Source organism: Alternaria novae-zelandiae (assembly GCF_023758075.1).
Source record: "Alternaria novae-zelandiae strain BMP 2774 chromosome Unknown scaffold_18, whole genome shotgun sequence".
NCBI classification, from domain to species: Eukaryota; Fungi; Ascomycota; class Dothideomycetes; order Pleosporales; family Pleosporaceae; genus Alternaria; species Alternaria novae-zelandiae.
The window spans coordinates 4,242-126,137 of NW_026056978.1; the positions used below are offsets into that span (position 1 = coordinate 4,242).

The 121,896-nt window shown below is 47.4% G+C and overlaps 32 protein-coding genes across 32 annotated transcripts; 20 read left to right on the forward strand and 12 right to left on the reverse strand.

Moving 5' to 3' along the window:
- Positions 1-1,915: 1,915 nt before the first annotated feature.
- On the forward strand, positions 1,916-3,782 carry J4E88_008123 (uncharacterized protein; the record flags this gene model as incomplete). Its single annotated transcript, XM_049401736.1, has 2 exons — positions 1,916-2,166; positions 2,711-3,782. 2 exons carry the CDS (start codon positions 1,916-1,918, stop codon positions 3,780-3,782), a joined length of 1,323 nt encoding a protein of 440 aa, XP_049252274.1.
- A 929-nt stretch (positions 3,783-4,711) lies between these two features.
- On the forward strand, positions 4,712-6,013 carry J4E88_008124 (uncharacterized protein; the record flags this gene model as incomplete). The annotated part of the gene is made up of 1 exon (XM_049401737.1): positions 4,712-6,013. One exon carries the CDS (start codon positions 4,712-4,714, stop codon positions 6,011-6,013), a length of 1,302 nt encoding a protein of 433 aa, XP_049252275.1.
- A 1,525-nt stretch (positions 6,014-7,538) lies between these two features.
- On the forward strand, positions 7,539-8,866 carry J4E88_008125 (uncharacterized protein; the record flags this gene model as incomplete). Its single annotated transcript, XM_049401738.1, is given in 3 exon segments — positions 7,539-7,542; positions 7,556-7,909; positions 8,136-8,866. The coding sequence occupies 3 exon segments, from the start codon at positions 7,539-7,541 to the stop codon at positions 8,864-8,866; spliced, it is 1,089 nt and encodes a 362-aa protein (XP_049252276.1).
- Positions 8,867-9,925: 1,059 nt separating this feature from the next.
- J4E88_008126 (uncharacterized protein) lies at positions 9,926-12,044 on the reverse strand (the record flags this gene model as incomplete). Its single annotated transcript, XM_049401739.1, has 5 exons — positions 9,926-9,950; positions 9,997-10,078; positions 10,135-10,257; positions 10,316-10,417; positions 10,814-12,044. The coding sequence occupies 5 exons, from the start codon at positions 12,042-12,044 to the stop codon at positions 9,926-9,928; spliced, it is 1,563 nt and encodes a 520-aa protein (XP_049252277.1).
- A 3,486-nt stretch (positions 12,045-15,530) lies between these two features.
- Positions 15,531-18,189, reverse strand: J4E88_008127 (uncharacterized protein; the record flags this gene model as incomplete). Its single annotated transcript, XM_049401740.1, has 2 exons — positions 15,531-15,900; positions 16,718-18,189. 2 exons carry the CDS (start codon positions 18,187-18,189, stop codon positions 15,531-15,533), a joined length of 1,842 nt encoding a protein of 613 aa, XP_049252278.1.
- Positions 18,190-19,032: 843 nt separating this feature from the next.
- On the reverse strand, positions 19,033-20,066 carry J4E88_008128 (uncharacterized protein; the record flags this gene model as incomplete). Its single annotated transcript, XM_049401741.1, has 4 exons — positions 19,033-19,384; positions 19,436-19,623; positions 19,674-19,714; positions 20,003-20,066. The coding sequence occupies 4 exons, from the start codon at positions 20,064-20,066 to the stop codon at positions 19,033-19,035; spliced, it is 645 nt and encodes a 214-aa protein (XP_049252279.1).
- A 1,031-nt stretch (positions 20,067-21,097) lies between these two features.
- J4E88_008129 (uncharacterized protein) lies at positions 21,098-21,749 on the forward strand (the record flags this gene model as incomplete). Its single annotated transcript, XM_049401742.1, has 2 exons — positions 21,098-21,638; positions 21,703-21,749. 2 exons carry the CDS (start codon positions 21,098-21,100, stop codon positions 21,747-21,749), a joined length of 588 nt encoding a protein of 195 aa, XP_049252280.1.
- A 3,132-nt stretch (positions 21,750-24,881) lies between these two features.
- On the forward strand, positions 24,882-25,208 carry J4E88_008130 (uncharacterized protein; the record flags this gene model as incomplete). Its single annotated transcript, XM_049401743.1, has 1 exon — positions 24,882-25,208. The coding sequence occupies one exon, from the start codon at positions 24,882-24,884 to the stop codon at positions 25,206-25,208; it is 327 nt and encodes a 108-aa protein (XP_049252281.1).
- A 703-nt stretch (positions 25,209-25,911) lies between these two features.
- On the forward strand, positions 25,912-26,391 carry J4E88_008131 (uncharacterized protein; the record flags this gene model as incomplete). Its single annotated transcript, XM_049401744.1, has 1 exon — positions 25,912-26,391. One exon carries the CDS (start codon positions 25,912-25,914, stop codon positions 26,389-26,391), a length of 480 nt encoding a protein of 159 aa, XP_049252282.1.
- A 342-nt stretch (positions 26,392-26,733) lies between these two features.
- Positions 26,734-28,180, reverse strand: J4E88_008132 (uncharacterized protein; the record flags this gene model as incomplete). The annotated part of the gene is made up of 3 exons (XM_049401745.1): positions 26,734-27,271; positions 27,391-27,529; positions 27,880-28,180. The coding sequence occupies 3 exons, from the start codon at positions 28,178-28,180 to the stop codon at positions 26,734-26,736; spliced, it is 978 nt and encodes a 325-aa protein (XP_049252283.1).
- A 19,051-nt stretch (positions 28,181-47,231) lies between these two features.
- J4E88_008133 (uncharacterized protein) lies at positions 47,232-48,285 on the reverse strand (the record flags this gene model as incomplete). Its single annotated transcript, XM_049401746.1, has 2 exons — positions 47,232-48,193; positions 48,243-48,285. The coding sequence occupies 2 exons, from the start codon at positions 48,283-48,285 to the stop codon at positions 47,232-47,234; spliced, it is 1,005 nt and encodes a 334-aa protein (XP_049252284.1).
- A 2,522-nt stretch (positions 48,286-50,807) lies between these two features.
- J4E88_008134 (uncharacterized protein) lies at positions 50,808-51,478 on the reverse strand (the record flags this gene model as incomplete). The annotated part of the gene is made up of 3 exons (XM_049401747.1): positions 50,808-51,105; positions 51,159-51,316; positions 51,473-51,478. 3 exons carry the CDS (start codon positions 51,476-51,478, stop codon positions 50,808-50,810), a joined length of 462 nt encoding a protein of 153 aa, XP_049252285.1.
- Positions 51,479-52,761: 1,283 nt separating this feature from the next.
- J4E88_008135 (uncharacterized protein) lies at positions 52,762-54,561 on the forward strand (the record flags this gene model as incomplete). Its single annotated transcript, XM_049401748.1, has 1 exon — positions 52,762-54,561. One exon carries the CDS (start codon positions 52,762-52,764, stop codon positions 54,559-54,561), a length of 1,800 nt encoding a protein of 599 aa, XP_049252286.1.
- A 5,113-nt stretch (positions 54,562-59,674) lies between these two features.
- On the forward strand, positions 59,675-60,712 carry J4E88_008136 (uncharacterized protein; the record flags this gene model as incomplete). The annotated part of the gene is made up of 4 exons (XM_049401749.1): positions 59,675-59,679; positions 59,827-59,879; positions 60,058-60,265; positions 60,292-60,712. 4 exons carry the CDS (start codon positions 59,675-59,677, stop codon positions 60,710-60,712), a joined length of 687 nt encoding a protein of 228 aa, XP_049252287.1.
- Positions 60,713-61,846: 1,134 nt separating this feature from the next.
- Positions 61,847-63,776, reverse strand: DBP9 (ATP-dependent DNA/RNA helicase; the record flags this gene model as incomplete). The annotated part of the gene is made up of 3 exons (XM_049401750.1): positions 61,847-62,110; positions 62,161-62,800; positions 62,857-63,776. The coding sequence occupies 3 exons, from the start codon at positions 63,774-63,776 to the stop codon at positions 61,847-61,849; spliced, it is 1,824 nt and encodes a 607-aa protein (XP_049252288.1).
- A 411-nt stretch (positions 63,777-64,187) lies between these two features.
- Positions 64,188-64,965, reverse strand: J4E88_008138 (uncharacterized protein; the record flags this gene model as incomplete). The annotated part of the gene is made up of 2 exons (XM_049401751.1): positions 64,188-64,244; positions 64,297-64,965. 2 exons carry the CDS (start codon positions 64,963-64,965, stop codon positions 64,188-64,190), a joined length of 726 nt encoding a protein of 241 aa, XP_049252289.1.
- Positions 64,966-66,569: 1,604 nt separating this feature from the next.
- J4E88_008139 (uncharacterized protein) lies at positions 66,570-68,902 on the forward strand (the record flags this gene model as incomplete). The annotated part of the gene is made up of 6 exons (XM_049401752.1): positions 66,570-66,674; positions 66,722-66,890; positions 66,941-67,041; positions 67,094-67,562; positions 67,611-67,693; positions 67,745-68,902. 6 exons carry the CDS (start codon positions 66,570-66,572, stop codon positions 68,900-68,902), a joined length of 2,085 nt encoding a protein of 694 aa, XP_049252290.1.
- Positions 68,903-69,546: 644 nt separating this feature from the next.
- On the forward strand, positions 69,547-71,358 carry J4E88_008140 (uncharacterized protein; the record flags this gene model as incomplete). The annotated part of the gene is made up of 3 exons (XM_049401753.1): positions 69,547-69,769; positions 69,826-70,277; positions 70,333-71,358. The coding sequence occupies 3 exons, from the start codon at positions 69,547-69,549 to the stop codon at positions 71,356-71,358; spliced, it is 1,701 nt and encodes a 566-aa protein (XP_049252291.1).
- A 2,497-nt stretch (positions 71,359-73,855) lies between these two features.
- J4E88_008141 (uncharacterized protein) lies at positions 73,856-75,021 on the forward strand (the record flags this gene model as incomplete). Its single annotated transcript, XM_049401754.1, has 3 exons — positions 73,856-74,168; positions 74,217-74,358; positions 74,415-75,021. 3 exons carry the CDS (start codon positions 73,856-73,858, stop codon positions 75,019-75,021), a joined length of 1,062 nt encoding a protein of 353 aa, XP_049252292.1.
- A 757-nt stretch (positions 75,022-75,778) lies between these two features.
- On the reverse strand, positions 75,779-78,854 carry J4E88_008142 (uncharacterized protein; the record flags this gene model as incomplete). The annotated part of the gene is made up of 2 exons (XM_049401755.1): positions 75,779-77,912; positions 78,022-78,854. 2 exons carry the CDS (start codon positions 78,852-78,854, stop codon positions 75,779-75,781), a joined length of 2,967 nt encoding a protein of 988 aa, XP_049252293.1.
- Positions 78,855-80,422: 1,568 nt separating this feature from the next.
- J4E88_008143 (uncharacterized protein) lies at positions 80,423-82,297 on the forward strand (the record flags this gene model as incomplete). The annotated part of the gene is made up of 3 exons (XM_049401756.1): positions 80,423-80,646; positions 80,694-80,981; positions 81,043-82,297. The coding sequence occupies 3 exons, from the start codon at positions 80,423-80,425 to the stop codon at positions 82,295-82,297; spliced, it is 1,767 nt and encodes a 588-aa protein (XP_049252294.1).
- A 641-nt stretch (positions 82,298-82,938) lies between these two features.
- On the forward strand, positions 82,939-84,438 carry J4E88_008144 (uncharacterized protein; the record flags this gene model as incomplete). Its single annotated transcript, XM_049401757.1, has 1 exon — positions 82,939-84,438. One exon carries the CDS (start codon positions 82,939-82,941, stop codon positions 84,436-84,438), a length of 1,500 nt encoding a protein of 499 aa, XP_049252295.1.
- Positions 84,439-87,049: 2,611 nt separating this feature from the next.
- J4E88_008145 (uncharacterized protein) lies at positions 87,050-90,193 on the reverse strand (the record flags this gene model as incomplete). Its single annotated transcript, XM_049401758.1, has 3 exons — positions 87,050-88,827; positions 88,875-89,819; positions 89,869-90,193. 3 exons carry the CDS (start codon positions 90,191-90,193, stop codon positions 87,050-87,052), a joined length of 3,048 nt encoding a protein of 1,015 aa, XP_049252296.1.
- A 463-nt stretch (positions 90,194-90,656) lies between these two features.
- Positions 90,657-91,109, forward strand: J4E88_008146 (uncharacterized protein; the record flags this gene model as incomplete). The annotated part of the gene is made up of 3 exons (XM_049401759.1): positions 90,657-90,818; positions 90,872-90,958; positions 91,008-91,109. 3 exons carry the CDS (start codon positions 90,657-90,659, stop codon positions 91,107-91,109), a joined length of 351 nt encoding a protein of 116 aa, XP_049252297.1.
- Positions 91,110-91,237: 128 nt separating this feature from the next.
- J4E88_008147 (uncharacterized protein) lies at positions 91,238-92,339 on the reverse strand (the record flags this gene model as incomplete). Its single annotated transcript, XM_049401760.1, has 2 exons — positions 91,238-92,250; positions 92,297-92,339. The coding sequence occupies 2 exons, from the start codon at positions 92,337-92,339 to the stop codon at positions 91,238-91,240; spliced, it is 1,056 nt and encodes a 351-aa protein (XP_049252298.1).
- A 520-nt stretch (positions 92,340-92,859) lies between these two features.
- On the forward strand, positions 92,860-93,780 carry J4E88_008148 (uncharacterized protein; the record flags this gene model as incomplete). Its single annotated transcript, XM_049401761.1, has 1 exon — positions 92,860-93,780. One exon carries the CDS (start codon positions 92,860-92,862, stop codon positions 93,778-93,780), a length of 921 nt encoding a protein of 306 aa, XP_049252299.1.
- A 2,173-nt stretch (positions 93,781-95,953) lies between these two features.
- Positions 95,954-97,360, forward strand: J4E88_008149 (uncharacterized protein; the record flags this gene model as incomplete). Its single annotated transcript, XM_049401762.1, has 1 exon — positions 95,954-97,360. One exon carries the CDS (start codon positions 95,954-95,956, stop codon positions 97,358-97,360), a length of 1,407 nt encoding a protein of 468 aa, XP_049252300.1.
- Positions 97,361-98,967: 1,607 nt separating this feature from the next.
- J4E88_008150 (uncharacterized protein) lies at positions 98,968-102,476 on the forward strand (the record flags this gene model as incomplete). Its single annotated transcript, XM_049401763.1, has 3 exons — positions 98,968-99,873; positions 100,437-101,433; positions 101,695-102,476. 3 exons carry the CDS (start codon positions 98,968-98,970, stop codon positions 102,474-102,476), a joined length of 2,685 nt encoding a protein of 894 aa, XP_049252301.1.
- A 339-nt stretch (positions 102,477-102,815) lies between these two features.
- On the reverse strand, positions 102,816-103,180 carry J4E88_008151 (uncharacterized protein; the record flags this gene model as incomplete). Its single annotated transcript, XM_049401764.1, has 2 exons — positions 102,816-102,970; positions 103,027-103,180. The coding sequence occupies 2 exons, from the start codon at positions 103,178-103,180 to the stop codon at positions 102,816-102,818; spliced, it is 309 nt and encodes a 102-aa protein (XP_049252302.1).
- Positions 103,181-106,335: 3,155 nt separating this feature from the next.
- Positions 106,336-109,083, forward strand: J4E88_008152 (uncharacterized protein; the record flags this gene model as incomplete). Its single annotated transcript, XM_049401765.1, has 1 exon — positions 106,336-109,083. One exon carries the CDS (start codon positions 106,336-106,338, stop codon positions 109,081-109,083), a length of 2,748 nt encoding a protein of 915 aa, XP_049252303.1.
- Positions 109,084-109,455: 372 nt separating this feature from the next.
- Positions 109,456-111,727, forward strand: J4E88_008153 (uncharacterized protein; the record flags this gene model as incomplete). The annotated part of the gene is made up of 2 exons (XM_049401766.1): positions 109,456-109,518; positions 109,568-111,727. The coding sequence occupies 2 exons, from the start codon at positions 109,456-109,458 to the stop codon at positions 111,725-111,727; spliced, it is 2,223 nt and encodes a 740-aa protein (XP_049252304.1).
- A 1,527-nt stretch (positions 111,728-113,254) lies between these two features.
- On the forward strand, positions 113,255-114,877 carry J4E88_008154 (uncharacterized protein; the record flags this gene model as incomplete). Its single annotated transcript, XM_049401767.1, has 1 exon — positions 113,255-114,877. One exon carries the CDS (start codon positions 113,255-113,257, stop codon positions 114,875-114,877), a length of 1,623 nt encoding a protein of 540 aa, XP_049252305.1.
- Positions 114,878-121,896: the final 7,019 nt, after the last annotated feature.

The window sequence follows — 121,896 nt, forward strand, 5'->3', positions numbered from 1 at the left end:
AATAATTTAGAATTAATATCTACAAAATAGCTTATATCTTATAGTGTTTAGTATTAATATTAATTAGAATATATAAACTATATTCTTAACTAATTCTATATCTAGCTACTAAGGTAGAGAGAGTATATACTAGTATATACTAGTTAAAACTACTATAAAGTATAGAACCTGCTTAAAATATAAGAAGATAATAATGTTAATTACTATATTATAGTCTTATAGAATAAGTTTACCTTAACTCTAGGTATAGTTAGTACCTAAAATAGTTTAGAATTAATCTAGAAACATTCTTTAAGAACTTACTATAGTCTTTTAGGCGCAAGATTTAGAGCTTAACTATATTATAGTTTTTATAAGAGCTTTCTACTCTGCTATCTAGAAGAGCTTGTAAGTAGGTAATATTAATTCTTAGTAGTACTCTCTAGATATAGTACTCTATATTACCTAGAGCGCAATTGCTATAGGTAATAAACTAAGAGGTAGGCTCTATTACTTACTAGAATTAGTTAGAAATTATTCTAGAAATAGTTTAACTATATATACTATTAATTCTACCTAAAACAACTCTAGACTATAGAAACCCTCTCTATTAGTATAAATACTATCTCTAAACTAATACTAAAGCCTATTAAAGTAGCTTCTAGCCTTTTTTCTCTCTTTATTCTACTTAATTTAGTTTATAGACGTCTTTATCTACCTAAGTATCTTATATAAGCCTTTATCTACTTATAAGTAGGTAAAATTCTATAATTAATTCTAAATGTATTTATACGTCTTAATACTAGAGTACTTAAAAACCTATTTTAAAGTAGTTAAATTTAAGAAGAGGCTAAAAGTCTTCTTCTTCTCTACTTTGCTAGCTCTATAGTATTAAAACTACTTATACTAGATTAGTTCTAAATTAATCTAGAAATAGTCTACGTAGGCTACTTATACTTTTAGTATTTTACAATACTCTCTTAACTAAAGAATATTATCTATTTACTTTTAAAACTTAAATAATATAGGTATAGCCTTTAGAGTCTATACTAGAGTATTAGAGTAGATATATAGTATACTTAATAACTCTAGTCTCTAAGAAAGGCGCGCTGCTATTTCTAGAAGTAAGTTAAACTATACTCTAGTTTAAATAAGTCTAGAATTATTCTAGAATTAATTTAACTACACACTTTAACCTAGTTTTTAATACTACTATTATTACCTTTACTAGAGCTAGATAAATATAGGTTAAATCTCTTATAGATATCTAAGTCTAATACGTTAAGGTTAAGAAATTTAGACTTAGTGTTAAATATAGGCAAAGAAAGCTCTATATTGTAATATAGGTGCAATCTAGTCTAAATTAATTTAGAATAAATCTAAGAATTATTTAAATTAAAAATTTTATTGCTAAGTGCGCTAATTCTCTTAGGTAGTATAACGCTAGTATACTATATTTTAAAAATTACCTGTTTGCGTTAGCGCATGCTATGTCTTGGCGCGCTCTTGGTCAGATGGACTGTATGCACGTTTGCCGAGCGCCCAATCTGGACTATGTCAGAGGTACGCCAGCCAATGGGAGCGTGATACTTTAGCCGTGGCTCCACATCTTCATGTCTTTACAAAGACGCTGACCATCCGCCAGATGTTTCTCAGCTGGCAAGGAATGTGTCTGGGCCGAAGCGCCGCGTAGAGCGAGGAAACTACGTGCACCTTCGTAAGTCGCTACTCGTCTACTTCGATCTCAACTCATGATATTCGTAGTCGAATCGCGCAGGTCGAGCAAAAGATCGACGGCCTCGTAGCCAAGCTCGTCCATGCGGCTGACAGTGAAGTCACAACAGACTCAGCAAATGTATCGCAGCCAATTCCTAGAGAAATTGCAACGGAGCGTTGGCGGAATCGGGGAGTAGTCAACACGGCGCCGGGTAGCTGGATGCCGACACCAGCCTACGAACCGAACGCCGTGCCGCCCGACCAAAGTACCGACGATGCGTCAGAGAGTGCCGAAGTTGATCGACAGTATCTTGAGGAAATCCGCAACATACACAGATTTGACGACCGTGAAGATGTTCCTAACGCTCGTGAGGGCATCTTTAGGACTTCGAAACGACCCGAAGCTCCTATCGAGCATGAGGTTGTCCAGCAATTGCTCACATCCGGCGAAGCAGACACACTACTGAAAGAGTATCGAAACATGTCGGCCAAATTCCCTTTTGTTATGATACCGCCCCAAGTCACTGCAAGACAGCTTCATGAGCACAGGCCCATGCTTGCACTCGCGATATTCTTGGTGGCATCATGGGAACATCACACACGCCAGATGGCACTTGACGGTATCTTTCGCCAAGAGCTCGCTAATAGAACAATCTTGCAACCCCGAAGGACATTGGGCCTAGTTCAAAGCGTACTGGTCTATCTCTCATGGTAGGATGGTACCCACCATTGCCGAAAATCTACTAATCTGCGCAGGTACCATTTTGTCTTCAGCCACAAAACACAACAAATCTTCTTTTTACATAATCTCGTCACAGGCTTGGCTCTAGACATCGGCCTACACCAAGACTTTCAGCCTTTGATCTCTCCAATGTTGCCAAAGCGACCTCCAGCTCCTCCACCACCAGCTGAAGAACTGCGCGAAAGGCGCCGTGCTTTCCTGGGCTGTTATTACCTTTCGTCCATGTATGTGCTCTTATCACCAGATTGTGACTTTGCATGCTGACTCTAGCAGGGTTGCGGCAGGTTTACAGAAGCCGAATCTGCTCAAGCATACTTCAACCATGACCGAGTGGGCGCAAAGCTTGAAGCAAGATCGCGAGTACGAAACCGATGAGACCATTGGCCTTTTGATATCTCTGCGGCAGATTGATGACCAAGTACAAGATGAGTTGTTCACAGCTAACACTTCGCAACTGCCAATGTCTGATGGGCGAGCGTTGATGCACGTTCGATTCATAGATGTACAACTCGATACATGGAAACGGGAGTGCAACGGTGTTCCCTCTCAACGACTACTCGAACTCTCCTTCTCATACGCCAAGATGCAACTGCACAGCGTAGCCCTTCGGCCGTCTCCTTCGGAGTTACCGGCATCGGTACGTTCGTCACAGATCAACAGCCTACTCTCCGCTCTTGAAGCCAGCAAGCGCTTTCTCGATACTTTGCTTTCATTTCCAGCCCACGAATATCACCTCATATCGTTCTCGGAATGGATGCGATTACCACCAGTCATCATGACGGTCGCCAAGCTATGCATACCCAGTGAAGACCATGCCGCCATCGGGTGGGATACTCAAGCTGCTCAAGAAAGAGTGCGCCTAGATCTCTGTCTTGAATCACTTTGCTATCGGATGCATACTCTATCGACGTTCGATAAAACAAAGCGACCCCACCCCGACTTCTGGCACGCTATGCGAATGATTAATGAACTGACAAAGAATTGGTACATTCGCAAAATCCGACCGGAGCGGTCTAGCCAGACGCCATCAGGATCTACGTCCAGCGACTCGGTTGAGCGGAGTGTGAACGGAAGCTCATGTCCCATCACCAGCGCACCAACAACGTGTCCGACACGACACGCGGTAGATCAATACAATACGCTAGCAGGCACCAACTATATGGAAGACTTCGGCATAGACATGAACCACGTCCCCGTGACCGAGGTTAGCAATGACCCCTTCACGCTCATGAGGGGTGCCGACTTCGACATGAGCCAGTTCTTCGATATGGCGGGAGGTATTTGGGGGGAGGACAGCTACAACAACTATACTGGCATGTCTTTTGGAAATGGAGCACCGTTCTGATCCCCGTATCAGGACGTCGAATAATTGCCACGGGCAGTCATGCGCGACTTTGTCCACGACAACTTGACGCACTGCAAGACGTTGCATCGCGCCGTTGCGCTGTTCGCATTACAGATCACTCGTCTGCGAGCTCGTGGGCATGCCTCGAGGCCTTTCGCCCTAGCATGTGAATCAGACTGCCGATCTCACTCTTGTACAAAGCATCTTACATCGGACTGTACGATAGCCGTTTACTTTGGGGGAATATAGTTTGTACGCGTTTCCACCGTATTGGCGTGGCATACGGTGATTACCCCAGACAATTCCGGTGTTTGATAGGCGTTGGATCAGACACAAAGTAGGCGAAACGGGCCTCTTCCAATGTACACTGCCGCAAAGCATCGCGTACTTCCGCTTACCGCTCATTAATACCTTCCTTTACGACACTAACCCGCCCACCGGGCGCCGTCCAATACCAGTCCCAAGATACCACGCACACTGCACCCCGCGTTTTAAGTGTCAGATTCAGATGCCACGAGCGCGCCACGCGTGGTTTGAAGATGGGATTCTCATCCATCGGGCCGCGACAAGGTGGTGTCGGTTGTGAAAATGTGATTGGTTGCTAACGCGAAATTGTTGACGTTAGGCCCGCGCGCGAGTCGGCGATCGCAACAGGTTTGCACGTGCCTTGATCGCCCTGGAATCTCGTCGCATGTGTGACATCAGCTGGACCCTGCATTCACGCCTTGGAATCTAGGACATTGGCGCGTTAAGTGCATTGACTATAACTGGACGAGGATATATCTTGTGTGACGTACTCGCGGTTTGCGCAATTACAACATTGTTGATATTCGCTGCTTTCCTTACCTTTTTCTTGTAACTCGCATTATACCTATCTCTACCATCGCGTTTCTTTATCACTATACTCGGAATCTATCCTCCACGTGATCATGAAGTCGTTCAAGAGCTTCGTCAACAAGCGCCGCCAGAGCTGGCAAAATCGGGGCAAGCAGGAGGATAATCCGGCACCGGCACCACCCGCTCCCACTCCCGCCGACGCCGGCAATGAGAAGCGCGCAGCAGCTCCACAAGCCAATAACGAACAGCAACAAGTACTCGCTGAGGCCGCACCTGGCACTCTTCAGTTGGCACTGCAGAACAAGTCCAACTCCGACAATGTATACTGCTACATCACCGGCCTTGCTCTCGAACGAAACAACACCCCTCTCTTTGTGCAAGCAGACGGCCAGTCCATCTACTATCCAGTAGCCCCTAAGGATATCCAACAGCCACTTCAAGCCGATGTCGCCATTCCACTTGGCCGTCCTGGTAACACGGTCAATGTCAGGATCCCCAAGATCGCTGGTGGCCGTATCTGGTTCAGTATCGGCGCAAAGCTTACCTTCCTCCTCAACCCAGGCCCTGCGGTCGTTGAGCCCAGTGTAACCAACCCCAGCGACCCCAACTTCAACATCAACTGGACCTTCTGCGAGTTCACATACAACGACGCGCAGCTGTTCGCCAACATTAGCTACGTCGACTTTGTCAGCATTCCTGTTGCGCTCAGCTTGACCAGCAACGACGGCAAGACCCAAACAGTACCTGGCATGGGCGCCGATGGCTTCAGGAGAATCATGGAAGAGCTGCGAGCACAAGCCCAGCGTGATGGTCGACCGTGGGATAAGCTGATCTATGAGGCTAACGGGCAGCCACTGCGTGTATTGAGCCCGAACAACCTGCTTGTCGGTAACGAGAATGCGTGGGGCGACTACTGGAACGGCTACGTCGAGGCAGTGTGGAACAAGTACCGCAATGAAGACATGACCATCAACACCCAGGCCGCAGCCGGCAACCTCAAGGGACGTGTCCAAGGCAACGAGCTCGAACTAGGCGAGGCAGGAAAGTTTGCTGCTCCGTCAGCTAGGGATATCTTCACCTGCAGTACCGGTCCCTTCGCGACTGGATCGAACCAAGCGCGTAACGCAGTCATCCCCCGTCTTGCCGCGGCCTTCAACCGAAGCATCCTGCTAAACACGCCTGGCAACCAGTTCCCCAACGGCAGCAACCCGAGCCAGTACTACAAGGACCCGACGACCAACCACTACTCGCGCATCGTTCATCAAATGCAGAAGGATGGGCGTGGGTATGCTTTCCCATATGACGACGTTGTTCCGGATGGTGGTCAAGATGTGGCAGGCACGATCTTTGCTGGTAGCCCCAAGCTGTTTACTATCGCTGTTGGTGGGCAGTGAGCAGCTACTGCTGATGGGAAGTATGGCAGGTGGACGGTGCATTTACGATGTGATGAGTACTTATTATTGAGCTTATTGTATATGTTTCGCAAACATTTTGAATGGGTGGGTCTAGGAGAGATCGGGTACATACCTAGGGTAGTCAGCTTTTGGTGTATATTTGATGATTAATGAAATTTGCATCGCTGCTCTAGTCCACGCCAAAACAACATCGTGAGTGCGGTGGGCTTGTAGTGCGCATGTCGAGTGTGAGGGCTCCGGGTCTGCCCTGCCTGTCACATGCGTGCATGAGTCGCATCGATGACGTCATTAGTCCAGCCATCTCAGGGGAAAACAGTACCAGCCTCTTTCACCCACACGCGACGCGACAACCTTGGAATGTCACCTCATCTTCGCCGAATACAAGACCGACTAGCGACCAAAACAAAGTCATCTCAGCTAGGTGAATCGCCACGTGAGGACGCGGCTCACGCGAACGCGTGACGTCATCGGAATCATGGAGCGCCCATCCTCCATCCTAGGGTCATGATGGGAGTATCATGGAATGGAATGGTATTTGCAGTGCCAGCTGCTCGGCGTCCAGAGTACTCGCGACCTTTTGAGAGCGCTGAACCTACAAAGAAGCGTCTTTTACTTCACTCGCGCGCTCGGTCATACAACACCCTGAAGTTTACATTGTACTCCATATACACGATACATGGAGCAAAAATGTAGTGTATACTTCAAGGCCAAGCCTGTTATTTGAGTTGACTCACCAGCGCGAGCTTGTCGTCGGTAGACCTTCTAGGCTTACGTGGTAAAGCGCACTTCAACAAACGCTGCGATAACCAAAGCTGCATTCACTATGAGTGTGACTAGCGCACACACCACAACGTGCAAACGGCCATTTGCGTTTCCATCACAACAACAGGCGATTGACGGATACGGGGCGCAGCACCTAACCCCGTCGCTCGACCACATCCCCCACCCGCCTCTTCCAATCTGCGTGATCAACCAATATCAACACGGATCAGCCAACTACGCAGGCGACATCCAGAAGGTCAAGGATACTCAGAGCCGTACTACAGAACTGAGCGGGACCGCCCTGCACGAAACACGGTCAAACACCCATGGCTATCTCATCAAAACAAACATATGGTCAGCTTCTGTCACGATCCCAGAAGAAGCGCATCGACACATGGATCAACAACCTACCGTACGACTGGCAATTAGACAGCGCAAACACAGCGCTTTTACCTCCTGCGGCGGTATACGAAGATTGGCTTGATTGGGCAAAGCCTCGGGCTCTCTCATGGCTCGCCAGACTGGACAAATACGAAAGGCGGTTTCGAGTCGCTGGAGTGGCCTACCACAAGGTTCCGTATGCGCTCCGACACTCCATCGCTACTTGTAGCTCGAAAGCTGTCGAGCAGACTGTGTGTTCACGGCTCAGCCAAATGTTCGAAATCGGCCGCCCGCGCTCTGAAGAGCCGTTTTTTCACCCATGGGACGAAATCTTCGACGCCGCCTATGCAGTACTGCAAAAATGGGTATTATCAAGAGGCACTGCTCCGGAGAACGTCGATCTCCTTCGCGAGCTGGAAGCTGAATGTGAACTCACGCTTTCTCAACTGGCGAAACCACTCCGCAATCTGGAGGCTGGACTGGTATGGGTGGAGGAGCAAGTAGCGAAGCTCGCCGAGCGCTCCGATCTCGATGGAACTGAGGCGCTGTCCGCCAAGCACAGCCGCGAGGGTAACATATTTCGGATGTGGGTACAGACCTTTCTGGAAATTGAGCATGGGGTGGTGAAGTCAAAGTCTGCGTATACGGAGGCTTTTGTCGATGGCGTGGTGGAAGAAGAGGACATTGCGAAGGACGCGTACTGGACTATGTTGGCGGTTACTGACGTCGAGGGTTGGTGAGACGGTGGGTGAACGAAGTTCAATGCGCTGTGCAGACTACATGTATACTCTAGGGGCGAAGTTTCACAGCGTTCACTACTGTATCTCTCTTTATCACAAGATGTAATCTCATCCTATCATTTCCCCCAGCCACTGCAACCAGAGCTGACCAGGGAGTACCAATCAACATATTAGTCGTACCCCCAATATGTGCCCAAACTGCGAACCCGTACCCCCAGAGCGAGCCGACGAGGAGGCCAAGAAAGCCCGCACCGGTATCCAAGAGATCGTTAAACGCGCCGATAGTCTTCTCAATCTCTGTAACTCATTGGAAGATCGCTATAGAGAAGCCGGCGTCACCTTCCACAAAACCCAGCGCGCCGCCCGCATCGCCTTGGAACTCAATGAGGATCTGGATGTAGACCGTTACACAACCCTCAACAACGCCTTCGTTGTTTTAAGCTACGAAGAGATCTTTGCTCCTCTCATGGCTTTGGTTAAGAGTCTCACCGCGCTCCGCACAAAGGCACGACTCATCCCATCATCGACCGAGGCTCATCAGCTCAAGTTTACGCTGGAGTTCACTTTGGTTCCTGCGATGAATGTACTGGTCTCGGACTATGAGATGTTCTCGAACAATCTGCGTAGCCTCGAACAAGATGTGCATGAACTGGATGTATTCAGCAGGCAGCATTTCCAATTCAACGATCAAGGCGAGCGTTGTGCTTGGTATGACCCCGTGTTGGATCTAACCAATGGCAAAAGAACTGTGCGGAGCCATCATAGGGAGTATGTTTTGTTCGCCGACTGGGTTTATAACTTACCCGAAGCGCGACGTGCTTTGGGGGTTCAAATGGAGATTGACGGACTGTATGCATCTTGTACTCTCTTTGAGGACAGGCTGTTTGTTTATGCGATGGATTTGATTTGGCATGCGAATGAGGGGTATGTTGATGAGGGTGCGCAGTAGATCGCTTGCTGGGTACGAGATGTGTCATAAAGGTGCCAATGAATGCTGTTATCAGGTAGTCAAAGTAGAGACACTCTCATGCAGAGGGTGATATCTCAGTAAACGATAGTCGAAATGATCTGCGGGCGATGATCCAACGTCGGTAAATTCGGTATCGAGGTAGAGACAGAGGCTCATCACGTATACAGTAATCTCAATCAACATCTATGAAGTTAATGAATGACAAAGACCACGGCCAAAGCCCCGGTCTTGATCACTATCAAAGTAAAGGCACGTGACTTCGTTGGTGTCAAATACATAGTTCTAGCTATGTTATGGATTCGAGCAATTCGTCTTCTCTCTATAATACTTCCCTCCAATCCAATGATCTCCATCTATACAATACTGAAGAAGCTTGCCTTGCAAGTCGTGTGCGCGAATATTCTGGCCGGGCGTGACAATGTACATCACCGTGCAACACTCTTGATGATGAACTTTCCAGCCTTAGCCTTGGTCTTGATCTTCGTCCTTCCAATATTGGACAAGCCTGCCTACATGCTCAGGATGGACCTGGCCGATATCTTTCACTTTGACATTCTTCTCAATAGGGTATGTTTTCCCGAATCGTATGCGGGAGTTGCTCGTCAGATAGATTGAGGATGCAACCGGCTCAATCTGAATGGCTTCCTTGTTCATTCCGTTTTCGTACTCTCCTGGGATATAGCAGGAGTTTGGATCTGTCCCGGGGAGGTAGACGATGGCATGTTCGGATGGCCTGCAACCGTCTTTAAGGGCTCCACGTCCGGAATATGTACCAATTCCACTAGCTTATGTTAGCTGGTGCAACATATCTGGTCTTGAGACAGTCCTCACCAGGCTTTTACGAAGCCACGACGAACCGCGACTACCACGAACCGACGGATGTTTGTGTATACCACTTCATTGGACCGAGTAAAGCTATCTGCATCGCTGCTTGTACCGTCGCTTGCACCGTCGCTTGGGTACGCAGGGACAGTTCCTCCTGCAGACTCAGTGTACAACATTGCGAAAACCTTTCCGACTACGAAGAAAGTGTGAGCTTCAGAGCCAGTCCTCATTCGGTAGCCTGTGTGCCATAAATCAGTCGAGAAGCTGAGCGCCCTGGGACCTACTTACTCTGGTCCAGAAGATCATACCAGCCGGTCTGTGGCGTTCCCTGAATGAAGCCTCTCAGTGCACGAGCATCCTGCGGAGCTACGAGATACAGATTAGGCGAAACGCTTGCCACAAGGTTTGGGACAATGACATACCAGGCTCGGGCATCTGGGCCACGTTTGCGCCATCGTTCTGTCGACTGCCCGAATCCTGCCTTGGAAGGGGCTCGGCGATGTCCGCTTGGGCCTGCTGTTTAGACCAGTGATATATCGGACGTTCTGTTTAGATCAGTGGACTGCGTTGAGTTTCAGCTTGATAGAATGTGGCAATACTTACGATACGCATCCAATGTGATGCAGTAGTAATCCTGGTATCGGTGGTCCCATACCCAATTGCCGTTAGACATGGTATGCGATGTGTTCTGATTCAAAGCCTTATCTGATAACGGCGTAGCTTGGGGAATGTTCTTTGATGATGACTCTGCTTGAGAGGTCTCCATTACCGGCAACACAGTCTGTGTACTTTGGGTGGTTGGGGCATACACCGCCTGATCGTGACTTTCGCCAGAGTCCATATGCGCATCGTCGACGCTCAACAGAAGCCATCCGCGTCTCGCAATATCTTTCAATAGGTGATCTGCTGAGATTATATACGCGACAGATTGTCGATATGAAGCAGCAACTACCATACCGCAAAGCTCTTTGCTGGCCGTATCGAGTACCAGAGACCCACTGTCACCATACTCGATTGTTCCTTCGTAAGCAAAAGCAAATACAGGCTGGAACGATCTGCAGCCTGATAAACGCATCAATGTTGGCACACTGGTCAGTGTACCATGTGTTGGACCGTGAGTTGTCCATGCTGTAGCCTGCGACGGCTTGGGTGCGGCTGCCGATGCTCTTGCGCTTTGTATCCCTTCAGAAACACTAAAATGCTCCAGCTGTTGAACGAGTTCGATGTTTTCGATGGCGATGATCGCGTAGTCCATAGACAACTCAGACTCCTCAGGAGCTACATGTCCAAGCAAGGCAAGATTAGGTGGCGAAATGCTTGTTGCCTCGGAAGAATCGCTTGGCATCTTAGACCCATTGAATCTCGACAATTTAGTTTCCCCGTGGTCTAGGATTTGAGATTTTGTAGCTTTTGTTGGATTCGAGATCGGGCTTCCAGCACATGACCTCTTTGCTTCAGAATTATCTTCATCGTCGCTATCACTATCGAATGGTACACCGAGATCCTCTTCACCATCATCGATCGAAGGAGGAGCGTGACGCAAAGGACTGAAAATATGGGCGGCAGTGATGTATCCGTATGTAGAACCGTTATGAACGAGATTGGCTGTTCCCATTCTTGACTGGTTGTCTGTTGTCTTTACGTAGAGTGGCATGCCTGTTATGCGCAGCCGTTGTTTCGGATCGTAGTAAGCGGGCAAGGGGAGAGATGTAACCGACTGATGAGATAGAGCTGGTTTCGCCGTTTCCCAAGTGTCTGAATCCCATCCTCCAGATTCTGATGCAGAATCCCAACTTGCTTCGCTAGGTGATCCGGCGATAGGGTGAATGGGACCTGATGGAAGGTACTTGAGAACACCAAGCTCGAAGTCCAGATCTTCCAGAATACCGCTCCTAGTGATAGCCTTTTTGGCTTCCTTGCGTGATCGTTGGTCCTGACTGGAAATTATGATCACAGGCTTTGCCTTTTGTGGCGTCTTCCCTATCATGAACAGTGACACACCAACTTCGCAGAAAGACTCTCGTCGAGACTGGTCTAGCTCTCTCAGGAGCTTGGTCTCTACTTCTTTGTAATCTTGGGCGCACTTCCCCTTGGCCTCCCAGCAGAAATGATCTTGATTCCACTCGGGATTTGCCTTTTGATCCACAGAAACTGGGTGGTCCATGTCTACCGAGTCTTCGTAGTTCACCCGAGTTCGCTGAAGCAGTCTGTCACCTATCACTTTCAGATCAATACGAGTCTTTTTAGATACGATGGCTCTGATGTGATACTGCTCCATAGCCGCACGACCAGCCTCCTGATATACCTCTTCGACTCGGGTAGTAGTTGACATGTATTATCGCTGTGCTAAAGCGTCTCGAATGAAATTGAACATGCAGATGATAATTGCAAGGAAGTGCGGTGGGGTGACTGAGCGAAACTCTCGAAAATTTCTTCAGAGAAAAGTACGGAAGTTGCGAAGTGGCTGTACTTCAGCCCGACCCCGCACTGCCTGCGTTCCGGTGAGTGATGCACCCGCGCCGACGAATCATCGAGTTAGGACTCAGCCCTCAACAACGCCACGCTGTTATCTCGGAATGCTATGGCTCGTAGAAAAAGATGGCCACGTTTATATAGCTATAAGCAGGTACCGCATGCAATACAGCCCAAGAATGCTACCGGAATTCTTCCTGTCTTAATCATTATCGTACCATGGCACTATCGAGAAAGGCCAACGAGGACCCTGTACAGACTCATTGTAAGCGCGAGATCTTGGGAGCCTTCTGGCCCCAGAATACGTCTCCTGTACTAGCAGTGAGAGAATCTCGAGACCGCTGTCCGTGGAACGCGTATTTCCAACACTACACTGTGGAATGCCGAAAGACTATTGAACCTGATGGCGGAAAGCATGCGACTGTTCGGCAACATCGGGACATCATACCCATCATTCGGCAACTCGAAGAAGCGCACACGAAGGAAACGATCAAGCTATCGCTCGCGGCACTAGTCACCCAGCAAAGAAGTGATGCGGACAAGCAACACATGGCAGAAGGATCAATTCGGCTAGCAGTACGCTTGTTCTTGATGGTAGATGTAGGAGCGCCGTCAAGGTACCGGACATGGGGTCCCACTTTCCTGCCCTGGAGCGACGAACAAACCATGAAAGCCGTTCTCACCAACCATTTCGTCATCAGCTCAACGGAAAGTCAGGATATCGTGTTCAAGGAAGAATTTACGGCATTCAACCTTCAACGGTTCACAGGGCTAGAAATACAGTGGACCAATAATTTGGCTGATCACCTGCGCCTGATCGACGATGACCGGAGGCTTTACATCTTCCACCACGCGACCTTCCTCCAACATCAAACTAGGCATGTTCCCAAACATCATCCCACGTATGTCACTAATTGTTCTAGCGACCTGTTTCCGAAAAACTTCATCAATGAAACACTTCGAACACTAGACTTATTATTCCCACGACAAGACGCTGAATCGCAAAAATGGTTGAGGTCTCAACAATCGCATGGTGAAGATGTCATACACCCGGACCTTGCCCTACTCGATCGAATCACAATGTTCTCAACTGATCGGCGTGCTGCAAATTTCGTTTACTGGCGCGACGAACTGATGAGCTTGAAGGAGAGATTCGATCAACCAAAGCCTACTTCCATCTCGCAATTCTGGTACGATAGAAGGAACAGGACCCAGTGGTATACCTTTTGGATCGCGGTTACTGTGCTTTGTCTTACGATTTTCTTCGGTCTTGTTCAAAGTATTGAAGGAGCTTTGCAGGTGTATAAAGCGTACCATCCAGTCCCAAACTAGACAACGCATGGCAGCTTGAAGAATGAATGGCATGCAGTACTCGCGTGCAGAAAGCTCCTGGAGACATGTGATTGATGGAATTACTGGTGTTGAAATCATCTTTGACATACGTGTAGCCAGGCCCCGAGGCGATTGGGTCGTGAAACCAGCGAGGAGATTAAGACGTGTGGCTGTATGGCAATGAGACAGGTCATTTCGTGTGTCTAGTGAGGTAGCAGGAGACAGGTTGCGCAGGTAGAATCCGGTTCGTATCCTTTAGCACGTCTGAGAGTGTGCAACCGTGGAAGCAGAGCGTAGTGGGTGTCACAATGCTCTCGATGCCAATGGCAGTCACATCATTCTTGCAGGCATATAGGTGGGGTCTGATGCCCAAGGCCGAACGTGCTATGCCCGGAACTATACGTGTCCGCATTTCTGAATAGATCCACGGCGGCGACACCTTATACGAGAAAAAACCTAAATAAGCCTGCAGACTACATTAAGACAAAGACTTGCAAAGTAGGTAGCCTAACGTTAACGTAGGCTCTAAGGTGTTTAGTTTTTCCCTAGGTTAGCGTGGTGAAGCCTTCCATAACGTGCGCCCATTATAGATTCATTGCCTAAGTTCGGCCATGCTAATCTCCATATCCCCGTATGATATACGTGTACGCGAGCTCGGCCGCGGTAGTATAGCGCTTGCGACTGCGATAGAAGAGGATTCGACGTGTATAGTCCCAACTTGGGCCGACAGGGACTTCCATCTACAGTCTTGTCAGTGAATACCCATTACAGGAGATCAGATATAACATACCAGCCTGACCTTGTAGTCATCGGATTTCTCAAATTGTGCCTCAACGAGAGTTGGGTGAGGTCTCATATCGAGGCACCCTCTCATGTTCATTCTGGCTGTGTGCAATGCGCGCATCTCGGAAACCTCCAACTGCCATCTGGGAGCGACAGTGTCATCTTGTTCGTAGCGTGGACCGTCATGGCGAGCGATGACTTCGTGGCATAGGAATGGCTACGCCAAACCGGCGGACGATCCCAGGGCGACATTGCGAGCGTATCTCAGAGAGCGAGCAATAGCGTCATGGCAAGTTAGGCTCGCTGGAATACGGAGACAGTAGAGGGATGTGCGCTATAGTGGAAGAATTTGCGCTTTAGTTTTGAAACAATCGCGAGCCATTTTGGTGTTGGTGACGCGTTGTGCAAAACACACGAGAATCGCGCGCTAGGGTCCGCGGCGTTCGCGGTCACATGAGGCCCGGATGCATGGGCCGGCGCGGGGAAAGTGGGCCTCCTAGGCAGAAATCCGTCGCACTAAACACACAAACTACATACTCCACCCTTTCTTACACAGCAAAGCCTTCTGAAATGCCACAAACGCCTAGACGCTTCGTGTCCTCTTTTGAACTGCGACATGTAGTCAATGTCAGCTCATAAACACGCAGATCGCACTATTCGAGACCTCCTATCCAACAAGGCACATGGCCAGCAAGATCGCGTAATACCCGATCTCCGTCTATTAAGCGTATATATGAATCGAACGATACTTCCCACGTTGACCAAATCGACATTATCCAGCTGCTAGATCTGTACCTGCTTGACGGCCTGTTGGCTGCGTTCCTGCCGAATGCGATCGGATGACGTACTGCTAAGACTGTTGCTACTCCTGCTATATACGCAACCTTACTCCCCGCAAACTTTTTACTCGCCAAACACACAATCATCTACAAGTAAACAATGTATAGCAGGGCACAGAAGTAAGGATAGATGCTAGGCATCCACTCCGATTTCCGCTAAGAAAGCTTTTCATGATCCTAAGCATTACCTGTGAAGATCAGCCCATACAAATCTGTACCAAAAGAGTATATCTGCTTATGCTCTTGTATTGACAGTACTCGTTAGTAAGAGTATCTAGTCTATAGGTACATGTATATCTTGGAAGTTGGAAGTCCCTCGTCTGCTTCGCGTCACCGCAGTACCATAAGATGGATTGGATGAACCAAAGAATTGCATCGCACACGGATGTCAATCAGAAGGGAGAGTCATATGGATACTCATCTTGAGCGGCCTCGTTGGTGTCATTGCTAGACTGCTGAGTCTTGACGTCGTTTGCCAAGTGCCAATAGCCAAGCAAGATCGGCAACCAGTCTTGGTGTACTGAACCAATGTCTTTGACTTTGACGTTGTATTGGACCGGATAGTGAATTCCAAAGCAAACTCTCGATGCTATCGCGAGAGGCTTCTCGCTTTTCGTCATAACAATGCAAATAGGGTCTTTAGTGAGGTTGGCCTCGTCTGGTAGTAATTGAGGACTGTATCCGTCTGAGTAAGCGATAGCGTGATCATCCGGAGAGACGCCAGGCTTTTTCGTCCCTTGATCCTCGTAGGTGAATATGGGCCTTCCAACGTTAGCAGTACAAGATAATGCGGAGAATGCGACTTACACAGCGTAACAAAACTCCTTTTTGCGTTCAACCGCAATAAATATTCGTACATGCGTGTGTACGAGCTCGTGGTTTTTGAAAATCGTGAATCTGCTTTTCCAATCTGTCACGTTGTTTGCACTTCCACCAGCTGCTTCACTGAACAGCACTGCAAAAACCTGACTTCGTTAGACATCGCCTTGTCTGCGGAGAATGATACATACCCTTCCCTTTGTGAAGAACTCTCCATTTCTGACGTAGAACGCTTAAAGTAGTTAGCTCTCTGATGTATGATGATTTTCACAGATGACTTACAAGGATCAAGGTGTTCGTAATGACTGCTAGACGATGGATATCTTGGGTCGTAAGAACCGGAGACCTGTTTACCTTCGCGAGTACTAGATCGTCCGGTCAAAGAGTTAAAGAGCATAGTCGTTAGACCCTTTGATAGATCCGAGTAGAATTGGTCAACAGGCTCGGATTCGGATTTGGGTTTGGGTTCGGGATCGAGTTGGAGTTGGGCTTGAGATCTCCATTGAGGTTGGGGCTGGGGTTGAGACTGGTATTCGTGTTGTACTTCGTACTGAAGGTGGGGCTGAATTTGGTATTGAAGCTGGGGTCGGGCTTGTAGCTGAACAGGGGGCGCAGTATGTAGAGGAACCCAGTCGAAGAACACCCAGCTTTGGCCTAATGACAATTAGCCAATTTGTGTGCTTCCCAAGCCAACGCCTTACCATCATAGTAGTTCCAAAACCACCTCTGGTACTGTTCATGGAACTGTACATGAAGATACCTCTGGAAGTGCGGATTCCATGCAGGTTGTGACGTATATGGATCTGATTGCTGTGGCAATACCTGCTGTGGCTGTGAGATTTGTAGTTGAGAAGCTTTCGCTTGTGCGTTATGTGTTGGCTGTTGAGTTTGAGGCTGTGGTTGTAGAGCCAGTGACTGGGGAGGTTGCAGTTGTGAAGCTTGTGGCTGTTGAAGTTCTGGTTGTCGTGGTTGTGGCTGTAGTCCTGGTGATTCTGGCGATTCTGATTCGGATGATTCTAGGACTAGTGAATCTGGAGTTGATGGTCCTGAACTTGGCGATCCTAGAGTTGAGATTTCTAGAGTTGGGGGTTCTAGAGCTGGTGATTCTGGAGCTGGTGATTCTGGAGCTGGTGATTCTGGAGCTGGTGATTCTGGAACTGGTGATTCTGGAGCAGGAGGTCCTGGAGCTGATGGCTGTAACTGCAGTGGCTCTACTTGGTCCTTGGTCAAATGGCATTGTAAGCACGACAAGCCATCATGGGAACAGATTTCTGTTGTGATATTTGTTGAATCGGGACGACTCTTCGCTTCCCTTGCTGTCATTGCGATGATGATCGCCCGAAGACATGAAAGGTTTGATGGAATTCCTGCGGGCGGAAGAAGAGTATGGAGCGCATCCATAATGCCTGAGTAGCCCTCAGCCTTCAAGTCCTCATGTTCTGTCAAGCCACATAAGCGTAGAAGTACCTCAACAAAGACGCAACCCAGAGAGAATACATCTGCAGCAAAGTTCCTCTTCTCGTACTCGAGTACCTCAGGCGCAGAGTACTTTCTTGTCAAGAAGTCAGGTCTTCCTTCTGTTGTACATTCTCTCTCTTCCAGGGTGTCTTTCGATGCGCCGAAGTCAGTGTAGACAACCACTCCTTTGTGAATCAAGATATTAGCCGGCTTAATATCTTTATGACGGATACCCATTGCGTGCATATACGCGAGACCACTTGACAAGCATCCAAAGGTCTTCTCCAGGACAGTAGTCATCCTAGCTATAACGAGAGGCGCTGTCGTGGAATCATCGAGCGCATCCACGTAGTTTTCGAGGTATTGTTTCAAATCGCCTTGGTCTGCAGCTGGAGATAGAATTAAGCCACCTGATTGGGCTGTCATGTATGTAGCAAATAGCTCAATCATGTGGGGATGAGCTTTGAGCTTCCGAATGATTGCAACCTCATTGTAATATCGTCCTTTCGCCTGATCTCTGCCTTTGGCCTTCTTGTGAGGGAACTGGATTACTTTCTTTGCAAAGATCGCTTTCGTAATTCTGTGTTGCACCTTTTCGACAACGGCATCTCCGCCTCTACCGAGCACCGCCTTGCATTCTAAGGTAAGACGCTCTACATCGTCGATTATGTATTCACCGTTCTTTTCGACACAGATATCACCGCTTCGCGAGACGGTTTCAAGCGATTCCTTAAGCGTAGGGCCGTTGTCGATCGCACTCAGGTTGTTTTCCATCGTGGACGTAAGACCAGAGTATATTATGGCACTACCACGAAGTCAGCGTTGTCTCCAGGCTACATTACGGGGATAGGTGAACAAGCCTTCCATTCATTCATCGGTGTGGCCCTGGATTGCGGGGGGCTGCCAGCGCAGATTCGTTGTCGCGTTGGTACACAGCTTTTCATGTGCAATAGTGACAGTACATGCCCCAGAGGTTGGTGGTTAAAGGACGCCGTGGTTGCCGATGCGAGAGAGGAAGTTTGGGTCAAGTAGGCTGAGCTTGACGCGGGGCCAATACCGGTGAGCTTGTAGTGCATATAGTGGCGTGGTCCTGAAGCAACATCATTGGTGTTTACTGAACGGTCGCTGTGCCACACTTCACAGCCTCAATGGCACAAGTCGGCCAATGGAAGAGATGCATATCCGAGTAGCGAACAAGAGGTACCAATCTGGTATGGCAGCGCCATGCATGTGGCTCTGTCCTTATCATGAACCATACCAACACTTCGCAAATGAACGTAATGCACTCGGTGATGTGTAAGGCGCCTGATGAAGACCTTGCTCATATGGTATATACGCAAGACGAACATGAGTGCAAGAGGGGATGGTGGAAGTATTAATAAAGATGTTATTCGCGCATAGCTGTTACTGGTGAAAACGTCATTCAAAAGCGGCGTATATGAGCAAAAGCAGCGTATATCAGCAGAAACAACCTCGACTAACCGAAATATCGTGTGCTTAAAGGTCAACAATAGATACAGAATGATCCCAGCGAAATCGTTATGAGGAGGATACAAAAGCAAAACGTATCTTGATCAAATTGGGAAAGAAGCTGTCGATCTCTCGAGACGTTGCGCATCAAAAATTGTCCGTATTGTTTGGGTTTTGTGCCACATCAGATTCTTCCTTCGAATCATTGTTCTCCTGGTTCCAGTAGCCAAGGAAAGTGGGAATATAATCTGGATGGACGTGGCCGAGGTTTTTCACCTTGACGTTGTACTGAATCGGGTGGTGGATGGCGAAGTAGATTCTGGAGGCCGGGACCAGCGCCCTGTTGTTTTCCTCCATTTCGATTGGGATGGGAGCCTTCCGGAGCGGCGATTCACCCTGTACAAGTTGTGGTTGTTGTCCTAGCGAATAGGCGATGGCATGCTCGTCAGGACGTACTCCATGCTTCGTGGTGGCTTGGCCGTAATAGGTGAATATTGGACTGCCGAGTATTAGCCATGTCACAGTCTAGAACGTGTAGAGGATCGCGTACACAGCGAAGCAGAACTCTCGTTTACGTTTAACGACGATGAACCTGCGTACTTGGGTATGTACATGTTCACCGAATCTGACCCTTGACAGGCTGGTATTGTTGGACAAGTTGGTATTGTAGTCGGCCATGGGGTTTAGCCCGTTCAGAGCGTTGGCGCCCGCTGGCTCAGTGAATAGAATCGAAAAGACCTGGTTAATTGTCAGCAAATCTTGTCTCGCCCTGTATGTCTACTACTAACCTTCCCTTCCTCGAAGAAAGCACTACCTTTGACGTGGAAAGCTACAACAAGTTAGTATATTGCACATGTAGCGTTGGTTGGAGTCTAACATGGATCAAGTGTTTCATAATGGCTGCTGGAATGCGGATTCGTTGGACTGTATGTCGCGTATACCGTTGAACCTCGTCCATAACCAGCAGGCCCACCTCCAGATGCTGTGACTGTCTGTACAGAGTCATTGCGCATATGCGGCTGGTACTGAGGTTGAGGTTGGGCCTGTGGAACCTCTTGCGTCACGGGCAGCCAGTCAAAAAATACCCAGCCTTGGCCTATTTCCGGTTAGCCTATACACATGCCGCATGCCAGGGCACGGCCACGGGCCTTCAACGTAGTGTTGCCAGTAATAGCGTCCATGCTGTGCATTCCATAGAGTGATTAGGTATCTCTGAAAGTGGGCGCTCCATTCAGACTGTGGTTGTGGTTGTGTTTGTGGTGGTTCCATGCCGTGAGTGGTGCCACATAATCTGCGCGGCAGCTGAAGGGGACAACGGGTACAACTGCGCTGTACGTCTTTATGTAGGTATGGCCAGATGACTGGATCGCGCAGAGCCGCATACTAACAAATGCGACCACGCAGAGTCGTCTATAGTAATAGACATGATGCCGACGCGACCCTCCTACAGATGGCGATAGAGTGAAAGGTGCAGATGCGTTGGCGCGTGAGCCGGGCTGTCACAGGCTGGAGATGGCCCATGTGCCCGCGCCAAGGAAAGTTAGCACGAGCTGCGCGGCGACTAGCACGCTTCTGCATCCGCCCCCGAACGCTGCTTTTACATCGTTATCGCCAGTGCATGAGACCTCCGTGCCACATTCCAGTACCGTCACCCCGGGACGATCAGGGACTGTCCATGCGGATCAATAAGTGTGCACGGGCATCGGCTAGATGGGAAACGGATAATACGTTTGCCACTGCCGCTGCATCTTACTGCCCGGCATGCTTCACTCCAGCCTAGTTTCGCTCCCGAGCATACTCACGAACATCTCATGTCTCCCCGGGGATGCAGTACGAAACACAACCCACTGGTGAGTATGGTCTCATTGCTCCCGGTCGATATTGTTCTCCAGTATTCTCATGACGCGTGCTTGTTCTGACGAGCATAGCATCAATCATTGAGAGTGCAAAGTCTGAGGAATGGACCGGATTACCGGATCCTCCAGATCTTGTACGTCCAACGCCCGCAGCGGTAGCGCCGAATGGGATTGAGCTTCGCCATGACTTTCGTCGCTCTTCCAGTCCTCGGGCCATCGAACGACATGGCAATCACGATGATAGTCAGAACGGCATCACTCAGCCTCGCGCGTGGGTACCACCCGTCGTAATCTATCCTCCTCCTCCACCGCCACCGATCTCAATCGCCGAGATGAATGTCCCTCCACCTCCTCCAATGGCCACACCGAATAGTCCACATTCGAATCTCATTCCAAGGGAACCACGGAGTGCGACATCAGACAAGCTAGATGACGAGCAGCAATCGTTGCGGGATCTCCGCGACACGCTTGTAGGCGTACGTTTCACTATAGCTGCGAAGCGCCAGGAACTCCGCGATCTCCAAATAGAGACAAGTGCGAAGGACGGCTTTGTTTTCAACCTATTACGACAGTATCTCAACACGATAGGTGCCGAAGTGCCACGGAACATCGAAGAGGCGTTTGTTGACGCCTCTTCACTAAGAGATCGATTGGGTCTTCTAGAAGCCGAATACGATGAAGCTGAAGCCGGTTACAATACCTTAGAGTGGAAGTACTCTCGCAGGGAAACAAGGTTCGTTGAAGAAGTCTTGGATAACAAGCTTGTACCAAGCGAAGCACTGGATCGGAGCCAGAGTACAGAGAATCTGGAAATCTTGCAGTTGACCGGTTCCATGACAGGTAGTAGTAACACACATCCACCGATAGCCGATCTTGCGGATTTTGCTGATCACGACGGTGCCAAGCATGCTACGCAGCTTCCCAAGCTTCTATCAGAACAGGCTATAGTATCTACACACAGAGCAAGTGCAAAGTCCAATCAACCCCGTTTCCAACGGAGTAACTTAAACAATTCCCATGAGACACACAGCCATTTACGTTGGGTGGAGAAGATGAACACGATTGATGAGTGGCTGTTCGAGATCGTGGGCACTTCGCGTCTTCAGAAGTTATCTTTGAAAGCGACCCACGACTTTGGATTTACAGATACCGAACTATGGTGGGATCACACAAAATGGCTTCTGATTCAAGATTACTCGACATACTTCCACACGGGGGACTCTACGGTCTCCGACTATACTACTGGCGAATGTGTCACCAATTCTACCAAAGACGCGGTGAGCTCAAGGTCAACTGTCCCCGAACCTCGCAGCTCAAGTCAAATACTCCTTGGTATTCAGCCATCAGATGTATTTGATATTCCCGATTTGCCAAGTGCTGTCGAGTCAAAAGACTGCCATGAGACAGACGAACAAGAACAAACACTCAGCGAGCGATCGGTCGATACAAGAGAGGAAGTTATGAGTTCGTCATGTAATCCTTGTTCGACTCGATGTCGCACATCCCAAACAAGCATTATGACCGACTACAATGAAAACCGAAACCATAACAATCACTTTGATGTCTCGCTATCAATTACAGAGGGCGCCTTGCACCAGACGGAACCAAGGAGCTGGAGTACAGGACCAACCTCCTTACGACGGGGTGGCGCGATTCCAAGACGCCGCACTGTACCCGACATCGAGAGAGCCGAGCCCGTGGAAGCTCCGGTCCCAACTATGAGTTTCATTATCCCTTCATTTTCGCCACCGAACTTCCCATCGCCTGCTGTCCACCCAAACAGTGAAAAGCTACACCGAAGACATTCTAGCCAGGCTGACAGCTGGCATCGCATGTATTCGGAATCAATACGACCTTCCGAAGCAGGCACTCCACACCTCGAGCCGCCGAATACCCCTCGAATATCAACAAAAGAAGGCTGTCTTGTCATGTAATATGCAGTGGGCATGAAGAATGTGTTCACTTTCCATTCACTTGAATCACCCCAAATTCAGCGCATGTTTCCTATGATACCCTGTATAACTATGTAAAAGAGCTCTTGATCGCATGGCAACACAGCTTCTTACCAGCGTTCTCATTTGTTTCGATGTATATATATAACACACCTCTCTTCAGAGACCGGGGTCAGATCAGGAGTCTGTTTGACAGGATTTTCGGGGTATAACTATCCGCAGAAACTCTCATACAGTACCAGTAAGCCCGCTCTCATTTGTTTATGTGTAAACAGTCATCCGTAAATCAACCTCTTCTTCGACAAGATATCTGTTCTATGCTGATACGTTGACCATTTGGAGCCAATAGCAACCGTCGACGAAAGACCACGCCACTGAGCGAACCCCTCAGACCACCTAAGTGCAATGGGTGCCTAGGGGCTCAGTCGAGGAAGTCAGTACCGCGCAGCCCTCACTAAAACTGCGTAATCTCAATCATAGCCAATAGGTTGTAGGTATGTCTCTGACAGGCAGCACCCAGCCGGGCCACCTAGGCATACCGCAGCTCTGACGTACAGACGCGACGCATGGACGACCGCCACGCGTCACCATTCTGAGTAAACAGCGCCGCTTTGACAGTATCATGCGCATGAGAGTGATTTGCAGTCTGCAGCACAAAACGTCTTATCGTCCGCGCAAAGGCTACAGTCATACCCCGCACCCGCAACCCTCATATCCAGCAAATCGCTGCAGCAACCTTGCATTTCGTCGACATGGAGAACAGCGAAGGCGATACATAGGCAGGCTCGATGAGCTCATCTGGACGAACGATGGACGAGGGACATTAGCCAGGTTCCGCAAACGTCACTTATCTCACGGCAGCAGGCAATAAAGCAAGGACCGGCAGGCTTGACAGGGCGATGAGACTCTGAGCCGTGAATAAATAAATCCAATTAGCTGCACGGGGGCTGCTTGCAGCCGAGCCGGACACCCTCAAGCTTTCACATGCGCCATCTGCACTCCAGCTCCGGCATGCCGCAAAAACCTCGAATGCTTCCTCTCGTCCTGGAAACGACGTTGAAATAAAGTTATACCGAAAATAGGGACGAGAGGCGATCTTATTTAGCGCTTTCTGTCCCATAAAGGTCCTTCAGTGCTTGAGAATTCCGGTGAAGTTGTTCTGGTGGGACGCATTCCGGTAGGGGCAACAGCCGAGACCCAGCGCGCGCGGAAGGAGCGTCCCGCGCTCGCACCCGGCCGATGCAGCCCCGTTGCATCGCTGCCTAAGAGCTAAATCATGACCACATGTCGTTTGCGATCGGTGGGGGTGAGGAAGTAGCAAACACGAACAGCCGTGTACGTGGCATGGGAAGAAAGTGGGTTATTCCCAAGCAGCGCATGCAGCGCATCCAACTGTTGTGGTGTGGCCCCACACAACCAATCAAGCTACCCTTCCGGCAGCTCTGTATCAGGTGGCTTCGTTAATGGCGTTTTGCCTCTTATTAGGCAACCGGGCGCTGTTACGATCCCTCCAGGCGAGGACTTTGAGCAACTTCCAAGGTTATCACAGCTGTGGCCAGGAGGTGTCACTTGAGATGCCTGGACGGTGTAACTCTCAACTAAAGCGACAAGACAACGATGCTGAGAATTGCCTATAGCTTGCCGTTCATCGACTGCCCGCCCACCCCATACAAAGGAAAAACTGAACACCTAGGAGCCTACGTCGCCGTTGGACCACCAACTTCGCAAGCTTTTATCTTGATGTAGGCTCTAGGGTGTTCCTTTGAATGGGTGGGCCGTCTGAAATGCAGCCTTGTGGGCCTGATGTGACGACCGGTATGCAATGACGGGGCGATATCTGACTCGTCCAGCCAGATAGTGACCCACAAGCCACGTTGCGAATGCTTGCGGGTACCTCTTGTCCGACCCAACCGCCGCCGAACTCCAAGCCATCGCGGCAGGAGACCGTAAGTCACTCCAGCTCACTTGCGAAAGTCTACAATGTACTGACGAATCTAGTCACCCAGATGGCTCTGCATGATGACACCCGTCAAGTCGCCGCTGCCCAGGCCGTCGCCGCTGCTCAGGTCGTCGCTGCACAAAGCCCTCCAGCCCCCCCGTCAACTTAGACTTGACCCCGCACGAAGCCGTCTCTGCTAGGAAGTGATGAAGGAATCTGGTGACAGGGCGAACAAAGCCGCCACAAACAATGCAAATCCTCGATCTTGTCTTGTGTCTTACCGAGGCCGAGTTCCATAACCACTCGAAGAACGCCCGTCGCTATCGCCAGATACAGAAGCTCCCATACCCGATCGTGCCGCCCCGCTCATCGCATATGATGTTGCCGCAACAAGTGCAAGGCAAGCCGCAAATCCAAGAGTACCCGGGCGCCGACGAATACGAAAAGTATGAGGGCGGGGTCACCCCTCTCGGGGACGACATCTGGGAGGGATGCAAGGAGAACTATCGCCGGTTCTGGGCTCATCATGGGGTCGAGGAGAAGGTCAGGCAGTACAGCGATGCTGACTGGGCCTGAACATTGCACAAAGCCATCATACTTGCTCTTCCCTCTTGCCGTCTGCCTGAGCGCAGCTGCTCTTACTCTCCGGTGTCTTTAGCAGACCCGATGACTACTTGAGATAGATCAATGATACGTCTCTCATGCTTCACCTCCTTTTGTTCATTTCGACACTGTCGATTTGGATGTGTATAGTTGACCGCGCCAGCTATCGTGAAGATTAAAAAGTCAGGTGAACCCGTAGTTGCTGCGATGTCCGGCGTCTTGTTCCTGAAGATATCTGATCATATCCAGGTGTGTGCGGGGCGGAATGCTTGGCTGGGGGCGAGCCAGGACAGTGACGTAGCTTAGGCTGCCGCCTAGTCGACCCGGCACCTGCCGCCGAAAGTCAACCAGGAAACAACACCAGCAATCTATCACTGAAGCCCACGACTAACATGGAGAGATGATTGTAACAAGTCTAGCACGCTAACCTAGAGAAAAATTAAGCAGCCTAGAGCCTACGTTAACGTTAGGTAACCTACTTTAAAAACTTTCATCTTAATGTAGTCTATAGACCTATTTAGTTTTTTTCTTGTAAAAGGTAATGGCAATTCAACAGTGTTGTTCATGTTCTTGCGGTGAAACACCGCAATGGCGTCGGTGGCGATTTCCCGAGGGATGTGAAGAGCAATGTCGGCCAGCCCATACGCGAGCCGTCAAGAGCAAGTCTTCCTACTTCATGCTGCAAGTATATTCCCTCCATCCGCTCCTAGTGCCGGATTACGAGAAGAGGGAGGACAAAGCCATCCGGCGGCAGGAAAAAGCGTTGAAGAAGGTGGCAAAAGGTAAGGGCAAAGCAAAGGCCCTGACTGCGGACGACGAGTACGACCCAGAGGGACCTGATTGGGATGCCGAGAACGATGTCGACGAAGGGTTTGAAGAGAACAAAGCCGCGACAGAAGCGATCAGCGCCAGAGTTCTCAACCCATTCATCCACGAGGAACACGAGACATCGGCAGAACTGAGAGTCAAATGGTTGGCGAAACTTGCGGATTGGTCAGAGGCGCAAGTGTTTGAATCCCCACATGTCACGGCTATGGTGGACATGCTCTACAACCTCATCAAGAAGCGCCCCGAAGACAAGATCATCGTCTTCTCCCAGTATCTCAGATACCTGGATATCATCAACAAGGGATTTTCGCATGCGGCACAATGTTGAATGTCTTCGATTCGATGGCACCGTGTTGCCGAAGCACCGAACAGCCATCGAGAAGAAGTTCTTAGAAAACCCGCAGTGCCTGATTCTACTCATCACCGCAGGGTACGGTAGCGTCGGTCTCAATCTCACAGCCGGCAACATCGTCGTTTTGTGCGAGCAATGGTGGAATGTCTCGAACGAGAGGCAGGCCATGTGCAGGGCCTTTAGGCAGGGTCAAAAGAAGATCGTCGTGGTCATTAGGCCTTTCGTCGTCAACTCGGCTATCGACAGGGAGATTGCCAAGAGGCGCATGGCCAAGTTGAATGTCAACAACGACTTGACCAAAACGTTGATGCACAATCATTAATTGACGATATCCTTCTTGAGAATGGCACATGCTTGGTCGTATGTTGTCGGCATAGGATTGGGCTTCGTGCGGGTCGCCTCGAGGCTCATAGCGGCGGCCTCGATGACAGCATCCTGGACCCAAGGCTCGCAGACACTGATGGGGACGTTTCCGCCTGAGAGCTCAAGCTCCTCCAGGGTCCTCTTCATACGGAAGCCGGCTTTGAAGCCGATGTCGCGACCGATCCGCTTGCCGTCTGCGAAGGCAGTGTTGCAGAAGGTAACCATCGTGGAATCGATATCGTCGTACTTCGCGTCGACGAGCTTATAGATCTGCTCACGGGGTTCTGACTCGTGGGCTTTGTGCGGTTGGAGGCGCTTATCGACTCCAGCACTCACTGGGCGCTCAATCTCGATCTCTGCCCGCTCGTGCATGAACTCGTTGTACGAAAAATTCTGCTCGGCGAAGCGCTTCATCTTCTCAAGTGTCTCGTTGCATATCCGCTCAATCGCGCCGCGTTCATGCGCTCGAGCCGCGTCATCCCTCCGGTCAAAGCTCAGGTGTGTATCAGCAACGTCGTCCTTGTGCGTTTGAACCAGGTGGGCGGCGGCCGCGTGTTGAAACCTCGCCAACTCGCGGGCCTGGTCTGCTTTCTCATAAGAAAAAAGCGTCACATCGATATTGTAGCCCTTTCCCTTCCTTGGAGCAGGTGGGCAAGCCAGAGCTTGTCGTTGGCGGCTGACTTGAGGTCGGTGATGGCTTTGTCCTTGTCATTCTGGAGGCTAGCAATATCGGCCCGTATGGCTTTGTTCTCTGGAGTCAAAGTCAGTAACAAGGGACCACTAAGGGTGGAGCTCGAAATCGGACAAAGGCACATGATACATGGAGAATCCGAACAGGCCTGGAGCCGACATTGGAACAGCGATACGCAATTATGAAAATGCTGAGTTGATGTAAGCATCAAAGTAGTTATTATTGTCCAAGGAAATCTCTGGTTTGCAGTCTACATCAGAACAAAACGTTGCAAAGTATAAGATTCGGTACTGATGTAGGCTCCAGGGTACCTCGAAAATAATACTAATTATGCCAGAACTCACAACAAAACGTTGATCTGCAGTCTACATCAAAATGAAGAGCCGCAAAGTAGAGGGTCTAGCATTAACGTAGGCCCCACAGTATCCCGGTATGCAATGACGAGGCGACATCTGACTTGTCTAGCCAGATAGTGTCCAAAGAAGCTCTCGAATGTGCGTCCTCCTTCGCTGCGTTCTCGTATGGCGTGCTTGTAACTTGCCGCGCGTTGACGAAGAAAGGTTTGGTGCAGTCGAAAAATTCAGGGTGTTTGTAGGCACTTTGTCCGTCGTTCGTGAATGACAACTCGACGATCTGCTCTGTCGGCGGAGGGCCAGCGTTGTTGTTCTTGGCTTTGGCTTTCTTGGCTTTGGCTTTGTTTGGCGGCGCCATGTTGGTGTAGGTGATGGTGCAGAATTCGAGAAGAAAATCGCGGCGTATGTGAGAGGAGAAGATGTTCCAGCGCCGGGTGATACATGCTAGGACTTTACATTTAATATACTAGCACTAGATAACTTAGACAATCTAAATAATTAACTAAATAACTTATTACTTATAATAGCTACTTAGCTATTACTATAATACTTTTTTTATATATTTTTATTTTTATTTTTTATAATAATCTTATAATCTACTAAAATAGCTAATATTTATACTTTTTAGTTTATATCTATAAACTAACTATTTAGAATATTTTACTCTACTTAAGTAGACTAAATACTAAGTAGTTAAAGTTACTAAATAAAATTTAATACTACTACTTTTTTAGTAATTAAGAAGTTCTTAGCTATCTAGTTTATATTTATAAATATTAGCTATATTTATATTTATATTAGTATTTTTAGTATATATATTTATATACTTTAATACTTATTAAGAATAAAACTATACTTTTAAGTATTATTACCTTATAAAGTAGAGCTATTTAGCTTAGAACGTATAGACTAAGAGTAAATACTTAGATTAGCTAATTAAAGCTACTCTTCTATTAGCTAAATATACTAACCTTATTATAGAGATTAGCGTTTTATAGCTTACTATAAAAGGTATATATAATATATTATATTAGCTTACTATACTAAGCTTAGTAAGAAATATTAAAATTAAAATACTAAAGTAACTCTACTTTATTTATATAATTATAATATAACGTATTACTAATAATATAAGATAAAAGCTATATATCTTAGTCTTATAAAGCTCTAGTAGCTTTATAGAGTCTCTTAGAAAAGCTTTTAGAGAAGCTCTTAGTTAAGTCTTTAGAGAAGCCTAGCTAGTAGACTAAAAGCTATTTTAAATATAAAGTAATTAAATACTATACTAATAACTATAATAGAATAATAATAATAATAATAATAATAATAGTCTACTTCTATTATAACTCTACTTTTCTACTTCTTTATCTCTATACCTTACTATCTCTCTCTCTAGGCCTAAGAGATAGAGCCTATAGCGTACTTTTTTTAAAATTAAATAATTATATAATTATATAATTACGTAATTACGCAATAACGTATTACTATATTAGACCTAATAGTAAACTTAAAAATCTCTAACGCAAGCCTAACTATTAACTAGCACTAGCACTAGCTTTATATAATTACGTAATAGTAAAAAGAAACTAAGTAAGTTTAGCTACGCTAGTATAAAGCCTCTAAACTAACTTAAGATATCTATATAATATTTATATAATTACTAGTAACTTATATTCTATATATAATTACTTATAAGCTAGCTATATTAGCTATATTACGTAACTACTACTTACTATCTATATTTACTCTTATCTACTTATCTATCTACTTATTCTCTATCTATACTAATAACTTCTAAGCTTTTATAGCTATAGTCTAAACTTTATAATAATACTTAAGTTATTCTAGAGTGCTTATAACTACTATTTCTTAGCTTACTAGCTCTATTACTACTATACTTATACTTATAGCTTATTTTTTATCTCTCTAATAATTTTAAGCGTCTCTAACTTCTAAAGTAAAGTTTAGAAATAGAGTTTTTTTAACTATATCTACTTTTTTACTACTACTTATACTAGTACTATTATTATATTATATATTATATCTACTCTTTTCTAATACTTAAATTTCTTCTAGGTAAAAGCTTTATCTTTCTTCTTTTTTATAGTATAGTATATAAATAGTATATTTATCTAAAATAGCTTAATAATAAAGAGTATATCTATATAAAGATAAGTATATAGTACTTTATTCTTTAGATTAAATCTTTTTAGTAGAATAATATCTATAAATATTACTATAATATTCTTAAGATTATCTTTATATATCTATGCTTAGAAGTATAAGGTATTAAAGATTATATTAGTATTAGTAATACTAACCTTATAGAAAACTAAGCCTATTAGTAGTACTAAGTAACTATTATCTAGGCTAGGTACTAAAAAGTTAAAAGTATCTACTTAGGTAGTAGGTATAGAGAGAAAGGCGTTTAATATCTTTAAAGTAATATTAGTATTAGTATTAAGTTTAGAAGTTATACCTAGGTATTTAGCTAAGTATTTAGCTAGAAATTTAGATTTCTTAAAGATATAAAAAGCTCTTAGAGATATAAAAAGTTCTTTAAAAGAAAAAAAAAAAGAAAAAAAAAGTATTCTCTATATATAAAGCCTTTTATACTCTTTTCTAAGCTACTATCTTCTATACTATAGTTTACTTACGCAAATATCTTTTTATATTTTATAGTAGTATAGTACTATAATTTAATATTACTCTAAATCTAGAGTTTACCTACGTAGCTACCTAGAATTCTACCTATCTACTTCTATAGCTAAGAGAAAGGCTATATTATACTACGCTCTAACTTCTACTCTACTTTCTACTTTTTCTATTATTACTATTAGCATCTATACTTTAAAAAGCTTATTTCTACGTTAAATTCTAGAATTAAGAATATTTTAATAATTCTACAGCCTAATAGCTCTATAGCTTACCTATTACTACTTCTAAGTCTACTTCTAAGTTTACTAGAAAAGCTTTTATTACTATTACTCTTTATAAGTATATTATTATTATTATTAAAGTACTATATCTATAGTAAATATTAGAGAGAAAGTTTTATTAAATTTTATAGTTATATATAGTAAGTATAAAGTATTTAGAAAATATACCTATAATAAGATTACTATATAGAGTTACTAACTATGTTTTATTACTCTACTCTATATTAACACTTTACTATAATATCTTACTATCTCTTATATAGAAAACTTAGCTTAGTTTCTATTTTTAATAAGATTACTAAATATAATTAATAATAATAATAACTACTATAGCTATAGCTATAATAATAAAAATAATTCTAAAAAGAAAAATAGTAGTACTCTTTTCTAGAAAGATAATATTAAGACTACTCTTTCTTTTTAGTTAACATCTTACGTCTTATACTATATATATTATCTCTAGATCTAAATACTACTAGAGATTTTTTTTCTTTAATAGTTACTATATAGTAATAGCTTAGATATATTATTTAATTACTTTAATACTTTAGTTTACTTTTTCTAAATAGCTTTATAGAGCCTTTAGAAAAGCTCTTAGTAAAGTCTCTAGAAAAGCTCTTAGTAGAGCTACTAGAGAGGCCTAGCTAGTAGGCTAATAGATTTTTTATTCTCTAACTAAAAATAATTCTATTTTTATTAAGTAGATAAAAAGAATAAAAAGAAGAAAGATAAGGAGTATTTAATAGAGTACTATAATAATATAGAAAAAGCTATATTATATTCTACTACTATTAGAGAAGATACTATTATAGTCTTTTATTTTAGAAATAACTTTATAGTTATTACTACTTAGAGCTTCTTTCTTTACCTCTAAAATAACTTTATAGTTCTCTTTTTTATTCTAAAGATAATACTATAGTTATTACTATCTAAACCTACTAAAAAGAAATAAAAAGTAAAGATAAATACTAATAGACTTTAACTAGAGAACTAATAAATATATAGTAGGTATTTTCTCTCTCTAATACTAGACGCTCTTAACGCCTAACTTTAAAGCTAATATCTTTTTATATATAGCTTTTAATACTTTACTACTATAAGTTAGCTTTTAGTTAAATATATTATAGTTTCTATAATACTATCTATACTAGCTACCTTTTTTACTACTTTTATCTCTTACCTCTTACTACTACTATAGATATAGTATTTACTAAAGTTTCTAATATAAGTTTAAGTTAATAAGATATTAAAGTTATCTATACTAGTAGTAACTCTCTTCTAATATATACTAAGCTAAGTTTTTTATAAGTAGTAATATAAAGCTAAGCTTTCTATACACTAGAACTAGTAGATACTTTTTAAGCCTACTACTACTTCTAAGCTTACTACTACTTCTAGCTACTATTAGAAACTCTTATTAATATAAGAATATAGCTTAATAGAGTAGTTTACTCTTTTCTAAGATATACTAAAACTAGTATAGTAGTTATTCTCTAATATATATATAAATAAGCTAAGAACTCTAATATATAATACTAAGTTAAGCCTTCTACGCGCTAGAACCTATAGTAGTTATTATCTTTAGCTATATCTATATCTATACCTACTCTTTAAAACTATAATAATAACTATAGAAATTCTTTTATATAAAGTATAGTATAGAAATAGTAATATATAAAAGAGGTATCTTTAGCTACTATATTATAGCTATTATCTTTAACTTAGATAAAGAAATCTTCTATCTTTCTATATTCTTTATTAAAGTACACTAATTTTCTTTCTAATATTAATACTAATAGCCTTAACTTAGAAAAGAGTAAGATAGCTTTATTTTATATTAGATATTATAATAGAGATATAGCTAATTAGCTTAATAGCTTTCTTTACTCTTTACTCTTAGCTACTTAGTTATAAGTAAGAGTAAGATAGCCTTATTTTATATTAGACGTTATAATAGAGATATAGCTAATTAGCTTATTAAAATCTCTACTATACTAAAAACTAGCTAATCTATTATAGAAGATTTTAAAGTTTACTATAGTGCTAGCCTTTCTCTCTATAGCTACTATAGCTTTCTATTCTACTTATTACTTTTATTAAAGTTAGCTAAGAATCTAAGAAGTACTATATTTAGAAAGTATTCTTAATATACTACTCTAACTATTAAATAATAGAGTTAGTTAAATACTAGATATATAATATTAGACTATAATTAGGTATATTATTCTAAAAAAACTAGAGATAAATTACTACTAAGCTATAATAGTAATTCTAAGATATTTATAGCTAGTGCTAAGTTAGCCTAGGCTCTTATAGGCTAGAGCCTAATATTATTCTCTCTCTTAGAGTAGATTACTTTTAATCTAACTCTAAGTATATATAATAAGTAGAAAAAAGTAAGTAAAATCTAAAATAAACTATTTTAGTTTATAATAGCCTATACTAGGTATTTATAAGTATAATATACTTATAGAAAGTAGAAATCTTAGTAAAAAAATCTAGTAATCTAGAAAATTATAAAATTATATAAAAACGCGTTTTTCTACGCTAGTAGTACTAGTATAAAGCTATACGTCTAGGCTATTTTTAGCTAGTTAGATTTCTTTTTTCTATTTTTTACTTTTTAATTACTTTATAATAGTAAGTATTAGCTCTTTTTACTTATTATTTCAAAATTCTAAAAAGATTTAAAGTAATCTATTATAGCTTATTTTAAAGTATAATAGAGTAGTTTAGTCTAAATTAGAAGTTTCTAGCGTAAATTATATTAAATTACTACTAACTAGCTTTTAGTACTCTAACTAAAACTATTAATACGCACTTTATAATAATTTACTCTCTTTCTACTTATATCTACTTATTATACTTTATATTACTCTATTCTAAGTCTTAATAGCCTCTTTTATCTTAACTTAACTATAGTTACTAATAATTAAATTACTATAAGCTACTTTTATATACTTAAGCTTCTTAAGATTAGTTATATACTATATACTAGTTATTTATAGTTATAAAAGCTTAATAAGCTTTATATATTTAACTACTATAGCTATACTTTTCTAGTTCTTAATAATAAAAAAAAGCGCGCTATCTTTACTAGTATAATTAAAAAGATTACTAGTATACTATTTAAAGATTCTATTACCTAAACTATCTTATATAGCTAGTATTAAGCTATAAATAAGTAGTACTTTACTATAAGTATCTATTTTACTCTCTTTTAGCTACTATTACTTTTTATTAGCTTTTATAAAGCTAATAAGTAGTAAATAGCTCTAAAATAAGTAGTTTTAGTTTATTTTAGTCTATTTTAGACTTTTTTATACTAATACTAACTAATATAGCTTCTAAAGAATCTTATTAACTTAGAAGCTATATTTAAAATTATCTACTAATTATTAGCTAACTATAAGCTCTTTAGTAAGAAGCTTATTATTCTATATTCTTAAGTCTTTAATAATATCTTAACACCTACTTTACTAGCTATAGAGAACTTTAAGCGTAGTAACTTATACTATTTAAAAATAGACTTAGTAGAGAAGTATAAAAGAGTTTATAATAATATTATTAGGTAAGTTTTAATCTATTTTAGCTTATTTTAGCTTAATTTAGTATTTTATAAGTTTTTTTATTTTCTCTAGAGTTAGTAGAGTCTTTATAAAACTTAAAAGAGCTAGATTAGCTTATAATAGCTTATTCTAGACTTTTTTAACTAACTTTAGTAGTAACTACTTCTCTAATTAGAAGTACTTATAATTTTATTTTAGCGCTCTCTATAGCTATATTACTACTTAGTTTAGTATATATTTTAATAATAAAACTAAAGCTAAAACTATAGTTACTAGCTTTACTAATAGTACTACTTACGTGTCTAAGAAGTAGGCTACTAAAGTTACTAGTGTACTTAATACTAAATTACTATTTAAGTAATTAGTAAGTTCTAAAATACTTTTTTTTAGACTCTTATAACTTTAATTAGCTTTTTATAAATTACTAGTAGCTTTTTTACTTTTTTTTACTTTTTTCTAGCCTTTTTTAGCTTATTTTAGTCTATACTAACTTTTTTTATAGTATTTAGTTTTAAAGTCTACTAAGTAAGCTATTATTTTTAATATTAACACTCTATAAAATACTATTTAAAACTTTTAAGTAGAGCTTACTTTCTAGCTAAAGAGTAATAAAGCTACTACTAAGAAAGGCTAGCTTAAGAAGTAGATTAAAACTAAGAAAGATAAAATTAAGTATCTTAAGGCTAGTATTTTCTAAGTTACTTTTAGGTACCTTTTAATAGTCTTTTATAGCCTATTTTAGTCTATTCTAAAGTAATATAAAGTCTTTTAGTATATTTAAGTAAAGTTTAATAGAGTTTATATAGAATTAACTAAAGTTAAAAGATATTAACTAAAACTAACCTCTTTTAGCTCTATATAGGCTATTATAGCTTAGTTTAGTCTAGATTAATATTTATAAGTAGATCTATTCTTATAAATATAAAAAAGTTTATATTTATAATTAAAGTTATTTATTTATATAAATTTACCTAAAGTGTAATTTTTAAATTTTTTGAAACTAATTATAAAACTTAAAAAACTATTAATTCTTATACTAGAAAGTAAGTTAGAGTTAAATAGTTATAAGCTATTTTAGTCTAAGACACTATTAAATACTTTAAAAAACTCTATATAGAGAAAAAAAGTAAAAATATACTCTAGTTTATACTAAAATAGTCTATTATAGCTTAAAATAACTTATTCTCTCTTTTTATAAGACTATTTATAGTATTACTTTATAAGCTAGATTTTTAAAAACTTTCTATACTATTAGATACTTTTCTTATTTTAGAACTTCTATAGTGTATTAGCTAAGATATTTAAACTTAGTTTTTATAAGTTTTCTTTCTTTAGGTACTTAATCTATTTAATTAGATATTTCTATTAGTTATTTTTATTACGCTATCTTTTAATAATATATTCTACTTTATATATATTATTACTAAATTCTCTTAGAGTATTCTACTTAGGCGCTTTAGAGTATAGAATAGTATCTTTTAGATTAAAAGGCTCTAAAAGTAATATATAAAATACTAGATAGATACTATTAAGTTTTAGAAAGTTAACTTAAAAGGCTAAAAAGCTAATTTAGTTTATAATTTTTCTAGGTCTAAAAAACTTCTAATTTAGCTTTTTCTTTAAATAAGTACTTCTAATATATTAGTTAGAGACTAGAACTTAGTCTTTTACTTTAAAAAGTATTAGCGCGTAGTACTTATTAGTATACTTTTTTTAGTAAGTATTTACTACTTTAATCTTTTTATAGTACTTCTACTATAGTTTAATTACTTATTTAGTAAAGCTAGCCTTTATAAAGCTTTTTTTTTTACTAAAAACTAAATTAAGCTAATCTACTTTATAAAAGTATTTTTTATAGTAAGTTTAGAAGAGAGTAGTTCTAGTAGTAGAGTATATACTATTATTATATATAAACTCTTTAATAAATATCTAGCGTACTTAATTATTCTATTCTAGAGAGTAATAGTAGTAAAAGTACTACTTTTAATATACTAAGTTAATTAAACTATTTCTCTATAATTACTAGAATATTAGAAGAAAGGTCTATTTAGAAGAGATAGTATATACCTATAATATATAAAGCTATAAGATATCTCTTATTAGTAGTAACTACTTCTATCTACCTCTTACTATTCTAATAGAAGTTCTTTTTTAGCTCTATTCTTATAGCTATATCTTATAGATTTTTTATTAAAGTTTCTCTAGAATAAACTAAAAAGTTAAATATACTACGCGTATAACTAGTAAGAACTACTAAAGTAGTATATTCTATTACGCTAGGTAGCGTTATTATAAGAACTAAAGCTTCTATTATAAGTATAAAAGAGAAGTTTAGTATAGAAAGTTCTTTATATTTAGTAAATATATTAGTAAATTTTTTTTAGATATATATAAAGGTATTAAGAAAGATATAGAATAAAGAGAAGTATTCTCTATATATAAAGCTTTATATAATTCTCTTCTAGACTACTATTCTCTATACTATAGTTTACCTACGCAAATATTATTTATATTTTATAGTAGTATAGTACTATAATTTAATATTACTCTAGATCTAGAGTTTACCTACGCTATCTAGACTTCTATCTATCTACTTCTATAGCTAAGAGAAAGGCTATATTATACTACGCTCTAACTTCTACTCTTTCTACTAAGAGCTTTCTCTTAGAAAGCTTCTATATTAAATTTTAAAAATATTTTAATATTTCTATAGCTTTATAGCTTACTTATTACTATCTCTAAGTCTACTTCTAAGTATACTAGAAAAGCTTCTATTACTATTACTTTCTATAAGTACGTTATTATTATTAAAGTACTATATCTATAGTAAATATTATAAAAAAAGTTTTTTTAATTTCTATAGTTATATATAGTAAGTATAAAGTATTTAGAAAATATATCTATAATAAGATTACTATATAGAGTTACTAACTACGTATTATTACTCTACTCTATATTAACACTTTACTATAATAAAAAAAGTACTACTTTAAAGTTTAGTTTTACTTTTTAGTTTAGCTATTAGTCTAAGAATAGAAAGCTAAAGTAAAAACTCTTTAAGTATTAAGGTAGTAAAGAAAAGTATTTTAATACTTAGAGTTTATTAAAAAGTCTTAATCTAAAATAATACGCTTTAGTATACTATAAAGTTAGATAACTTTACGTATCTAGATCTATACTAAGTTAGTACTATTCTAGTTAGCTTATACTAGTATATAATAGACTATTTTAGTTAATTTATTTATAATAACTAATATAGCGTTATACTTTATACTAGAAACTATACTAAGTAGTAGTTTTATAATAAAGTCTATTATTACTTTCTTCTAAAAGTAGTTAAGTATTAGAAAAGACTATAGTAAGCTATAAGATCTATATCTTATAAAAGTAGACTTTCTATATATAAGATAATTCTTATAGTATTACTCTATATTCTTATATATACTTTTCTAAAAGTAATATTTTTATAGCTTTTCTAAAGTATATTTTACTCTAAAGTAGTTTACTAGAAAATTATTATAATATTTTTAGAAAGCTTATAACTTCTCTTTAGTAGTTACTAATATTTTTACTATATAATAGCGCGTTTTAGCTCTATTTAGACTAAACTAGTTAGCTTTAAACTTAGATTTATCTAAAGTATCTAAAAAAGTATAATTTATTTTATTACGCTTTTCTAAGATTTAGAGCTCTAATATAGTATATCTACTAGCTTAGTTAAAGCTTTCTAGACTCTTAGTAAGGTTTTATTATTTCTTAGTATACTTAGTAGAGTATATCTATACTATAGCTACTAAAAAAGAAGTTTTATTACTATTAGTTATAAAATCTCTTATAAGCTAAATAAAAGCTTTATTATACTTTTAAGTAGGTTTCTAAACTTCTACTATATAGTTAAAGTAGTAAGAAAGCTTATCTATAAAGTTAGTAAACTCTATCTTATAGTAAATATTAAAATTAAACCTAAATAGTATAATATAAAATTTAACTTATTAATAGTTAAGAGTCTTAGTTTTTATAAACTATTTTAAGTTCTAATAGTTAGTCTAAAGATTAAAGTATATACTTTTTAGATATTAGCGCTAATACTCTAGACTCTTAACTATTATAAGTAGCTTTTAGTTATATATATTATAATTATACTCTACTATAATAAGCTTATATAAAAAAAAGTTAACTAGATACTATTAGTACTTTCTAGCTCTATTTAGTATATATTAGCTTAATATACTTATAATTATACTATCTAGAATATTTATCTTAGCCTTAGTCTTTCTATCTTACTTAAAGTAAGTTAAAATAAAAATACTTAGAAAAGAGTTTTTTAGCTTCTAAAAGACTTCTTTAGCTTTTTTATTAAGATTAAGAATCTAACTTTTCTTTTTTTACTAAGTGTAGCTACTCTTAGCTACTTCTAGCTCTTTTTAGATTAGTTTAGTTATATAAGAGATATAATTAGGTAGATATATAATAGAATACAAGCTATTAAGTAGAATATAAAGATATAGAGACCTTTATATTCTAGAGCTAGCGCTAGTTTAACCTAATTAGGCTAGGCTAGTTATATAATAACGTAATTAGGTAAGTATAGATAGAACTATAATAAGTTAATAGTAAGATAAGCTAAAAGAATTTAGTAATAAACTATTTATAGTAGTTTATAAAGCTAATAAATATCTAAATCTTACGTACTATATATAGCTTAAGCTATTCTTAGATTATTTTAATTCTATTTTTATTAATTTATATTCTTTTAAGAGAAACTATATACTTAAGGTACTTAGTATACTAAATATACTACTTATACTTTAAAAGCTTTAAAAATAGCTTTATATTACGTAATTTATATAAGACTTTCTTAATATAGCTTTTATATTTTTTTTTAGTATTAAAAAAAATAAAAATATTATTTAAGTATATAATATAAGTTATATTAATTAATTCTATAAAAACTTAATAGATATAAGTCTAGAACTACGTAAAAGCGTTTATAAAGCTAAAAGATATTATAGTATACTTAAAACTACTATATTTTATATAAAAAGTAGTTTTCTACTTATTACTCTTTTTAATATATACTCTATAGTAAGCTTTTTTTATATTAAGTTTAGTATAGAATTTAGCGCTAGCTAATCTTTCTAGAAACTTTATAATAAGTAGTAAAAGATACTAATTCTTAATAGTAATTTTATTAAAGCTCTTATAGTTAATGTATAGATATATACTACTATCTTTCTTTTTAGTAAAAAGTATAAGTACTTTTACTAAAGACTTACTATACTTAATCTACTTTTATACTAAGTACTTATCTAAATACTTATATAAGAGCTTTAACTTTATTTTAAAGAAGTTATATAATAGCTAATAAAGCGCTATAGTTCTAAGTAGTAGATTAATAGCTAAGTTTTATAAACTATAGTTAGTAAAAACTCTTAAGTTATTCTCTAACCTAAAGTACGTAAACTTAGTATATTATAGAAGTAAACTACTTTTTTTAGCCTCTTCTAGACTAGACTAGAGTATTAAAGTAATAAAATAGCTATATATATCTACTATAGAATTACGTATAGTCTTCTTAAACTTCTTAGTTTTTTTTAGTATAATCTTTTTATAAATAGTTTTATTCTTAAACTTAGTACTTTAAAAAAGTAGCTTCTATATAGAATAGCTAATTTTTAAGTAATATACGTTTATCTAAGATAGACCTAAGTATATCTAATACTTATAGACTTCTATAATAATATATAAAATATTTTAGATTTCTTATTTTCTATAAAAATCTACTATTTTTATAGTTACTATAGTAGTACTATAAATTTTTAATTCTTTACTATTTACTTTATCTACTAATAGCTTAAGTAGAGAGTAAACTAATAAGCTTTACTTTATAGTAAGTAATACTAAAATAAGATTTAACTAGAAATCTCTATTTACTAAAGCCTTAATAAGCTTTAATTAGATAAGTAATACTTTTACTATTAGTAGCTTTACTAGCTTAAAGTAAAGTATATTATAAAGAAGTTCTAAGTTCTAAAATACTAGATCTAGAGTAATATAAGTAGCTAAGAAAGACTTTAGCTTCTTTATCTACTACTTTTTTTTAATTCTTAGCTAGATTAGCTCTTAGAGTTTCTTTTAAACTTTAGATAGTTTCTTTAAAAGTATCTAGTTTTATTATATTTTTAATAAGTTATATTAAAGTTTTTTAAACTATTTTAGTCTAATTTAGCTAGTTATAAGTTAGATTTTACTAAACTTATTTTTTTAGCTTTTTTCTAAATCTAAAAAGACTCTAAAAAAGAGTTTTAGATCTAATAGCTATAAAACTTTTTTTTATAAGCTAGATACTTAGAAAGTATAGTAGTATACTTTATTTTACTCTAATAGTAGTAAGCTAAGGTATTAAGCTTAGAAACTATATTATAGTTTTTCTAGTTTTAAAGTAAAAGTTCTTTCTAAATATTAAAAAAAAAAGTACTTATAAAATTTATATAGTACTACTCTTCTAAGTAGTTACTTAGTTTACTCTAAAGTATATTAAAGTAGGCTAAAAAAAAGTTAGAATTTTAATCTAGCCTTTATTTAGTTTACTTAAGTTTATTATAAGCTATAAAGCACTATAATAACTTAAAACTAAGTATATTAAGTATAACTACTTTAAGTTTTTTTTAAGTAGATATCTAAAATACTTTAAGCCTTATATAGTTCTAAAAGTAAGTATTTTAAGTAAAGTAAGTAGTTTTATTAAGAAATCTTATAGTAAAGTCTACTTTTTAAGTATTTATTAAAAAGGTAAAAAGCGCTTTTCTAAAAATAGCTTTATAATTATATACCTAGTAATTATACTATAAGTAGTTATATATAGTAAATATCTCTAAGTTCTTAGAGTATAGAGCTTCTAAGTTTAACTAAGACTTATTTTTTAAAACTAAAGTATAGTAAATAATATTCTTTTTAAGAGCTAAGTAGTTATCTATAAGTACTTTATACTTTAATTCTTTAAAATAAACTATATTTTAATAAGTATACTCTAATTATTTCTACTTATATAACTTCTTAAGTTTATAGATTAAAGTAGCTTATTTATCTTTATTTTTAGTAGTAGTAGTTTATAAAAGCTTAGTTAGCTCTAAAATAGGCTCTAATAGCGTATTACTATCTCTAATAATTAAAGCTAGATTAGTAATATCTAAAGAAGCTTCTAATAGATTTATAAGTTTCTTAGTAAGTAGTATTACTACTTCTAGAAATATAAAAGCTAATTCTTTCTAGTTATTATTTATTACGCGTAATAATAGTATAGCTTACTTACTACTATATTATATTACGCTAGAGAGACCTACTTTAAAGCTTATTATATCTAAATAGTATATATAAAAGTATTATAAAGTAAAGTAATTTAAATATTAAATAATAGAGTTAGTTAAATACTAGATATATAATATTAGACTATAATTAGGTATATTATTCTAAAAAGACTAGAGATAAATTACTACTAAGCTATAATAGTAATTCTAAGATATTTATATCTATAGCTAAGTTAGCCTAAACTCTTATAAACTAGAGCCTAACACTAAATCTTTTTATAAATATAACTAATATAGATTAAATTTATAAAACTATTCTTAGAGTAGATAATAGTAGCTTATTATTACTAACTATTACTTTAATATCTATAAATAAGTTTAACTATACTTAACTACTACTATTATTAGCCTTTTCTACACTATTTCTAACTAGTATTAGTAACTTTCTCTAACTATAGCTAAGAGTAATTAAGTATACTAACTTTATTTATTACTTACTTATATATTAGAATAGTTACTTTATCTAATATCTTTAATTCTACTATATTATATTTAACACTTAGATAAGAAAGTAGATTAATAAGTAAGTAGGCTTTTTTATAAATAAGCTCTATAAGAATAAAAAAAATATTAGTCTTAATAATTTATAGAAGGCCTTTAAAAATAATACTACGTAAGCCTAGTTACTAGTTAATTCTATTACTATATTTAGTAGTAGTATATATAGTACTTATTCTTTTTAGTATAGAAAGCTAAAAGCTCTTAAAGCTATAGTCTATATTCTTAGTTATTTAAATATCTTTATTATCTTATTACTAGTAGACTATTATTAGAATAACTTTATACGTTATAGTTTTTAGTATAAAGATTAGCTTATAGAAGGTTAAGATATTTATATATACTTAGCTAGAGAGTTTATTTATAATAACTTTATAATTACTACGTACTAGTTTTATTATTACTTTACTATCTTTAAGAAGAAAGTACTTAAAAAGTACTTTAAGATTAAAGACTTATAGTATTATTTTAAATAGTAGAAGTAAGGTAGTTCTTATATTTACGCGCTCTACTAGTATAGAGGTATACCTAACTCTAACTTACTTTAGAAAGATATACTTACTAAAGAATAGTAAGTATATATTACTAAGTTTACTAAGTTCTATAGCCTTTATATTACTACTATTAACTTTTAATACTAGAAAGCACTACTACGTAACTAATATACGCCTATAGCTACTACTTTTATAAACTAAACTAATATAGTAGAATTTATAGAAAAGCTATTAAATTACTTCTAAGTTTATTTATATAGTACTATATACTATCTAGTTATTTCTAAAGAAAGAACTTACCTAGTTAAAGTCTAAGGTAATAAGTACTATAAGTATTACTTTAGATATAAGAAGAATTTTAACTATATACTATATATAGTTATACTATCTAGAAAGATTTACTATTACTTTAAAGCTATATATAATAATAAGTAGCTAAACCTATATAATACTCTTCTAACGCTATCTTAGATAGCTAATACTAACTTCTAACTATATATAAGCGCTACTAGTGTTATTAGATATATTACTAGGTATATTTCTAAAGCTAAGATATAGTCTTAGATTTATAAGAATATAATAAAGAATCTTCTTCTAAACTTAAGTAAGAGAAGCTCTATTTAGAGCTTAGTATTAAAAATAATAATAAGTTTTATTAGAAAGTAAGATTAGTTAGCTAGTAAGTACTACTATATACTTCTTAATCTAAATCTCTTATACTTATCTTATAATATTATTTAGGTAGACTATTATAAAAATAAAGATTAACTAATAATATACTTTAATAATATAGAGACTAGTAAACTACTTACTACTTAGTTATTACTAGTAAAGTATAAAGAGTAACTAGCTAAGATTAAAAACATTTTCTACTTTAACTTTATCTAGAACTATAACTTTAATAAGTATACTTTGTAACTAAAGGCTTAAGCTAAAGTTCTAAAGTATTATCTATACTTTAATTAATAGAATACGTATAAAGAATAGTATTATATAAAGCTTATACTTTATTATTCTTTTTATAAAGTAGATAATATACTTATATTACTAAATAGCTTTACGTAGTATTTTATATTTATAGAAGTATATTAAAACTACTAGATAAGCTATTTAGTTAATAATATATATCTATATAACGCGTATACTCTTAAGTTTCTTAAAGCTAAAACTAAAGAGAAGTTACCTAATAGTAAAGAACTAGATAATCTAGAGTCTAAGTAGGCTAAGTTATTACGCTAACTTTCTAGCTATAACCTAGTAACTATTATTATTAACGCTAACCTTTTTAGTAAGTATTCTATTAACTAAGTATATAATTAGAGTACTTATATAGATTATTATAGTAATATTTAGATTAACTAGCTATTTACTACTAAGTAAGAGAACCTAATAGAGCTATTTACTAGTAGTGTAGATAATATCTTTATATTAAACTTAGAATAATAATTATTCTTTAATACTATAGTAGAGTACTATAAAGCTAATCTACTCTACTAGTAAACTAAGTCTTTCTCTAAGTAGTTACTTATATATCTTAATAGTCTAGCTAGTACTAGTAAAACTTTTATTATACTACTACTATACTAAAAGTTAGAGAATATTAGTTAAAAGTATTATTATAATAATACGCTTAACTCTATTATTTAAACTACTTCTTTAGAGATTATAGCTTATAACTTTAAGAGCTAAATACTATATACTTTATTTTAACTACTACTATAGTTCTTTTATAATTACTAGCCTCTTATAATAGCTATATAAACTACTCTCTAGTAATAGTTTAAGAATATTTACTATTTTATTATTAATAAGAAGTTAATAATAGATATAGCTATACTTACGTAGATTTATTACTATTATTAGAAAATCTTTTCTTTATCTACTTATAAGCCTTTTAGAGGTCTAAATATTATTTTTATAAATAACTTCTATTAGCTTTCTCTAGTTACTAGAACTACTTTATTTAGTAGTTAGATATTAAAAAGTCTATATAGTATAAAAGGCTAGCTATTATATAAGCTATTTAATAAAACTATTAAGCTAGTTTAGCTTATAAGGTAAGACGCTAGTAAAGCTTTCTTCTAGTAAGTACTTAATAAACTACGCTATAGTAATATATCTTTTAAGAGCTAGAAGCTACTATTAAGCTATATATAAAGTATACTTTTATTCTCTAAGTAGAAGAAGTTTAAAAATACACTTTAAGTAGTATTTATCTAAAGAATATTTTATAAAAAGAACTATAAGCGTTTATATAACTATAGAGTTACTATTATTAATAGTATAGTAGTATATAAAGATATAGAGGCTGCTAAAATAAAGAATAAAGTTACTAGTAATCTTATAGTAACGCTACTACTATATCTTAGTATAAAGTATATAATTACTAAGAATCTATAAGTTAAGATAAGTCTAGTAAATAGTACTATAGTAACGCTAATTAATCTATTCTAGTTTCTAGGTTAAGATTCTTTTATATATCTACTAGACTACGCTTTTATTCTTATATCTTATTACTTTAGTCTAATTCTAAGCTATATATATTATATAAATAATTCTTACTATATTTATAGTATTAGTACTAAAGTAGTACTAGTGTTTTATATTTACTATAAATAGTATTAAGATAATATAGTCTTTTTACGTAGCTAGTTTTCTCTTATACTAGCTTACGCTTTAATAATTTATAAAGATTAAGATATAACTACTAATTAGATTTATCTTAATTTAAGTAAGTGCTAAAGGTATAGTTATTAAGATAGAGCTAACTTAATTACTAAGAAACTATAACTTCTTTACTAGTTTATTATATATTACTATCTTTTATTTACGTATATTAAATAGTTTTATATTTAAGATAAAGTTTTACTATATAACTCTTATATATATAAAACGTATACTAACTTATTTATAGAAACTATTTAATCTTATATATTTCTAGTAAGCTAATACTTTCTTTATTAGAATATAAAAGTTTAACACTTATACTTATATATACTAATATATTACTATAATAAAGCTTAAGATAGTTATAATAATACTAACTTTTAACTTAGACCTTTCTTCTATTATTAAAAGTATATAGTTAAGTAGTAGAGCTAATAGTAGTAGATATAGTAAGAATAAAAATAAGAAGAATAAAAAGATAAGAGATAGTAGTTTAGTACTTACTTAGAAGCTTACTAGTACTTCTTTAAGTAAGAGTTTAGAAATAGATAAGAAAGTATAAAAAAAGATAGAAAAGATAGAGTAGTTACTTTAGAAAGTAATAGCTACTTATATTTCTACTACTTTATAGAACTTATATAATAACTAGATATATAAATATAAAGTTATAAAGTTATATTACTATAGATAATACTTTAAGTATAAGATTTATATATAATAAAATAAATAGTTTTACTTTATAAAGTATTTTTAGTCTTTTTATATCTCTTTCTAAATAATAAAGTATATTAGACTAAGGTAAATTTTATAACTATTTAGCGTATAGCTAAGCTCTAAAAAAAGTACTACTTTTAAAAATAATAACTTATTAGTAATAAGTAGCTTATAATTTTACTACTTTTTTTATTATAATAGTAGACTTTAAAGAAGCTAAAAGTTATAAAAAAATACTAAGTAGTAGTAATTTACTATTAAAAGTAAGCTAAGTATTTATATAAAAAATAGTAATTATATTAGTAGCTATAGTTATATATATATTATATTTTTAAGAAGTAATACTTACTATAGTTACTTTTTATATTTTTTTTTCTTTAATTTATATTTATATATAGTAATTTTATTTTATAGTTACTATTTACTTTACTCTATAGTACTATAATAATATAGAGTAAAATAAGCTACTTATAACTTTTATAATATTAATAACTTTAATAAAAAGATACTTTTATAAATAAGAGAAATTGCAAGTATAATACGCTAGTGCGTTTGCGCAGCTCTAGGGCGTGTCCTGGACCGACGCTCACGCTTGCTTGTACTGCACAGCACACAACCCTCCACCTCGATCCACGCCATGTCCAACTCGAAAAGCTGCCCAATTCGACTGTGTCGTTTTCATACACGTGGTGCTAGAAACATGTACGCCAAGCTGGCAAGAAAGAGCAGCATCACTCAGAGGAGGCACTTGGGCAGCGCAGGAGTAGCGGTGGCGGTATTCGCCGACAACGCCTTGGGAGGACTCCGACGGGTGGATGCCGAGTACACGGTCCAGCAACTCGTTCCAGATGCGTGTCATCGACTGCAGTAAGGCCTAGAAGAGCTCTCGCTCGTCAAAATCGACAGTGTCGAAATGCACCACGATCGTTACGGCATGTAAACAAGCAATTGAGCAATGCTGAGGATGGGTTTGATGCTGTTGTGACGACGTTGATTCAAGCGTACATGTTGGTGCATTCGCTATCGCTGGGCGCCGCGCTGCGCCAACAGGATGTCTATCCGTCTCCGCGGGCCCACACATTACTTGTCAATTTGGTCCGATCTGTCAAATGCTTCAGTCACGTCGCGAAAAGAGGATTCATCAGGGGTATCATGTTCATTTCAGGCAAGCCAAAAGCTTGCTTCGTCTATGGTAGTATCGTGTGAGTGGTGCGGGAAGACAGCGAGCTTGTACTGGCCATCATGTAGCACCATTCGAGCGCACGTGCTACCTGTCGCACGACAGTACTCGCAAGCGGAGTCTGCATAAAGAACCATGTCTGTACGTGTCGATCGGTTGTTCATTGTCCATTTATTGAGGCACTTGTCCATCTCCATTGAGATTTTCCTCTGACTGGTTCTCATGTATACCCACCAGCCCCTCGTGTCGCGGTACTGTTGCAACGTGTTTGTGATGAGGATTTGTTGGCTTTGTTCGAGGTAGCTCAAGGGTAAGTATGTGTGTCCAGCTTTGCCGACGAAGAGGATAAGATCAACTTTGTCGTCGTCGCCTGGAACCTTGCGAGGGCGCCCAGGTCTACGGCGTGCCGACCCCTCAAATGGCGCCGAGGTTGGAGCAGGAGTCGACATTCCACGGTCTTCTCCAGGCGTACTCGGGGGTGGTGAGCTTCCGATGTGTATTGGTGAACGACTCGCTTCGTCGAGTTGACGTTGACGTTGATGATGGCTTTGTGCGACAAGAGGAGTCAAGTCTCGAGCGGACAGCTGAGGCGGGGCGGCGACATCAGCACCCGCGGACGCGGCGGGGGACTTTGAGACCTGCCTAGAGACTACCTGGTATGGCGTTGCAGGTGTTTGACGAGCTTCGTCGCCACCGTATGCAGTAACTCTACGTCGCTTGGGAGCAGATTCGATGATGGCTTTGTGCTCGTCCTTCTCTTTATTGGAGAGCTTGTTATTGGCCTGGCGAAGCTCGATCTTCAATGCGCTATTTTCATCTCGGAGGTGACTGGCGTAGGTGTCGGCTTCGTGCAAGCTTATGCTCGTGTGCTCGAGCTTTGCTGTGAGCTTCTCGATCTCTGACTTGAGCTTCTCATTCTCCGACTTGAGCTGCTCTACGGTGGCTGTGATGGTCAGTAAAATGCACTCGCGTCAGGGTAGACAAGTACTCACCACCGACGTGAGTCAACTGTGCTTGTGACCGGAACAACAACATGGCGTGGGGGCGAGAGCGGGTTGGCAATGAGATGAGTTAGAGGTGAAGTGAGGTGACGTGAGAAGGAATTGGGCTGCGGCGAAGAGTTTTCGTTGTGCGCTGTCGCCTATTCAAATGAAGGAGGTGCCGTCGGGGATGGGCCCACTGCGTTGCGGATGTGGAAAGTGCCATGGCACACAACACGAATCCTGTCAAAGTTTTAGATATCGCTTCATAGATCTGAGTTGACGTGTTATCATACCATTGCGCCTATTCAGTGTGTTATGGCTTCGTGCTGGCATCTATCCATGCCGTGCTTTCGCAGTGTACGAATTCTGCTCCAAGACACGTCGAGTTCACTCTAGGGCAGTATGCTTATAAGGTGGCTGTATGCCGATGATAAAGAATAACTGGTACCCGTAATAGGATGTCTGGCTTCGTGCCCCATTGCGATGATTGCGATGATGGTACTTGGAGATGTGAGCGAGAGGTTGGGGTCATCTGCCTGGTTGACTCGTGCGGCACGGGCCCATGACGCGGTCCGATCGCTTATCGATAAACATTACAAGACTGTGCGGGGCGGCAAGCCGCGGCGTCAACATAGCTGGATGGCATCACCCTGACGAACACGACCTACGCAGTGCTTCTCTCTCTCTAAGTGCATGCCCTAAAATCGAATTAGTACGAAAGAGCCATATCTTAGAAGTATTTGTAGCAAATCGACACTGTCGAATTGGACGTCGTCGGTGAGAGCGACAGGAGTAGCGACTGGGGAGGTTCTTGTCAGTAGATACGAGAGGAAATCGAGGGGTCTGCAACGGCCTCCTGGAAGCAAAGACGACAGAGTGTGTACAGTTCTTCAATCAACATCAGCATAGGCGTGGGCGTGGGCATGGTCAAAGAAAGAGTGAGTCAAGTAGAGTCGTGGATGAGAACTATCATTGGATTCATAATAAGCCTCATGAACCAGAATACAAGAGTCAACGACCCCGGGGGTGACATGTGTGTGTGGCTGTGTGCTAGATGTCCCATAAAGTGACATCGACAACACAAGGAGTACCATTTCCTTCCTTGCGGAGGCTATTGAAAAGGGAACCCATGCTGCTAGCCCCAAGCTCTCCTAGCCAGGCCATCTCATTACTAGTCAACTTTGCATGACGCCAAGGGCAGCCAGCACCAAGGGGGCAAGTCTCGAGAGAATCGAAAGTGACCGCGCACAGCCCGAGGCTGAACGACGACGAAGAGTAATATCCAGCCGGCTCAATCTGCACGGCCAGATCAGAGAACGGGAAGTCGACCGGCTTCCACAACGTAAGATCCTTGATGCTCTCGGGGATACTGCCGAAACGCGAGTTGAGGTACGCCTGGTAAGTACGGAATACGATGGAGGTCTTGCCATTGACGACCCCCAGACGCTCGAGGAACGCCTGATATACAGCAGGCTCAACGTGTTCATGGAAACCCGCGACCGGAGGGCGTCCGCCAACTTGGAAACGAGCTAGACACCGTTAGTTCAGATTCGCCTGAAGACAAGATATCGCTCACTTTGGGAAGGCTGAACAGGTACCGCGCGGTCGCAGACTCGGTGGCAGAAGGGTAGGCTATGTGCTCGAGAGTAGCGAAATTGGCTTCGATGAGAGGTTGTTCATCTTCGAACTGATCGACTGCGACACATTAGTACCAATCGCCCCATCGTCGTGAGATGGAGAGACTTACTGAGCTGGTCAGCATTGACCTTCATACTCGTTGGGTCGCCGACGAAGCTTATGCGGTGTACGGAGGCAGCTGTGCTTTGTTAGTGGCGTCTATCTAGCTCGATGGGCTTACTGACGATCGGTAGACTTGCTGGATGCCTTTGAAGACTCTTTAGAAACGGCGTCATGCCCTTGCTGCTTGTCCTCCGTTCTCGCTGCTTGATATTAGCCCTGGTCATGGTTGAAAAGAAACTGGCGAATACCCTTGAGAGCAGCGAACTGCGCTTGTACGTATACCTCAATTGAGTCCATTGCGTAGGATCGACAGACTCGAAAGGTATGGAGGTGTTGTGAGGACGAGAGGAAGGAGCAGATCAGAAATGGTTGGCGATCTGGGTGCGAGTCTGTGCGCCAGCTCACGGCTCCTGCCCGGTCGAGAATCGTCTGTCACCCAGCTTTGCCGCGCTAGAAGATTCCATAGAGCGCGTTGGGGTGATACGAGGGTCCAGGTGAAAACATTTTGATGCGAAGTGAAGCACGGCATTATCATACTATGACAGCATATGGAACCCTGCAAACTTTCCCCAAGGTGAAGCGACACTGGTCTAACACTCAGCCCATAAGCTCGACCCCGCTTCTACCTAGAAATAAGTCAAGAATAAAGATGCGCGCGATGCGCCTATACTAAAGGAGGGAAGTAGGAATTGAGATCAGCCGAATGAAATGAGGAAAACGACATTGGAGGACTGCGTATGGTGCAGCGCTTCCAAACAGGAAATGCGAACAAAGAGCCTGAGCTACAAAAGAAAAAGTTCGTCGATCTGCGTATGGCACATGTTCTCGTTCCCGTCATTCTGCCTGCATCGCAGCATCAAAGTATTCTTTGATGAGATAGCGGTGATCTTGTATCACCATCCCTACGTCAAGCACCTTGACGTTGTGCTCAACAGCGTATGCCTTGCCGTAATTGACACGACTCTCTAGCTCAAGGTATTCTCCTTCGGTGGATTGGACTTGGATGGAATATTTTGTTAAAGCCTCTCCTGGAAGTTGGTTAGGTGCGGCTACCGTAGTATGAATGATGCCATGATCACCCATCCTCACACCGGGTTTCGCGGCGCCGCGACCTCTATATGTTTGTATAGGGCTACGGGGTACATTAGTATATCAAGGCAAGAATTCTTGATGAAATCTACGTACATGCACTGACTGAATTCGCCCTTGTTACGGACAACGACGAATCGGCGTATTTCACTGAAAGCCGTCTCACCATATTGCACAGTACTGAAGTGGGTCGAGTTGCGGGTCTTTCCAGGGTTCATTTGGCCGGCAGGTTCTGTCCAAAGCATCTTGAAGACCTAAGAGCATACGGTTAGTATTGCATCGGTACTGCTCAGTGAATTGAGCTTACTCGACCAAGTACAAAGAACGTCGCACGCGATGGTTGCGCCACCCGTCGATATCCTTATAAGCGTAAGCATTCATTGATCAGATTGTACGGTTTATCAACTTACTCGCATCTAGTTGTTCCTGAGCAAAGCTCTCATTGAGATTCGTTTGGATGTATCTTCGATCGAGACTATGAATAGTAGATTGCACGTCAGGTGGCAGAGACGTTACGTGCCGGCGTGGCCCTGGATACTGTGATGGTTGACCGGTCGCTCCATCTGGTGTTGTGTGCTGAAATTGACTTTGCTGCAAAGAGTTCAAGGGGTAGCCTTCATGAGCTTGAGGGTCTTTCTGTGGCCATGGTGAGCCTCCTGATATCGTTGTCGCCGAAGCATGAGCGGAAACGTGAGACGGGCTTGGCGATCCGTACTGCTGTGTTGTGTAATTCAACCCTGAGCCGCCGACATTGTCTACCCGACTCTGTCCTTGCACATAGTAGGATGAAGATTGCTGAGTGTTGTTTCCTCCTGCATTGTCTGTTCCCGGCACGGGTATAGGCCATCGGACCGGGGAAGGTACAGTTTGCGGCTGGGTCGCTAGCGACGTGAAGGCTTGGTTTACAACAGTACGGGGTATACTATGTCTTGGTTAGGCAATGCTCAGATCAATGGTGTATGCGCGACACTGAACTGACCTCGCACTGAGTCTATTGTCATACGTAGTCGCGGTCGGTGCTGGAGGAACAGCGGCCTCTGTGGGACCAGCCCATAAGATATCCAACGTTGTGACGCCATCATCCGCCATCAGATATGAGTAGTGACGGCCATGTGGTTGTGACCAGGTCCAAGGCCCGTATCTCGGCATAGCTACATGTTCGCGACGTGACGACCAGACGGCATTGGATAAGTGTAGCAACAGGCCTTAATAGCTCGTGGATGTCAGAGCGGGGCACTCCGGACCCCAGGAAGAGCCTCTTCCCCCAAAAGAGATGGCTCATCTTTCTGTGGCGTCTTTGCAGATGCAAGCTTGTGACCGACTCCATATGAATGCTCGAGTGGTCGATGCACCACTAGCGCGCCGTATCGTGAAAAGGGTGGGCTGGGTGGGGCAAGCTACGGCGGGGGACGCGTCTTCGCGTAATCGCAGTTGACACCTGGGTGGCAGGTCCACCGCAGCCTCTAGTCAACCATCACAACTCCGCTTCCCTAATCAAGCATATTCGAAAGATACTACAGATCCCGAGATCTGTCATTGAGCGCGTCGATTCACGCATGTCACACCCCGTTAGAGATTCTACTTTGCGCTGAGCGCACGGTCGTTATGCAGGCTCCTTCCAATGTTGTCGATGGATCAACGGTACACCAATGCATCGTGGAAGGGGCAGGGTACACATTAACACCCACAGGCTGAGCCGATGGAATTAAAAAGCTCCGAGCTCATCGCGGAGGTCTTCGATGAGGAATGTGCTGATCGAGCAAATTATGAGCCACCTGATGACCAAGAGATCACATCTTCCAGCAACGGAATATCAAGAGGGCTCATACCGGAGCTTCTTTCACCATGTTCAGTCTGCAAATCTCGGAAAGGCATCCTCAAAAAAGTGCGCTTTGATGAGGCTTGCGGGCCTCATAAGGAGGATAGCATCCCGGACCAGAATGTGCTTGTGCATCCAAGATCGCCCATCCCATCTGCGGCAGTGGGCTTTCATGGCGAGAAGCTAGTTGTAGACGACAATGGTTCCTCGAAATCTTTCTCCCTCCCATTGCCCGCACCACCACCGCCGCCGCCGCCGCCTCCGCCACCACCGTTGGAAGCCCCTCGACCCCCGTCCCTGTTCAATAAGGCTCTTGAAGCAAACAAACATTTGAACGCGGCGGCCTTCCGATTGTATACCAGCTTCATGAATGAACTCTCCGACTTTGTCATCCAGCAAGGAGAAGTAGTCGCAATGCGCCTTGCTGTTCAAGAAAGAAGGAAGCAGCTGCATACACTGAGAGAACACGTCTCCAGATGTGATATGCTACTCATCAATTGTATGCGCGAGCAAATGAATGGCGGTCTTTCTGTGAACGAACGCGTTATGCTCAAGTACTTTGAAGCATCACAAGCGGCAAGAGACGAGATTGGCCCGGTTGAATCGGAATACGAACCTCTTGAGATAATGCTCGGGTCGAAAGAACATCAGCTGGTAGATATGTATTCCACGATGGAAGAAACCTTCGAGCATTTTTTCAGACTCAACATAACCCCGACCAGCAAGTCGAAAGAGCCGTCTAACATCGAATATGAGGCTTCGTCGGCCAGCTCTTTTATCGAGGAAAACGCCACTTCTGGAGGTGTCGAGCATCTTCACGGAGCTCTCATTGGAGAGAACGTCGGTATTGGCCAACATCCGAGCCATGTCAGGGAGTTCAGACCAAGACTTCAGGAACGCTGGGTGCGTGGAGAGTCTCATAGAAGAAGCGCATCGTTGGGATCAACTGATTTGCCCAAACCTAGCAACACTACTCTCGCAGATGAGGGCGCTTCTTTCGGCGATATGACCGGTACGCTTGGTTCTATCGGAATGTGGATAACAGATAAGATCGATTTGACTGGAACTGGTGCAACACCCCAGGACCAGAATAAGCATGAGAAAGCGTCCTTTGGTAGTAATTATATCGAAATCTCTGGTGCGTTACCGGACTTGACGAACGACTTCCCGGTCAACCCAGGTCTCGACGAAGGAAATCCTCTACTCTTACTCGACGAGAGCAACGAGACAAGAGCTATCCTCAGCGATTATCTCGTCAATTTTGAGAGCACACCCGACCGGGTAAATCGCTGGATGTTACATCACCTTCGCGTCTCGCCTCGCGAGATCTACACGCTTCACAGGCATATCACCAAGCTCACATCAGAGCCAATACTCTGGGCGACGTCAGTGCTCAAGCAATGGCCACACGATAGTTTTGGGCACAGCGATCCTTTTGACAAAGGGTCGGCCGAGATTGAGGAGAGCGTGTTGAACCCTCAGATCCTCGGCTATCATGGAGCATGTGATCCCGAATGCCGTGCTACTCACCCCTGGCCGGATGAGGATGCATGGCTAGAACCGAGGTCGTCCAATTTTTCCACTGCTGAAACTGCCCCAATTCGACCAGCACAGCTCGAACCAGAACATAGTTTGCCAACAGTGCATGAGTTTCCAACGGAGCACAACGATGACGACTAACTCAACTCCAATGCCAGCGGTCCGAATATACTATGAAGATCTGATGGATGGGTATGATCCGAGATTCTACTAAAGCGCGAGAATACTAGCCACACGACGAGGGGTGTCTCGAGAAGTAATGTGAAGCGAAAGATCTCCACCTTTTGCCACCATCGATGCACTGGACACGCTTGTTGTTCTTGACCAACAGCTTCGCTGCCACATGTCTTGTCGCGGACTGAGCCGCGGTAGAACTTTGTCTTCAAGGTTAATGATGCTTCAGCCACGACATGGATGTATTGAGCCACCGCTTGGGGGTACAAACGCATACCCTGGCAATATGCACATGTCCTGCAAGCCTTCCTGCAAGTGCATCTGGTCATGAGTCACACACTCTTCGCAGGCATATCTCAGGATATATCTCATCCACCAATCAATAGTCAATATCTAGCAGAGCCGCAAGCCTTTCGGCCGCGCTCGTACCAGCACGTCAATCTGGAATTGACCCTTTCACCCATGTCACATTCCAGTCTTCACTCCTTTCGCAAACAATACCCAGCTCCTAGCCAACCGATTTCAGACTTCTGGTCACTGTACTATCGACCAGCAGGCTTCGTAGCCCGCTCAGCCGTATCTTCAGCCGTGTTGCGTCGCTCACCGATATAGATGTCTTAGCGCGGCGATGATTGGTCAGTCTGAACGGGCTTATTGCCACGAAAACAGCAACCAATTGATCGTGCGGGGAGACGCAAGTGTCACTGTCATCTCCGTAGTGAGATGGCTGCCTCACTCATCTGTCGCGGAGTATCTCGTTTACCGACGCCATCAGACTTGGGTGGCCTATCGCAGCCAAATAGGCAGATACGTGGTGGTAAGACCTGCCTATGCCCAGTTACCAAGACGCAACGTAGGGCCAATCTGATAATAAGGCAATAAGCGACATTGTGCCCACGTCGCGCGGGGTCATAGGGCAAAACCGGTTATACGGCAGCGCGCGGGTAGCCAAACAGCTGGCGCATGCTGCAGGCTATAGTCACGCGTACAATACTGCGTACATGCCGCTCAGCTTTGCGCTGTGAACAGTATATCTTTCCGGAATGAGTGGGTCGGACGGTATTCCCAGCCCTACAAGCTGCATGCACTCGTTTGGCCTTAGGCTTCAGGCAGTCGCTAGGGCAGCGTGTAAGACGGGAGCTAGGCGCCCTCTTGCATGCCGCAGTGGGTCAAGTGGGGTCCGGCGGCCCGTTGGAACTCCGGTCGATGGGGCGGTACATGAGGCAGCATCAAGCGATGTCGTGTCGTTCTCTCAATCTTACTCCGCGGTTGAGTTGCTGGGCAAGTGACAAATAGATGTTGACTACCCAACTGCCGTGCCATCTGATTACACATCACGACCGATAGTATTCGCATGTCAATCCCGAAGCTCATGCTCACATACGATACCTATCAATACGCCATTGCCGAGCTTTTGCAACTCCTTCCAGATCGAGCATACCGCGCGGTTGGCGATTATCGGTAACAGATGCTGTGCACCCGTGGCACCCCGCCAGGACCGTAACACCGGCAGTTGTCTTTCTATCGGGCCGAAAGAACCACGGTAGCCTTACTTTCGGGCTCCGATGTGCTGACACCGGGTCAGCAAGGCATCCACTCCCACGTAAGTATGCGTCCTGCTGATCATCTCCACCGTCGGAGACATACAGCTGAGCCCGACAGTGTGGTCGGCCTGAGTACCAGCTCGCATGACGCCTGCGACCAGTGGATTGACCCACCACTTTCCTCTTTCAGCTCATCGACGTGGGCGAACTGGCGTTTCATGAGGTCTCGGGTTGACTAACATGACATGCAGATGAACCAGTAGATGTATTGAGATACCGGATAGATGAAGGATTAACCAATCGCGAACCCCCCAGTGAAGCCAGCAAACCTCCCGAAAGCGATACCTGCATGTTCGGAACGTACTCTCGTAATCGCAAGTTGTTAAAGTATACAGTATTAGAACAATTCCTGGTAATATGTAATTACAAGAAGATGGAAGGTAAGACTAACCGAGCAATACTGCTGACATCTATCGGAACAGGGGTCGATGGGCGAGTTACGCCACTGACTGCTTGCGTGCATGAACTCCTGGACGGTGCATTGCGATAGATGGAGTACTTTTACTCCTCTTGTTCTTAGATCCACGGAACCAGCCAAGCCAGCTGTTCGAACTCTTTCGTCTCCCTGATGTTGGTTGAGCATCAGACGTAATCGTGCTCTCGACGAAGTGCGGCGTCGTCCCAATATCAGGAGTAGGTGCTATGGGTATGTGCACACGAGGAGTTAGCGAGGTAGTCCGGGTCTCACTATCCAAAGTTGGCCGAACGCGTGTGGGTTTCGCAACATCTAAGTCGGCGGGAGTTGGCGGATGAGCATCAGCAGGAAGCCTCGGCTGTGTTAGATCGCAACGCTCATAGTTTGTTGAAGTCTTCGTGACCGTCTCCTCAAGACTCCGTGATATTTGCGCTGGAAGTTCCGTACGAACACCGAGACTATGCCTGACCGCTATCGCGCAGCTAGGATGATGATCCATATCTGTGCCCTGGACGCTGTCTTTCCGTTTAGCCGCATCGCTGTACTCAGGAGGACAAGTACATCGGATATGTTCGGCGAAATCATCCACCGGAATGCCACCTTCAGTTGTTCGCTGCCGTATATCCGGAGATCGCCCATTGGAAGATACTGTCGGGCAGCCCGTCTTTCTTGCCGTAGCATCCAACCGATGATGCGGTGACAGCGATAGTGACGGAGATGATATCGACAAAGCATCCCGGTCATCTTCTTTTGGCATCTCGCGTAGCTCGAAGCCTTCTGTACTGCCATTTGTTCGATCGCAAGGGTGCATCTCTTCTGGGTGTCGTGATCGCAACTCAAGAGAAGCAGGTGCGCTCTCCACAACGTCTCCATCGCGACAAGACACAGGTTCGTGGGTCGTTCCGATGGTAGAGGTATCACAACGCTCGTTCCTACCCCCGACCTCGTCGACGCTATCGTTGCTCCAGAACCGTGTTGCCCGCGCCCTCCAATCTTCATCCGTTGAACTGGCGACTTCACGATCCTCTAGTGCGTTCAGATAGATGCACTTCTGTACAGCGCTGGCCTTAAGATATGTGAGAGACCACTCCCGAATCTTCTCTTTCGTTGTAGGATCATCCTTGATCGAATGGATAGCACTCTCGGTCTGTGTTCGTCGCATCGATGCTGAACATGGTGGTGTAGCTGTGAGGTCATACATTGGATCGGAATTCCGTCTTGCCAAAGGCCAAGCCGGTACTTCTCGGATTCCAGACATAGCTGCTACTTTCAACTGCTGAGCGCTAGCTTCACAAGCCGAGAGTTCATTTAGAATCTGGAAGTAATCGCTATTGAGGGCTGCGGGATCAATATCAGCAGTTTCGACTCCATCAGCAAATAGCACTCCCCCTCCCTCTTGCCATACGATATCAGATGCCTTGTCGTGCCGAATTTGGTCGAAACCCTTCCGTAATCTTTCTACCTCGGCAAGTTTAGCGAAGTATACTTCACTCGTGGGGATAGGCGTAGCGGTGACGTCCAGAGTAGAGACCACAGAGCGCAAGGACGGCGCATGAGCAGAATGCGGTGTGCCGGGCACATGGCTTGTATCGAACCACCCTGCTGCATATGCGATGGGACCGGGGGTCGACGGGGACGACTGCGGCGGTGGTGGATGCGAAGAAAGATCATACGTTTGATCTTGAGAAGTAGCCACACCTTCGGAATCCTTCTGATTGACAATGCTCCAGATATCGAATTGATAGAACCCATTCTCTTGATCCATGAATCTCCATTCAGCCCCGGTAAGGTCGCGTTCAGCTTGCAGGTAATCCTCCTCGATTTCCCCTAGAATATCACGGGCTTGCACAACAGCATTATAGGCGTCCAGTAGAGTCTCCGGTATCCCATCTTTAGGTTCGTTGATGAACTGTCGTAGTCGGTTCATGAAAACGACTTCAGCGTCTCCAGCGTCAACCCGCTTTAGTCGAACATTGCGACTAGCAGTCCGCACCCTCTCACGCGTGATGAGCAGCTGCCTTCGAGCTGAAGCTAACTGATCTTGCGATTCTGACAAGCCCTCCAACCGGGCCTCGACGTTAGGTCGATTTTGCTGGGTTTGTGTAGTACATGTCCTTTCAACCTCGGTCGGAAAGTATTCTTCCATCTCGCGTCGACAATTCCAACGAGGTGTAGATGAAAGGATGATTCTGCAGTGTTGGTATTACGGGGGATGAAGTCCTCTTTCATGACAGAAATGACAGCGTGATATGGCCTTCAAGGACGACCCTTGCAACATGCTCAGCCTTACCCTTGAGAATTGGCAGGAATAAACACTGGTCAGATTCCAAGGCCGACCACTCCCCTATAAGACCGTACGTGACAGATAAATGTCCGTGAGAGCCACGGACCAGCAAGCGCGTGTGTCCGTTCGGGTTGTCAAACATGGGAGGAGCTGAAGCCGTCCAGCCGGTAATTGATTTGCGCTCGGGTGTAGTAACACGACAAAGCGAATCAGCTTATGCATGCAGCTTTCCGGCTTATCTAGTAACAATACTTGTGTTCGGGTGATTGGTGCGTGGAGGTACACGCCCCATTCCAGAATATGTGTGGGCCGTGCCGGTTTTGAAAATGCAAAACCGCTCTAGCCGGGAAGTCGCCTTGTTGCGCGTCGAAAGCGTCTCTATACAGTACGCACCTGCTCGACATCCCAAGGGAAAGCAGATACAGCGCATATGCAGGTTGTTGCGGAGGTGGAGTTGTGCCATCCCAGATTCATGGCGCGCATCACACCCTCTTCTGCTGATCCTTATGAGATAGCAGAGCCGCAATGCTCCCGCTTTCCCAGCTTTTGCGCATATAAGACATACCTTCAGTCTCTGCAAGAGTAAGTAATACCTTGCAGGGATATCAAGCCATCCACATAGGTGTCGCAGGCCAATCTCGAAAGCGACCCCAATTCGATTGTGTATCCAGACAAGTTTGGAGATTCGCCCATTTTGAGCCTCAGTGTACAGAAAGCCCGACATGGCGGACAACAATCCAGGATGGACGTGGAGCGACGAATACCAGAACTACTACTATGTCGTATACGATCAGTACCGTCAGTTATAAAACGTCTCACGCTGATGTCCAGCCGCTGACCGCTCTAGAACGCCCTGTTTACTATTGGCGCCAACAGTCTCAAGCCTACGTCCAGCAAGCTGGGTCTCAGGCGCTCGACACGCGTCCCAGACACGACTCGGCGATCGAGCAACAGTTTCTTGAGCCGCAGATGCCGGAGCCGGGTATGACAAACTAGTCATCTTGCAACAGAGGAGGCACTGACTTGGTCTTCCTAGCTCCACGAGACGTTCGTGCGCTACAAGGTTTCATATCAGGCACGCCACAGACTGGGTGGTATGATCGTCTAGACGTTGGTCAGTACATCAACACATTCGCAGGTTTCTTCTAATACCATGCTAGCCTATCGGATGCGGACTGGTCACGAAGCGCGAGAGTTTTTCAAAGTGGGCAAGATTTTTGCCATGCTATACACCGAGACAGCAAGCGACACCTCCTTCCAGCACCCCAACGACGAAGCATACACAGTGATACGGTTTGGGCAAACCGCACACACTAATATTCGCCGCTTCGTTGTTGTAGAAGTGAGGCGGGGTTTCGTGAACGCTTGGTAAGATTCTGTGCAGCTGTCCGAAGTCGTGGCGAAGTGTTGATCGATGTTAGTGGTATCGGTACCTATTCCGGCCGTGGCACTCTCAAGGACGGGTGCAACCCAGCCGAACACACAATCGTGTACTTCTCCGGAACTGATCCTGCATCATGCTACATTCCCGGCGAATATGAAAGCGGCATGACCAAAGAGCCAATCGAGGTTGTGCCAGCTGAACCAAACCTGAGTATCAGGAGGGAGTCTCGCATCCGATTCGGCAAAGTATATCCAATCGAGATGAACGTCAAAGTCAAAGACATTGGCCGGGTCCGCGAAGACCAGATCAGCGCACTGCTCAGCTACTGGCAGCAAGAAAACCACACACCAATTACGCCTGCTCCCTCATCTTCGAACGCCTTCTCTTCGAACAGCTGGTCATCGGGCGGGTTTTCTTCTCAGCGTGTGTAACCGCCTCCTGTTGGTATACGGGTGTAGAGCCAGACCCCGTTCGATCAGCGAAGGTTTCAGCTGCCCTTATGAGATCACGAAACTAACGGCCGAAGTATTCCACATTGGCGTTGACGAGGTCCGGTGCGCGTGCGTACCATCTTTTCGGCTTTCTCACCATCACATACGTTATATATGACCAAATTGAATGACCTTTCCCTACGAAAGCAGATGCCTTTCGTGTTCTGGTCTGCTAGAGTGTCGTGATAAGCTCAGTCGGTACCGTATTTTTCTTATCGTGAGATGGCGTACAGCGAACGCGGGACTACGAGTGGCAGTGTTTGATCGAAGCGTATGCGGGAGTTTCGCGATTCGGGTGGGTTCGAGGCTGCGGTATCCGGATGTCAATGCACACATTCTGCATCCTCTCTCGCTACACGGTCGCATGGGCACCTGTGATTCTTGGACGATGAAGCGCGATTACTGGACATGCGATGATCCATCGAGCGCGATTTTGAAGCCATAGGTCCAGCGGCACCGAGGCGCGACGCGTAGCTGCCAGGGTCGCCGGCGCGACATCTCGGCTGTGATGGAAAGGAGGTCGGCATGTGAGATAGATCGCATTCGCGTTGACGATATCAGCAGGGCGCTCGTCAATAGATCGTGGGTGCGCAAGAGTGTTCGAGTATGGAGGGGTGGACAATTGGCAGGAGCGGAAGGCGGCATCGGCTACGCGCCATCTAGTGGGTCCGCATCGCCGCGCCCATCATCCAGATATAGTACGGCATCGACACCAAATATTACAACGTGCCACGCATCGACATGCAATCTTTGAGGCTAACGCGAAGAGGTGCGGATGCATCCAGTGCAATTTGCGACCATAGCATTGAAGGCCCGTGCTCATAAACACGTCCATCCGCGCAGTAAGGACAATACCCAATTCTTCCACCCTAGTATGATGCTCGACTTCAGAAATGTTCCGATGATGTATGTGCGGATCGGATGAGAGGCACTAAGCAATGGTCACGTGAACACATGTCACCGGCTTCTAGATATTACGATCATTGGAAGGATGGCTCGCCATTGTATTGTGTTCCTAAAGCTGGTGGCTGACTTTCGTAGACATACATAGAGAACCTTCAAGGACGAAATGCCTCATTTCCTTCCCTTACCCCTCGCATTGAATGTCTTCAAAGGATCGACCTTGCCATTCCTTCGCACCACTTTCCTGCCCTTGCCCTTGGTATATTGCTTCTTCGCCCGTGGTATGTTCAGGCCGACAAAGCCAACATCCTGCGGCTTCTTCCCACCTGGTAGGAGATAATCGGGAATGTGCCGCAAGTGGGGTTGTATCCTCGCGGGATGGTTGAGAGTCTGGTCGTGGCGGAGATGCGCGAGCGCTTCAGGGTTCTCTTCAAACTGTTACGATGTCAGTATGAGCCAGCAGTGAATGATGCGGGCGAACTTACGTATCGGGACAGCTTCTGCGACTTGGCCAGCTCCATGTGGATTTCCTTGATACGTGCCTCGCGGATGGCGATCCTGGTCACCGACTTCAGGGCATCTGCGAACCGGTATCGGAATGGCTCTAATCGCTTCATGTCGAATTGGTAGTCCTCCAGCTTTTGGCCCTCTTCTTGGTGCTGCTCTACCTTCTTCAGAACCTCTTCATCATGTTCGCATCCAGCAAATGTAGTCGGCTTATGCTTGCGGTATTTGTCCTTCGGGATGATGAACGAAATGGCCGTGCCAGACTTGCCGGCTCGTGCTGTTCGCCCAATTCGATGAAAGTATGATTTGTAGTTCCCGGGAAAGTCGAAGTTGATTATACAGCTGACGTTCAGGAAGTCGATGCCGCGAGAGACGCCAGAGTCGGTCTCCTTGTCCTTCTTTGCTTTCTTCTTTGGTCGCGACTCGTCTTGTACGCCAACGACGTCGGTTTCGTCCGAAGCAATGAGGATCTTATAGAGATCTTTGTTGAACTCCTCCACAATGTGTGTTCGGGACGCCAGCGGCAGTTCGGAGTTGAGTACGATCGCCTTGATGCCGAATTGCTCGAGGAAGAGTTTGACGCGGTATGATCGGTCGACGTCGCCAACGAATACGATACTGGAGGGACAAAGTCAGCGTTTGTCTCAAGTGTAATTCATGCCGGCGCTTCTTACCTCTTTCCATGGACCAGATTGAGTTTCATCATGGCGAAAAGCAAGAGGAATTTGTCGTCTTCTGCCACCTTCAGAACGTATTGCTTGACCTTCTGCGAGTCTTTATCCAGGTCTTGTAGCTTCAGTACAACTGGATCTGTGCAGAGCAGGCTGCCGAGTGACTCAACGTCAGTTGAGAGGGTGGCTGAAAGGACGATCTTCTGGACTCCAACAGCAATCTCCCGGGCGATGTTCTCCATGTCGTCTGCGAAGCCGTAACCGTTGATCAGGTCACCCTCGTCTACGACAAGCGTCTTGATGTCGCTGACTGCCATGGCAGAGCTGTTGATGTTTGCCCATGCCCTCGCTGGTGTTGCGACGACGATCTCTGGTTTGTCCGCGAGTGCTGCCTTGATGACGACATCTGATTCCTTTCCGGCGATGTTGCGGACCCGAATCGATTGCCCACAGTGTTGTGAGAGCGACTTCGCGACTGATGCGATCTGTGAGCAGAGTTCCTTAGTGGGCGCCAGGATGAGCGATAAGCCTTTCTGTTGCAGCGTCTTGTGGAGGATGGGGAGAAGGTAGGCTCCCGTCTTTCCAGTACCTGTCCCCGAACGCGCAAGAACGTCGCGTCCCTCCAGTATCAACGGTATGCCTTGGGACTGTACTGCCGTCGGTGATGCCCATTTTAGGTCGCGGATCGCTCTTAACAGACGGGGCTCGAGTTGAAGTTCGGCGAATGAGGCGACTATAGGGACTGGCTCAGCGGCGGGTTTTGACTTGGAACTCTTCTTCTTCTTCGGTGTGGCAGCGGTTGCAGTCGAAGGCGCAGTTGTGGTGGATATCGCGGGCTCGGGCGAGCTGCGGGGCTCGGATTGCGACTCATCGCTCGATGTCACCTCTGGCACGTCGTGCTCGTTGAGTTTGCGCTTCGCCATCGTGTCGGAATTTGATTCGAATCTACGGAATGTGGTCGCGTCGTTGTTCGTCGAGGTTTGCGCTGCCTGCATCTACCAGTTCTGAACTTTTTTGGCGCTACTGCCGGGCGGCCTTGGCGCGACCCACAGCGGAGGAGCGACTGCTGAACGCTGATGCCCTGCGTCGGTCGCGACTTCCACACACGCGACTGGGACTGAGCGGCAGGCACATGACACCGGTAACACCAAGCAGCATACTGCAGGATCAAATGTCCAGAACCTCTACATCGTCATTATACAGCACTACATACGTCTTCTCGTAGATCCTCAACTATAGGAATGCGCCCGTTCGAAGCCCAGACACAGCATAAGCAGTCATCCGTTGCAACAAGGGCATTCGAGCACGACCTCTTCAGCCCAATTCTACAGCATTTAGCCTCCGATCCCGATCAGGCCCTGATTCGTCTTGCAATAGTCGTCGCATGTAGCCTGCAGTTTCACGTTAACAGGTGCCCGTGAGCAAGCCAACACGAATACGTACCCTAGGCATGCCTCTTCTGCCACCATCCTGCACCATCTTCTCCAACGCTGCAACATACTTGGTGATCTCCTCGTTTCCTAGCTTCTTCAACGCCTGCAAAACAGCATCGATCGTTTCCTGATCAGGTCCTTGATCACTCGTACTCATCAGGTCGATGCCCAAGGGCGTTTGGGTGAACTCCACTGCCGTCGAATAGCTCGCGTAGTATGGGACTCTGTTCGCGTCGCAGCCCCAAACCAAAATAATGTATTGGCACGTAGCCCCGACCAAAATCCCTGTCGCTGCAAAGTCCAGCACTGCTGGCAAGTAGGGATGCGGTGTATCGACGCCATATGTTGTAATGATTGTGTCGTTGCCTGGGAATTGGAATGAGAAGAGGTCGTTCACAAGTCCAGTGGGCTCAGATGGATCGATCGGTGTCGGGTCGTATTGCACGTTCCGCATCGCAGCGTACTGCGGGTTTGACGCAAGAATCATCGACCATGGTTGGAAGTAGAACCCGACAGGTGGTGGTCGCCATGATCTGCCGTGATGGGCACGATCGGTGGTATTGAACGTTGGAGGTATGCGAACCTGTACGCCTTCCGCACCCACCTTGCGCGGACATCCGTTTGGGTTGGTGTGCGCGAGGGCACCGAATGCAGCCGCGAGTATCAAGATGGAAAGCATGATGCTGGAAGTAGTCTGTAAACACAAAGAAAAAGAGCTCAATACTTTTGGATGTATATATGTGACATCCGGAGCTCCCGCTGAATGTCTGCCTCAATAGGAAAGAGGCCGGGGTAATTGCTCCTGGTCGTCGTACGTTGGCGAATGGACACGCCAACCGAGCCGTGGATCGGGTCACTCGCTCCTCACCGTGCACAACAAGTACGCGGTATTACCAATTCTGCATTCAACGAGTTTGGCATTTGCGCTGAGATGTTTTCCATGATAGTCCTATTGTGGAGGTGTGTTGACAGCAACCAGCGTTAAAGCAAACTGAAGTCCACTTAGGTATTGCAACACGCATGTCTGAGCATTAAGCGCTGACTAGTGCGACACCTTTGTGTGATCGTGAATAAGCCGATTGAGGCACAAATTACGAGTTGCTCCTCCATGACGCGACGCTAATACAAACATCTCGTACATGAAACAGCGAGCCTTCTCAAAGGTTTAGAAACGTTCGTTGCAGTCGCAGGGCGCAATGTGCCGGTAGGATCTCCTTCGTATCAATATGTTCCGCTGCTCTGGATCAAAGATTCGACAGACTTCCGTAGTTCTAATGACCTGAACGCGAGAATCCGTTGTATACCTAGGTTTTAGCTCTTCTCATCCGCGCACGAGTTTTGGGTTTTCTCTCAATGAAAGCCGGAGTGGATCCATGCTGTCCTCACGACATTGGTTGTGTTAAGCACGTAGTTCCATGATGGACTATGGCGGCAGAGGATGGCGGAAAGAGGGCCCGTGAATGCCGATTTCAAGCTTCAATCGCAAGAACATGCGCGACAGGCGACGGTAACGATTTAGCTGAAGCTCAACCTCGAGACACACAAGCACGTATGTGTCGAAGCTATCGAGTAACGACAACATTGCGAAGATGCAGGTCGATCATTACCGTGGAGAAAGCCGGGGTCGTTTCCTGCAAGCCGACTTCGGACTCCACCGCCAGCGTGTGCTCATTGGCTACCACACCATCGCTTATCTTCACTCTCCCGTTTACCTCATCGAAACCACCAACCCCAACCTGCCTCCAACATGCCCACCATCTCCACGCCCAGACCCAGTTCCGTCTGTCCAAGCAAAAAGTCACACATATCAGCCACTCAGGGCTCAGCAAGAAAATTTCCGCTGAGCCATTCGGTCCTGCCCGCCACTACAAGGCAAGCGCGATGCACCTCCGTTGCAAGGCCGTTCGTTATCAGCATAGGCGAACGATCATGCAACGCCCAGTCGGCTAAGAGCTGAAAGTGCCCTACAACAAGACCTCATTGCTAATATAAGCTTCAAAATTGCGTAGAAGACGAGAGGTTTCTAGTCTTGGCCTTCGTTACACGTTACCTAGTCTTGACATGCGCCTATCTTCAACCAATCATGTGCCGGCCCGATTGCCAATCGACGAGATGGATGTGTGCGGTTGAAAGGCTCGAGATAGCAGTCTTGGGACCGAGCTGAAGCCGGGAAACGGTAATCGTGGGGATGCATTGGGGTATAGATACCTCGTCTGCCCCGCTGGGATGGTTCGACAGCCTACGCTTTGAAGCTTGACGTTGAAACAAGCTACATCTCTCGACATGGCTGGCGGCGGTACTCCTGTTGGCCCTTCTGCTTCTCCCCTTGGCCAGGGTTGGGGCTATGGCATCGTGCTTGGTGTTGGCTTTCTCTTCGCCCTTGGCATGGTATGTGTACATGGTTGCAACAAGCGCATCGATCTGACAACCTCAAGGTCTTCACCACTTGGGTCCTCAAACGCTACAACAATGAGGTGCAAACTTCGGAGATGTTCTCAACTGCCGGTCGTACTGTCAAGTCTGGCCTAGTAGCTTCAGCAGTAGTGTCTTCATGGACTTGGGCAGCTACTCTGTTGCAGAGTTCTTCGGTCGCGTTCCGCTACGGTTCGTTTCGACACTGCATCACAAAATTTCACAAATCTGATCGCCATTAGGTGTTTCTGGACCTCTCTGGTATGCAGCTGGTGCTACCGTACAGATCCTACTCTTTGCTACGGTTGCGATCGAACTCAAGAGGCGAGCTCCTAACGCTCATGTGAGTGCAGCATATCCTAGCCATCGTAGATTCAGATCTGACCATCCCGTAGACGTTCCTTGAAGCTGTGCGTGCTCGATACGGAAAGGCCACGCATTTCGTGTACATCACGTTCGGCCTTTTCACCAACATACTCGTGACAGCCATGTTGTTGACTGGTGGATCTGCCGTCATCAGCTCTCTAACCGGTGTGCCTACAGCCGCAGCCTGTTTCCTACTTCCTCTGGGTGTCGTAGTCTACACCATGTTTGGTGGTATCAAGGCTACGTTTCTCACGGATTACGTCCACACCGTTATCCTCCTCATCATCCTCCTTACTTTCGCATTCACGACTTATGCTACTGGTGACCGGCTCGGCTCGCCCAAAGCAGTGTACGATCGTCTGCAGGAGCTTTCGGCAACCACCCCCGTTCCCGGCAACGCTGGCGGAAGCTATCTTACGATGAGGAGCAAAGATGGCGCCATCTTCTTCGTCATCAACATCATTGGAAACTTCGGAACTGTCTTCATGGACAACGGATGTGAGTGTTCCTTTACATCAAATGGTATCAGAAACTGACAATAGTCAGACTACAACAAGGCCATTGCCGCATCCCCAGTTCATGCTCTTCCCGGATACATCATCGGAGGTCTTTCATGGTTCGCTATCCCTGTAAGTACTTCTTCCATGCGCATGTCGAATCACGTCTGATCTCGTTTTCAGTGGCTTTGCGCAACCACTATGGGCCTCGCCGCTCTGGCACTGCAGAGCACGGAGTACTTCCCTACCTACCCCAACGGTATGGATGAAGCCTCGATCAGCGCGGGCCTCACCCTTCCGTACGCTGCTGTAGCGCTGCTCGGATCTGGCGGTGCAGTGGCTACCCTTCTAGTCGTGTTCATGGCCGTCACTTCAGCTTTCTCGGCGCAGCTCATCGCCGTCTCCAGTATTCTGACATACGACATCTACGCAACCTATATCAACCCCAGCGCGAGTGGCCGACGTCTCGTCTACACTTCACACGTCTGCGTATGTGGATTTGGACTTGTCATGGCTGCATTCTCAACCGGCCTCTGGTATGCAGGTATCAGCATGGGCTGGCTGTACGTCTTCATGGGCGTAATCATTTCGTCTGCGGTGCTTCCAGCCACCCTCACATTGATGTGGAAGGGTCAGAACAAATGGGCGGCTACTTTGTCGCCAGTGTTGGGTCTTTGCTGCAGCATCACCGCCTGGCTCGTCACCACCTCCAAGCTGAACGACGGTGTGATCACTGTCGCTACTTCTGGCGCCAACAACCCGATGTTGGCTGGTAACGTGGTCGCGTTGCTTTCACCCGTCATCTTCATCCCGGTCCTGACCCTGATCTTCGGAGTTGACAACTACGACTGGGTGTCAATGAAGAACATTCGCCTTGTCGACGATTCGGATGTTACAGCAGCTGCGCACATGGATATCGAAGCCGTGCACGGCCGCCATGCTGCCCTCTCCCCAGAAGCCGAAGCCGCCGAACAAGCCAAGCTGTTCCGCGCCTCCAAGATTGCAAAGATCACCACCGCTACGCTGACACTCGTTCTTCTCGTACTTTGGCCAATGCCTCTCTACGGTTCCGGCTACATCTTCAGTCAGTCGTTCTTCTCAGGATGGGTCATCGTTGGCATCATCTGGCTGATGTGCAGTACTATGGCTGTTGGTGTATATCCTCTGTGGGAAGGCCGTGAGAGTTTAGCCAGGAACTTCGGTGGTATGTGGCGCGACATCACTGGCAAGGGCCGTCGTCGCGGGGATCATGTTGAGGTGGTGGAAGGTGAGAAGACAGCTGCGTCAGGAGCGCAAACACCTAAGGAGGCTGATGCGAAGGCGTTGGAAGAGAAATCGTAGATGAAGTTGGCAGACACCCACACATACTGTGTAGCCTTCATGAGAGTGTTCTATACCTCGCGCAAGAATGGAAGGTTCTCTGGAGAGCACGGATTTTCCATGTAATGCTGATTAGTAGCAGCTGTTCCAGGCCGCAACAGGCAAGCGCCCCGCTCGGTGCTTCCTTCGGCCACCTCCTGAACTCTTGCACATCACCGCGAGCATCGACCCGGTTGCTGGTACCTCGTGATATTGATTACAACTCTGCCTAACGCTCTCAAGACGATTTCGGTGCTTCTTCGCCCAACGCTGTGGCGGTTGACCACGTTTTGCAGGGAGCCTCACCCGTGTCACCACAACCGCCATCCCAAATCCAGGATGCGCGCGCGGGCAAACACCGCCCCAAGAATGCGCTACTAGAGAACGAAGAAGCGCGATTGCAGGAAGTTCCGGAACAATGTTCTTGTCGATCAAATTGTCCGGGGTTGCTCCAGGTACCCCGCGACCCCAGTGCTTACCCGGTAATAACTTCGGGGCATCTCCGCCGAGAGGCACGTTAGCTTTCTTCGAGCGACGTGTATGCTTGCAGCGGTATATAATGACCAGAGCTACTATGGCTTCAAGTTTATCCTCGCCGAGCACACTTTCGCATCGACGTGATCATCATGAGTGCCCTCAAGTTCCTCGGCCTTGCTGCGCTCGCTGCGGCTGCTCCAGTAGAGGAGCGCGCAAAGAAGCCCAAGAGCTTTTTGAAAGAGCTTGGAAACTCGACTTGGATCATTGGCAATGAGATCTGGAATGTTACGCAAAATCGCCAGTATGCCGATAAGCTGTGGTACAAGGGAAAGGATCGTGTTGGAGATGCTGTTGGGCATTATGTTAGTTACAGTATGTATGAAAAGGTGCTGCGGCAACGAAGTCACAACACAGCTAACAACCTGTAGACGGTGCGGCATCTGATTTGAACTGGACATCCGCCGCGATTGTGGACTCGGATACCGATTATATCAACGTCAAATTTACGGCGAAGGAAGGCGACTTTCATTGGGTGATCTACGATGACCTACCAGGCGCATACCAGTACTTTGTCAATCACGACTTGCCTACGCTGGGCGAGTTCCGTACATTATGGCGTCTCGACAACACCTCGTTTCCACGTGGTCGCAACAACGTCAAAGATGGTGTGCTTCCCGTATTAGAAGAATACCGTCAAGCTACCAACGTCCAGGATGAGACCTGGCAAAAGGCTGACGGGTCATTCTTGACAAAGTATGACTGGAGTGGGTTTGTTCGAGACCAAGAATACTACGGTGTTTATGGAGACGAAGTGGGGAGTTGGTACCTCAATCCTGGGAAGGACTACTACAACGGCGATCATCTCAAGCAGGAGCTCATGGTATGTTCGATCCAGCCGCCTCACTGGTATGCGGTTTGATACTAACCTCTCAAAGATCCACCGCGAGTCCCAGACGGGCGATGCAGTCCAGCTGAACATGATTCACGGTACACATTACCAGGCCATTGCGCGTGATTCATTTGCTGATGGAAAGATCTGGGGTCCATGGCTCTGGTACCTCAACGATGGCAGCAAAGACGACGCCGCAGCCCGCTGGGAGAAGGAGGAAGCAGCCTGGCCGTATAAGTGGTTTGACAACAAGCCCTACCAGTCTCGCGGCAAGATGCAAGGCAAGCTCCTCTTGAGCGACGGACGCCCAGCTGCTGGCGCTGCCGTGTTCCTTGGAGACAACCGCAACACCACAGTGTCCACGCTCGACCAAGGCCAGAACTACTACTACACCACCTACGCCGATGAGAACGGCAAGTTCGACATCCACGACATCCGTACCGGCACCTACGCGCTCTATGCTTGGGGTAACGGCGGCGCGATCGGCGATGTCACAACAAACTTTACCCAGAACGACGTCGTGATCCGCGAGGGCAAGAACACGAACCTCAAGGAGATGACATGGAAGGTCACCGATAGCGCGAAGCGCATCTTCCAGATCGGCGACTTCGACCGCACAAGCGACGGCTTCAAGCTCGCTGACCCAGCCCACCCATTCGAACACGCCCGCATCTCCAAGTGCCCAGCAAATCTGACCTACACTGTCGGTACCAGCTCTCCTCTTGACTGGTGTTTCGGCCAATCTGCTCTCGGCACCTGGTCCGTTCTCTTCCCTTCCAAGAGCACCTCCGCCGCTAAGTTGACGGTCTCACTGGCGGGCTTCTCTCAGGGCTCGAGCTGCGATATCCTGCTCAACGACGTCAAGGTGGGAAACATCACCAGCGCCAGTCTGTTGAACAGCCAAGATACGTATCGTGGTGCGACACGGGCGGGCGAGTGGAGGTTGCTTGAGATTCCGATCGCGGAAGGCGCGTTGAAGGGGGAGGGAAGCAACCGTTTGGATATCAAGGTTACTAGGACAACGCAATGGAGAGGGTGGCTTTGGGATAGCTTGGTCTTGGATGAGATGTAGACAACATAGTAATGTCATTTGATGTGCGCAACATGTCCCTAGAATTACATGCTCGACGCGCAGTTGCCGAATAGGTGGCTCGATCAGGTTAGCGTCATCCTGGATGTAAACGTCATTTTGCCCAGCTCACTCAGGAGGTATCGCAACCCCGTCTTGCCGACCCGCTGCCCTGTGACAGCAGCAGCGCACTTATGGGCTTCGCGTTCGAGCCTTGAGCCTTATCGCGAGTGAATCTGAGTCTGCGTATCAAGGGGAGGGTAAGCAAGACTCGGTGGTTTGCGAGTGTTCGTCTTGAGTAATCGGCAGCAACGCAGTCCTGGGAGCCGCTATCGAATTCCGGGTTCAGCATCGCGACATGATGATTCTAATGTATACATTCAGCACTGAAGAATAAGCGATTCTGCGCATTGCCTCAGAGTCATTCCAACCGGCCCGTACGTCAAGATGCAGCTTCATTACTCTATTCATCCTTCTCCTTCTCCTTCCTCGAGACCCGCCATAAAGGCGGATGACTCAATGAAAAAGATACTGCGAGTTGAATCGCAGTATGGACATGCCCAATGAAGACGACTTGCGTCGCATGGCTTGCCACTTGATCTTGGAAGTGCGAGCACTCTCGACACTTGCCCAAGGTGAGATGTTGAGATCTCGTCCGGCCCTCGAGACATCCGTGAAGATGCTCCGCAGTCAGGACTTTTCTACGCTCGGTGAAGACGATACCAAAGGGGTGCTAAGGTAGGAAGGGGTACGTACCTGATGTTCATCCACCGGGCCCCGCGAGTAATAGTCCTGAGTCTGGGTATGTATCTCTACGCGAGTCGAGACCTTGGCAGAGAACCGACCTCTTCGGGTATTGGGTCTGCACTGGACTAACATCGTGCAAAAGACCGACCTCAGGAAAATGGCGGTGTTGCCGTCACTACGTTGGCCTGCACAACGATAGCACAAACATCCACCAAGTTTACCTATGGTGACATAGGATTTTCCATCGGCGGAGGCGTACGACCACCGATGGTTGGCGGTCTTGGAGAGTCCAAAAAGTGGCACATGGGCCCCTCTCCAAGTGCCGTGGTTCGAGAAACAGAAGAACAGCTTAGGCTTTTTACGACCGCCGCTGATCTCTTGTCTCTTTGTCGTCGATATGGGAGCCAGCTACCCGCATGTCATGTATCGTGGGTCATTCGACCTATCAGAAGTTCCGCAAGTCTTCTTATCGCAGATATCTTCCGCACACGTTTCCCTGAGAAGGATAACACCGGCGGCGGGTACACGTGGGATGGAATCGAACCACCATTGTTGTGACCTGAAACAGGACCACGAAGAAGGCAGCCGCGGTTGCTGATCCTGTCTATCCAACGATTGTACCTGACATACGAGCAGTGACTGTCCATAACTGAACCTGACGACAGACCCACTATCTGCCAGAGCGTCTCACCTCAGTGGTGGTAAGCCGTCGGGGCCAGCGGTAGTGAACTTGCGAACCTACTATAGCCCCAATCTATGCGGTCAAAGAGGCCATCACTCTCCTTGACTTAGCATAGACCCTGCCGAACCCGAATCCATAAAGGCTAAGGGCCAGCCAACTGTAGCGTAAACCACAGCCTATAAGACTACAGCCGTTGTTGGGGTCCAGCAAACCTGTCGGGTTCACTCAGCCGCGTTCGTCTGTCAACTTGTACTCTCGGTTCCGTGAAAGTTGTGCGCATGCGAGTGCGCCAGAACCCGGCGATCTGTAAGTATCAAGTCAGCTGGATATCACAGGGTTGACGCGACATCTCCAGAACTTACCTTCATAGAGAAGATCGAAGCTTGAGAGTTACAGTCGATCAGCGGCAGCGGCCGGCGCAGGCTAGAACGCCGAAGGTTGCGAGTCGCACGCATCCTGCGGATTTGAGTGCGACTAAAGAAAGAGAATGGTAAACAGAGTGGAAGCTGTTATTCAAAAGGACGTGGAAGGCGCTAGACTGGCGCTTGGACCAGCCGAAGCTCTGATTACGGTCGCAAAAGATAGTGAATGGTGAATTTGCGTGGTTACACAGCCCAAGCCTTCCCCGCATGGTTCAGGCTACAGGCTCACGCCCAATGAATCATGGTGTGTCAAGCAGGATGCAAGAGGAACTAAAATGGGGGGAGGTTCGAACGTATCGGAGCCATCCGGCTTTCCAGTACGAGACTAAGACGTGTATAAGCGGCCCATCGTGAATCTGAACGTCGATAGACTGTAGGCAGTCACATGGGTTTGGGCCGACTCCAGACCTTCATTTCGATACCACTACGTCACTGCAAACGCGATAGGCTCCCGTTACAGCACCGCAAAGAGCACTGTCCTCGTCCCACAACTACTCTTTAGCGTCTCCTTCGATTGATACCACACGATCATTTTACCATTTCTCCTCTCTAATCATACCCAATTCCCAATACCCAACTCTTCCTCGTAAGTCTTTTTGTAACCCCGAAGTGAAGCGATGAAGCTGACATACAGATGGAAGTGAACGCAATGTCCTCATCGGAATATGACCTAGGACCTGTGGTGAATGGTGGTCAAGGCGATGAAACCTCCGACCTGGGGGATACCACCGCAACCGGGATGTCTCGTCTTGATGTCGCCCTCAAGGACATGCCGGGAGTCACGACTTTGGACAAGGTGAACACTCTTATGTGCAAGCTCGCTGCCGCCAAGGAACTGCTGGGGGGCTTGGAGCCAGACGTACTACTACAAGCTCGCAGCAAAGTCGATGAACCCGACCGCGAGTTGTCCATGAGCCCGGCCCTGGTAAAGGCTTACGAGCATATCTCCAAGAACACACAGGGTACGTTGACCAGATCGAGGAAGATACAAACTCTAATGTCTACAACAGACGCACCCGATGATGAGTTCGAGGCTGCGATGATGGCTGCGTTTGGGGCTGTCGAGAAATCTGAGACATCCCAAGAGGGTACACATCCACAAGAGCCAACTCTTCAAGACACCCATCGTATCTTGCAGCCGCCACGAGTCCGGTATGTTCTTCTGTCAGTAGCCTGATGGGCGAAAGTAGCCATTAACGTCAGTACAGACCTCACGAGAACACCGGCCGCCAGTCCAACCCCGCAGAGCAGGGAGCTACCTCGGAAACCCCTACTCCTGAGTCCATTCCTCGTCCCAAGCAGATACCGAGATGGAAAACAAGGTGCACGAAGGAAGAGAGGCACGACCTTGATCCCGCTAGTAATCTCCCTTGTCCTCGCAAAGCGTGTAACTTCCTCCACGACGACCAACATGCGTACATGGTCGAGGGCCTGTATCGAAAGGATGTGAGCACCGGAAAGATACAAGCATGGAATCTGAAGCCCTATACCAGCCGCGCCGGGCACAACATGGGCTTAGAGAAGGTGGGCAAGAACGACCAGAACTTCGATGCATTCTTCAAGAAGTTGAAGAATAAGGACAAGGCAACCGAGACGAAAGCCAAGGAAGAATACGCCCAAAAGAAGAAGAAGAAGTCTGCTCTGGAGGTCAAGGCTGCTCCTGAGATTGCACACAAGTCTACCAAGGCCGCCACGGACGCTGAGGGTACTGCCAAGGCACCGCCCAAGAAGCGTAAGGTCGCGGCTACCACGGGAGCGAAGGGAACTGCGGAGCAACCAGCGAAGAAGAGCAAGGGTGGCCAGGCTGACCGCTAGATGTATCCATGGCGCTCTTCTGTAGTATGTCTGGTCGCCTGCCCTGCAAGGACCTAACGATTTTCATGACCTGGGTATCAAGATTTAGTACATCACAGGAGCCAAGATAAGAGATATCAGTATGAGTAACTCAATAAATTCCTCTATGTCCATACTCCCAGCGCAATGCAAATGTCTTTCCAGTCCCTACCATACCATGCCATGCCATACCTAACCTGATGCACCACCCTAGCCGCTATGGGAACGAACAAAGGTCCAACCGGAACCAAAAGTAAAGGGCTAAATTATGGATACATAGAAGAGAGATCAAAGGAATGTATTTGGACTCGCAAGGCGCAATCCGCCTCCAAGCTAAAACCAGAAAAGCGCTGAAAGTCGCTGGGGACGGAGGCTGGGTCCTCCAAAAGCTGGGCAATGCAGAAGAAGAAAACGTCATGATACAAACACCATCGCTGAAGCGCAAGGTCAAGGAAGGGCGCTCAAAATCACTCGCTGTGAGAGCATGCGAACAGCCGGTTCGGAGGAGGCGGTGTGTGGTGGTTTGCAGATCGAAAAAGGAATTCGTGAACGGCTGTGGAGCCGAAAGAAAAAAGGGCAACGCGTTTGCTGATTTCGCGATTGCCGGGACGGGACAAGTCTATTGTGTCGTGAACTCGTTTTTAGTGGGTATCAGTTTCTTTTGGGCGATATTGCTAGGGCCACACGGTTGTGCTAGCCCCTCTGGTTCGGGCAATGTTGTGATACAGGATAGGACATGCTACAGGAGACTCCAGAACGGTAGGGCTCTGCGGTCGTAACGTCCCCAAGGCTTTGTTGATACAGGTAATGGATTCCTCCTCTTTTCTATTTTCTCTGCAAAGTCGAGCTTCTTCTTGCGCTCGATATCCGGGTCGTAGTAATGGGTTGCCGTGACAGGGACTTTGAACTCCTGCGTGCTGAGGGGCAGTGTGTATTTAAAGTTGCCTCGCACGATTAATTCGAAAGGATACTGCAGGACCTCTTCCCAACGTTCGCTGCCACCAGCTTCGGTCTTGTTTCCAGGGTGCGAAAGTCGGAGCTCGCCAATAGATTCGGCGCGGTGTCGCTGGAAAAAAGAACCCTCAAAGTTTAATGGCGAATCGAAATGGGCGATGCGGCCTAGCAGCATGGTCCGTGGTTCGCCCTCGATGGGATCGGTTCCTTCGTCTACACCGGTAATCGAGACATCTGGAACTGCATCTTGCTCGATCGGTCTCCAATCTTCTACATTGTCATGTGGGCCGTTCCCGTGCTCGCGCCACCAACTGTCCGAACCGACATGCTTGCTCTTAGCAAACAGCGAAATGTCCATGTCGGATACGGTGACGCCGATAATGTTGGGATTGACTGCGTTGACTATGAGATCCAGCATAATCTCCTCTTGACTTGCAACGACGTTCTGAATGTCTCGCACCACAAGGCTAGTGAGCGGTTTCGTTGTTGCAAAGACAAGCCCAACAGCGCAGAATACGACGACGAGCAGCAGGATCGACAGAACCAGGCAGCCAGCGAACCGCCGACACCACCCACCATCACGGTGATGCCGGCGCTCTAGTTGGCGAATAGTGGCAGTGTTGCGCTGGCGAGGCGTGCGGGCCCGTGGGCTCCGCCCAGACTGGATCAGAGGTGTGCGCTCATCATCGGCGATGTTTTCGGCGTCGATATCGTATGCTGCAGAGAATTCCCCACTTTTCTTGCTGCCGTTGCTGTGACCATTGCCAACATTGAAAGTATGGAAGCGAGGGCTGTTCGGTTGCGACGCGTGTCTGGAGGACGGGCCACGTGCGCGCGAAGATTGTGGTACCGAGTTGTCGCTGTCCATAGTAATGTGGCTGAGCGCGCCCCGACCCTGGCCATGTCTTCCAATGTGGTGATGGTGGCTACCTCCGCCCGCTCGTCCGGAGCCGATGCGAACAGTACCTTCGCCGCGGTCATCGCCATCAATGCTCGCGTTGGTGTATGGGTTCGTGAATTTGATGCTGCTCTTCTTGCTTGGATGCTTGTGCGTGTCGCGGATCTGGAGTCGTGGGTCTGTGAGGCTGGCTAACGACGTCATGCTTGGCGTTCGCGAGTGGTGCTGGCGGCTGCGAGTTGGCTGCTCGGGAGGATTCGATTCGTAGATAAAGGTAGCGTCCGAGTCAGACGAGTCGGCCTCGTCGACGGCGCTGGCCACCTTTTGTTCGAATACATCTGCCTTGGATGAAGCTGTACGATAACTTGAGTTAGTGCTTGAATAGAAATAGCTGAGATGGGGAGGGCGGGGAGGAGCCATGCTCAACGCTGGACTTGGGGGTGACAAGGTCAACAGAGACGGCCGGTCGTCATACGAGCGGTATGAGACGGGGCTGCCGAATGACGAGTGCACGCCGGAGCGAGAGCCGTACTCCGGCCGGCTTGGAATGTAATAGTGGTATGAGATGTGTTGCAACCTACCAGTGCCTGCATTGATGGATGCGGCCTTCCGTTTGGGGGCCTTCTTCTGGGTCTTCGGACGAATTGTCTCGTTACTGGGCTTGAGCCGTATGCCGCCGTCGACGCGACCCGAGGCGGATCTGTCTTGGTTTACAATCGATGGCTGCGCGACAGAGGGCACGGTCTCGGTTTCGACCGTCATGTTGCGGAGGGGCGGGTCTCGCGATCGCGTCGACATGGAGGACAGGGAGGGCTTGGCCGAGACGGTGTGCGGGCGATGAGTGTAGGCGGAGCGCTGTTCCTGCATCTTGCCCTTCTTGGCGCTTTTGGTCGCGCTGTCGCTCCCGCTCTCAGTGTGCTTGGACGTGTCGTGCTTGGTGCTGAGGTCTTCGGTGACTTTGGACGAATTGACGTCATTTCGGTCCTGGTCAGTTCTGTGGGAAGTCGCTGGGGGAACAAAGCTAAGAGCGAGGTTAACAAAGTTTGCGGATGGCAGCGGAAATTGGCTCCGTCGATAGTCTAACGTGCGTCGCGATGACAAACAGTGGGGCCGTTGCGGGGAAAGCGTACCTTTGCGGCTCTAGACCATCAAATCCGGGTGTGGCAGGCAAGCTAGATTCTTGCACCGTTGCCAGCTTGGGAGCCGCGCCGCCAGAACTGCGCGAGGGCGCCTTGATGGTTTGCTGAGGCTGTGGCTGTGGCTGGGACGGTGGCTCGTCGACGTCGCTCACGGACACGTCCTCTTTTACTGGGAAGCGAGAGACTGAGGCTGGGGACGAGCTCTGGACGACGATAGCAGGCGTCGACTGGGCCTCGGGCTTCCTGATCTGCGAACGCAGCGAGTTGGTGCGCGAACGTGAGCGGCCGTCACCGCCCGGCGGTGGTGACTTGAGGCGCGGTGAGAGGGGCCAATGGGGAGTCGTGTCGCCCGAGTTCGGTTTTGACGATGGCTTGGAGGCGCGTGTGGCTCGCACCGTGTCGGTCGACGATGTTGGGGTGAGCTCCGGTATGCTGGTGGAGGAGAGAGCACGCTGCACGCCCGGGGCCGCAGTCGAGTTGGACAGACTGGAGCCGCGGCTGGGACTCGCATCGGCGCTGCTCTTGCGTGAGCGGAAGCCCGGCCGCACGCTGGCACCGGACGGCGTGGCACTGCGGTGGTGAGGGCCTGCGGGCGAGGCTTCTCGCGACGAGCGCGGCGAGGGCGAGCCGTTGACGCTGAAGGGCGGGCGCTGGGCAGCCAGCGGGTGTTGACGCATGGGGGCCGACATGTCTGGGGCGGTGGTGCTGCTCGTGGGGTCGTCGCGGGCAGGCGTTGACGTAGTGGGCTCTGCACTCTCTGCCACGCCGGTCAAGGACTGGAAGCCGTCGAGGTCGTCGGCAGTGGATGCAGTCGGAGGCATCATCATGGACGTGCTTTTGCTTCAATGGGCCGCAGCACTCGTGGCATCCTGCGCGGGCTCCGGCGCGTCTTCGCTGGTTGGGGCCTGGACAGCAGGCAGGTCCGGGTGCGAATGGGCGGTAAGTAGATGAGGCTGCTGTAATGAGTACGCGGCGTGCGGCCGTTGGACAGGGCCTGGCGCGGGGAGTGAGCTGTCGCTGTCGGTACAGGGGGGCTGTGGCGCGCAGACAGCGTGGGCATTTGAACGCGCTGCAGTCGACGATGGACGAGGTTTAACGTTGTGAAGACGGGCACGCTCAAAGCTGCCTGGTTGCATCCGGCCAGCCCTGGACGGGAACGCTGACGCACCCGAGGCGCATTTCAGGCACGAACCGACGCCTGCCAGCGCATCGCACAAAGACCTGCTATCTCCCGAACACGACGAATCGCTCTTCCATCGCATCGTCAGCTGCGGCCTGCCGTCTTATGGAGTGGCTTCAACTTTCTCCACGCCCTGCACACCTTGTCTTGTGATAACGATTGATCGCCAGCTGCGCTAGCTTCCCTCTGGGGGTTTGCGCACCACACCTACATGTCCGGCATGTCGGCACTCGCCCAGAAGCAATTCTCATGCACATCCTGCAAATCGCAAGTGAACACCCCACGGACTCCATCCCACATGCCCATGAGCAGGTTATTGTCTGCCGCGTCGACGCTTTAGTGTCGGCACGGTCTCACCTCAGACGGGTGCAGTCACTCATCGCACTTGAGTCTTGTAGTCTGCTGCAGGTTTCCTGATTCAACTGTGCATCATAGCCCTTTAGCCGGCCGAAACATCACTGAGACGCTGTTACCACGGGAGGAGCGCGTTGCCAAAACTGTAAAGCAGAGAGGCGCAGTACTCTCCGATGTAACGTGACAGACGGCTCTCGATCACGATCCGATCCTGACGTCGCTCCAGCTCTCGGAATCGACTGACATCTCTTCCGTCGACTACACACCAGCAGCAGACGCTTAGTAGCTCCTTCACGAACTGACACAGAGTTACCAAGGTAAAAAGCGACAAAGACACGTGGCAGCGACTGAATTTTGATACCGCGCCTGTACCTAGTAAACAATACGTTGCGATCCTTCCATACCGTTCAAGATCCGAGCTTCGCCCGGACTCCTAGGGCTCCGAACGTCCGCTGATAAGATTATCGCTGCATCTAATCAGATCGAATTTTCCGCGCTAGCATCCTCACGAACACCACCACTCCACTTTACGCACCCTCAATACTACTTCAAGTATCGATGTTCCGGGACCAAGCACTGCCAAGTATATGAAACCGCCTTGGTGGCCTTGTCATAGGTGCGAAATGTAGAAAGCGGTTCCAGTATCATGGTCCTGGAGGGTCGGCAGTGGCCTGTGGTGGCCTGAAGACTGCGGCTCTGTGGGTTTATACGAGTGATAAACGGGTAGAATAGGGTTCTGGATGTTCGAGAAAGTATAAGAACGCATTGTAAGAGACCATGATTGGGTGTAGTAGGCCTTCGTTTATCCTTTTCTCTCATTTCTCGCCGGATTGCGCCATCGCTTCGGTGTCAGACAGCATGCAGTTTCTCTCTCGTCCCAAAAACCAGGTTACCGACTCTGTCGAGCCCGCTGATATGTCTCATCAAGCGGCCGATACAGAGAAAGGCGTACACACCGATGCATCTCACGACAAGGCTACCGATCAAGAGAGTCTCTCCAGCAACGCCCAAGCCGGTGTCAAAGCCGTCGAGGCGGCGGCAACAGTATGGACGAAATACCATCTCATCGGCGCCTATGTCATGTCGGTCTCGCTCTTCTATCTTCATACCTCCGCTAACATCTGCGCAGCATCTGGTGGATCTACTTCGTCACCGCCCTTCAAGAAGTCGTCATTCGCGCCATGAACCCATACGTGACCAGCGCCTTCCGTCTCCACTCCCTTACAGCCGCTACAGGAATCATGTCCTCTATCATCGGCGGGTTGTCTAAGATCCCCTTAGCAAAGCTACTGGATATGTGGGGACGGCCTCAAGGTCTCTTGCTCTCGCTGTGCGTGTGGATGGTGGGATACATAATGATGGCTTCATGTAAGAACGTGGAGACGTATGCTGCGGCTCAAGTGTTCTCTTCTACTGGGTAAGCACTCTTCAGCTCTTGTCAGGTAAGGTTGAAAGGCGTATCGCTAACGAGATCTCAGGTCACAAGCAGTGTCCTACATCCTAACCGTCTTCATCGCCGATACCTCGACCCTCAAGAACCGCGCTCTCATGCTCTCCTTTGCAACGTCGCCCTATATAATCACAACCTGGATCGGCGGTCCCGTTGCACAATCCGTGCTCTCCGGGCCAGGCTGGCGCTGGGCCTTCGGCATCTTCACCATCATCATCCCCGTCGTCGTCACACCTCTTGCTGCTCTAGTCCTCTTCAACGACAGGAAGGCGCGAAAGCAGGGTCTACTGGAACCGCGCAGCATCGACTGGAGCGCTGCAGCCATCAAGAAGTTTTGCGTCGATATCGATGCTATCGGCATCTTGATACTGGTGGCAGGTATGGCGCTATTCTTGCTGCCGTTCAGCTTGTACAGCTACCAAGCGGAGAAGTGGAAGAGTCCTATGATCATCGGTATGATAGTCGCTGGCTTCATCCTACTCATTGCGTTTCCTATCTGGGAAAGATTCTTCGCGCCTGTCACGTTCATCCTGTATCAACTGCTTCTGGACCGCACCGTCTTCCTCGCTGGCATCATGTTCGTATTCGTCTACTTCAACAGCGCGGTTTGGGGAAGCTACTTCGGATCCATGTTGCAGGTAGTCTGGAACTTCAACGTGACCACCGCCAGCTACGTCCAGAGTATCTACCGCGTTGTGTCTTGCTTCTGGTGCTTGGCGGCTGTCGGACCGGCAATCAGGATCACAGGGCGCTTCAAGTGGGTTGCCGTCTTCTTCGCACTACCGATTGACATCCTGGCCCTTGGGCTGATGATCCACTTCCGACAGCCGGGGACATCAGTGGGTTTCATCGTGATGACGCAGATCTTTACTGCAGTCGCAGGCGGAACGATTGTCATCGCCGGCGAGCTGGCTATGATGGCGCCATCAGAACATCAGCACATGGCCGTCATCATCGCCGTTCTCAACCTCTTCTGCTCTATTGGCAGTACGGTCGGAAGCACAGTGTCCGCCGCCATCTGGACTGGAACTTTCTACAACAACCTCGTCAAGAACGTCCCGGCTGGCGTCAATGTCGCGGATATTTACGCCTCACTGCCTAACCAGCTGTCTTACGAGTGGGGATCGCCCGAGAGGACGGGTATCGCGCAGTCTTATGCAGATTCGCAGCGACTCATGCTCATCACTAGTATCTGTATGCTGGGGTGCGCTCTCATCGCCGCTGCCGGATGGCGCGACATCAACGTCAAGAACATCAAGCAGGTGAAGGGACGCGTCGTGTAAAAATGCTTGCATACCAGCACTAAATAGCTACCGAATTGTTTTATTACAGGAACGTCAATATAACAGCAAACACTTGTATGCGCATAGACACGTAGCCCCCTTCATGGTTGTTTCAAAACACTCCAGTCAAAATACTCGCACATCATCAACTTCCAACACCCACCCCTCCTCACGCACACGACGCATAAACCGCATCCCCGTCCCACATCCTTCTTATCGGTATCCCACCCCCATGATCCCAGCGTGCATGAACGTCAGTCGCGTCTGAGACAGGGCCGGGCTGGGATGTCGTCAAACAATGCACCAGTTAGATCCCGGCTGTCGGTGTTTCGCATCTGACAACCTCCACATTGAGCGAGCATGCAAACGTCAGATAGCCATTTGGCATCGTGGAAGGAGATTATACAGGGTATTTGGATGTGGGATTAGAGGATGTGAAGATGGAGAGGGGTATTGGAGGACGCGTGGGTTGCGGGGGCTGTGCTTGTAGGGTCTGTAGGCGGCGTGGTGGGTTGAGGGTATGTAAAGAGTGAGATGGGAGCGAATGGGAGCAAGAAACTGCTCTTCAGTCATTCATTCATTCATTTATCCACTCGTTCTCACCCGATAGTAGTTGGCCCACAGTCTTTTCCTCAAACAACATGCCTTCCTTCGCGTTCTGGAAGAGCAACAAGCCTGACCCGTCCAAGGCACCTCTGCTCACTGAAGATGCAGCAGCTCGAGATTCTAGTATGGTTATCCCTCTGGTAGCCAAGAATCTGGATCTAAATCCTGGTGGAGAGGATTCGGGAGTTTTCCTTTTCGACGACGATGCACTGCCGTTGGAGCATGAACAGGTATTAGAGGCTGTACCCCTCATCGCAACACCGCCTGCTGGAGAGCGAGAATCTTTGATGCAAGAGCCTGAGCGAGAGCTTCAGGTTCCAGTCACGAACTACTCGAAGAAGCTGATTTTGGACGACACAGAGGAGGCACCAGCACCGCCACCAAAATCGTCACCAGGGAGCCGGCCTCAAGGCACTGCTGCGATAGAGACACTCGTTTCTGTTGCGAGGGAAGAGACAGCAGCGGTCCAACATGTCCAGGAAGCCATTCCACAGCAAGAAAAGCCCGCGCCTTCCCCTTCTGCGCATGACCAAGACAGTGCCATCAAACGGCCAGTGTCTACCGCAACTACCAGTGCCACGCAATCCCGCGACCGAGACTCTGGTGTGTATGTCTCAGACGATGACAGCATTCCACCACAGTCCCGACCCACGTCTCTCACTCTGAATGACACCCATCATCAATCAAGGAACTCATCTATCTCTTTGAAGCATACCGCATCGACATCAAACTGTTCACCCCGTCAACGCACAGACTCAATCGCACGCCTGAAACGACCTGCAGAGTTAAACCTAGGAACGAACCCAGTGTCCGACTCCTCCAAGCCACGCTCCGAGCTCGAGAAGCGGTACGATCTGATCCGCAACTCGAAGACGCAGTCGAAAGCTGCTCTGCGATCGCCTACAGCGCTACTACAGGAGCGACTGAACATGTCAGCGAAGAAAGAGAAGGTCGAGGAAGAGAAAACGCGTGTTTTCACACCGCCACGGCAGACGACGAATGGGTGCTGGCTGCCCGGTCCAGGTGCGCAGTTCGACGCTTTCACCAGCACATCCGTTCGTGCGCGAACCGAAGCTGGAAACCGCCCAGCATGGTGGTGCAAAGTCGACAAGCTCGTTGTATTTGACGGCATCGATGCCAGTAGCGATGGGGATATGAAAATACACACTCGCTCCAGCAAGGGTCTTAGCATTGCGCGCCGACGTGGCGATATGGAGACGATCGTCATTCCCATGGACTGTGCACATTGTCAGGAGATGCTCAATCGTCATGAATGGAAGTACGACATGCGCGTGTGCAAGAGGAGTGTATGTTGGGGTTGTAAGGAGAGGTGCAAGTGGGAGTTGGAACAGGAGAAATCTGTATCTGAAGAGACAACTGGAAGAGCTGAGGGCAACAGATATCGCGCGGATAGTGTGTTGCAAGACGAAGGACATGAAGAGGAGCATTTGATGCAGAAGGTTGGTATTGAGCAACATCGGCCGACGAGCCCGATTGAGGCTATCGGTGGTATTGAAGAGAAATTAAGGAAGTAGAAAGATCGTGGCTTGAGATGAAAGTAGCAGGGCGGCCGTAGAGACAGAAAGTAGAGCGTATCAACTTACATCGCGAGCCGTCGATGAGCTTTCGCAATGATCAAGTATTGTGACAATATGCAAGATATCCTTCCATGAATGACACTGTGTCAGTCGAGATCCACAGCATCGTCCATATATTCAAAAGGCGTATCTTCAATCTCCATGCTCGTGTATCCATACGGCGTCTTGGGCTCAAAGTCTCGACTGGTCAAAGTACCATTCGTAGTACCGTCGGAATGCTGCTGCACTGCTTCGTGAGCAATATCACAGCCACCAATGATGTTGCGCAACATACGCTCTAGTTGTAGGTCTTGCAGCGAAAGGTTCGAGCGCGCGTCGCCGCTGGCTATGTTTGCCTTGCTATCAGCATCTTTCCACGCATTACGATATTCCTTCGCGATGCCTAAACATCGCGTAGGATTTGACGCATATACTCGCAGGTTCCGATAGGTGGGTGCGATGCTGCCTGGAAAGTATGCCAGCTGTGCCGCAGCCACGCATCTGGTTGATATCCAAGGGGTGAGTGAAGCATACTTAGTTATATGTCGACCAAGCTCGATGCCACTCACGATAACTGCCACTCTACAATGGCCCGCGCAACTCGAAAGCGAAAGGCTGTCAATTATGACGACTACTACGACACGTCATCAGCCGGTTCCCGCATGTCTCGAGCGGGCTCCATTGAACCGACTCGTCAAGATAACAAAGGGAAGAAGAAGAGGACGAAGAGGAAAATCGTAGCATGCAACGATTCAGACATCGAGGAAGTGTATCCTGCCTCCATTTTCAAGACACCTCGAAACCCTCGAGCGACGTTCGAAGGCCTCCCGACTGAATTGCGTTTTCAAATCTACGATTACCTACGCGACGTGTTACACATCCACGTGCGCAGACGTGTAAAGAAAAAGGGAGCAGCTTCATTCCAAGCCAGAGAGCCACCGCCGTTCGTCTGGCATCCCTGCCGCCGTACCAATCCGAAGACGCGGTTGCTGTGTGCAAATCCCGAGTGGTCAGGCATGTGCAAAGAAGAAGATCGTTGCAGCTACGAAATCGATGCTCCACGCGATCCTCGAGGACCCTGGGCCCTTGTAGCGTCCAACAGGGCCATCCGCAATGAAGCCAAGGAGCTTTTCCTTCGTGAAACCGTCATGTCAGTCAATTCGCAGGATCTACAGCCCTGGTTAAACCATCTGATCAGATACGCTCCGCAGCGCATCAATCATCTGCGCCATATCACGCTTACCGGCCCAAACGAATGGAGTAGCACGCATACGTGTCTCGTGCGATTGTTGCAAGAATCCGTACCGAATCTCACAGGGCTTGGATTCCAGTTCTATACTCACGGCTGTCACTCTATCGACATATATGAGATATCTCAAAACTCAATCCAAATCGAGCAGAACGAGTGCAGGAATTGGCTAATTTCGAATCTGCTGTCTCAATTTGAATCTCCTATCGCGTTTGCTCTGGAGGCCATCATATGGCATAGAACAGGACCGTCACAACGCCTTGCTATTCGAATGATCTCGCAGGACAGCGAAGATGGCGAGGACGAGGCTGATGTGTATGTTGACATCGATGACCCGGGGAAGTGGGCGGAGACGGGCCGGCAGGCGAAATGGCGAAGATTTTGGCGGGAGGAGAACTATAAAAGGGGACATTGTGATTCACATTAGCAATCGGCGTACTTGATATGAATGGTATTGCAGCTCAGAACGATCCGTCCACTACTCATCAGATAATCGTAATCTCTTCTTGCTCCATATGCTCGAAACGGGTAACGTCCGCAAACTCCGGGCACAGCTCTTTGAATCGGCTTGTGTTGTGGAGGAAGATACTGTGTGTCGTAGAATGCTTCTATCTCATACGCGAGACATGCACGGAAAACTGTGTCTCCAGCAAGATCTTCGGTGCTATCTCCCGATTCAAGGTAGTGGAGAAACTGAAAGCAGAGTTGACATCTTTCATTTACGGCTTCGGTGATGCCTTTCAGAGTGTACTCAACGTATACGAACCCACGAGGGTCCAGCTGCTCCGGCAATATGCAAAGTCTTCTGCAGGTAGCACAGAACGACGGGTTCAGACTCTCGATATTCTGTTCCGAGCCGGATGCATCGGTCGCTGCGCCCACGTTGGAGGTCGACATGGCACAGTGCTGAAGGGTGAAGAGGCCAGTGTGGTGATATTGGTAGGCAGGAGCCAGAGCGCAGAAGTGCGGGGTTGCGTTCATGGGTGTGCCTCACTCACGCAACATTATAGACACAACCTATTGCCCCAGGTGCCAGGGGTGCGGCGCTAGTGCTGCTCACGGAAGCGACGCAGGAACATAGTCGCTATCGTCGCACCTTCCTTAAAACAAACTTGCCACAAGACATGACGTACACAATCCCAGTGAAATATCTGAGCCAAAGAGAACATTCGATGCCTTATTCAAGACGAACTCATGTCTATACAAATGCAACGCGACAACAAAGTGCTTGCTAAACTATCCAATCCACCACATCGCATCATCATCTCATGAGATATGCCAGTCCCATAACCCCTCAAACGCCATGCCTTCGAAGCTGACCTAAAAGGTACCAACAACCCTCTTCACCATCTTCCTCATACCCTCACCACTGATTTGCACAGCGCCTTCGAGTTCAGCGCTACGTAGCACCTCTAGGAACTCCTGGTTCTCGACCTGTTCGCTAGCGCCTTCTCGCACTTTCTTCACGAGGTCGTTCATTCGGACACTCTGGCCTGCAGAGCCGAGCTCGTCGAGCGAGACAAGGACTGCACGTTTAAGATCTTCCTTCCTACGGCGGTCGCTGGTCGAAGTGCCTTCGGTGAGAAGGGACATGTCGATTAGGCCGGTGCGTGCGTCCGTAGCTGCCTGCTTGAGCGCCGACTTGATGAGACGGACAGCCTCGTGAACATCGTCGGCCGTGACTTCCTCTGATAGGCGCATCTTTGCGTGGGCTTCTGCGAGACGGATCATGGATTCCAATTGACGTGTGGTGGCTGTGATTCTTCGTTCTTGCGAGCGAATGTCAGCACCAAGGCTGCGCATCGCGACGTATGCGTCAACGAGAGCCTTCGATGCGGGTTCAGTGATCTTGGGGTGGATGTTCGAGCGAGCGTATGAGATGTAGGCAGTCAAGAACTCAATAGGCATGACCTCGTTCTTGTTGGCATTCTCGGGCGTATCCTCAAGGTACATGCCAACCAAATGGCGAGCCATACGACGATCGTTTTGCTCATCGATGCGGTCCAAGACGAGGTAAACAAGATCGAAACGCGAAAGCAGCGTAGGCGGAAGATCGATGTTTTGGGGAACAGGAAGATTGACGTTATACTTCGATCCGATGGGGTTGGCAGATGCCAGAATCGAGGTTCGGGCGTTGAGCGTGGTGATGATACCAGCTTTGGCGATGGAAACCGTCTGCTGTTCCATGACTTCGTGAAGAACGGATCTCGTTGCCTCAGACATCTTATCGAACTCGTCGATGCAGCATACACCACCGTCGGACAACACCAACGCACCAGACTCAAGCACAAGCTGTCTAGTCTCGGGATCGCGGGTGACGTATGCAGTCAGACCGACTGCAGAGGAACCCTTTCCGGAGGTGTACACACCGCGCGGTGCGATCCTGTGTACGTACTGTAGGATCTGAGATTTGGCTGTGGACGGGTCACCACACAGTAGGACGTTGATGTCGCCACGGTATTTTGGACTGCCACCCTTCTCGAATTGCTTGTTGGTGCCACCGAAGAGTTGAAGCAGGATACCCTTTTTCACGTCGTCCATTTCGTAGATGCTGGGCGCCAGCGAGCGGGAGAGGAGATCGTAAACGTCAGGACGAGCGCCAGTAGCCTTTATCCTCTCCTCCTCCTCTTCAGAGACCTTGCGAGTCTCTTCGATATCACCAGCTGCGTGCTCCGCAAGCTCCTCTTCGATTGTCGATACGTCAATGCCCATTCGCTTCTTGTCAACTTTCTGAATGTGAAGAGCATCGACGTAGGTCTTGAAGATGTTCTTTACCGATCGTTGCCGCGGGTTGATGCGAACTTGATTACATTTGAAGATACCAGTGATCTCGACGCGGTCACCGGCTTTGCAAACATCCACAAGTTCATCGTATGCACATAATGATACCGAGTGGGGTGTTTGACCGTCGGGCATGTCGTCGGGTGTCTCTTGTAGCTTGATGACCTGCTTGTTCGCGAAGCCGGAGCGGTTGTGCACGATCTGCATCGAGTTGGGCGAATCGCATACGGCGCGCGGGCATTTGGTGGGCTCGGTGATCTTGCCACGGTCGATGTCGACCCTGACGGTATGATTGCACACAGAGCAGCGGAAGAAAGCTAGCAAAGTTAGCGAAAGACTTTGGACATGCGTTTGGAACACTTACCATCCTTCATATCTGGAATGATGGGCGTTGTCCTGATCACAAGACCCTTGACACTGACGAGCTTGTCCATGTCGCCAGGGTTGAGCTCGCGCAAGTTGATTGTGTGGTCGAGACCAAACGGCCTGACGTTGTACGTCTTTTGATCGACCTCGCTGACCAGATTCGGGATCTCTGCGAATGGAGCCGGAGACGGAGCGCCAGGTGTAGGGGCATCGGAGCTCAACATGGGTGGGAGGGAGCTCGAGTCGCGAGCCCTGGGTTGAGCTGCACGCTGTGCTTGTGACATCTGGGTTCGCAACTCTGCCATGCGCTTCTCAGCAAGTTCGAGCATAGTGTCCTTGATCGCCACATCCATGATGGGAATAATTTCGTTCGGATAGGCTTGCAGTTGATGCCAGAGCTTCCTTGTTGGCGGATAAGACTTGAGATTGCGCGCGTCCAGGTTCAAAGGCGTGACACCGAGCTCCAGCATCATCTTCATGATGTCGACATATTCCCTAGCCATGGCCGGGTGACTGTCCGGAAGACTCAAGCCCTCAGACAGCTCGCCGTCCTGGACCATGCGATACTTCCTTCGGAAGTTCATCAAGAAGTCTCTCATCGCGTGTCTGGCATCTACCAGCGACACATTGGTTCCCCAAATGACTCGAGTAGAGTTGCCGCCCAAGACGTCTGCATCTGATGTGTCGGGGTTGATGTTGGAGAAGGTTGGCGCGTCCGAAGCCTCCTGCACTGGCATGCCATTCTCGTCGACAAAGAGCCTGCGCCGGCGATTGGTAGAGCTGGTACCGAAAACGTCTGAGTGGATATCGCTTCGTCGATTGCGGGCTGCAGACTCGGAGCCGCCTACGAAGAGAGCGCTGCTACTGCTTCCAGGAACGTTGCTCTGTGCATGGCGGGCTCGCCCAGGGCTGGAGCTGGATGCGTAGTGAATGGGCGATGAATCTGAGTCTGTTAGCGATGCTCCTTGGAACTCATGTCGACTTCTGCATACCTCCAATCGTCATCGCAGATGCCTTTGGTGTCGCACCGCCATCACTCTCTTCCTCGCCATTAGCTGGCCCCGAATTGGAGGGATTTGCGGGTGAGGAACGGAAGAAGAGCGGAGATTGTGTTGAAGTGGTCTGGAATCTTGCATTGCGAGGAGTTGCTTGGGATCCACGTTGCGACGCCTGCGAAGCCTCGGACTGCAACTGCTCTTCTGGACCTACTGGCGCTGGGCTGCTGTCGGAGATCTGAGAATTCTGACCACGGGCGCTTCGCCGTGGAGTCGCCGACGCTGAAGTGCGCTGAGAGCGGCGCTTCTCTGGTGAAGACATGGTTGCGGTGCTCTATGCGGCAGCAACGGTGAATGTGTTGATGTTGTAGAGGGGTTGCCAGGGAAGGTGGGCTTGTCGCGCCTACTCCTTTCGCAGCGACGCGTGGGACGCGTTCTAGGCTAGTCTGCAATTGGACGTAAGTGATCTTGGCATGCCTGAGACAAGTCCAATTGCAGGTCAAAAGACGACCACTAACGAGGATATTTGTAATGAAAGACACCAAGGAGATTCTACAGAGATCAAGTGCGATTTGACAGCATTATGTGTACACATGTAGACAAGCTGTAGACTAATCCTACCTAGTGGGGCAGCTAGCCCCGCTGTGAACAAATGCTTACAAGCAGGCAACCTTGGAACGACGAACAGCACACTAATCAGCTCAACTAAACCCCCAGTCTTCATTCTCTACCTTTTTCATTCACAACCCAAATACTTCGATCCATAATCAACATCAATCTTGATCATGGCGCCTCCCTCCAAACTCGCGATCGCAACTGGCGTCGTAACCCGCCTTGTAAAGGAAGAAGCGAGCTACCACAAAGAAATCGAGCAACAAGAAGCGCGCATCAAGAAGGCCGAGGCCAATGAGGGAGATGAGAATGGCGAATACACCCTGAAGCAAGAGGTATGGAGTTCCCTCAATCCTAATGCTAAACATGATTACTGACTGAGGTGTAGCGTCAAGCACTCCAGGAGACCAAGAACGTTCTGCCTGGTATGAAGATCAAGATTGAGCAGGCAGTTGAGAGGCTGGAGGAGGAGCTCGTAAGTTTAGGATGCTATGTGCTGGGTATCTCATACTAACAGTTTGTAGGAAAACAACAAAGAAGGTGGCGCTCAGGCATCACCGGAGGAAGTCACTAAGGCGAAAGAGGCTGTCGAGAAAGGCAAGGCGGCTATGCGTGAGGCTTCTTAGATTCGTAGCTACCGAAGAGATAGTTGGTACCGCCGCCGTATGGTATTGGTACAAAGATGACGGAAGATGATACCCTGAACACCGCGCTATGCAATCAAATCATCAAAAGAACCATCATCTACACGTGATCACGATTCGTCCATCTTGGTGTCTGTGCGATCTTCGCCATCCTCCTCCCCATCTTCAAGATCCTCGCCCTCTTCCAGCCCAGAAGAGTCACCATCATTGGCATCTCCTAAGTGTGCTCCAAGGTCTGCCATCTCTGTGTCATCGGCGGCACCAGATCTAGCAGGTGAGGGTGCGGCGCTGGCTTCCCGTGATAGAGGCTTCAGGCGATCTTGTGGTGGTACGCGTAGTGACGAAGAGCCGTCTCCGCTCTGGCTGGCATGCCCAGGTGTCATGCCACCATCTGGTCGCGGTGTACCGGCATGGCTAACGTCTCCTCTGGAGGTGCTGCCCTCGCCTTCGCCATCTTCGTCACCATCCTTCATCATGCCCTCCTTGCGCTCAGCCTCCTCCTTCTCATCCTTGATCATGCGCAACATGCCGCGTGCCTCTTCCTCGATTCGTCCGAACTGTGTGCGTCGCTCCTTCCAGGTAGCCTTAGCCAATCGGACTTCTGAATTGAGCTCCTCTATCTCCTGGTCCAGCTTCTCGTGGGCGTGTGCTTGCTCGTCCCGTGGCTTCAGCATCTTGCTGTTGGTGATCTTTTCCGTGAGCTCGTCGTACGTCTTGCGCACGGCCAGCGTCTCTTTCGCCTCGACCAGTCTGACGCGCAGGTTCTCTATGTTCTTGCGCACGTGCTCCTGCTTTGCCTCGATGGCCGTCTTCTCATCGGCGTAACGCACGCGCTCGGTGTGGTTGCTATTCGTGGTGAATTCGGATCGGACAATCGCAAAGTCCAGCAGTGATAGCTCGTTCATGATGTCTTTCCGCCATATCTCGATCTTGTGCGCTTGTTGCTCGCGCTCGACAGCGACTGCCGCGGCTTCCTCTTCTGCGACTGAGGCATCTGGGGGCGGGGAGGGGAGTTGTCTGGGGCGCGCATCCTCGAAGAAGTCTGGCTTGAGTATGCGACTGGCCGTGTTTGTGTATGGGCGTGCTTCGACAGCTAGTAGGCGGGCTACATTGTGCAGCGCATCTGCTGGAATTAGTCGGAGCTTTGTAGTGAGTGAAAGACGCCTTACCCTCATCCGGCTGGGAAAGCAGACCCCAGTCGTTGATCGCCATATTTTCTGAATGGTCGAAGAACGGGGAGATGTGGTGTGTGGTATCGTACGTCGTCGTCGTCAAAGTCGCGATGCTGAGGTCCAAGAGTCGAATCGATCAACGCGTTTGGCAGGGGTCCGCTAGCGCCTGACCAGACGTCAGAGACCAGTCCACCGCGCCTTCTACACTTTCACTCACACTTCCCTCTCTTCCCTCTCCCCTTCATCGCTTCGCATCTTTCTGGCAAGCGTCACTCTTACAACAAGCTTCTTGATCCGGACTAGCCCACCAACATGCTGCCGTGAGCCCCGTGGGGTCCTCAGCCCCATCTACGGTTCACGCTGCCCTCGTTCCGCCTGTCCATGATTCACATTACATAGACGACACCCTATCAACGAACACCAACGAACCTGTCAGCAAACCACCTCTCTACGACCAAAACCCTTCACATTCCGACCCGTTTGATTTTCGCATTCCGCCTCACAGCACCATCTTACGCAACGCTTTTGGATATATCCTCCACATAGACATTACCGTCACCATGCCCGTCGCAAGCCTCTTCGAGCTGGCTCGACAGCGCCTCATCAAGAATATCGATATGCTCCGCGACGTCGGCGATCTACCCTACTCCTTCCTCCAGCCAGTCCTCCGATTCATACAAAGCCCCGATCAGCTGCTCGAACTCGAGGCCAACTGCCCACAACTACTCGGCGAGACGGGCGAGATATGGCTTCGCTTTATCAAGCGAGACATTCCGAACTGGGAGACGAAGCCCCATGAGCCGCGCGATCCTCGAAACTGGAGCAAGGTATATCGCAAGTTGAAAAAAGATGCGGAACTGGAGATAGAGGCGGATAAAGAAGCCCTCAAACAGCAGATGCAAGCGCTGCAGAAAGATCGCGGACAGAACAAGACCTTGATCGTCGAGACCAGGTTTGGCTATGGTGCCGGCGCAAGCAAGATGTTCACTGGACGCACTACCAGCAGCTGGGGGCAACCGTCGGGTGCACCTTCAAAGACGGGCAAAGCCGCTTTCGACAAGCTGAAGCGCGGCATGTTCGACCATGGCCGTGAGCGCCCGAAAGCAAGCCAAATTCCAGCACATCTTCTAGCTCAGCGAAAGACCAACGTCAGGCAAGCACCGGCAAGGATGGTTCGAATGGCGGAGAATGAGGCTCCGAAAAGTATGGTAGTGTCCAAGCAAGCTTCGGCGTCCGTTTCCAAGAAGCCTGACACTCAGCCCGCGCCGTCGCTATCCGCAAATCGCCCGACCATTACACAGAGGCCTGCACCGCAGCAACGCAATGCGCCGCCACCACCCGCGCGGACCTCCTTACCGCCTGGGATGCATTTCAGCGCACCCAAACCGAAGCCGACAGATGCGCAGGCAGCGGCCGATGCGGCGCCTAAGAGGAAAAGGCCAGAATACAACATGTTTCATACAAAGAAGAGGAAGGTTTAGAATGTTCCTGGGTTGATGTTGGCACGAATAATGTACGAGAGATGGGTACAAGCTGTGTATTGACGGTGGACCCTGTAACAGAATATGCACGTCTGGCTTTTGATTTGGGTATCACGCATTGCTTTTGGAGTTCAGGAGCATGCCCGTTTGCGAAATTAGGAGCTGCATTTATCGGCGTTGCACTTTGGGTAATCATGTCTCTTTCTGGTCTGGGGCCATAGACTACTTTCATGTTTGTACATTTATTATTACCTCTTATCAGTCACTTTTCCGTTCCTATGCTGTGTCGAAGTGTGACGTGTTTGAGATATCGTTGAGGAACACTTGAGATGGATCGATCACAAGCAAACGCGCAGTCTTGGCGCTATCAGGTGAACGCGCGCAAGCAGTTGACACCCAACAACCGTTACCCACGAGGCCCGTCTGCGCACTTTCAATATCCGCGCTTCTCTCGCTCAATCGAGGCGCGCAAGCTGCGCAGTCACCTGAGACGGCGACAACATGGACGAGCTCACTGTCGCTTTCGGTGCGCTCAGTTTGAATGGCATCTTCCGGATCCTCGACTTGCCCGCTGTAAGTGATCTGCTTTGACGAATGATGCACTGATCGCGTGCTTACTGCGTTCTCGTTTCTTAGGAGCTGTTTAGCAGTGTCTGCAATCAGTTGGACGATGACTCACTGCGAAAGATCCGACTGGTCTCTTGCACTCTCAACGATCGCTCGACTTTCACTTTCGGGACACGATTCTTGGCGCATTTGGTGGCTCTACCTCGTTGGGATAGCCTCGCCGTCTTATTATACTATGCACGTCACGAGAAGCTCTCGCGATTTGTTCGGACGATATCGATGAGCGGCGAGATCGGTGGCTCTCCTTCGATGGTCCACGTTGGTATGCCTTTGTCAAAAGCTGAAGACATGCTCACGGAGGCGCTTCGAAAGTTTGTGAAACTGGAAACTATTCGGATAGACAGCCTATCGTACGTGCAAACCTGGCATTTAACTGGAGAAGTCATCGGGCTCCGTTGTGGCCCAGAGAGACTCACTCCGCAACAGCTCCGTTACGACTTTAGCGCACTCAGCCACTTGCTCCAGGTCATGATGGGATCTATCAACCGCGCGAATATTTGTGACAGGATACACCTTGATCTGGATCTTCGAGTCATGAGCTCTTCTCCCTACAGTGATACCGACAATTCACCAATTCAGGCTGAACTGTTCGACATCAGCTCCCCTTTCTGGACAGAGAGATTATCGCGCAGGGTCCGCAAATTTCGAGCTCGTCCTGGTGATACTAGTGGATGGGCTTCCCACCTTGCTGCCTCATGCTCGGAGCTCAAGGAACTGAACCTACTGCCTTGTGGAGGGCGTATTCAGTTTGGCAATCGACATGGCGACGTGCATGTTTGGCAGCACCTTCAAGTTCTTGCCATCAACGGAGTGGACCTTGAGAATACTGCTATAGCCGGCTTCTTCCAAGCGCATCAGAGTACTCTGACTCGGCTTCATCTCAGTTACATTGTTTTGGATAATGGTACCTGGACGGAGATCCTGCAGACCATACATGATCTGCCAATTCTTGAAGTTCTGAGTCTCTCTCGCCTAGGTCAAAACGTAGCCTACGCTACAACACCAGAAACAGACGGTGACGCGAGATCCTGCTTCAGATGTGATAAACGCTCAGACGTTTTGCTTGCTCTTCGAGCTCTGCTTCAGGGTACACAAACATACAAACATCAACTCTTCTATGAGGACTACTACAGGATTGACTTCACATCGGCAAACATCGCCCTGGCATCTAAGGCAGCGGAGTGATGAGCTTAAGTGTTGGAGTCAAGAAGGAGGGATACAACTAGCAGTTGGCTGCGACGGCCGCGAAAGTTCGGGAAATGTTTTGACACGCTGTGGTAGAGGCAGTTCCTAAGGATCACTGTATAGCACACTGCACATCATGAATAGGATAATGATTCATGTCGCACGCGCCTACCGGCAACTTCGTCGCTGCTGTTTATCTTCATCGTACCTTCCCTCACATCAGGTTCAGGCCTAGCGCGAAAGCGCACGATCCCGTTGTTGACAAAAGGGCAAGAGCGTCTCGCTCACGCGAACTCTCACCTCACATCGACGCAGACCCTTCAGTCTCACTTTCGACTACAGCAGAGATTGCACCGCAGTCATGGTGACTACTCGCGCTCAAGTCAAGGCGGCCCACGGGGAAGAGCCGCCGCAGCCATTTCGACTCCTCGACCTTCCCGCTGAGATTATCGGTGACGTTTCCAATCATCTAGCCGTGGAAGATCTCATCAACGTACGCCGTGTGTGTCGCGCACTAACAGCACATTCCGCGAACGCTTTCGGACAGCGCTTTTTCAATAACCTCGTCGTCATCCTTCATCCCACCAGCCTTGCCACACTTCTCGAAATCTGCCGCCATCCTGTGCTGTCAAGATATGTGCATGAGTTGACAGTAAGCGGCGAGCGTATCGGACACGGTATAGCTCTCATAAACGGTGAAGAGGTACACGAGAAGAGGCACATCGACTTACAGACAAGCGTCGAACGCTCACGCATGGATCTCATGATTCTCACCGAGGTCTTCCGGGAGTTCAACAACTTGAAAAGTATCCAAATTGACGTTGAATCCTTCCGCGGGCCTCGATACATTGCGGATGACGACATTCTGTTGAGATGTGGACGAAGTTCGATGTTCAGTCTAGAACATTCAGAAGGGAAGTCTTGGGACAAAGGCGATGACAATGGTTACAACAGAGTATACGGCATGACTCTACAAGCAATAGAACAGGCTGAGGTGGAAGAAAAGATCGAGTTGAACCTCGAGTTCTGGAACTCGTCCAGTACTGGAGTGACTTTCGAATACTTCGACAACAATTCCCGATACTGGCGTGAGCGCCTCTGCAAGAAACTACGCTACGTCTCTACCACGAACGACATGGATCCTGCCTGGATTGGACAACTGCTTAGCTTAAGCTTCGGTATCACCAAGCTTGAGTTGAGTCAAAACCACACCCTTCTACCGCTCGCTCGCGAACCGGCGGGAACTTTCTTCTTCCCCGGTCTACGTCATCTCAATTTCACTGAAGTGGTTATCTGCCACGAAGAGCTGGTCGCATTTCTGCACTTGCACGCATCGATACTGGAGGACGTTGTGATCCAATCTGTCGGTTTACAGCATGGCACGTGGCACCAGCCACTGCACGTTCTCGAGACCATGCCCAGCCTCAGGAAACTCTGGCTAAGTATGTTACTTGAGCAGGCGCCGTATCGGGATTCTTCAACAGACACTTTGGATCTGAACTTCGAGACTCCCGGGTTCTTGAGTGTCGACGTGCGAGAGGATATCGAGCTAGCTCTCAGTGCCATGCGCGCCCATCCTGGTACTGATCCCTCGAATGACGATATTGATGGTCCCAATGGAGAGTTGTATGAGTATGTGGTACACTACGGCAGAGGCTGGGCTGCCTTGGATGGGGATATCGACTTCAGGAACGGGCAATGGGAGCTGGTGGACGATTCGGAGGTTCGCCGGGTTATCGCCGAATTGATCCTGGGAAAGGCTGGATAGACTGGTGAAGTTCAGTGCGATGGAAAGTGGATCGTGGAAAAACACCAACGATGTTCAGTAATCTCAGCAATTACTTTTCATGCGCCCAATTTGATACATCAATTCTATCGCGGCCCCTTCTCTTCAACACGTCGCATCTCCATACCCCCGATTTCCACAGGTGGTTGTGCAATCTCCACAGGTTCATGTTTGTATGCCACCGCTCCTGGTCCCAACTCCTGAATGTGCTTCGCGTGTACCTCATACGGCGTCACGCTGGTAAGCTCCGTAGACCCTGACATCTCTCGTCGGCGCGACGAATGCCGCCTCCTCATGATGAAGAACACCGCCAATCCAATTATTACTCCCAGACCTATGCCTCCTCCAACTGCTGCCCCCGCTATCGCGCCCGTCGACAAGCCTGAGGAGCCCGAGGGAGGTGGTGTGGACGATGGGGTCGATGTAGGCGTAGGCGTGGATGTGGCAGATGGTGATTCACCAATGGCGCCGGCGTCGCAGAAGTCGATACTGTAGTATACGAAGGTCGAGTTGTAGCAGTCGATCGGTTGGATCTCTTCTTGGAAGCCGGAGCATATGTCGACGGTCGTATCGTTCATGTAAATGGTGACTGCGCGCATTGTTAGTATGGCCTTCCAAGGCTATCGCGTTGAGATCTCGTGAGGTAACATGCCTGTGCATCCTGGGTCCAGGCCAACCACCTGGAAGCTACCGTAAGGCCCATTGCGCCTAAGATCTGTACAGGTGCCATTAGGATAGCCGTTTGGACCCTCCAAACCTCGCAATGATTCTTGGCAGTTATCGTCCTCAAAGAGCGCTATCTGACTCGTCGCGAAAACGCGCACTGCGAGTGCGGTAAGGAGGAGTAAGAGAAGGTTATGCATCATCGCGTCGGCGCGCGGTACGTTAGCCGCAAATTGGCTTTGGCGGGGCGGCTAAGCAGACAACCAGAATACGAGGGCGCCGGTTCATCTCATAGCTGTTATAACTACAGCTGGTGTACGGAGCTGACGACCACTAACATGCAAGGCGACCTGAAGTTAGTTGCCCAGCTCTTGGGGGTCGTATCCATCATAGCTTCACAGGCCGGACCACTCCTTTCCTGACCTGGCATGCAGGATGCGGCATGGGTAACGTAGGCAGCGAATCGAGGCGAGGCTCCAGATTGCATGAAAAGCCACGCTGTGTTCCTGCGGGCCCACAGTGCGGCTGAGGCATTGATATCTTTTTCGGGGCTATTAGCTGTGCTGCTGTATCACAGTGGATGCTATCTGGTTGTGTGCGATGATCGTCTTCTGAGATGTTGCTGCTGTCGCGACAGCCTGCGCGCGTGCAATGAGCCCACACGTAAGACGGCCCCTGTCGTTGTGGATTAATGACCGCTTCAAGTATACAACGAAGGATTGACTGTTCCCGCAGATGGCTTACTGATGGTCTGTAAAGGAGCGCCAAGTTGGCTTGGGAAGAATGCGGGTACCCGTTCCGCGGCGAAAATTTGGGGGCCACGGAAAGAGCCGTGGGGCCAGGATGACTGTGACATCCATCCGATCCTCCATGTCGCACTGCAGGAGAGCTACGCACAACACCATCTTCAATACTGAGGTTCTACCATGTCTTCGGGGACGCAGCCAAGGATCCTTCTTTTCGGTGCCGGGAGCGTCGGAACAGTATATCTGTACCTGCTCAGCAAGGTAGCTGCGACCACCGCCGTCTGCCGCTCGAATTATGAGGTCGTAAAGAGAGATGGCTTCACCATCAATTCATCTATATTTGGTCAAAACCTCCATTTCAGACCCGATGTAGTCCGAGACTGTGGAGAAGCAGCGTCTCAATCATCAGATCCATTTGACTACATCATCGTCTGTAGCAAGGCTATCCCGGATACGGTGCCGAAGCTCATCGCTCCTGCTGTCACACCTGGACACACGGCTATCGTACTCATCCAAAATGGCGTCGGTATCGAGGAAGAATACTTCAAGGCATACCCAAACAACCCGATCATCAGCGCTGTTGTTTACATGCCCGCGACACAACGGCCAGCCGGCGTCATCAAACACGGTGAAGTCGAGAAACTTCAAGTCGGAGCCTATCCCTCTTCTGCACAAAGTAAATGTGCTAAAGCTTTCACGGAACTTGTCACAGCAGCCGGTGCTACAGCGGAATTCTACGAGGACGTTCAGCACAAGCGATGGATGAAACTACTCGTCAATGCATCCTGGAACCCCATGTGTGCTCTCGCTCTGAGCAAAGATACAGATATTTTGACTGCTTCGAAAGAGGCCGACGGTGTTGTACTAGCCGTGATGCTTGAGATTCGCGATATCGCAGCTGCCTATGGATACGAAATCACTCGGGAACAGGTGGACAATCAGCTTAGCCGGGCGCAAGCCAGGATTCCGACGGACGCTGGTATCGAACCTAGTATGCTTCAGGATGTTCAATCGAACCGGAGAATAGAAGTAGAGGCTATCGTGGGCAACCCCGTTCGCATGGGTAAGGAGAAGGGTGTGGCGTGCGTACGTTTGGAGATGCTATACATCCTCGCAAAAGCTTTAGATCTTCAGATTGGACGGAGGCCTTGAAGTCGGAACCGACACTGCGATATGGATCTGTAGGTAAAGTCTCGTCAACTACTCACCTTCCGGCTTTGACTGGATATTACTTCTATGGTCTTTCCCATCGACTTGAGCGAACGCCATGCTTCATAGACACCTTGATCCGGGGGTCTCTCCTTCTAATGGGACGATATCCTAGTCAAACACATCATTTGTAGCTGATGATAGCGTTCTGGCGAATAGCGCGTCTTGTCGCTGTCCCTTTCACTTCTCGTCCACCGCCGGTATCGCGCCAAGTCTTCCGTTTGCTCAGCGCTCCGCACCGCAATTCGCGACTCACCACCGCTTTTTCAGAATAACTCGTCGTCATTTCCACGGTGACCAACAGTAGGCACGGACCCAGCCACAATAGCAGTCAAAATATCTTTCGCCCACACACAAAGCGATACAAAGCCTCAAAACACCCGTCCTGCTTCATTGCTCTCAGTTTCCAAACCAAACACTCCAATTCTTTTCCATCGCAGCTACCAACACAAGCTCTTCTATTTGACGATACCCAAAACCTCATCATACCCTACTTTGCGAGCTCACCCGCCGCACGCTATACCGACAAGATGCGCACTGTCACCATCGCCCTTCTTTGCTTTCTCTTGCTAGTAGCCCTCGACATCGGCCGCGTCGTCGCATCATCTGAGTTCTTTCCGCTTATTGTTCGCCGCCTCCAAATCGCCGTCTCGTACCTATACTGGGAGATTTGCTGGGAGGTCTACTATCAGTTCACCCACAACTTCGAAGGAGTTCCCCTCTACCTCCGCTTCATCTCACTTCTCATCTGCGTCTACCTTACCTTCGCCCTATACGTACATATCAAGTATACCTACTGGATAGGCCCTCATCCCGAGGCCGACCAAGATCACCCCCACGAACCTGCCGAAAAGGGACAATCGCAAGAGACGAAGCTCCCTGTCACTCCCACCGTCCCTCACATCACACCGCCGCCCGTCACACTACCGCCTACAGAGCCAGCGCCCTCTTCATACCCTCCGCCGTTCGAGTTCCCCTTCACCAACTTCCGCGGCACCGGCGAGTCGTTCGCACACTCCGATCGACGCGACCCGACACACTATTCCGTATCGCAGCTATCGACTTCATGGGCAAACACCCGCCGCAAAGAGCGCGATCACTGGTGGTCTGCACCTAGGCAACCATCACCAGCCTACAGGTCTACCGAGCACGAGAAGGTCGCCGCGGCACCTACCATACCGAAGCCAGAAGTGGCTCAAATCACTACGAAGTCGACAGCGACTACCACGAAGGACCACGTAGTCATCGCGCCTGCCCATAAGGTTGTCGAGCTACCTCCGACATACATCCCTACTCCTACACAAACCCCATCTACCCTCCCATCAGCTCCCTCGATCGACCCTCGGTTAGGGGGTTTGCGGGATGTGGAGAATAAGAAGCATCTGATCGTTGCTGAGATGAAGTCCTTCCTAAGTACCATCGGTACTGACGCCGGGTGTGAGGCACCAGCGGCTCAAATCTTGGCTTTGATGGGCGCAGCGAAAATGCACCTGATGCCATTCTTCCCAAGAGGGCTTTATGGCCTTCACCCAGGTTTCCTCATCTGGAAAGACGCAATTGTCGAGTTCTGGTGCTGATTTCGGCCATATGGGTGGGAGATTCGAGAGGAAAAAGATGGGAGGTTGCGAACATTCCTTCAGCAGTACAGAGATACTGCCATCTGGTTGGGGTTGGAACACTATCTTGATGACCTCACAGTTATCCCCAAGCCAGCCCAGCCTCCCGCGTCAAGTACGCAAGACCCTTCAGCACCTAAGATGGGGACGCTGTCCGCCATCCCCACCACCACTAAGCACCTCCCCGCTCCCGCCATCACGATCGCTCCGCAGCCGCAACAGGCACCGAGTACCTCCGCGCCTATCCAACAGGCACCTCCCCAGCAGCCGATAGTGGCCCAAGGTGCAACAGCCCTCATTGACTTTAGCAATGAGGATTGGTTTGGCCTGCCGGAGAAACAGCTTGTCCGTCTCATGTGGGATCGATTCAGATGGCCCAACGAGGCAGCCGCCAGTACGACCATAGGGTCATTCAATATACCAGAGCTTCTTTCGTTACCCACGAAGCATCCAGAGTTCATCATGGCCTCGTATGTGAAGACGGAGCTTGAGAAAATGGCGCCAATCTTCAAACGCGCTTCAGTAGTTCTCCGACTCCAAGGTCGTGGATGCCCGTTGTTCCGTGAGCACGGACTCGAGATGGCACCGTTAATGGGCAACATGACGGCTTGCCTCTCTCGCGCTGCCGAGATGACCAATCAGTGCCAAGAGGTTGCAGATTGGGATGCTCGGGACGAATGGTACCAAGCCTGTCAGTATTTTCACCGGAACGTCTTCGGACGAAAGGGGGTCTGGGATTGGCTGTGTCACCAGTACGACTCCAAGAATAAGAAAGATGAAGACAAGCATTACAAGACTCGTCCTCTCAGGGAGTTGTGGGAGAAGATGGCGCCGACATGGCTTCCAGACATCGCAAAGCCTTGAGTCCGACGTCCTTGTATACGTCTCACACCATTATCAGCTGTCATACCGACAGCCTCACAGTCTTCAAATGCCTCCTCGGTACTTCACGCCGTTTCAAACTTCACCCACAACATGGGTTGTATTCCTCAACACCTCTCTTGTCTTTTCAGTTATACATAGAACACATCAATGTCACCATATCAAGACTAATTATTACAACTGAAATGTGTATTAATGCTCACTCCCTATCTAAAACAATCGAAAGAAGATGTTGTACATGTGTCTAAGAAACCAAGGCACGACCATCGTTGAGGATATACATTATTCGCGCCATGCCGAATGAGAAGCGACGAAAGGCGCTTATGCGGAGGAGTTGGAGGGGGCCTCAGCAGTGGGGTTGACGTCGGAGCAGATGAGGGCCTGGCCGAGGATGGGGATGAGGCAGCACTTGGCCTGCTGGCCGGACTCAGCGCATCCGTCGATGAACTGGTTGATGCTGGTGGGGGTGGTGGTAGCTGAGAGAATGTTAGTGATCATGTCTTTGATTGGAAAGAGGATGGGAAGGACGTACGAGGAGCGCAGTCCAAGTTGGCGAGGTTCAGGACATCGGTAGCGCAGCAGACGGGGTTGCCGGAAGAGCAGAGGCCAACCTGGCGCTCGTCAAGGGGAGCAGCGAAGGCGGCGGTGGCGGCGAAAGCAACAATGGCGGTGATGGTGAACTGCATTTTGAAGGTTGGTTGGGTTGGTTGGTTCTTGTGAAAGAAGGAAGTGTTGTTTGGAAGTGGTGTTGTAGAGTTGTTGATGTGAGTTGAATGTGTTGGATGATGTTCAATTGTCGACGCATCGTTGCCCTCTTTATACCTTCTCAGTCCTCATCTTGTTCAAGGTTCATTCCAAGTACACGCTTCATTACATTGCCATCGTCATCAAACACCGGCATACCCAGGCTACGATCGTCATCGACGCCAGGGGAATTAGCTGACAGCCGGGAGCGCACGTCCATAACGGTCAAAATAACGGTGACAGGTCCACCTGGCGTCCCCAACTTCTTCATGGCGAGTCTGCACCCGGCCAAGAATGACGTCGATCTCAGCTGGTTTGGCTCTGTGGTACCTGGCTGATCATGCTGACTGGTTGGTACCGAGGGTGGAGTATCCGTTAGGGCTGTTGATCTCGAAACCTGCACGGCTAGAGTTGCTGTCGCATGAAGAATGGATACTGTGGAACGTAGATCGATATCGGAGGTATAGCCATTCAGGGCAGGGATCAGATGTCGAACGCGAACATACTTACACATTGGGCATCTTTTCGCTGCCCCTGGCGCGTACATTTGCTGCAGGGTGTCCTGGCTGTATGCACGTTATCCACGTCAAAGCCTCTCATAGGGTTTTGTGGCTGCCCCAGACTATGCCATAAGGTGGACGGACACCCTCCACGAGTTGAGGCTTCAGCGCCAGTGACGTACCCTAGGCTGGGGTACCGGCTAGCGGAGCGCTCGTTCACAGGCGCTGCATAAGGCTCATCTCCGAGCCTCAAGTTCACCAAGCCAAACGCTTGTGGGAGTGGTCTGAGTGCGCGTAGACCGCCTGAACGGCACCTAGCATGAAAGTGTATTCATGCGAATGTAAGAATGTGTACACGATTGTCGTCTTGCTTTGACCGATCGACTTGGTGGAGGCGATGCTTCATCGTCACCCACACCACGCGTTCATTCCAACCTTGAAAATCTTTCTTTAGCAACCGGCAGATTTACCAGAGCTGACCCATGACAAGGTGTGGCAAACAGCTGTCAAAGAACTCAAGCGCCTCAATACGCCATCCGATGATGCTAGAGGTAGGTGTGACGAAGTCCAGAAAAGCGATCGAAACGTGGGGCTAAGGGGTTTAGCAAGGGTATTGGCGAATGGGAATCTAGAACCAGCTTCCAAGGAAGCCCTGTAACACGGTGGAAAACCTGGTGATGGTTCGGCTAGCGTTTGATATAGCACAAGGATGGGAATCTATAGGTACTCACAGAGTTCAAACGTCGAAGGCTGTCAAATTGTGCGAATTGTCCTAAGGCTGACATTTACATCCGTAATATCCGTTAGAGTTTGGATGAGGCCATTCGCACACATCTGGTCAGCACAACGAGACCCGCATTCGGTCCTAAACGACGAAAGCAGGTGCATTTCTCAGGAGACATTGTGAAAATGTATGGAACGGAACGTTGCATGCCCAGGCGGCCGTTAAGCCCCACTTGACCGCGCCTTGCCTGATCCTGGCGTGACAGCCCGAGCAGCCGACCTCGCTTGCATCGATCTACGTCACAACAAAGACCCGGTTCCTGACAACGCAGCAAGATCTGAACAAGTCGTGCAGGACGATTTACATCATTTTGCTATCGCGCAGCCAATCGCGACAAACACTTCATTTAACTGAAGTGCATTCTTTGAGGCGAAACGCATTCTTCCACGCGATCCTGCCATCCTATTTACGCGAGGGCGGCGAGGCTGATGGCCTAGTGCGTGTGGTGGCGCAGGGTCGACGAAACTCAGGAGCGGACGTGACAGCTCAAGGCGGTAAGTACAGCACATGCAGCGCGTAGTTGAAGGGCCAGAAGCAATGCGACGCCATGGTACTGAGATGCTCGCGCATTGCGATGAACGGTGGCCATGTGCCAGATGTGCCAGGGACATTTGCGACACACCAGGAAGGGGCACGGCCATGATCCGAAGCTCTTCGGCACCCGCCAACGGTCACCGCTCTCCTCATGTTGTTCTAGAATGACCCCAGGGTCAGAATCTAATCGACCTCTGCAGTCAGACTGCTACTACAGACAACACTACATTCGACGGCGTGAATGTCAACTTTGAGTTTGATTGATCTGGCGCTTGGTCGGGTCTACAAACGCCACGATGCCGCTACGGCGCGACTAAGATCTCGAACCAACACCATAGCAAAGTGGACGACGATAGCCGATTACAGACTACAGTAGCAGCATCTGACCGCTTATTTGACAATTCTAATAACCTTTTTGGCGACTACCAGAGTACATGTAGAGATTTGTAGATGGCGTCCTTCACCGCTACTCAAACTGTGCTTGCGGGTACTGATACCTACTGCGCTTCCTGCTATAGAAACAGCCCTGTTCTCTCTCTTTGTCAAAATTGCTTGCAACAACCGCAAGTGAGGTTTCTTCAGATTCCGCTTTCGACCATATTTGCCTCTGCAAGTTCCAAATCACCATCGGTGGTTTGGGTGACTCCAAGACTCTGAATGAAGGCGTCGCAAAAACTATCGCTGAGGAGCTTGCATCCTGTCGTGATTACCTAGGTATACACCTGACCTAGAAGCCTAGGAACGATCGTCGATGAGAAGATAATCTAATGGACTTACCATGATTTATCGCTATATCACAACGAAGAATCAAGTAGGATGAGCTTAACAAAAGAGTACAGCAGTTGGTTTTGAGGTCCCGAAGCTCTCTTTTCATAGGCAGCTTCTGATCAGGATGTCGAGCATACCTAGGCACTCAAAAATAGGATACGTTTTATGCACATTGCAACAATCTCATCATTTTGATAATCCGCTTCGCATCCATACAACGACTGCGTTGACATTACGCTGTTTTTTCCCAATGGACTTGAGGCGTAGTTGAGTGTTTGAATCGATTCGGGCCGTTATGGGTCGCGCTCGCTGATAGTTCTGTGCCCCGCTTTTCTGGGATCACGTGTAGTGGGAATTAGGTCTAGCGGCGCTCGGCAGGGTTTGCCCGCCTTCTCATTTGGAGCTATACGAGCTGCGGCAGCACCAGGTACCATCAACATCGCACTCAGGCACCCCACCCATTACAGAACGCGAACATCGAGCGCTTCTCTGCCTCGAATCGGCTCACGTCATGTCGGGTCTCAACGAGCCACAGACCTTCCTCGCCAAGTACACCTTGTACAAGCGAGCCACCGAATACATTGCAGGATGGATTGCCGAAACCGCCGCGTTCATCGGCTTCGAAGTCAAAACGAAAGAACAAAAACAGACAAAGTCGAGATCTAAGTCGAAAAAGGGCGCGGGCAGGAAAGGCAACCAGAATGCGAAAGGTGGAGGTGGTGGCACAGTATACCAACTCGGAGTATCGGACTTTGTACCCATGGCAGAAGCGATAGCAAAAGCTGGAGAAGAAGCAGAGTCTGAAATTATGGTCCCTGTTGCTTTATGCAGGCACTTCAGTCGCGCCATTCAGACACGTCGGAAGGTCTCGCAATGGTACAAGGCGAAAGTCAACCCGGATACGAACAGTGACCTGCGGCACGAATACTTCATCAAGGTTCTCGAGGACACCTTCGCATCCCTCAAGCCGTTCCTCGGGTCGGGCGGACCAGAAATCGCACGCAACAATGGTTCCGCTACTAGTGTGGCTGACTTATCGTCACGCAATCGCTTCGCGGGGCTGACCGTTGATGAGCTCGTGGCACTAGCCGACGAGGAAGATATTGCCGAAGATACACTCCCTGACGTATCTAATGTCACGCTCGAGGAAGCTGAGGAAGACAAAGAGGACGACTTCTGGATTGCTGTTGCGCTTATGCTACAGGAACAACAGGACATGAGGGAGGTGGTCCGTGACAACTGGCAGAAATACAAGAACGGCAAAGTCGACTTGATTGTGGCAGCCATGACCACGGATACGGCTATTAAGCTTGCTCAAAGTGCGGAGGCGAAGTTCGACTTGCTAGTAACACGACCGAAGAAATATCCAGTTACGGAGTACCCGGTCTGGACGCTCCCCGCCGTTCTTTTTTACAACAACCACGAGGATATGCACAGGTGGTCTCTCGCGGAGATTGCAAAGCCTTCCACCAGGCTTGGCGTTACAGCGGACGCCCAGAGTGAAGCACATTTCGACTTCTGGCCGGTCTTCGCTGGCTTGAAGTTCTACCTCCACAAGCACATGACAAAAAAGAACTCGATTCCGCAAGTGATGCCAAAGGACTTCGGCGATGCCAACATTCACAATCGAACATTCAGAGCAATCGAACTTGCCCAAATCATGCGGATCGTCGCCAAAGCAGCCAAACGCCCACCACTGCTGGACATGGTCTCCAAAGGTCTATTGGACATGTTCACCGAGCACAAAATCCCAATGTGGCTTACATATGGCGTCCAGCTTCATTTCGACTCGCAAGACATCATGGGCGAGATGACCAACCGACCACATTTTGAACTTCAGGTCTACCTGAACCACCTAATGGGAGTAGAACAGGCCATTACGAACAACTGGGAGGATCCGATGATGCCAGACAATATCCAAGATGAATGTTACAAACCTTTCAGAGAAGCATACAACGACATCAGTCCCTGGGCCAACCATGACGGATTTGCCGAACAATGGCAACAGCTTGCGCAAGATCCAAAGGTCAATGGACACCCCATCTTCGGGATGATGAAGAAAAAAGCGTTCTACATATATAAGCACCATCCTTTGCTCAACGGCATGTTGAAGTACCACTTTCTCGTTCACTGGCACGCAGCTGGCCTGTCACACGAAGCAACTTCATGTTCTCTTCTTTTCATGGCTCATGTTTATATGGGGACACAGCTGAGAAGCCCTTCCGACCCAGTGTGGCCCGACATGGAGTTCATGCTCTTCAGCCAGGATCCCCGATACGTGTTGATCAAGAGACCACCCGAGTCGCCCGAGGAAGCACGGACTCTCTTCGATCTTGCTACTGGCCAGCCCACGCTCAAGCAGGTGCAATCATATACCTTTGATCGTCTGGACCTTAGCCGTGGAGATCTAGGCCGGCCTAGATATGATCCCACTAACAAGTCTCGACTGTTCAGAGATGCAACCGTGTTTGGAGAAACTGTCTACTTGCCGCGCGGTGCTAGTGGCTGTTGGATCAAGAAGATACCCGGTGGAGCCTTTAATGGGAGAATCGACGCCATTACTACGGCACTTCTCGAAGCTTCTGCTCCTGATGCAACCCGTGGCCGTCTCGCGCGCGCGATGCAAGCCTCTCAAGAGCAGCAGGGACTAAAACTGGAGCCTATTAACGGCAGAGACGGACTCACATCTGTTGCTATTCTGGAACATTTTGCTTTCTGGCTGCAGGCTGACTTGCCAGATCTTTATTTCAACGGAACGTTGATGCAGCGGCAATGCTCGGATACGTGGAAAGCCATCTACACAGCGCTCGAGAACGACCCAGCTTGGGATCCGTCTTTCTCAGAAACCGGACGATCGCCGCAACATGCAGCGAATACCATCATCACTACATCCCTAATCGAAGGGAAATATCCTCGGTTCATGGACATAGCGCGCAGAGCGATGCGCAATCATCTACGGCGACAGGAAGAAAACTATGAGTGCGCGCAAAGCGAGGTATGCTTGAAGGATTTGACGAAGTACCACAAAGGAGCCGCCAGGCTCTTTACGGATGATGGACCTTTGAATGTGGACAACTTGTACAAAGGTTGGTCGCAGGAGCACAGACAACAGAGGAAGGATAATTTTGCGGCCGCTGCCGCACAGGCCGAGGTCACAGCCGGGAATGCCGATTTGCAAGAGATGTTCCAAGCTCGGGCGATGCAAGCCATGAGTTCGATGATTACGGGTGGCGCGGCCGACCAGTGCATGGTGATGTAACGCATCATCGAAATCTCAGCGTATTTTGCATCGCGCGTAATCACCCTATGCTTCAAACCTTTAGGAGTGTCACGCTTCTCAGTATGCGAGTTGTTATGGTGACGTTACGTGAAAGACATTACCCAGCATCCTCGACGAGGCAGCACCCTGAGACTAGCCGTTTTGGGACGGCTGCCTGAAAGCCACAACATAGTAAGGAGTTGCAGCCTTGCTCACGGGCGTTTGAAATGGAATATAAAACTCACAGTAAGAAGACATGAAAATAACATTCCAGATGCATCGCGACTTCTCTTGACAAGTGTTCATATTATATTCCCATTCCCGAATAACATCACCGAAACACACTACCAACAGTCCTCCGATCCCATCAGAATGGCACCAATTTCAACCCCTCTCAACATCACCAACGTCACAGACGGTGAAACCATCCATCAGGTATGGTGCAATTCCTATGTTGACTGTCTAAAATTAACACGTACGACAGCGCTGTCTCCTAGTCACGGGTACCTATGCGCTTACCGCTGCTGAAGGGAGTTACATCCATGTTGCTACCAAAGGTGCAAACAAGGCCGACTCCTTTCCCGAGCAGACGTGGCCGATAGCAGGCGGTAACTTCAAGGCTCTCGTTATGCTCTCGCCAGGGCAGAACGTCCTGGAATTTGCCTACGTCTGCAACGACTGCCTTGAACACACCATCGAGTTAAACGTCAACTACATCCCGCTCTTGCAGTACCCGCCTCTTCACCTCGCTATCATGGTCGCCGCAGACTCGCCATGCCTCATCGACTGTCCACCCTCAAAGGCCGCTGGGATATCTTCGGCGCACTCAGACCTTGATGCAGCTATTGCCAAGCTGCGCATGGCGGCTTACATGTGGCAAGCTATGACCGCGGAAGACTTGAGGCTGCAAGGTGCTGGGCGTCGATCGTTCAGGCTGGATGAGGAGTGGACCGCGGACACGATTAGTCGCGACTTCCTCAATGCGCGCGCTGAAGAGACTCTCGACAGCGAAGGTGCCATGCGATCGACTGCCAAGGTCAACATTATTCGCTCTTCCAGGACTGTCAAGGAAATTCGCAACAAAGAGGTCGCACAACAAAACCCTACTGCACGTCGTGACAATGACTTGTTCGACTGGTTTTTGGATGCGCTCAAGGAGCAAGGAGGTCCTTTCGCTTCCAATGCCCGACCCATCGTTGCTGGGTTGATCTTGGACTCACACTACAGTATCTCGCAGAAGCTGATTCTCGGACACGCAGCTCTTGGTTGCTATAACCCTGACGGAATCTCACTGGGTATGTTCGGTAGCCACCTGACCTACTCCTGGCCGCGCTTCTTGGAAGAAGTCACAAGCTGTCTCACAGACGTCCGTGCACCTGGAGACAAAGTAGGCAATGACAACGGCCAGTGCGACACCATGTGGGAAGCATGCGCCATCGGCCAAGGCGCTTTCCTCCATGAAATCGGTCACGCATTCGGATCGCCTCATCGCTCTGGCATCATGGAGCGTGGATATGCGCAAGACTGGCCCAAAAACTTTCTCCCTATGACCGCGTACTCTGGCCACCTCAAAACAGAAGGCGTACTTGTGGACCCTCACAACACACCTAACAATGCTCGTTGGAATCTAGCTGATGCGCTCTCCTTCCGCATGCTGCCCCATTTCCGCCTGCCCATCGACCCCGCAATCAGCAACGAAGAACGACATGCTTCACCCGGGGCCCACGCTGAGCACACCGATGCTGAAAGCCCGACAAAGCTCGTCATCAGCTCAAGCAGCGGTATCGTACGTTTTACTTTCAACCGTACAGAGACATCCCAGCCCCTCGGCTGGACTCACAACGCACCGAAGCGCATTGAGTATACGGAATCCTCTCTCGAAGAGCGTTTCGATCGATCCCAAGCCCTCCATCTCAACATCCTCGCCTACAATGGAAAAGAGACCAACATCGGCAACGTTTGGAAACTCCTCGCCAGCAGATCATACATCCGTATCCCAGGCTCCGAGATCCGACTCGCCAAGCGCCTCGCCTTCCCCGATGAGTCCGATACTCGTCGGTACGAATGGGCGCAGCTCCTTCATGAGAAGGGCAAGGATGGAAACCTGCACCGCGCCGTTTCCATCGATCTAAGGGTCGGATGTTTGTGGGATGGCGGCGTGGTGAAGTATGCAGACGGTCACACAAGTCACTGGGGACCCATGCGTACATACGGCCGCAAACACCAGTTCGGCGGTCACGCTTCCGAGAAGATACGTCTTCCCGAGGGGGTGGAGATTAGTTCCGTTGAAGTCATCCCTAGGGATGGTGTGAGGCTACATCTTAGCGACGGTACCAGCGCGGGTGAGCTCAACGCGAGGCGTGACTCGGACATTGTGAGGCTGACACCCAGCCCCGATGAGATCATCGTGGGATTTTTTGGCAAGAGTCAGAGGGGAGGCTTCTGCGGCGTCGAGGAGTTCGGAATCATCACTGTGAAGAGAGATGTGGGAATTGTGGGGTTGCCGGATAGTGTGTGGGACTTGGATGAGTTGAAGAACACTAGTGGGATGGATGGTGATGAGGATGATGGAGAGGACGAAGACCGATACGACGACGAGGATGAGGACGAAGACGAAGAGATGGACTACGAAGATGACGAGTGAGCGCGTCAGTTGGGAGTCTTGAGGAGCTCACAGCGCTTCGTTATCGAGGTGAAGTGAGCATCGTGCTTGAGCGCCGCAGTGTGGTAATATTAGTGTACCTGTCCCAATTTCTCCACATCTAGACATGTAAGCGAATCGATCCACGAATCAGGCTGCCTCATCGGCAGTAAGACTAGATGATATGTACCGAGATATCCATGCGATTTACATTTAATGTGTGTCCGATCATGTACGACAATGCGGTGGTGAAAAGACACAGTGGCAACGAGACGAGGGTCTCAGCTCAAGGCCAAGTGGTCTAGTCAAGCAACAAGGCGAATCTTCCCCAGATCACATGAAAAGTCAGACACGTCCCCGGATTCTGCCAGGACAGTCCGGCGAGCGCTCGGCTGGGTCCCGGCTCCCATGTCTCAGCGCAACGGTAGCACCACACTTGGGCTCGTCCTGGAGTGCATAAGGCTGAAGAACCTGGGGTATAGTTTTATGCCACGTTCGGTACGTGACTAATAGTACGTGTTGCTTTCGACGTCGATGATGATGCTGCGATGAGAAAGCTAGTTGTCAACGCGCCTGATGTTGAAACCTCTTAGCCGCGTGAGATGGTAGACTCCATCGGATTTTTGTATGCGTCCTGGACGTATAGGCGGTATCGATAGCTTGCTATGCTGGCTGGTTGCTTCCACTGGTCGCATGAGATGTGCAGGAACTGGGCTCTCACGATGTGACAGTCGCGCGAACAGATCTGGTAATAACACTACCTAAGTAGAGCGTGATGCGCCTTCAGGCCATGCAAATAAAAGTCTGCGGCATTTGACTCAGCATGACCAAAGCAGATATCTACAACCACCGGCTGGGGAAAGGGGTGAGCTGAATGCGGTGACATGCGACGGAGTCATGATAGGCCTGATGAGGTTTCCCGATGGATGAAGTCTGACACGGCCAGCGCCAAGGCCGTGACCCGATGAAGGGCCGGCCCTCTCGCTATTCCCGAAACGCGTCCGCCGCCACAAAGTACCCCAAAAAAGATACTGCTAAGCTGCAGAATTTTTCTGCTGGGAACATACGGAACGGCAAAGCTACACATTCCACACGGTAATCCCGCGATAAGCATTGCCGCTTGGCCTGTCGCGCTCAAGGCGACGCGAACTGGCGGCGCCGACCCGCTCGTAGCCGACGTGATCCTGGCTCGAAAATTTCGATCATGCTACTGTCACGGTTCAACTTCTGCATCTTGCGCGGCAAAACGACTCTGTTGCCCGCCAAGTGGACCGACGATGAAAATTTGGACGGTCGACTGGCTTTCCAGAGCGTGGAGTACGCCGACGGCTAACATGATGGCTCATGGAGTCTTGCGCTATGACTCCACTTTCTGGAGTGGTGGGTAACCGTGGTTTGATTGAAATATCGTTTTCGTCCCTGGCTCTTGCGCACTTGACATCTATCGTATACATCACAGCTTCGTCGTTGTTGTTCTTACTTTGAACCTCAAGCCCCACCCCAGGGTCCTTCGCCAATACCACCACCAATATGGCATCCGCCTCTGAGGAAATCACGCCCAAGATGGACCAGCGGTCGGACAAGTCGGTTCCGCACTCTTCGAGCGACGTCGAGAAGCAGGCCGCTCCCCCCAAGGATGAGCTTCAGCGCAAGCTTTCATCCCGACACTTGCAGTTCGTCGCCATCGGCGGTACTGTAGGAACCGGAGTCTTCATTGCTAGCGGAGGTTCCATCGCTACTGCCGGTCCTGCTGGCGCGCTCCTGGCTTACGTTTTCGTCGGTACTCTGGTCTACTCCGTCATGCTCAGTTTGGCTGAGATGGCTACCTACCTGCCTATTTCCGGTGCATTCACACAATACGCTGCCCGCTTCGTCGACCCCTCGCTAGGATTTTCCATGGGCTGGATTTACTGGTTTTCGTGGTCCATCACATACGCACTCGAACTCACCGCCGCTGGACTTATCATCCAATGGTGGGACTCGGATCTCAGCATCGGCATCTTCATCACCATTTTCTGGGTACCGATCACCGCCGTCAACTTCTTGCCCGTTGACATTTTCGGTGAATTCGAATTCTGGTTTGCTCTCATCAAGGTCGTTGCCCTTGTCGGTTTCTGGATCTACGCCATCTGCATGAACGCTGGTGTCGGCGCACAAGGCTACATTGGCTTCCAGTACTGGAACTCTCCCGGTGCTTTCGCTCCATACCTCGCCGAGGGCCCTGTTGCCAAGTTCGTCGGTTTCTGGGCTGTCCTCATCCAGGCTGGTTTCGCATACCAGGGTACTGAGCTCTGCGCTATTGGTGCTGGAGAGTCCGCGAACCCCCGTGTCACCATGCCTTCGGCTATCCGAAAGACCTTCTGGAGCATTTTCACCCTTTTCGTCTTCACCATCTTCTTCGTTGGCATTCTGGTCCCCTACGACAACGAGGCTCTTCAAATTGGCGACACCAACGCCGGCTCATCTCCTATGGTTATTGCTTTCCAGCTCGCCGGAGTCTCCGCTCTTCCCGATATCTTCAACGCCATCTTGCTCACCGTCGTTCTCTCAGCCGCCAGCTCCAACGTCTACTCAGGCAGCCGTATCCTCGTCGGTCTTGCGGAGGAGAAGTGTGCCCCTGCGTTCCTCAAGGCTACCAGCAAGCGAGGTGTCCCATACTGGGCGACCTCAGTCACCGGCGCCATGGGTCTGCTTGCCTACATGAATCTTAGCGCCAACGGTGGAGAAGCTTTCAACTGGCTCCTCAACATCGTCTCCGTCGCAGGTTTCATCGCCTGGACTTGTGTCTTGATCTGCCACATCAGCTTCATGCGCGCGCTCAAGGCTCAGAACATCGACCGTGACACCCTCCCATTCAAGTCATGGGGTGGCCGCCCACTCGCCATCTACGGTGTCACTTTCTGCGCCATCATCACCATCACCCAAGGTTTCACCGCATTCGTCCCATGGAGCGTCGAGGACTTCTTCATCGCATACATCAGTTTGATCCTCTTCGCCGTACTTTACATTGGACACAAGCTCGTTACCAGGAGCAAGTTCATCAACCCCGCCGAAGCCGATCTCCTGAGTGGCAAGTTCGAGGACGAAGTTAGCGAGACCTGGGAAGAATCTTCCGCCAGTGGCTGGAAGAAGATGATCAACAAGTTCTTGTAAACATTGCTTCATGGCAACAAAAAGTGTTTTGGATTCTATTCGATCCGATAGCATAGCGTAGCGTTTGGGGCATAGCATTTGCACGGCGTTTTTTATTTCTAGCGTTTAGGCCGCGGCAGATACCAGTGTTAATGTTTACTCTTCATACTTCAAATCTCTTTGACCTGCACATGGTGAACTTGTTTAGGCTTATTACATTTGCTGATCTCTCAGCTCTCTGTGGCTGTGCACTGATCATCTCAGCCATATCCAGTCCATCCTTTGATCAACACCGCCACACTGTGGCTATGCTTGTTTACTGAGATGATCATCCCAACGACGGAGTAAATTACTCAGTGAACAACAAACACTGAGTTCACCGATCCGGGTCAACACCATCGTCACCAGTCCTCGTAGTCCAGTGCATGGACTTGTCGTGTCAGATGTGGAAACTTGATCGCTGTGGCACACATGCGGGGTGACGTAGCGGGCGCCTTAAGCTTAGCCTGCAAGCAGAAGATTGTGGTGTTGTGAACTCTATATTGATTTCCGAATGCCGTGGTATCGAACTCCAATATCATACAATAACATGCAAACATGACTCCATCGCTCAGTAAAGTGTCGTGACCACATCAAACTCCGCCTCTCTCCTCCAAATACAATGATAGCCACCTTGCTCTCAACCCGTATAACTCCATCTCGCTCGCGTCGTTCTAACCCCAGAGTCTCACAACCTCCACAACGCCCAGACCCAGTGCAGTGATCTGCAGAGCGCGACTTGGTGAAAGCATGTCGGACGCCGCGCTTTCGGTGTTGTTTTTTCCACCAGTGCCCTTTCCACCTTTGCCTCCTCCTTTGCCGCCGCTGCTGGCTCGTTCTTCGAGTTGAACTTCTGGCATAACTAGGGTGTCGCGTGCGGCAAGCGCTTCGCGGAATTGGGCGCGAGATCCGATGAATGCTGGTTCAGCTACCGCGTCTGGGTTGGCGACGGGTGCTGGGCTGGCGAGCGCCATGGTCGCGAGGAGGAGAGTAGTTGCCGCTGTGAACCTCATTGTGATGGTCTTTGGGGCTTTGGGGTAGATTTGCAAGCTTGTGTTTGGAGATGGAGAGTTGCAAAGGGGGTGATGAACTCGAGGTAGGATTTTATAGACTGATGAGTATATTAAGGGTGACTGGCTGATGTATGAGTCACCGCAATGGGTCTTTGGTGTAACCTTGAGGCAGATTTGATGAGTGGTATGCACATGGAAAGGAGGCGCGACACATCGCATTTATGTATTCAGGCCATAAGCGGTGTGCTTCTTGAATTACGCCGTGGACGCCTTAACGCTGTACACAGCCTGCGCGCGCAGAGTAAGATCGCCAACACAGCCTGCTTTCAGCTTGACGCGATTCTGGTAATGGTCTGTGACGTCGTGAGGGTGTTGGACCAATTACATCGTTGTTTAGCCAGTCATGGAAAAGCGCGAGATTGGGCTGACGGCTTGGCTTTCTTGGCGGTCAGCTGAACAAGGCGTTCCGTCCCGCTCTTGGTCGGCTGCCGCGAGAGCTTGACAGTCTCCAAGGACTTCCGTCATTCCTGTTTCTGTTCCAGGTCAGGAACGTAGCCAGCGATATGAGCGTAGTACTGTAACGTAAGCTTCGCTGGACTATTTGTGCCCAATGAAGGTCATGTCACCGTTTGACTATCCCTAGTATCTGACAGTATACATCGGCATTGCAGCATTTGGAGACAGGAGGCGAGACGAGAAGCGGTACGGAGGTTTGTAAAAGTTGTCTAGATTGTACATGGATGACTAGCAGGAGACTTGTGTATGCGATCCGTATGAACCTGACAGATCATGTTTGCTTTCCGATGTGAACTGATCCTTGTCCTGGCTTGAGGGTATGTGCTGGAGGCGAACGTGTCCTGCTTCGCGTGGCTTGGACGAGGAAGAGGGAGAGTTTCGCATCGCGTTGGGGAAGAACTGTCGTGCCATTGGACGAAGAGCAGCGATGCTGACGGAGATGATTCCCAGACTGCACTCGCCTACCGACATGATGACGCACTCGACGCTCTGATCTGTATGTGTGTTAGCTCTCATGTTCGAGCGGAATAGCCGACATCAATGCGAGTCCTGTTGGTGGCAGATATAGCAGTTCGTGCTCTGCTTGCTGCATCCAAAGACACCATCCATCACGATCCTCAAATCGAAGGTATACTTACAGGTAACATCCAGGACGCGTAAACGATCCAAGAACGCAATACGGACGATGCCCAGTATGCTTGCGCTGTCAAATGTTAGCAAAGTTCGATGATCTGCCGTCCACACATACCTTGCGCCTCCTGCGAGTAGCACACATAGGACGATTCGTTGCCTTTTGGGCATATTCAGCCTCCAAATATGAGGGAGAGGTAGCGCGCAAAGGAGAAGATCCGTCGCGACATTAACGGCGGAGCTGGCGTATAGATAGGTGACGTAGTCGACGCACACTGGTTCGAGGGTGAAATCCCATGCTCCTTGAACCGGACGGCATTGGAAGATGGTGACGAAGATTCCTAACAGTACTTCAGCACATGTCACGTGTCGGGAACTGTGGCTTGTCTTACCCGAAATCCATAGACCGACAATGCACACAGATATCGCGTACATCCAGATGCGGAAGGTCTTGTCGTGGATGAAACGCAGGTACGACGATATGATGGCGATCTTCGTCAACGCAATAGCAAAGGCGTATAGTATTTGGCAGATGAAGAGATACTACAGCGCGTTAGTTGTGACAGCTCAACAAGCCCATTTTCAACATTCATGACAATCGCCATATCCATGATACAACACCCAATGAAAGCTTGGCACCTACCAATATACAGTCCTTCAAGGTGTCGAACAGGGTCAACATGGGCAGAAGCCAGATGTGGCGCCCGAGGCCATATTGGGTTGCTAACATGTCGTTAGCTGGAATTCACACTCGAAGTATTTGCTGCTTACCGGCGATACACACTGCAGCCAGAGCAACAGTGAAGACGGCGGCGCAAATGATAAGAACTGTTGTACATCAGCTGAGACCTTTGCGATGGAGTAGGTAGGCGCGTACAGTCGTCTATAAAGATATGGCCGACGTATTTCGCTCTTGCGAAGAGGCGGAGACCAACAGTCAACACCACTAGAGCGATGAAGACTGCGCATGTTATCGTGAGACTGTTGACTTTCGAAGTATGGTCGCTGAAATCGAATTGGGTGATGTCGACTTCTATGCCACCGAAGAAGACAGGGTCTGCGTTGGGATTGGAGTTCTGGCTTGCCATAATGCAAGGTCTCAGTGGTCTCAATGTAGAATGGAGGTAGGATCCGCAACAATCTGTGTGGAGGAGCCCAAAGGCATATGAATCCACGTAGAGGTCGGGCCGCAACCGGCGTAGTCTTACGGGGGCGAGTGGCCTGTGGGATATGCACGATGAATGCGCAATGGACCCGGTGGATCCCCTTATTATCTTTAGGTCGGCCGTTGTGTGGCGTCTTTCGTCAGGTCCTGGGCGGCATCATTGGACCCTTCCATCAAACCGGTAACTCCGACTGACATGTGGAGCTAACTGTTAATGCGAGAATATGGATCCGGAACGAAAAACAACATTCCTTCCAGACCTTTGGATTTCTGGTATTTGGTATCAGGCCATCGACGTATCATGGTCCTTTGCCAAATTTTGCCCATGTATAGTCCTGTGTCACCAGACCATCTGTTCAAGATGCGATCATTCAGATGATTGTCCGAGGGATTTCCTGTTCAAGTGTCGCGCTATTGAAGAAGTGCGGGTGTACCGCTCTGCGCTAGGTGCCAGTGTCTTCGACCCCATCACCTGCAAGGGCAGACGCAGGCACCAATCTAGCTGATCGACCATCCAGAGGAGCCGCACCACGGTCTATCGGATTGATAGTATGCTTGTAGGCTACGGAAGAAACCCTGTGGCATTCATTCCGCGGGAGGAGCTGGTGCGAGTGTATGAGCGCACCGCCAAAGATCGATCTTTATCCACCGTGCTCTCGAGATGGTACAATATCCTATGCGGTAATAATGACTACCTTGGGGATGGCTGAAAGTATAATTCATGTCGATCTAGTTTCTTCCCCCTAAGTGTTCTCGACTGGCTTTGTTCCGCGGGCACTACAACGGTAGGTGATACTTCCCATGGCCCCTGCTTACTCAGATAGCAATAGCGAATCAGCAGTATCCCGAGGTATGTGTCCCTGTGGATAGACCAGGTGCTAATGTACTCGAAACTTTGGGTGTACCGTAAAATCTCACAGTCGAAGCGTTCCGCAAAGCGATTACGAGAGCTGCAGTTTGCAGCTCGCTCGAGGATCCAGTGAGACGCGCGGCGTCAAAGATTTCGTTGCTTGGGCATCATTCGGTTTGTATGATCAGTCGAGAGGAGGAGCTTTCGCAAAGAGCGAGCGACGGCGCAGAGGCACGTTGAACGGCGTGCAACGCGATGGGGCGGGGAGGATGAAGAGGCACCGCGGACGGGACGGACTCGCTTCCGATGGCGCCGACATGCTGATCACGCACGCTTCGCAGCACGGACTCAAACCATCTCGCCGCCGTCAGGTCGCCATTTTTCCTCGAGAGAGATAGGTGTCGTGCATCTCATGGCAATTTGCGCGCATGTCCATGAACCCAATATCGTGAACCTAATCGGCGTGATCATAGCGATGTCTGAGACTCCACGTGTTGTGCAGCAGCTTATCCCTGAGTGGTACAACTTTCGACTTAGGCCCAACCTCTTGAATTCCAATTTCTGGGTCGATGTTCTTAGCTTTGCATTATGTAGCGGCTGGCCCGTGAGCTGTTCTTAGTTCTCAGGAGCTCATGTCGAGGTCCTGCATACATACATACTGTGTGCAGCCCGAAGCACACCACTACACAAATCTCGCCACGCAGAAAGTGTTATTCACTCCATGCGCGAGATCGTTCCAAATCTTGGTCGAACGGATCGGTAGCTGAAGACTACATGCGGGGTGATGACCTCCATAGCTTGGCGAACTCGACAGCACAGCGGAGCCCCGATGGACGCGTCTCCCATCTTACATGGGGAGCATTAAAGCCATTGGCCTATCGAGACCCATTATCAAGGCACGGAAAACTCAGGCCTGTAAGAGGTAAGGCCAAGATGACAATTGACCGAAGTTTTGTGAGGAGACGAGGCTGAGCCGGCGAATCGACGCGCTATTAGGGCCGTCTGCGAATGAGCGATGGGTGCTGCGACTCTGCCGATGCTTGAACGCGAAAACATGGATGAGGTGTCGTCGTCGATACCCATTGTCCTGGGACACTGATGTACATATGTAGGTGGGGTGTAGCAAGTGCAATTGATTTTCAAGGTAATCCCAAAATTGGTCACTAGAAGCTCACATTATTGTACAACTGTCAACGCGCGCTCTGGCAGTCTTCTTACTATATATACATTTATCATCGTGATATCCGCCATGTCGACATCCACAGATCCGACTGTACCGCTCCCGACCGAGACAGAGAAAGACCGCAAGGACGGGGACGATGATGACGATGACGACGTGAGCTCAACTGCACCTGCTCCAACTCCAACGCCGCCGACACCGGGTCCTCCCGGGAGACCATCACCGGCCGATGCATCACAATCTTCGCAAACGTCTCTTCCTTCTTCAACCTCGACGCAAGCCACTGCTTCAGCGCCTGCAGTTCTAGAATCTGGAAATGGCGGTCTGGGCGTTGGCGTGAGCGCTGGTATCGGCGCAGCAGTCGCCGTTGCTATCATACTACTTCTACTGGGCGGCTGGTTTTGCGTGCGTCGAAGACGAGCTGGAATACGCCGGAAGAGCACCCTGTCACAAAGTTCGTACGACATGGAGAATGCGACGAAGGCGAGCGAGTGTGGAGCCCTCGGGCCAGCGGAGATGGAGGCAGGGAGCAATAGCGAGAAGAGCGCTTCTGAACTCGCCAGTCCTGTTGTTCCCGTGGAGGCCTTTGGTGACCGTCGGCTCTTTGCTGCAGAATTACCAGGTTCCGAAGTTCTTCCAAACGACGAAAAGAAACGAACTGGGGAGCGACTCTTTCCGGACTCGCCAATTGATGACGAAGACGACCAGTACCACGTGGATTCAAAGAGTATTGAGTGTAAGAAAGCGTCGTGTTGACGGCCCGCTAGCATCTTATGTCGTTACAGATCCAAATACATTTTTCGCGCTTTCCAAGCTCTTGTGTTGACGATACTTCTCTTTTCGAGAGGACCTGATTGTATGGGTGCATATGGAATTCGGAAGTTGTGAGTCGCTCGTTGCGATGGGTCATCAAGTGTACCATGGGATGGAGGTGACGCGCTTTCCAAGCGGAGAAGCCAATCTTGAAAACCTCTCTCAATGACTGGTGTACTCGCGATGACTCGATGGAAAATGTACATTTGGAGGCGGTGATACTGGCGAACCGTCCTGCGGGGTGTAGTCCCTTGACAAGCGCTGCAACGGCGAGACCCCACCAGGAGAAGCCTCAGGTGGTGAGACCATTAGCAGCGGTACAGGAGTGCGTACGGGTTCGGTGGTATGGCTCGTGGTATTCGGCTCCAGTGCCATGCTCCAAGTCCTCCATTGCTCGAGTTTTTGAACGTACAGTTCCTCCGCTTCTGACCTGGCGTCAACTATGCCATCTCCCTCCACTTCTTGTGCAGCGGTATCGCCGTGCAGTTCTGGCATCTGGCCTGCATCCAATTCGTAGATGACCCGAGCATCGGCTTCAACAGGCGGCGGTGGTGGTGGTGTTGGCAGCGGTGGTGACGACGCGGACGTAGAATACCAAGCTTTCTCCTGCGGTCCTGCTTCGGCATCCATCGACTCTCTCTTTGTGGTCTGGAGCTGTGCTCTCCGAGCCAGCACACGGTTCCTTCGTCTGATCGCAAAGAAAGCAAGAATGGCGATAACGACGATCGATACGGAACACGCTACTCCAATGGCAATACCACGCTTGATGCCAGGAAGGGCCAAGTCCGTTTCGATTGCATTCTCCTCTTGAGTGGTCGTTAGGTTGAAATGTTT